Source organism: Penicillium diatomitis, assembly GCF_028827545.1.
Source record: "Penicillium diatomitis strain IBT 30728 chromosome Unknown utg000008l_segment0_segment0, whole genome shotgun sequence".
Classification (NCBI taxonomy): Eukaryota; Fungi; Ascomycota; class Eurotiomycetes; order Eurotiales; family Aspergillaceae; genus Penicillium; species Penicillium diatomitis.
Window position 1 is genome coordinate 1 of NW_026623180.1, and position 128,311 is coordinate 128,311.

Sequence of the window (128,311 nt, forward strand, 5' to 3'; positions counted from 1 at the left end):
GAACCATACTGGGACCCCCGCATGTTTGTCAATCTTGATACCCGATGACGCATGCGTCGTATGGCTCTTGCATGGCTAACTATCATCTCAAGAGTGTCCACGAAAACCGAATCTACAGTGTCAACATTCACTGCGGCCCAGACTACCCCGACAACCCTCCCACTATACAATTCGTTTCCCGCGTCAATATTCCCTGCGTTGATCAGCAATCAGGAAAGGTGAAAGCCCATGACCGTGAGCCTTGTTAGGTCACCGTACTTACACTGCCATAGGTGGATCCAACTAAACTCCCATGTCTTGCCCAATGGAAGCGAAACTACAACATGGAAACAGTATTGATCGAGCTGCGGAGGTAAGTGTGCAGGAATACGTTATTGCGGCCTGAGACCGTGTTGCTGAACCTCTTTCCAGGTACATGGCTCTTCCCCAGCACAAGAAACTTCCTCAGCCCCCGGAGGGCTCGACTTTCTGAGCGAACCCATTGCACTTCTCTCAATATACAAGGCTGTGAGAGGTCTCTCGTGACGTTGAGTCTCTGAAGGTGTCTTCTACAGTTCACTTCTTCATTCATATTCATGACTTGTCATTCGAAGCGTTTACAGTCAATGCATGGCAGCATGGCGTAGTTTCTCATTCTCGAATCGACTTCCCAACTGTAGCTGTTACTGAAATCGCCGAGTAAATGTTTTCTTAGAGATCGTGACCAGCGCGTTCGGTCATGTGGAACATTCAAGTTCGAGTCATTTCCGCATCCAGGCGAATTACATCCATCAAGAGTGCCTTTGTAGACTTCACAAGGGATTTACCGTACGACTACACATATCGAGACCAGATGTATCAAATGAAGATCTCTAATCCAACGCGAGCTTCATTGTTCATAGGTTCAAAAAATTGACATCGTCTTCTCGGGTCTGATAAAGTTAGAAGACAAAGAAGAGCCCAGGCAACGGTCACGTGAGTCTCCCTCGGCATTGCGCTCTCAATGCCTTCTTCATGTTCTTAATATCGTTCAGGGATGCATAAAGTCCTCGTACCAAATCACTCTGGGGTCCATCGATTTGCTTGTACGAATTGCCCCTCGTCTCAACTTAGGGCTTGCGCTAATTTCTGCGGAATCGTCAGGTCTGGCACTTTATCGGGCCCTTCTCCGACAATGCTCCCCGTCGAGCAGCGTTCCAGCTGCGTTACAACAGAGTGAGGGCAAGACACTTCTCAGACAACGGTTTCGGAAATACAAGAAGCTACAAAGCCCATCACAGATCGCAAATGCTTTAAAGGCAGGCTATGAGGTGGGTCCAATCCATATATAGTGGCACGACCTTGGTTCCATGATGCTGATTCAACGCCCTCTCTCCAGGCGCTAGATTTACTCGACCGCGCGCGCAAGGGAGGTCAACATGAGGCTGAGAAATTCAACTCAATCGTCGCCCGGGCGAAGATGTTGAAGGAGCAACAGGCCGCCTATCAAAGAGAAATCAGGGAGCTGCACCCCTCGGACCCAGTGTCGCCGAAGCAAATACGAAAGGAGGCAACCCGGCGATTTGAGGAAGCGACGTCGCGCAAGCACCCGGATAGCCCGGGAATACTTGAACGACCACGCCCCACGGTCAGCGGACAAAGAAGAATACCGGTCCTCGTCAATGCCCGTGGAGTTCCTTTCTTGCGCATTAAGAAGCCACAGCCCAAGAATCTCAGTGGCGTTATACGAAGCAAGCTAGAGAGGCGCTGGAATCGCATCGTGACCCGGGACAGGCTTGCTGTGGAACTCCTATTCGCGAAAGATGAGGATCAATGGGACAAGCTCACTGAAACAGCACAGCGACCAAGCTGGGCTGAGGGCGTCAAACGGGCTCTAGACGATGTCTACGAAAAGATCCGAAAATCAGACAAGCAGAATCGCGAGCTCTCGGAAAAGATGTGGAAGATTGTGCTCGAAGAGAGAGCTTTGGTCGGGAAAGAAAGCCCGGACTTGGATTGTCGTGATTGATCACTCGGTCTTAACATCGACTTTCCTCCAGGTCAAAGACAGGGAGGTCGGCGTCAACGTGATACGGCACTCTTCCAACTGCTTACCTTGGTGCCAAGCTAAGACTCGAAAATGTGATACCCACAATATGCTGATATCCAGTCGCAGCCAGTCGATTCTTCCAATTTCATTTTATCATCGCTGATGTGTTATTGTATCCATTGTATCAATAAGGTTGGCACATTTCATCTACAAAATAATCGTGCACGCGTAGGTTGAATCGATCGTAGGCAAGTAGGACGAGCGCTTCGCGGTAGCTCCAATGTCGCATCATGCAGCAACCTTGAGCTTCTCGATAGGGGGCATGTAATCCTCATCCTCGTCGTCAAAGTCTGCTTTTCCGGCAAGGCCTCGCTCCCACAGCTGCCGTCCAGTGAGTTTCTTCTCTTCCTTGGCAACCTTCTTTTTTTATCTTCCAGTTCTTTCTCCTCGCGCTGCCGTTGCTCTTCTTCCTCCTGTTCCTTCTTGAAGCCTGAGAGCCATTTTTGGAAAGTCTCCCGGTTCACTGGGGTACCTCTGAACTTCTTGTTCTCTTCCTCTTCTACCTTTTGAGCTGCCACGGCTTTCTCATCCTCAACAGCCTGGACCCGCTCAATCATTAACTGTTCTGCAGCTTCCTTCAAGGCGCTGACGAGGGCGAAGACCATTGCCATTCCCATATTCTCTTCAACCGCATTGTTGAGCGCAGTCGTCAAAACGTCTTCGTCTTCTGGGAGTTCGAGAAGCGGATGCTTCGGCGCATTCGGCACAGGTGTGATTTTGAGGTCTGGGGCGACATCTGGGTAGTCCTCAGGGTAGGAGACCTCCAAGAAGATCACCGGTTGGTCTTCTGCCCCCGGGCCATTCTCGGGTGGATCAAGCGTTATCGAGATCCTGTAGGAGGTTTCGGAAATATCTAGTAACGTATTCCACTGTCAACATAAAGCGCTCGCCGGGTCAATGAGAGATACGGTGATGAGCAGAGCATATGTACCTGTGATCTCATCGGGGAAAATCGAATCGAGGACTTCACGCTCCTCAGTTTGATCTTCGCGGCCCATCTTGTAGCTGATCCGCCCGCGGATTGGAGGGGTAATTGAATATGTTGTGGCCTGGGTCGTGGAGACGATGATTTAGATCAAAGGTATATTCAGGTTGATCAAAGAGCAGATTAGAGCCTTCACAAAGTCTGCGCTCAAGGGGTTATGGCCAAATGAGCTTCGTTCCTGCATAGAGCTCTGGGTCAGTCGCATTCGATGCGATGCGAAATGCTAATCTTTCGGTCCCGCATGCAAACCCGTCAAACAGCTCCAATCTTTAGGCCGAAGCTTTACTTTTTTTTGCCAGTCATTCAAGTTCGCAACACGACTTTCTGATTGAGTACTGCCTACAAAGCTTGTTTATTCAGTTTCTCGACTCATTGAAGCTCTGCCATGGGAAAGCCCAGACCGCAGAAGAAAAGGTCATCCAAGTCCCGCACAAAGCCCGTTCTCGGCCCTGGTGGCTCGGTTTCTAAACACAAAATGGCCGAAGATCCCTCCAAGCTCCTCGACCAGGCCACTATCCTCCTCCAGACTGGCCGAGCCGATGAGGCGCTATTGATCGCACAGCAGGCATTGACTCTAGGCGCCGAGAACCCGTCTGTTCGACTCCAAGCGATCAATCTTCTCGGCGAGATCAACGTTGAGTTGGGCGAAATCGAAACTGCTAGGGATTATTTCCTCAATGCTGTTGAGCTGGACCCCACCGGGTCAATACCAGAGTCTGATGGTGGTGGTGCCGAGAAGTTCATGTGGCTCGCTCAATTGAGCGAGCAGGGTGGAACGGACAGTGTTCAGTGGTTTGAAAAGGGTGTCTCGTCTCTCCGCCGCACCCTCGAGACTCTCGAGGGCAAGACGAGCCCGGAAGAGGTTTTGTTTGCTGAAGAGAAGAAAGCAAAGCTGTCTAATGCTCTCTGTGCGGTGGCAGAGATCTACATGACCGATCTTTCGTAAGTGCTGACCCCCAGTAACGCCAGGATGTGGCAGATATGTGCTAACCATGCGACCACAGATGGGAAGAAGACGCCGAAGCTCGGTGTGAAGCGCTCATTACAGAGGCGCTGACTGTGACACCCAACGCGCCTGAGGTTCTCCAGACGTTTGCTTCCATCCGGATATCTCAAACAAACATCGAGGAGGCCCAGGAAGCCCTCAAGAAGAGCATCAGCTTGTGGAAGGATTTGGCTCCCGAGGACCCAAAAGTACCCGACTTTGCAGTGCGCATTAGTCTCGCACGTCTTCTGATGGAGGTGACGTTGGAGTTCGAAGCTCTTGAAGTTCTTGAGCGTCTAATTCTCGAGGATGACCAAAGTGTGGAAGCCTGGTATCTGGGCGGTTGGTGTTTGTATCTCCTGGCCGAGAAACGACAAGCACCGAAAGACATTGTCGAAGACGAGGCTTCAGAATCACCACGACATGCATCTTTGATCGCGAGTCGAGAGTGGCTCAAGCAAAGTCTGAAGCTCTACGAAAAATTACAGTACGAGGACGAGCCGCTGCAGGCCCATGCTCTTGAGCTCATTCAAGGCATGACAGACGAGATTGGCGAGGACGACGAGAGTGAAGCCGAGATGGAGGGTGAAGGTGAGGATTGGGACGAGGAGATTGAGGCAGACTCCGATGATGACGAAGACCACGAAATGGCCGACTCGTAGTAGCAAACAAAATTCGATATGACCTTTATGCATGTACATCTTTTTTCTTTAACCCCGAGCCTCGTCTCAATTTCTGCCCTTTCTGTCTGTACCTTTCTTTGTTGATACCATCAAACGCGATCGCCTGTCCCAAGAAAAAAAAATCTTTTCCTAGACTTTCTTTGTTCCACCAACCAACTTTAACCGTCGACTTGCCACTACGACTGCCTCGGTCCCGGATTATCCTCCTCCGAGGAGTGCATACTCCGAGGTCTGATTCACGTTTTCATCACGCGAAATCATTGAGATCCAGCAAGGCCTCTCTTTAGAATGAATCTGGGATCGATATCGAGTGAGAAGATCCCGGCGAAGTCACGCGTGGTGGAAGTGGAGGCTGTGGAGGCCGTGAATGTCGTGGAGCAGGTCGAAGCGGATCCGGTCGCGTTGGAAGGCGTCTCCTCTGATATGGACGCGGACAGCGACGATTCTGAAGACTGGGAGGCGTTGTCTCAAGAAGGCGACACGATCCAGTTCCTCAGGGACGAGCAGCTTCGCGATGGCCTTGGTATGGAATCCTATGATCCTAATTGTGGCGTGAACCTGATATCCGTGTCTTCCCCGCGATCTTCATCTGACACCCAATCTGGCAGGCCAATCGCTGACATGATTGCACATGTGTAGTTCCCGGCGCTTGCACCCTTGAAGAGGCCGTCGCTTTCAGGCAACGTCTTCACAAAATCGGTAAAGCCGCTTTTGTGGAAGAGACTATTGTCCGTGGCACCGTCACGGCCAGAAAGCTATGCACCGCATTCAGGATCATGCCGCCTGTATTCCTCGAGGGCGCACCAGACGACTCCTACCATCCGCTGTTAGCAATCGCTTTGTCTCGCGAATTTGCTCGCCGTCCCAAGCTTCCTCAGTACAACACAATTGAGGATGCGCTGCGGCTATTGCAAAAGTCCAAGAATATCATCGTCCTGACGGGAGCAGGTGTAAGATCCCTTCCTCTCTGCCATACTTGCGTCCTCAACTAAATTGGATCTTTCCTGTTTGCTGCAGATTTCAACAAGTCTTGGTATTCCTGATTTTCGCTCTAAAGATACAGGTCTCTACTCAAAGTTGGAGCATCTGGGTTTGAGCGACCCCCAAGAGGTGTTTGACATCAATGTTTTCCAAGAGGATCCAAGCATTTTTTTCTCCATCGCCAAAGATATTCTTCCAACGGAGAAGAAATTCTCTCCCACTCATGCATTTATCAAGCTCCTGCAGGACAAAGGGAAGCTATTGACCAATTACACCCAAAATATTGACAACATTGAGGCCAATGCCGGGATCCTTCCTGAGAAGATGCTCCAGTGCCACGGGTCCTTTGCTACCGCTTCCTGCGTCAAGTGTGGCTTTAAGGTTCCTGGAGAAGCCATCTTCGATGACATTAGGGAGGGGAGAATTCCGCAATGCACCGCTTGCCGCGACACACTTGCTCAAGAAGCACTGAAGCCACAAGGATTGAAGAGGAAACGAAGCTCAACGGGAGATCACAAGGATCGGAAGGGACTTGAAGACAGTTCAGAGGAGGATGACTACGACATTCCTGAACCGGGAGTCATGAAGGTAAACGGTCCAACCTGTCGATCGCTTCTTTGTTCGCCCAGCACTAAACTTTCCCGCGATCCAGCCTGATATTACCTTCTTTGGTGAGGGTCTTCCCGACGAGTTTGGTCAGCGTTTGCTGCACCACGATTGTGATCTCGTCGATCTTGTCGTTGTTATCGGCACCTCCCTCAAGGTTGCTCCCGTCGCAGAGGTTCCAGGCATCCTGCCACGACATGTCCCACAAATCTACATCTCTCGCACTGTGAGTCAATCCCTTCTACCATTCTGGAAATGATTGGTTTCCCTAATGTCTGGCTAGCCCGTGTCACATACTCAGTTCGATATTGATCTTCTCGGTGACTGTGACGTGGTTGTTTCCGAGCTCTGTCGACGAGCTGGTTGGGATCTGCAGCACCATATGATACCCCCCGACGAGAAGGTAGAAATTACTCCTCTTGAGGATCACGAGTCACGACACGTCTTTAAGCTTGTTAGTGCATAGTCTTGGCGTTTATTTCTGGGATGTTCGACCTTGTTTTGTTTACGAAACTGGCGTCAATAGATGTTTTGATGTTCAATTTGGAGGGAACTGGTTGGCGGGAATGAGCACCTGTTGGTTTTACGAATGCTATGTCCAGGATTGTGTCGCTGGCACATCCGTCTGTTCAAGTCGATGCATGAAGGCATGTCTGATTCACCTTGTATGACTCGCTATGTCATGTAAGGCATGTAACGCAGCATCCTGCGCTACATCCTTTCAGTTCTCTAACAGCTAGTAAAGTGACTAGACTGGACTTCGTAGTCAAGTCTGACGTCGAAGAATCAGAAGGGCATGTATCGTCTAAAATCAAGGTACGTAGTCGCCCCGGTATCTCAATGCAACAAAACTACTATTTCTTCACGCAGTCATTTATGTCCGCCTCTTTAAAGGCAGAGGTAGAAGCCGAAATCAGACGTGTGTTTGTTGAGGAATCAGACACATCACCTGAATGAGCAGAGAAAACCACATTTAAACCAAGTCTGGATGACTTGCTATTATGTAGCGGGCTGGTGAGCTCACACTTGTACCTTGAAAGGCTTGGAAAGCGGTTGGGCGGATCGAACGCCTGGCGGGAACCTGCAAAACGCAGTAAAAAAAGGTGAGTAACTGATGGAAAGAAAAAATCACCCCGACAGAGCCTCGTCAATACTCAGTGGAAGATAGAGAGCCCCACGTTGACCCTCGCGATTACTCGAAAATCGCAAGGCTCACTCAAACTTATAAGCCCCGATTCCTTGCCGTGTGACACATATTTAGGGGCAGAAAACATTGCAGTTTGAAGAAAATTCTCCGCCCGCCACTCTCCGCCATGGAATACCTTGTGAGGCTGGCGCAATGCCATGAGACCTTTCGACAGCCCGAACTTGAAGCAGTGGCCACTTTACTGGGTATAGATTTGGAGATCATTGCCTATCATGAGTATGTAAGTAGACACTCCCAAGGCATGGATGGAAGCTCCTGAGATGCAGCGTGTGCTGTAGTCATCTCCGTTTCCTGAGGACTCTTATTCATGTCGGACGCTGCTCGCCTCGTTCCCATATCGCCTCAATACAAGCTCTCAATTGAGTGCTAGGCTGACAAAAATGTCTAGACACCCTTTTGTGTAGTAAGGCTGAAAGACGAAGCAGCAGCACGTGCGCTCGTGGCACGCTGTATCCTTGCCAAAGATGTTCTGGAGCTGTGGGGCCAAGGTCGGACATACGATGACTTGCATGCCGATGTTCAGCAGCGGTCACGGCATTTATGGGAGAAGTATCGCCAGGTCTCGTACGCATTGGCCGTTGATTGCTTCTCGGGCAAGCGAAGCACGGCCAAGAAGACTGAGATCTTCGAATCATTCGGCTACCTCGGTCTGGAAGGCACAGTGCGACTGAAGGGTCCAGACGAGCAGTTCCACGTCATTGAAGAGTATGTGACCGATGTTGAGCAGCATAGCATCGGCACTGAGCTCTCATCCGAGCCACGAATGATCTACTTTGGCCGGTGGCTTGCAAAGAGTCAGCGCGATGTGATTTTGACCCACACTTTGAAGAAACGCAAGTATATCAGCACTACCTCCATGGACGCAGAGCTGTCCTTGGTCACAGCCAACTTGGCTCTTGCGGCACCGGGGAAGATCTTCTTTGACCCATTCGTGGGCGCTGGGAGCTTTTTGGTCGCAGCGTCACACTTTGGTGCTTTGACCTTGGGGTCTGATATTGACCCTCGTGCATTTCGCGGAAAGGACCACGAGCGCAAAGATGGGATGGCGATGCTACAGAACTTCAAGCAGTATAATATCGTGAGCCAGTTCATCGACGCCTTTACGTCAGACATCACAAACACGCCCTGGAGAGATACCCAGTTGCTCGATGGAATCGTCTGCGATCCTCCATATGGTGTTCGTGAAGGTCTGCGGGTTTTGGGAACCCGTGATGGGAAGGTGATTGAGCCAGTGATCATTGACGGTGAGCTGAATTACTAGTACGTCTCATGTGATGTCACCGCTGCTTAGCGTTCCCAGTCACTAATTATCTTGTGCAGCCGAAAGGGTTACATTCCCCCAAAGAAACCGTATGGGTTTGAAGCATTGCAGAAAGATGTCCTCGAGTTCGCCGTCCGGAGGCTGGTCCCCAACGGACGCCTTGCCATGTGGATGCCTACAGCCAGTGATGAGTCGAAGAGTTTTCCCGTACCGATGCACCCGAAATTAGAGGTCATCAGTGTATGCGTGCAGCCATTCCACAATTGTGAGTCAATTCAGTCCAGAGGTGAAGTTTTACATGGCGCATGAGGCTCACGATTATTTGTAGGGTCTCGCCGTTTGATGACCTACCGCCGTCTACCAGAAGGAGAGGTGTCAGACACTACGCTCGGAAGAAATAAAACAGATGGAGAGGGAGTCTCTGCTGATGATCTTAACGCATTCAGAGTTAAGGTATGTCCACCGCACCATGACACGTGGTCACAGGAATGTATTAATGTCGTTCATCATAGTATAACAATCGAAGAGCCTTGGGAACTGACCAGCCGGAAACCAAATGAGTCAAGCTGAAGCTTGCGACATGCCAGTCCAAAATCGAAAGTGGATGGGACCCTGACACCGCAACATCAATGCTATGGGAAAGAATGAAGTCTTCATTCGTGACCTCAGCAAAGTATATCGCCCGATACATGTAGTCTAGAGCTGTGCTGAGGTCACAATTTCCCTTTCCCCGGCTTCTGGCTGAGGTCTATGCCCTCATCTCTTTTGATTCGCTCAACTTCAAGCTCCAGTTCAACTCTCATGGCTCGCGCCAACTCAGCACCCTCCTCGTCGTCAAGCTCATGTCGCTGGCCGCGCCCAAACATGGCAAAGCTTGGCTTGTGAGCGAAATCGGAGGGCCGAGGAATGATGTGGAAGTGCACATGTGGTACCTGCTGAGCCGCCCGCTCGCCTGGAAATCGCAGTCAGCACGACTTCAAATCAAGCCTCATAGTCCAGCAATTCTTGTTACGGGTCACAACACCAGGTGGCAAACCATGCCACTTCAATTAGACAACAGCCGCTCGACTTAATGCAATCCTTCTGAGAGAGATCAAATCGAATACAAGAGCCATGTCGTCGGTCTCATGGAAGCGCCTACCATTATTCTGTACCACATTCCAATGTCTATCGGGATCATCACCAAAGATAACCTTAGTCACGACGCGAGAAATAATAGGAAGCCATTTGCCCATCTAAGCGTACTTTAGCCGTATTTCACCGAGCCGTAGAGTCAAACAATGCCACTTTAACGACTCACCTCTTGGCCGGCCGCAACGCCCATATCTCCAAGTTTCTCATAGTGCTGCCTTGGCGCGACCAGAACATGACCGTTTGTCAAGGGCATGATATCCAGAAAAGCAAGTACATGATCGGTTGACAAAATCAAGTGTGCCGATCCCTGCACAGACGGATCGAACGGCTGCGAATGCGCATCACCTCCAAAGGCAGCTGGTGGACTGGCGGCCGCGATTTTGCAGAACGGACACGATGAGCATGAATCCGGAGAGGCCATATTTATATGTTGACAGATTGTTAGGTGCAGATCTCTTCCACGATTTGATTTGGCACGCCGCTCGGAACGACTCGGAACGGGGACTGATACTTTCAAACTACCAAAGGGATTTCAGCGGGTCACTCAGGAATCACCGAGTCTGTACTCGGGGTGTACTCTAATATATAGCCTAGCGGCAAAGGGATCCTCGGCGGGAGCAGAGTGCCCCGTGGGGTCTGCTTCGATGTTGGTGAGATTTAAATCCGCACATGGCTCCGTACCCGCAGTAACCACCAACGGGCGGTACAACTATAACCTCTGTGTGGTCATTAACTTAGCAGCCGGGCAGTAGGTAGCGGCACCTCGGCACCGCGGTCGAACAATGGAACAATAGCGAATATACACTCCGCCGACCAGTACACACGCACACATATACTTATGTCACTGAGAAAAAGCTCTATTGATGATGTAGATCTTCGACTTTGAATATTTTGAAGTCAGACAGTGCTTGTACTGTAGTACCACGAGGCGAGCTTATGCAGAGGCTGGTCCTATGATTTTGCCACGAGTGAATGAGCGTAGTTCCTTGGAACTGACCGAGTCTCAGCTGGCCAAAGGAGGGTTGGAGCATCTGCAGGCCCATCCACATCAACTTGAATCAGCTCATGTACGGCAATGCCAGTGCCTTCTTTTACAATGAAGCAAGATCATGACAAATAATATCACATAATGAATATTCAATCGGCGTTTTAGCCTCGAAAGTGGAAACGTCAGGGTGTACAGTGCAATACACTCCTCCAAACCACAGATGATGACAAAATTGAACAGAAGGATTGTATTTGAGTTCCACGAAGTACGCCAGACACTAAAGACTGAACGAGAGATTCTAACAAAGACTCGATACAATTGACCTGGCTTGAAAAGTCCTTCCCCATTCTGTCCGCTGCAAGGCTTCCAGTGAGTTGTGAGGGCACTCGTAGAAAGCAGTCACAATCGTTTTGCGAGGCCATGGATCGAGAGAACTAGAAATCGTTGCGCTCGGTCAAAAACGCCAGAGACGGAAGAAAAGAGATAACAAGGGGCGAGGACCGCAAGAAAAAAAAAGGGAAGGGGGGAAGGGGGTACGTCAAAGTGAAACCACAAGCACCGGTGTGCCCTCCGGTTGCGACATGGTCACGGAAATAATGAGAGCCCCAAAAGCTGTGAATAGAAGTTGACTACAGATCCGACGCCGGCCGCACGCACGCGAGGAAGGGTGGATAGTCAAAAGGTAGAAAATGGCGAGACAAGACACCCCGATGCAGACGAGACAGAAGGAGAGAAGAAGAACGATAACCAAGCGAGCCGAAGCCGAGACAATACCACATCGTTGAGCGCCAAACGCCAGCCATCACAAATAACAAATGCCGAAGCGCACAAATGAATCAAGTCATCGTTAACAATATGCAAAACGTAGTCGATACCAGCACAATGAAATGCCAAAATATGAAGGAATCAATAATTCCCCAGTCGCGTTGTCTCAAGGCCTCAGGATCGTCAAGAGGGACAACGACAGCGGCATAAAAGGGCTAGCATAACCGCATAAAGGGCATCACTACTGTTCGCCGTCCTTGATGAAAGTGTAGGGCTCCGAGTCGGAGCTATCAATGTACAGCTTGTGGTATTTCTTGGCCCACTGACGAGTGAGAATGGAAGCTAAGGAATGGTCAGTTGTGTTTCAGGGAAGGTCGAAGACATCTCAGTAGTCAGATCGCGTACCTTTCAAGAACTTCTTGCTGGCGTACTTCTTGAAGAAGGCTTCGTGGGACACAGGGCGATGGAGATAGTCGATCATTAGGCGGAAGACTGGATCAATCTCTTTCTCATCATAGCCGGCATAGTGGGCCAAGGTAGCATCCCAGGGACCACGCTCCAAAATCAAACGTGCAAGGTACATGGCTGCAGCCGCAATGTGGCTCTGAGGATAGCTCATGAAGCGATGATCAAGGAGACTAATCTCCATCAGGTACTTGCCTAGAGTACGAGTCTGAATGTCGTAGTTATCCGCCTTGGAGATGCGACGCAGGAAGTTCATGGGATTGGGGAAGCTCATGTTGTATTCGAGGGTAGCCAGAACGTGACGCTCGGCATCCAGAATCTCCTTGTCGGTGAAGGTTTCATCGGCAACATGGCTGAAGTTGGCAACATGGGGCGAGAGAACTTCCTCGTACTTGGAAGCGATGAACATAGCAGTGACACCTACCAACTGCAGGCGGTCCAGTGCCACTACCTCGACGGACAGGAAACGATCGATGATGTTGACCGCCAGGAACAAGGTTTCCGGCAGCAGGCGGAAGCGAGTGTGAACCTCAATCAGCCAGTCGACCAGGATACCACGCATCTTCCACTCCAAATCGGGCTGATGCTCGATGTACTGAGGATTCGGGAGAGTGGTCTGCTCGAGATCACGCAGGTAGTCGAAGATTTCCACAACGTACTCCGCGGCCATCAAGGGGTCGTCAAGGTCTTCGGTGTCGAGATCAACAACATCTTCACCGAGTCCGCCATCCTTCAGCACAGCCTTGACCTCCACCGCATCATCCTCCTTCAGCTCTGGCCCATCCTTCACAATGACCTTCTCCTCCTTCACGACCCCAATCTTCTTGCGGGGTTGTTCCTCGGCCTTGGTGTCGTCGACTTTAGGACGCTTGTTGGGGAGCTTCTGATTGGGTTCGCGGGGTTTCAAGGCAGTAGTAGTTCGAGAAGAATTGGCTCGGCTGGGCTTCTGAATGCCTCCAGGCTGAACGGTTGCCTTGGAAGTTAGACCCGCTTTGCTGGTGACGGCCTTCTTGGCGCCCTTAATTTCCGCTGCTTCAGCCTTATTGACGTTGCTGACATCTCCTAGAGCAGCGCGAGGACGCTGGGTACCACTGGTAGCTGTGGCCCGCTTAGTCTGAAGAGGCTTCTTGACCGCATCAGCAGCTCCCTCGGTGCTGAGTGCAGCCTTGGCCCGTGTCATACGCGTCACAGGCCCATTCTCATCGTTCTCGTTCATCACGCCGCGTGAGCGCAGGCTTCGGGCCTATGAGCTGATTAGTTTTTCGCGTTCCTGATGCTTTCGACGCGTCAAAGGTGGCGTGTTGATGTCGTCGATGGCTCAAGTGAATCAATTGAGTGTTTGCTGGTCAAGGGTGAGAACTGCTTACCACAACCATCCTGGTAACCTCGAAAGGGAAAGGAAGGAACTGTGGATGTTGTTTGTTGAAAAGAAAAGGGCGAGGTTGGCCTGGCAGGAGCTCGGCCTCAGGTTAGCATTCCGGTCGACATTACCATAGTGGGGAACTCAAATACCACAGCACCCAGACAGCGAAACACGTACCACGCGTGGAATCGTAATTACTCCGAGTGAACCAAGCCCTTGAGCAAGCAATCGATATTGCTCAGGCGTGTGGGAAAAGAACAAGTCGCGAGACAGTAGACATACGACGTGGACTGGATATCAGGAGGGCTTGCGCGAGAGTTTCTGTGGGAGGAAATTGAACGAAACGCGTAAGAAATGCTCAGGAAGTTGAATAATATTAGGGGCCCAGCTGAGAATTGACGTGGAAGCAAGAGGGCGACCTAGAAAAAGAGTCGGTGGGAAAAGTGAAAAGGTATCTTGAAATGGAATGACGACGTCGATGATGAGAGAGGAGGAAGAAGTCGGGAGGGAAGCGATGTTTGGCCCTATGGGCTAGCGTGGAAAACCGGTCAAACTTGGGCGACGCCCCACACAAAGAGTCGCGACGGGTCTCTCCAGCAATCTTCTTTACGTGATAACAAACAGAACGGACACCTTTGCAAGGTATCGAAAGGAGCGATCAAACAGAGGGAAAAAGTTTGGCGAGAGAAGCGACCCGACTAGATGAAGTCGAAGATGGAGTTCAAAGGGAGAGAAGGAAATTGGCGATCGAACAATGAAGGGGAGGGGTGGTTGGTAGGGGACGGTATTGAGTATTGAGATTGGTAGTGACGGTAACGGCCGATACACGAGCTTCAGGACGAAACGGGAAACGCGAGGCGGCGTCAACATGAGCGTTGCCCCGACAACAGAGACTATCACGTGATCTGAAGACACGCGGGACGGGTATCGTACAGTATGTAAGGATCGTGGGTCACAAACTCACAATTGAATACGATGTGGCGGACGTGCAGTGGCAGAAAAGTACCACCTGCGCCACATAAGCCCCATACTTGTGGCGCTGATGCCCATGGTCACATGATCTCGCACCTAGAACTTTTTGTCAACGACTACGACCTCCGTCCAGTCCGAGGCGCGAGGAGCTGACAGTGGTATTCCGGACACTGTCTCCGGCAATCGTTTGACGACTGGAAATTCGATCGCATTGCCGATCAGACAACTACCCTTCTAAGGTTCGCTGTGCATGCTCGACTTGTGCTACAGTGTTCAAATTCACCATGCTCCAACCCCGAATGGCCCTCCGGGGTATTCAGTTGCCATTCAGGTGTTTGCGTTCAATGCCGACTATCTCTACGCGTCCATTTGCATCAGTTGTGAATGAGGCTCAATTTTCAACTTCGGCTTCCGTCTCGACACCATCGTCCGACTTCAGCGCCTCGTTCGCTCCCCCCTACCCGTGATGATTCCGGAATCAAGCTTCGCACATACACCCCCCGTACTCCCGGTATCCGACACTTGCGCCGGCCAGTTAATGACCACCTCTGGAAAGGGCGTCCGATTCACCGTTTGACTTTTCCCAAACGTGGTCACGCCAAGGGTGGCCGTAACAACAGCGGCCGTGTCACAGTCCGCCATCATGGAGGTGGTCACAAGCGTCGGATACGGATGGTCGACTTTATGCGAGCCGACCCGGGTCCGCACCTTGTGGAGCGGATTGAGTATGACCCAGGTCGGACCGCACATATTGCCCTCCTGAGAAGCAAAGAGACCACCAAGCTCAGTTATATCCTCGCCGCCGACGGCATGCGAGCTGGCGACGTCGTGCAGAGCTACATGTCCGGTATCCCCGACGACTTGTGGCAGAGCATGGGCGGAACGGTTGATCCTGGTGTCCTAGCTGCGCGCACCGCATGGCGTGGAAACTGCCTGCCTCTTCACATGATCCCCGTGGGCACGTTCATCTTCAACGTTGGCCTCCGCCCTGGGAAGGGTGGCCAGCTGTGCCGAGGCGCCGGCACACATGCCACTGTAGTTGCCAAGGGAAGCGACTCCCGCCAACAGGACATCGAGTCTGAGCAGACCGAGGATGAAGGAAAGAAGCCATTTTCGTTGCAGGAAAAGCAAAAACAGGAGCGTCTGGCGCAACACATCACTGTTCGCTTATCAAGCGGCGAGATTCGACTGATTCACAAGGATTGCTGTGCCACTATCGGCGTTGCTAGCAATCCCAACTACCACTACACTCAATTGGGTAAGGCCGGTCGATCCCGCTGGCTGAACATTCGTCCCACCGTTCGTGGCCTCGCCATGAACGCTATGGACCACCCTCACGGTGGTGGTCGTGGCAAGTCCAAGGGTAACGTTGACCCGAAGAGTCCTTGGGGTATTCCGGTATGTTCATCCCAATGCACTTTTGGCATCCAACTTCGAATCGTGAATAAGACTAATTCGGTTTTTTTCTGTCATTATACAGACCAAGTCCGGCTACAAGACCCGGCCAAAGTGGAAGATTAACAAGGCCGTTGTGCACCCTAGACCTCGCAACCAAGGCAAGCGCCGCCGTGGTTACAATTAGACCGGTCTTATTGCGATCCTGAAAACAAAACTGAAGGACTGCTGCGATGCGTCACCTGCTATTACCCGTGTTCGACCCCGCTCGCGACAGCTGTACGATATTATTCCTTCCTCTACTACTTACTCCCACTTCCACCATGTATTCTTGACCTTGCAATGCGCCCTATGGCCCTATGGGAAAGCAATCTCCGGCTCCCCCTGTGTATCTAGTATCACTGAAATCTTGCGGGGAACATATTGTATATCATACGGCATAATGCCCGTCTTTCAATAAGAACGTCAACTCCTCGAATTCGATTCAATCTAGGCAAAGAAACGGAGCGTTGCGATCTTACACCATCTTGCCGTGAATTGGGCCACTTCGTTGTCTACCAGCATCAGCTACAAGACGGAAAGCGAGTTCTTGCGCCGGCAGGTCCAGCGATTCGCAAAAGTACGAATCCAAGGAGTCAGACACAACTCAGAGACCATTGAAAGTAAGTATGACCTGCAGTCGTACGAGTCTGGTCCTGCCAGCAAGTCCTTTCAGATTCTCGACTTTCACGTGGGGGATTGACCGCCAAGCCCTGGTAGGACTAGGCAATAGTTAGGCAATAAGGCATAGTAGGCAGCCTCGTGTGCGTAACCCCATCCACTTCCCAAGTTCCAACTGTCCAGTGTCCACTGCCCAGTGCCCAGTACATACCTACGCACTGCAGTAATTGGTGCATCGCCCCGACTTTGTTCCCTCTGTTCCCTGGACCGCATGCGCAGTCTGGCACAGAGGGCCTGTTGAGACGCCCTCGAGTAGAAAGCGGTCGATCCATTCAGAACAAAGACGTTTTGTGAGCTTACTATGACACATGAAACTTTGGCGGTCGAGACTTTGACAGGTCGTGGAATCACGACTCAACCGGCTGGTCCATGAGACGCTGTGCCCGTCATCCCGTCCTGGTCCATTTATCTTCACTAATCCCCACCCACCACAGACTATCAGTCTCCGATAACGAAGTCCACTTCTGCTGTGCGAATAGATCCGCCTGACGTTCTCGAATTTGACCTGCCGTTCCCTTGGCATCTTGCTGTTTCTTTGCAATAGTCCTCGCGCTATCAAGTCACGCCCTCGACTGACACCATACATATCGTCGGTCGGCAAATTGACTTCTCTTACTACTCCCCGCCAGCGTGGTAACTTGGCCTGCCATGGCCAATTTGCCGACCGCCGCGTTTGCGCCGGGCGCACAGGACTTCAACACTACCCCTGAAGCTTCTTTGCAAGACCACTCGAATGCCGATAATAGCCTTCTGACCGATGGCACTGGGGTTGGAGACAGCAACTATGTACCTCGCCCGAAGCGGATCGCCTGCGTTGTCTGTCGTCGAAGAAAGCTTCGATGTGATGGGAAACGGCCAAGCTGCGGGACATGTTCGCGACTTGGGCATGAATGCGCATATGACGAAGTGCGCAAGAAGAGCGGGCCAAAACGTGGATATGTGAAGCAACTAGAAGCCCGACTCGGTAAGACTGACCCGGCTTGCTTCGATTCGTTGGGCAACACGCCTCAGATGGCTTCTTCAGGTGCTGACCGTCGTCTTGCAAATAGCTCAAGTCGAAACGCTTCTGAAAGGCCAGGATGCAGAGCCAGCACCCCGACAGCCTTCACCTCAACCCCGTGAAACATCATTCGGCGCGCCAGTTAATGAAGAATCAATACTTGGATTGTCAGATGCTGCGGCCTTTGCGGCCGATCCTGCAATGCAAATTCCGCAACTGGCGTCTGGCTTTGGACCGTCTCAATCGACTCAGCACATGTTTCCAAGTGCGATGGATCCGCCCGCTCCATCATCCTGGGACTTACTCAGTCTGGGATTGGAGGAGCCTCTTCCTAGACAAGACGTGATAGACGAACTGTGAGTGGTTACCACGCATCACAGCAGGCCATTAGCTTACAAAGGTTGTGCTTCAGGGACAACATATTTTTCGACAAAATCTGGCACATAGCGCCGTTCATTCACAGGCCCAGATACTATGCGAGCCTCAATCTCGCTCCTCACATGCGCCCTCCAATCTGTCTGCGGTATATGATGTGGTGCCATGCGGCATCAGTCACCGATAAATACTTCAATCTGCATCATCATTTCTATCAACGCGCCCGTAAATACGCGGAGATGGACGAGATGAAAGGCTTTGGCGAGAATGTCATAAGCTTGGCACATTGTCAAATGTGGATTCTTGCAGGCTCATACGAGTTCCGAATGATCTATTTCCCCCGCGCATGGCTGAGTGTAGGCAAAGCAACGCGATTGGCACTCATGCTAGGCCTCAATCGCCTCGATGGTACCGGACTTGATGTGAAGCAGTCTATAATACCACCAAAGGACTGGACCGAGCGTGAGGAACGTCGCCGAACCTTCTGGATGGCTTTCTGTGTCGATCGATATTCTAGTGTTGGCACAGGATGGCCGATGGTCATCGATGAGGACGATGTAATTGATTTTCCTGCCATCTGTCATATCAGTACACTTTATAGCGCATGCTAACCTTGCCCAGATCATGACCAATTTGCCCTCCTCGGACGAGGCATTCATGAAAAGCCAGCCTCAAAACACCCATCGTCTCGATGACATTATAGTCGGCGACGGCGTGTCGACGATGGCGCCGTTCGCCTGTGTTTGTGTCCTGGCCAGCTTGATGGGGCGGAACCTTGTGCACATCCACCGAACACAACCACAAGACAATGATCATGACTTAAATGGCGAATTCTGGAAGCGGCATCGAAGCATTGACAATATACTCCTACACATCTCACTCTCGCTGCCAGAACACCTTCGAATTCCGAACGGCCTGGAAGACGTCAATGTCATCTTCAGCAACATGAGTATTCATACGTCTACCATTTGCCTTCATCAAGCTGCAATCTTCAAGGCCGAGAAGAACAAAATGGCCAACCAGATCATAACCGAAAGTAAACGCAGATGCCTCGTGGCAGCCAATCAGATATCAAGTATTATGAAGATGGTTTGCCATATGAATTTGGTTCTCGTGCGTCACTCCTGATAACTACTTGTGAAACACGTTGACTGACTCAAGAACAGTTGAATCCTTTTATGTCTTTTTCTTTGTATATCGCAGCGCGAGTATTTGTGCAATACTTGAAGTCACGGCCTGAAGATTCTGCAGTCTATTCCTCGCTGCAGTTTGTTGTCTCAGCGCTGAATGCGATGAAATCAAAAAATCCCCTCACGGAATCTTTCCTCGTGCAACTTGATGTTGACCTGGAAGGCACCGGAATTCGCGCTTTGGATTCTTTCAAGAATGGGTCTGGGCTCAGCCGAGTCGCGAAAGTCATGGTCAGTCCTCCCCTGGTTCTCTTCTGTGAATTTTTCGATGCGAGCATCTCCAGTCTATCCGCGACTTGAATAGGAGTCGATTCCTTGTACTTACCCCAATCACAGAACGCGTATTGCGCGGACGGCCAAGCTACTCCTGCGTATCCGGTCATGAATTCGCGAAGCCAGAGCGCCTACACTGTCTCCTCCGAGAATGGCTTGAAAACAACCACATCGACTTGTTCATACACGCCAGGACTGACTACCTCGCTACCTAGTAGACAGAGAGACACGACAAACGTCGCAGCTGAGAAAAGCTCACTTTGCAGCGACTCGCAGATGTTTTATCCCCGCCCTGGCCGAAGTCCGAATGGTCTTTCAGATGGATCAGGCCAAGGGACCCTGGACGGCGACATGGATTTCTCTCCAGACTTTGGTCACAGTGACCGAAATCCTCCATCCGATCATCCTACGCCTTCGACCCTGAATTCGTCGTCTAACACATCCTACGCTGTCACTGGAGCTGAAAACCCTTCGCCTGGCAAAAGACACGCGAGCACCTCGTCGCTGTACCAACCTCAACCTTCCGCCATAACGATGAACAAGCCAGAATCTGCTCAAATTTCTCCTATCACTGCAGACGGGACACAAGCAATTGATATGTCATCTCTTGCTGGACAAGCCTATACAGCCGGTCCCATCGACGCACTGGGAGCAGCGGGCCTCCCTGACATATATAACACAGCTAATCGATGGGACATCACCAACACTTGTCAAGGCATTAGCAATCTTGACTATGATGTCGTCAATTTGGACACTTTTGTCGACGCGGAATGGGCTCAAACAATGGTCGCACAGAATCTCAACGGTTGGGAGAACTGGCAACAGTCATAAGACCCGAAGGGACGACTGGCAGGTCTCCATCTGCTCAGGTTGGGCTCGACCAACGGGGACATTGCGAACAGAACAGATACAAGCTTTGCGTCTGCGAAGAGCGGATGCAAGAGAAAGTACACCGCGTGTTGAACGCCTAGAAAGTACCGGTCCATTTGTCCGATTTAAGCCAGGTCGCAGGCCAGACGTCCTTCATCAGCGCGACCCAAATCTCGAGCTCAAATTGACTCCTGGCCGGTTTTGGACGACAAGTCGCGGCGAGAAGTCCTCGTCAAGTTTGATGTTCTGCACTATTTGAACGACATCGAGCGAACCTCCCAAACCTCGCGAGTGGGCCAACCTGGAAGATCTGACACCCTTCCGCAACGACATTACGATAACGAAACACTTTTTCTATACGCCTCTCCTTTGGGGTTTGATATCCTTGGCAGTCAAGTGTGATACTGATGTCCATGTAATACTTATTTGTCCTCTTTGAGAGGGAGATCGTGAATTATCCGACTCGTGGCGCATTTACAATTTCACATTCCTCTCCGCGACTGCTTATGTTGTAAAAATATAAGGCTGATGTTTGTTCGCACAACGTCCTCCGTTGAAGCTCTCTGGTAACTAGTGATTCTGGAATCAGAAAGTAGTCTTTCGGTAAAGTGAATATGTTGATTCAACCACGTCCTTCGACTCTACAAGGCACCGCCACCGGCGCCAACAATTTTCAACCCTCCCGAACCACTTCCCGGTCCATCATGTGTTGTCGAGTAAGCCAGCCAGTATCTTGAAGGGTGCCATGCAACAGCAGGCACGCCCACATGTACACCGGCAGTGGGAATAGTGTAGATGCTCTCTCCGGTCTCGGCGTGGAAAATCTCGAGGCCGTTCCCACCACAGTATGGCTCATCGCACGCACCGCAGATAAAGCGGCCATCGAAACTCCAGCTCACGCCACGAATAGACCCGCCATTCTCGCTGGATAGTGTTCGACGACAGATCCAATCCGTCGTGTCCCAAAGCGAAATCAGAGCGTCGCTGCCACCTACTGCAAGGTAGCGGCCCGTCGGTGCGAGTGAGATGGCCATGCAGGCAGAGGTGTGCGCGTGGAGAGTGTGCAGAGTGTCAAAGGATGGGTAAGACATGATCTTGACGGTGCCCTCGCCCGTGGTCGCGAAGAGGTGAAGGTCAGGCGAGGATGGGGTTGCAACGTGGTTGGAGAAGGTGGTGGCGTTTGTTTGGATGGGCTGCGGATGGGGTGTGAGAGCTTGATATATGGAGGCGTTGGACTTTGAAGATCCGGTAGGAGCCATGCCATTGAAGGCACTGCTGTTTGACAAGACGGTAGGTGTGGAGGGTGACTGGACTGAGATGGGGATCAAAGTATCGTCCTATACAGATAGAACGATAACACGGGTCAGTGCTGTTGTTGGTATTGTAGCTTGAGGAGGAGCGAACCAATTCTTGTATTCACCTTTTTGCCAACGACCATCGTACTACCATCAGCAGACCAAGACATGGTAAAAGCCTCGCCGCCGACATCGAGTCGGCTCACGCACGTCTTTGATCGCACGTCCCAAAAGCGGACCGTTCCATCCGTTGAACAACTCGCAAGCTCTGCGTCGCGGACAGGATTGAACAACACTTTTTCGATCCCAGCTGTGTGCCCGCGAAGCTCCGTCGAGTACTTGATCGCCGGCCGCTCGGGGTTCCAGATACGTAACGTGCGATCGGCCGAGCCGGTCGCAATGAGTTGGCCCGTCGGATTCCAGGCTAGCGTTCGAATTCTACGGCGCGCAGAATGGTTAGCAAAGAACATGAGATTGTCTTCTGTTCCACTCACGTATGTGATCCTGGGCCCTTGGCAGCTGGGTCGTAGTAGCTTTGAGTCTTGACGCCTCCAAAGACGAGTGCGAAATGCTCTTTCGCGAGCAGGTCGCGGCGCGGCGCGGGCGCCATAATGGAATTCTCCTCAAACTTCCACCAGAGAAAATAAATTCTGAGCGTGCCGGTGTCCTCTTATCAACTTCACGCAGGCCAAGAAGAGTGAGACTGAAGGAATTGTAGCCTGCTGTGGACTAGAAGCTCATGACGGTCCAGCAACCTTGCATGCTTCATCCGAAGGCCAAGCCCACCCGCCGATGGTCCGATAGTGCATGATAGCTCTTTTCAGCCTGAGGCAGAAATTGAGCTTTACATCTGCATCTGCATCAATCTGCTGTTCAAAGCGATTGCAAAGGGAGCACTCATGTCGTAGTGTTAGGTAGTTGCAAATCTCTGGCAACGACGATACACATTTGGGTTTTCAATTTATTTACTCCCTGCGGCTGGGATTGAGGATGGTCGGGTTGCCCTCGTGTTCTGAAGTCGAAATTCTTCTGACGGCGTATGACTATATAGTCACATACTAGTTACTACTATGATACTAGTAGGTAACAAATATTTATGCCCCTGATTTGGGTTTACCTCAACGCGGACGGACGCATCGAGTGCTCAATTGATGGATTATCCTGTGGCCGGGCCGTGCATTAGTATCAGTTGTTTTCATCTGTTCTCATATACTCAGTCAAGTTCCGCCGATGAAATCTCACGAGGTGTTAGCAGGGTTTGGAGGGAGCTGAGTTCAATGCCAGGACTGTGCAGTAAGTTACTATAGTGTGGTTGGAATCAAGCGAATAGATAGACAGATGGATGCAATGTACGAAGTGATGAGCAGCCTTGGGGATCCTATTCGAGGTCAACCCTGGAAAAGACTTCTAAGTTCGGTCACCCACCTTTTAACTCCCCACTGCCAAGGCAAATCGAGACTTGAATGGGACTTGGACAAGACGAATCTTTGCCCTGCAGCCGAATCCGTTCTGATGCGGGTCCAACGAACTATGGATGTATTGATCTTTACCGAAGCTCAAGTTCCGAGTCGGGATTCGGAGAGTCAATCCATGTTGACTGAAGAGATGCGGTCTGGTCACTCCACTTGTCAATCAATGCAAATAGAGCCATATAAAGAGTCATCCACGCCCACAGAGAGACATTACGACTTCTCGTTCAAATCATCGCTCGGCTCACTGAGTCGTGGATGTGATCCATTCTGAGATCGCGGTATCTCCATCGATTCCTCTATCGATAAGCATTTGAGAGGATCAACTTTTTTTAATTTCTCCGCTCTATCGCGCTCCACACATGCCCTTGGCGAACCAGCTTAGTTTGTTTCTGCGTTGAGGTGTCTCTGTGCTCTTCCTCGGTCGTTCTCCAGCCACTACTTGATCGTATGTGTATTTTCTCGAAGAACTGAAGGCGACAATGTTTGATTTCAGCGATGACGCGTCGCGTCGTGAGAAATGCTACACCACTATCGCTCAGTTACCTCGGGTTATCGATTCAAATCAAATACCTCGAAAGAAGGCTCCCTTCTCTACGATCATGAATCATCCCTTTGTACACACGGTAAATGAACTCTCATCCGTCCTCTCAACTACAAATGGGATACGGGCTAATCCAATTCAATAGGTTGAAGTCATTCTGGAAGACGAGGTGTACGCGGAGGTTCAGACGTCATTGGATGAAATCAATAAGCCACGATCTGCTCGCGTCTTCATGTCTCCATCAGAACTCCTGGAGCATGACTTCTTCAATACGTACATCAAGAGGGGTAAGATGCTCCGCCTCGTCGTCGTTCAGGGAAAGTGCTAACCAGGGTCCACAGGTAACGTGATGATGATCTCAGAAGGCCGAGCAGGGTCAGACACCATGTTCACGCTCAATGATGGTGAATATTTCCCAATAATGCCATCGTACACACCATCCAGGGAATTATATTGACGCGATTATCTCACAGGCATCCTCAGGATTGAACTTGGCAAGGAAGTGTATGAGCGCACAGGCTTGACCGGAAAACCTATCCGAAGCGGTGGAAGGAAGCATGCCAAAGATAGATTTTGTATGAGCAACACTTTGAGAAGCTACTATGCCTATCTGGGTACTGATTCGGACAATATTCACAGTGGTTGAGTTGAATTTGCGACTGCCGTCTATGTTGCACGGCAAGAAGGGCTTTGACAGAATTGTTTGGGCTTTTCAGAATGTGCTGAACAGACCCATGGCGTGGCTCTTCTGTGACCTGGTCAGCCTTTCTGTGGATCAAGGTCAGTTTTGAGTCATCGCTCTACGAAGAACATAAGAAACGGCAGGAGCGATGGCTGATGATGTTCTAGAATCTCCCACTCCGATTGAAAATCAAAGCCCGCAATGGATTGACTCCGGGCCTAAAAAGACGAATCTGAGCCGAGTGTCGATGCCCCCCCTTCAAGGGCTTGTATCATCTCATATGTCCGAGGACGATATGCAGCAGAAATGCGGTGCCTTCTCTGAATGGATTGCGTTGGTGCAATTGAAGTCATCTCGCATTTTGGCCGACGATGAGGTTGACCCATATCTGAGCCGCTATGAGGTTCAGGTTCCAGGGGACGAGGTCTGCAGGACCGTCAACCTGGTTAGCCTAAAATGGCAAGGAATTATCTCATCGAAGTGGATTCTGGATCTATATGCATGGCTACTGTGAGTTGTCATGACGATATTTCCTAATTGGGAAAGAGACAGGAGGCTAACAAAAGCTTCAAGCAGCAATGGCCGCAAATCCTCCCATGGTTCCCGTCTCAGTCCGTCGTCATCATTCAGCTGGTTCGCACTTTCTGCCCTGACGCTGCGAACACAAGCTGTAGACGGAAGGGACGGTTTCACCATTGTCACGGCGCCGTCAATTGCTTCGCAAGCACCATCTCATGGAAATCTAAGCCTTTCAATGTCTGGAGATGAGGAGACATCGCTTCGCGATGCCCCGAGATCCAGTTCGGTGACCTGGGAGTATGTCGGTGCTACTACTATCAGATAAACATAATGAGAAAGGCAAGAAGTGCCTGAACCCAGCCGTGGCTTTTCGACATTTACTAAATCACTATGCCCAATCAATCACCACGCACGTCACCCCAAGTTCCTTCCCTAGCCTGCATATTCTCAACCATGGAATCCCTGAATTGCTCAGATGCCTGCAGAACTTCAACCATGGTATCTCGATATCGTTCTTTCCATTCTGATATCTCAATCAGATTTTTCCATCACTTGAAGATGAAAATATGATATCGTTCTTTCCATTTTGATATCAATTACGCATATTCTTTCATAGCAATGACATCTACACTGGCTTCACCACAGGGCATAAAAACCCTGTGCTTTCGCCCTCTCCATCTTGATCCTTTCCACCTCACTGTCGCCTCACCGTCTCCTCACTGTCTGCTCACTCTATACATCAGCAGATCTCAGCTTTCATCACTTCTTGGCCTAACTTCTTTCCTCACTTCTCGCTCTGCGTCAGCTTCAAGCTCTCGCTGCTGCGCTTCAGGCCCTGCCTGATCTCCATCCTCACCCCCGTCTCTTGTGGCCCGCCGAGCTAAGCTCGTGGTCATGTCTTCTTCTTCTTTCTCGTCCAGCCGGACTGGCCAGCCCGAATTTGAGGACCAAGAGTCCCGGGCTCTTTACGAGGCTTTCAAAGCCTTTGATTGGGAGAGTCTTGAACGTGATAGACGTCAAGACCAGGAGTACCGTGCCGTCCTGGAAACCTTCACCACTATTGAGTGGGAAGGTTCAAGCTCCAACGACGCAGAAGCGTCTCTCCCCTCGCCAGAGACATCATCAGTCTCTGAGACCGTCAACTCGTCTGGCGCAGTCGACAATCAGGCCGTGCCAGCCACGCAAATTTCAAGTCCGCAGCCTGCGGCATCCCACCCTGAGCCCCTGCCAGCTCTAAAGGCAACTGTCAAACGCAGTCGTGTCCAAAAGACTGCCTCAAAGACTCCTTGCCGGGTGAAAGTCCCGGTTACCAGCAATTTCACCTGGGATCAGACGTATCTCACGGTGCCAAAGGGGTTTGTGGTCAACCCCAACAATCATGGCCGCTGGAAAATTGACGGATACGGCAAAAAAACGTATCTAAACGGCCCTAAAGACAACAAAAAACGGGCTCGAAGGCCACGGCCTCAGCTGCCTGGCTGTCACGTCTTCTCTGCTTGTCCTCCTTCGTTCTCCTCTTCCTCCTCCTTCTCCTCCTCCTCCTTCTTATTTTCCGCCTCTTCTTCTCTTCCGGCATCTCGTTCTCCTTCTCGTCCTTCTGTTGTCCCTTCTTCTGTGTCTTTGTCTACTTCTCCTGTTCCTTCTCCGGTCCCGTCTCCGGTTCCTTCTGTTACTCCCGCTGTCTCTGCTGCTGTTCCCGTTGTTGTTCCTACTGCTGCTCCCGATGTTCCTTCTATCACTGTTTCTTGTACTACCCCTGTTCTTTCTCCTGCTGCTCCTGTCATCCGTAACGTGATGACTCCAGCTCCCTCGTCTTTTGTTCGTCTCCTTACTCCACCCATCACTCCTCCGAGTGATTCTCTTGCTTCGTTTTCCGATTCTTCGTCGGCTTCTTCTTCCGGGCTCACTTCCCTTTCTCACTCTTATGCTCCTTCCTATACTCCGTCCAACGATCCTTCTTATCCTCCTTATTATACTCCTTCTTGTGCTCCTCCTTATAGTCCTTCTTGTGCTCCTTCTTATGCTCCTTCTTATGCTCCTTCTTATGCTCCTCCTTATGCCCCTTCTTATGCCTCTTCTTATGCACCTTCCTATGCTCCTTCTTATGCTCCTTCCTATGCTCCTTCTTATGCTCCTTCCTATGCTCCTTCTAATCCTCTCTTCTATCCATCTTCATGTTCTCCTTCCTATTCCCTTTCTAATCCTCCGACCTGTGGTCCTTCATATCCTCCTTCTTACCCTCCGTGTTGTCCTACGTGTCTCCAACCTCTTCCTGCCCTTGCCCCTTTTGACCCTCTATACCAGGACGATCGTTCCTGGCTTCCTCACACCCCTCCTCACTGACTGTTTTGCGTCCTTTCTATCACCTTGTGTTCTGCTGTCTGTGTTCGGCCTCTGTCACATTTGCTTCAGCGTATCGTTTGGTTCAACTTTGCATCCCATATGGTGTTATCATTAGCGCGCTTGCATTCATATTTTGCCGCGTCGGTTTTCATCGCCGCCAGTTGGCCCTTCGACTTTGCAACAAGAACTGCACACTACTCTTACTTTAGTAACAATGGATCATCACCCATCATTTTATTGCTCTGACCGGAAGCATGATTTGTAAGGCTCAGCAATTATGTCGCTGCAATACACGATTCGAGCTTTGACTGTTATTCAAGCTAGATGAGCCCAGAAAGCGCAAGATGAATTGAGACATCATCGAACTTTCTAATGGTTCCACTGGACATGTGAAGCTCAACAACTTGGATAAATAGCAGCCATCTTGTCAAAGCCGTCCCTTCCTACCTACCTCTTTGAAAGGCACAGAACGTTGATTGAGAAGTGGCTGGTGCGAGTCGCAAATACTTCAGTCTTCAATGATCGTTCTGATCCATCTGGATCGAAAAACCATCAATCCTCACAGCGTTGCAAAGCACGGTCATAATGTCGCACTGAATCAAATTTCAACAAAAGCATGGACATGGTATTTACAGAAAGTTGCTCAGTAAAAGAAGCTCATCTTCAACAGTTTTTGCCAATCAGGCATCGCGAAATTTACCCAGCAATGTCATTTACGATGTCTTGGAGGATGGGTCTGTTTCCCACCACAGAGGTACCGTTGAACAGTTTCGCGCCTCGCTTTGCAGGTTGTTTTAGGCTGCGGGATCTTGACGGGCTGAGGACATCCCGCATCTCGGGTTTCTTTTTCACGGACGAGCCTGGGCCTTTCTTAGACGAGGTTGGGCTTCTCGTCGCCCTGGGAGAAGCAAAAGACATTTGCGTAGAGTCGAATGCAGGAGTGGAGAAAGTGTGACTTTCCACTGCGCTGAAGGGAAGATCATAGATCCAGCCCTCACCTTCTACCAGCTTGACGTACTTGCCAAGAAGTTCGTTGCCGTCGCGCAGAGTCGATTTGCTACCCAGTACAAGCAACTTGGTCCGGGCACGGGTAAATGCAACGTTGACTCGCCTCCAGTCGCGTAGAAGTTCTCCAACGTGGTTTTCGCTATTGCTGCGCACGCAGCTGAGAATGATGACTTCCTTATCGCGTCCTTGAAACTTGTCGGTTGTATGCATCTCAAGTTCTGGCGCATAGCGACGAAGGCTTTGGCGTAAGAGAGAAAGTTGACTCCGATAGAAAGTGATGACACCAATGTCTCTGGCTGAGATGCCGCAAGCAATGAGAGCCTCAACGAGCTGTGTGCACAACACGGCTTCAACATGGTTCACAACCCGTTGTCCTTGAGCTGTCTCGAGACTTGCTGCTCCCAGGGTATCAGTATTCACAAGGAGGGTTTTCGCGGAGGGCGCAAGCAAGTCATTGAGCCAGCAGCGCCCATGTCCTTTTCCGAGACAAATCTCCCGTTTTGCTTGAGTAGGCACGAGGTTATCAGTGTGAAATTGTGCCAACGCATGAATGTTCGGAATCTCCAACGATCGACCTGCGACCTCCGCAGTTCCGCATTTCAATCTTCCTGAATAGATCAGGACATTTGAAAGCAGCATGATATCTTCACACATGCGGTATTGATGCTCCAGGTTGACAACGGAATCAGGCTGTGCGTCTGAGAGTAATTTGAATAGGCTGACATCTAGGCCTCCTTCCTGAGCAGCCTTGTTCTGCACCAACGGCGGGAGTTGGTAATGATCACCCACAAGAATGAAGGTCCTTGCCATGCGAATGGGTCCCAGACAAACCGGGAGCGTAATTTGCGAAGCCTCATCAACTATACAGTAATCAAATATACGTTGATTGAAAATGTTGTGGTTGACTCCGAGGCATGTTGTCGCCACGACCGGAGGGTTCTCGTACGAGTGCTTGAGTTCCTCAACTGTCTTCTTCGGTATCGCGGCCATGTCGGCAAATTCTTGGACTTCAGGATGAATCTTCGTGGCTGCACCTATGCGAAGAATGGGTATGTTGTCGTCACGGATTTTGAGCAAAATATTGTCCACAGCCGTATGCGTATAGGATGTCAGAAGAACACTTTTCCCTTGCGCAACAAGTGTTCGAATAATATGTGCAATGGTTGTGGTCTTGCCGGTGCCTGGCATGCCGAGGACGAGTGCGTAATCTTTTGCCCTCATCACCTTTTCAATGGCTTGTTCTTGGTCGACATTGAGACTTGCCGAATCTGGAATGTTGTATGATGGTGAAGCCGATTGGAAGATAGGCGGCTGACCTGCAATTATGAGCCTTCTCAGGTGCCTGGACTGATAGAGATCTTTATCCATCATGCAAATGAGGTTGTTTCGAACGATAGCCATGCCGTTGCTAAATTCATCCTTATCAATGCGGTAAGTCATCTGCTCTTCTGGATTGGCGAGCTCCGAGAGCTCATCTTTCCCAACTTCCATAATTCCCCTGAAGGACTGATTAGAAATTGGATCGAAGCCAACAGTCTTTGCCCTGGCATCGTGCAGCCTACGATCAACAGCAACAGTAATATGAGAATTGTGCACATGAGTGAGGTACCCGTTCGCGAGCGCAAAATGGCCCTTTTCATCAGAGACAACGATTGGGTCGCCGACTGCTATCTGTGACTCCGAAAATGAAAAGCTAGGCGACGTGCTTCGTTTGCGAAAGGTGTACCGAAAACGATTGATTCGACTTCCATTCTGATCCTCAAAAACCGTGCGAGAATCAAGGACAACGTCTCCGAAGCAGCGGCCTAATGACTCACGTTCATCACTCAACAATGTCCAGAGTTCTCTTTTGAACTTGATCAGATTGCTTTCCTCCCTAGTCAAAAGATCGTCCCACTTGCGGAAGAAGTCACGATCACCTTCGTTCAGGTGTCGCGTGAAGGCTTCGAAATCGTCACCCAGTGCACTTGAGTCACCATTGCCGTCTTCTGCAAGTTTGTGGTAAATCAAGCATGGTGTTTTAGCGTAGCATTTGTTGCACATCTGTGCCTTTTTCAGCATGGGGGGAAGTTGCATCCTTTCACGGACATAACCTGCTAGGCGGTTGCGCACTTGAACCATTTGAACAAGCTCATGTCGAATGCCCCGAATACTAAATGTCTTTGAGAGTTCAAGATAGTAAAGCAGGCCAAAGGTCACGTCGACATCTATTTACTTTAAGTCAGATCCGCGATGATTACGATGGATAATAATTACGTACCATAACGATCAGACAGCAACAAGGTATAGAGGGCAGTCTGTGCCCTGTGTGCCTGGTTCGTGTCTCGCTTTCCTGTTTTCAATTCGAGTGGCACAACAAGAGTCTTTGTTGTGTCATTTTCAACACATGCGACTTGCACTGTTGCATCAATGTTGCCCTTGAGTCCATACATTGGCGACCAAACATGCTCTTCAACCTCAAGGAGTTTGTTAATACTAAGGTTGAGCTTGGCGCCGTTTCGATCTTCGACCAAGGAGTTGGCCTACTGAACTGTTAGATATGATACTTTGACGTGTCAATGAATAAGCATGTCATACCTTGGGACTAGTTTGCAAGAAGACGTCTGCCCACCCCTGAATCTGAGGTAACTTGCTCATAACTTCGTCAATGGCATCAGACATTCGCATGTTTGTTGTGTAAACTTCTTCGATATGGTTTTCGAGTACTTTTTCAACCAGCAATCTCATGGAATCAGAGTCCCACTGATTTGCCATGAGCGCTGCTTGGAACACCTCATGGAGTATAATTCCCAATGCCTGTGGGCGTTCAATCTGGCCGATGACTTTCACTCGATCTTGAAGGACCGCACGTCGTTGACAGTCCACAGAATCCGCAACAACAGTAGCTGAGATCAAGTGGTCGGGGTGAAGAATGATCATGTTGTGTGAGTTGTCAATCACGCACTGACCGAGTGCGTTAAAATCCCCAACTAGATGAACAAATGAATCTTTGACGCAGGGTGTATCGAACCATGACTCGCGCAAGACGATGACCTTACGAGCATCTGTTCTCTCATCCTTGACAGATAATACCTGCGAACTACTTAGCAATGTCCCCATGTCCAACATCTCATGGCCTTGTCATACCTGTTCAGGTTGTGTACGTCCCTTCGAATTGACGTACGAACCTTGTGCAGTATCCACGACCTGGTATCGCTTGATGGCTTCTCGAGACTTGATGTTCTATCATTTCCATTGTCTTAGCATATACCTGTGGAGGCAGAAATTCACTAAGAATGACATACATTATGAGTTGAACCATTACCACTTGCCCCCATGGTTTGCTCAATTGCGTCAAGATCAAAGTCATCATCGAATTCGTCATCAGAACTAGACTGTGCCGCTTGGCCCAGGACATGCAACCCTTCCACTGGGGGTTGGCTGTCATGGTTCAAAGAAGTTGGCTCGACTTGTCGTATTGATTGAATCCCGGTAGTAACATGAGTGTTTGGTGCCTTGACCGGTTCCATTTCACAGTCCACCAGCGCATCTTTTAGCTGGTCATCAAAGATCCCAAAGTCATCATCACCGAACTCATCATCAAAATTATCAGAGTCGTCACGTCCATTTTCGTTAGTCGTAAAATGTGTCTGAGATGTTAGTCTCAGCTGCGTCAAGGCTGCATCTCCAGGATCACCGAAGGCAGAGGTTCCTGCTGTTTGTTTCGTGCCAGAGAATGAGCCAAAGGACGTGGATTCCCTTTCTTGACGGGATGTATCAACGAATGGATCTGCGGCATTTTCGGCGAGGTTCAAAAAGTCTTCATCTAGATCGTCACCACCAAACTCAGAGTCCGAGTCTTGGAGTCCTTGACAACCGAGAGCCGTAGCGTGCTCAGCAAGCTCGAGGATATGAGCGTCATTGATGGATTTAGCACCCTCGGTACCTTGCCGGTCCAAGATTGGAGACGATGAGCGACACCTTTGCGCATCCATGCGCTGCCTTAAGGGAGAGGAATTCGGTGGGCCCATTTCAGATTGCGATGGCGGGTGAAGGCTCTTCTCAATTCTGTCGAGGAGGAAGTTGATTCGCGACGATTTGCCCTTGCCCGAGTCTAGGACGTTGCTTCTAGTGCGGGAGAAAATGCTTCGCCCAGAGTCGAGATCCTGACGATTGACCTTTCTGCGCTTCGTGCGAGATGATGGCCATTCGGCAACACAGCTGACGGATCGCCTGAGAACAGATGAATCACGGCTGGTTCTGCCTGAGATTGGGGTTTGCGGTGATGATGAGAGGAGGTTCGCAAGTCGAGGTGCAGGAAGATCCTCGGTGCCTTCGACCATGTTCTTATCCACATAATTGTTCCAAAGTTCAGCGGCAAGGTCATGCTGGGGTGTCTTAAGAAGAGCCTGTATTGACTGAAGGCCCAGCGGCTCCTTGTGTGGCTTCTTCGAGTTCTCTCGACTTGGGGATCCCACTGGCGACGAGCCATGACGACGTTTTCTCCGACGAAGTGCCGGTGTCTGCGACGATACATCTGGATTTGAACTAGCTGGGACATGTTGCCAAATGACGTGATCCACCGGGGTCACATCGGAGGCCTGCGCGGATTCGAACGCATCCTCGGCATTGCTGATCAAGTCCTCCAAAGGTATGCGATTGCCTGGCGTTCGAGGGCAGTCCTTGAAGAGCCTGGGCTCCTCGGTCAAACATGGTTGTTCAAGCAGAGGCATGGCAGGGGGCAATACATCATGCGCTTCTTCTTTGCTTGCTTGCGCTTGTACAACCACTCCATTGAGCCATGAGCGTTGGTTTTCCTTGTCGTTGTGCCCGTTACCTGTCCTATCTTTGGGTATTGCGATTTCCGGCGTTGTTGTTTCATCGTTGTACCGAAACGCGTTCAGTTTTGTGCGTGATTTAGAGGATATTGGCCACGGCTTGTTATTTGTAGTCGCCATAGTGCTCAATTGAGTAATTGCCGAAGAGGAGTGGAAGTATCAGATTGAACGAACGCGCATCATCGACTGTCGGCAAACAATGTCAGTACGCAGCCGAAGTTACGGGCTGGAGGATGTAAGCTCACAATATACCGGCAGGATAGTGTTATGTACTCGGGCTACTCGACATGAGGTCCCCGTCATTTTCATGGAGTGGAGTATTCAAGGAGATAAATAAGGCAAGATACGATAAGAACGCGTCGCGCGTTGATTGCTGTTGCCTTATCGGGAAGGCGCTCACTGTACACCTGGAAAATCTGGCATGAAAAGGCGGCCAGTCCAAATTTGCCCAAAACAGATTAGCGTAATGACTGGACAGCTCTCCATCGTCCTTTTGCGGCTTCAGCATCGAATCGTCGTATAACCCCTCTTGTCGAGACTCACCGACAATCGCGAATTGACCAAAGTTGTCGCCCTCACAAACTTCCAGTGGCCGCAAACTTTAGCGTCCCATCCTCCATCTATCCCCACCGATCTTTTTACGGCCGCATTCGCCCTCACTTTGCAATATGGTTGCCAGGCCAGTGTCGCACCTCCTTCGTTCGCGATGCCTGCTGCGCAAGCCCCAGAACACCCAGGCTTTCTCGACCCGAAGCAGTCTTCGTGCTGCTGATCATGGTGATCACTACGATCCGCCCACTGGCTGGCTGTTTGGCGTGAAGCCCGGCCAGAAGTACGAGAAGGAAGGTTGGGAGGGGATTTGGTACTACGGATTCATTGGCAGTCTGGTGGCCGCTGGCGTTGCATATGTGTTCAAGCCTGACACCTCGTGAGTTTTCCGCCGCCTTTCAGGTCCTTGTTTGCTTCTGGGGGTCAATTTCGTCGCAAAATGGCCTATGCCAAATCGTTGAAGAGAGGGTTCCATCAAATGAATGAACCCATTGCTGACTTCATTGTTAGCATACAAACCTGGGCTCTCGAGGAAGCTCGCCGACGACTTGAGGCTGAAGGCATCCTGGAGGATTCTGAGAAGACCCAGAAATAGAGGCAACGCATTCAGCGCCTTTCTGTACGTTGTACATAGAGAGATCGGAAAAGGTTCATTTCGATTGGCGCCTGTATCACCTGCGATGGCAGACATGATGTTCCGATCCTTTGGTTAGATGGGGTTTTTCCATTCCGTTTTCCTCCAATTTTCTTTTCAATTTTCTTCTTACCCGAGTTTTTGTACTACTTATCAATGTTTCGCCTGGATCGATTCCCGTCGTTTTGACACAAATCAATCACTTCGAGTTGAGCAAACGTGTTATTGGCTTCATTCCGTAGGTCTGAACAAAGGTGAGACCAGAAGCGTGATCGGGGACTTTCGCCAATCAATACTATCACCACTCGGGCAGACACCCTCCTCGGCGCACCCCTTTCTGGGCGGTCTTGAGGCTCTGTTCAAATCTCCGGGTAGACGTCGGTCCTCCTCAGCAGGGGCATTTCCTTCCGGATCTTGGAGACAAGATCCAAATCAATATCAGCCGTCAGAAGCTGAGGTTCTGCGTACTCGTCACCCAATTCGCCCACAATCTCGCCCCAGGGGTTGATGACCATTGAATGACCATAGCTGCGCCTCTTTTCATTATGCGGGCCACCCTGTGCAGCTGCCACCACATAAGACTGAGTTTCGATGGCTCTCGCTCTCAGTAGAGACTCCCAGTGGGCTTTCCCGGTGGGAACAGTGAACGCAGAAGGATAGGTAATTACTTCGGTGTCCTGACGACGCAATGCCAGGCCTATTTCTGGGAAACGCAACTGCAGGTTTATGAGATGAAGATCAGAGTTGCGAACTTGCAATTCTGAAGCACGAGAACTCAGAGATTCCATCCTTGACACAGGGGGGACGAGTCACCTACGTCAAAACATATGGCAAGACCGACACGTCCGACTGGCGTCTCAAAGGGAGGGACAATCTTCTGCCCGGGCTCGACATTCCTGGTTTGGGGAGGTGAGATCCAGGTTTGGCAGGGTTTGAACATGTTGATGACTTACTTGCTTTCCTTGAGGATGGGGCCATCTTTGATGTCAACGTCAAAGAGATGTATTTTTTGATAACTCTGAGTGATACGGCCTTCATCGTCGATCCAAAGCAATGAATTTTTGAGCCTGCGGTCAGAGGCCACTTCGTGAACGCCGACATTGATGTGTAGGCCCTTGTCCTTTGCATCATCCATCAGTGCGGACAGAAAGTGGGAGCAGTATGAGGACTGAGCGAGCGCCAAAGACTCTTCTGCTGATGTCGCAATGTAATCTGAAGCCTCGGGCAAAAAGAGGACCTGTTAAAAGATTAGGTAGGGTCTTTGACTTTAAATCGGTCACTAGGCTAATAGAACGCGGTATACCTTCGCACCTGCGTGAGCCGCCTGTCGCACCAGTGTCTGGCACTGGATGAGATTAGACTTGATGCATGCTGTCGCACATATCTGACCAACGGCCTGCTCGTCCTGTCAGTTGATCGAAACATCGAGTAGCATCCTACTAATAGACAGTTAACCACTCACCGCGAGCACCATCTTGTCTGAGACTGCTACAGTTTAGAAACGACGCTGAAGACTTCGGATTGAAATATGAGGTGAAACGAGAGATTGCGATAACTTCAATTCTTCACTTAACCCCCCGATGTGATGGTCAGAGATAGTTGTGGCGGTATTCCAAAAGATGACTGCCTCTGCTTTGGCTCGTGATGAGTCTGCCCTCCGACGGCCACTCCACATGGCGTACCTGCATCGGTCCAGCTACATGTTGTTGCTCCTGTAACAGGTGCTACACCAAGAGATGAAGGATCCAATTTTTCAGTCCTTCACTTTTAGTGGAAACTACATTTAGCCGTACTCAATACTGCCTTACACCTCGCTACACTATGTTAAGCTTCTCCCGGTGGGCAAAAGGGCTTTTGTCTATGATAAGACAAACTTCGTCATTCGCACTGGTTGATGAGGTACATCGCCGGGCCGACGGTCATGAAACGGGCTTCCATCCGCGCGCACATCAGCGGCAATTGATCGTGCTGACTCAGCTATCGCGATAAGGTCTAAACGTGACGATAATCAGATCCGCCCGCAAAGATCGATTCCTTGTCGAGAATCACGCTTCATAGTCTTCAACTTACAGGTGACGATCGCTACCGCCATTCGGCAAAGAAACTCTCATCACAATGAAGAGCCTGAGGAGAGATGTCTCCTCCAATCCACAAGCCGCCAATGTCGCCAGCAAAGTTTTCGTGCGATCAACTAAAAGCGGCAAAGTTCAGAAGATCGTTCGAGAGCTCTATTTGAGACAGGATATTCCTTGCTCGTCAAAGTTATGCTCGTCCTGTCCTTCGGTCGCCCCAGCCGATGCCAATGGAAACAGTCAGACTTTCCCTCCAGAATCTGTGCCCGTTGTATATGCTAATTCAGATCAGTTGCTCCGTTCGTCCTGTCTGATCGGCCTGCCGGCACCAAAGCCTTTCCCCGCGGTCATTATCTCGTCCCCGATACGAATGCGCTTTTGAATGGAATGGACCTGTTCGAACACACTGGCGCCTTCTACGATGTCATAATCCTCCAAACGGTCCTTGAAGAGCTCCGAAATCAGTCACTACCTCTTTATAATCGCCTCTTGTCGCTAATCAAGACAGACGAGAAGCGATTCTACCTCTTCTTCAACGAATTCCGCCTCGAGACTCATATCAGACGAGGTCCTGAAGAATCCATCAACGACAGAAACGATCGCGCCGTACGTAAAGTCGCAAGCTGGTACGAGGAACATCTTCGCCTTTCGACCAAAAGGGGCAAGAAAGAAAGCTCACTGCCGGCGATTGTTGTCATTACCGACGACAAAGGCAACCTCAGGAAAGCAAAAGAAGAAAACGTGACAGCGCTCTCTCTTTCGGACTATGTCGCTGGGCTCGAAAATTCCGAGAAGCTGCTGGACATGATCAGCGAAGCGCGAGAGGCTCGGGACACCAAGGGCTCTGCTCGCGGGGAATTATTCTACCCGGAATATTACTCCATGTCTAGGTTGATGACCGGGCTTAGAGCCGGGACGTTGCATCAAGGAGTTTTCAATGTGTCCCCATACAACTATCTCGAGGGATCCATCAAGGTTCCTGCGTTTGACAAGCCTCTTTTGATTTTGGGTCGCGATAACAGCAATCGTGCCATTGCTGGCGACGTGGTTGTCATTGAGTTGTTACCCAAGGATCAATGGAAGTCTCCATCCACCAAAATTGTCGACGAGGAAGCCGTGACGAAGAACGACAACCCAGATACAGATGAAATAGAAGCTGTTGTGACGGACAGGGAGCGCAAGGCTCTGCAGGAGGAGGCGAAACAGGCCCACGGAAAGAACTCAGAGGGCAAGCCGCAGCCGACCGCCAAAGTAGTTGGTATCATCAAGCGCAACTGGCGCCAGTATGTTGGACATGTTGACTCGAACTCAACAGCCTCGCACTCTGGCAGGAGACAGCAAACAGTCTTTGTCCTTCCTATGGAAAAGAGAGTTCCGAAGATCAGAGTGCGCACGAGACAGGCCAGCGATCTGATCGGTCAGCGCATTCTTGTCACCATTGACTCCTGGGACCGCGATTCTCGGTACCCCACTGGTCACTACATCCGTTCGCTAGGTGAGCTGGAGACCAAGGGCGCAGAGACTGAGGCTCTCCTGTTGGAGTATGACGTCCAGTACAAGCCTTTCCCTAAATCTGTCTTGGACTGCTTGCCTGCCGAGGGGCACGACTGGAAGGTACCCGTCTCCAAAGATGATAAGGGCTGGAATGGTCGACGTGATTTGCGTGATCTTCTCATCTGCAGTATTGATCCTCCCGGTTGTCAAGATATTGACGATGCGCTGCACGCGCGTGCCCTTCCTAACGGCAACTTTGAGGTCGGCGTTCACATTGCCGACGTATCCCACTTTGTGAAACCCAACAACCCCATGGATCTTGAGGCCAGCGTTCGTGGCTCTACTGTGTATCTGGTTGATAAGCGCATTGACATGCTTCCACATCTTCTTGGCACAGATCTGTGCTCATTGAAGCCATACGTGGAGCGATATGCTTTTTCAGTCATTTGGGAAGTGACACCAAATGCCGAGATTGTATCTTCCACCTTCACCAAGTCGGTGATTCGCTCGCGTGAAGCATTTAGTTATGAGCAGGCTCAGCTGCGTATTGACGACCCGTCGCAAAAGGATGAGCTGACGGAGAGCATGCGCCATCTTTTGCGTTTTTCGAAGATTTTGCGACAGAAGCGATACGATGCCGGCGCTTTGAACTTGGCCTCACCCGAGGTTCGAATTGAGACTGGCGACGAAGCGGGCGATCCTCTCACCGATGTCAAGACCAAAGCCATGTTGGAAACCAACAGCCTGGTCGAAGAATTCATGCTTCTCGCAAACATCACGGTAGCCACGAAAATTTACGAGTCATTCTCTCAGACAGCTCTCCTGCGTCGTCACGCGACTCCGCCTCCCCAGAACTTTGAAGATCTGATTCACCAGCTATCAAAGAAGCGGGGCATGGAACTCGATGTCTCCAGCTCTGGTGCACTGGCCAGTTCGCTTGATCGCTGTGTGGACCCAGAGAACCCATTCTTCAACACCCTTGTCCGTATTTTGGCCACTCGTTGCATGACGTCCGCCGAATACTTCTGTGCGGGCGCGCATGCCGAGTCTGAATTCCGTCACTACGGTCTTGCATCTCCAATTTACACCCACTTCACCTCCCCGATTCGTCGATATGCCGATCTTATAGTCCATCGACAGCTGGCCTCCGCCATTGGATACGAGGGCGAGGATGGTGCGGCCGTCAATGAAGGTGTCAGCACCCGCGGCAAGCTCGAGGATATCTGCCGCAACATCAACTATCGTCACCGCAACGCCCAGTTTGCTGGCCGCGCCAGTATCGAATACTATGTTGGCCAGGCACTCAAGGCTCGTGGCGAGAAGTTGGCTGCAGGTGGTACCGATACGGGCATCGACGAGGAGGGCTACGTGATGCGTGTGTTTGAGAACGGTGCAGTGGTCTTCGTTCCTCGATTTGGCATCGAAGGTGTGGTCCGCCTCGAGGACTTTGTGTTGCCCGGTGAGTCGGGCGCATTTGCAGTTGCCGAGCGAAGGGAGCTGGCCATTCACCGCACGACGGACTTTGACAGCGAGGAATACACGCTTCGTGTGTCTGAGAAGACCCATTCTGAGAAGGAAAGGAGTGTACAGGTGGAGCTTTTCCAGAAGGTCAAGGTCAATGTTAGTTCGGTCAAGGAAGTGGGTCGTGGTGCTGGCAAGCGCCGGGTCCGCGTCTTGATTACCGGGTCATGAGGTCCCGTCTTTTGCATGATCAAATACAGAAAATGTAGCTCTAGATAAAATCATGGTTGTTTTTAATGAGACCAATTCCCAATTGGAGAAAGGAGGATTTGAATTGACATTTGGAATTGACATTTTGCATTGATTCTTGTTGAAACGCCGTGTAAGCTTGGACATGCGGTCGATGGAGAACTCGCGTCGTGTACATACTCATACGCGTTTCAACGCGATCATTCTTTGCATGAGCTTTGCAGGCGCCCAGTTCTGCTTCGACATGGTATCCTCTGAGCCGGTCGTAGAGGCAATTGCAGACCGGTCCTCTTTCTCCGCGCTTGTATCGGTTGGACCTACCAACACAAGAGGCACTCGGTTCAGAGATTCTTGTCGATTTTGCTCCTGCCTTTGAGCGCACTCTAGCTCGCCGACTTTCCATCCACGGACGAGCCACAGACAAATAGCCGCGCCAATATACATGAACCCGGTAAAGATCTGAACGCGCAGATACGAGACTCCGCCTCCCCTTTGGCTGGTCCGAAGCTCCAGCGCAATCGCTTCAGAGACGGTACACGGGGCGACCAGCATCAACCAAGTGATGCTCAGACCGGAGGGAAGGTCCTTGAGACCGATGATCTCGGCCAAGACCGGCGACACCGTGGCCCAGTATGTGCCTGCCACGGTCCCTACCAGCACGGCGAAGAAGCAGACCACGCCCATGCTGTCTGCAAAGACCCAGATGACCAGACAAAACAGGCCGCAGACAAAAGTCAGGATGGTGGCGATGTTGATTCGACCCAGACGATCGCTGAATATCCCGACGACGGGACGTCCCAGCCCCTGGCCTAGATTGAGGACAGCAGACACGATACTTCCCTGATATGAAGAAAGTCCGACGGAGAGGGCGAAATTGGCTACACTGAACAGGAGGGCGACATAGCCCAACATGCTGAAGACACCCCAGGCAAGAAAGAGGACAAATTCCGGCCGTCGCAGCAGCGGCATGTGAAACGCTACTAACCGACTTCCAATCAATTTGTTTCGATCTCGAAGCAAATTCCCGCACACGAGATTGACCACGCAGGAAATAATCCCTAAAATGCGAAAGGCCCAGCTCAACCCCAATCGAGGGATGATGGCTCCGACGGCCAGCGAATACATCAAGCCACCGAATCCCGACCCGGCGGCGGTGATGCTCATGGCGAAGCTACGCCGCTTCAGAAACCACTGCGGCGTGATTCCCACGCTGCCGACGAAGAGGAAGCCCATGCCCCAGCCGAAACAGACGCCTTGGCTGAGAAAGATGTGCCACTTTTGCGTCGCAAAGGAAGAGCCGATGAGCGAGAGGGTTTCGAAAAAGATCCCGAGGTTAATGACGAGGCGAGTGCCAAATGTCTGGATGAGATATGTGGCGAGCGGAGCGACGAGCAGGGCACACGAGATACTTAGACCCCCGGTGAACGCGTATGAGAGAGCCGATGTATTCGGAAAGACATTGTGTGAGAGGTAATGACTGAGAAAGACGCCATAGCTCTGAAAAGGTGGGAAGGCATGTCAGCCGCTGCTGTCACTTGGAACATCGCCTTCCATGTTCCCGCTGCAGGTCGATGATCTGCCAGACCGGGTAATGCCCTAACTTACACTGTTGATTCCCCAGGTGTGCGCGTTGATCCAAAAGACGCACGCAACACAGACCCAACCGTATCCTCCGTCGGGTGGGACATCGAGCTGCGGCTTCTCTTCTGGCTCTTTCTGAGGCTGTACTGGTGACTGAACCTTTCTCTCCGACCTGACGTCTGTGATGGAATCTCGGTTCTTGGATTCGACCAGCTCGGCAGGTATATTGTCGGCCATGTCTTGGGTGACGAGAATTCGCCCCGGACTCGCTGTGGGAGACTATGGACGTCGACGACGCATGTGTCAATGGTGAGGTCGCAAGAATCAGAATCTCATGCAACCGCGACCACAGTATCGCAGCATCACAGAAGGAAGATTTTACAACGGTCCGAACGGAAGAATCGTGAACCGCAAGCAGAGGAAAGGGGAAACTCATAATGAGAAATCCAGTTGAGCTTCGTAATCATTTGGAGGCTAGCTCCCCTCGAACAGGACCAGTCTTCCAGTTCCAATCCCACTGTTTCCCCCCGTCGGACTTGGTGCCGATCTCCACTTGAATCATGGGGGTTTACCGGCTGTCACGACTCACGACTCACCACCACCCGAGGTTGGGTTGCCATTAGCGGCCAAGCTTGGAACGTGGAGGCGGAAGCACGGACGGATGACTTGGCAATTGTGAGGCTCACATGAAGCCTGTTCCATCGGGGTCCATTCCACGGTGCTAGTCGCATTGGCCCGAGATGACCGCTGTGAACCCCAGGTCCTATTCAGAGTGTCTCGCTCGGCAGTTGGAGTCCCCCACCCACAATATTGCGGTCGCTCTTAACTCTGTCGCGGTCCGTCAAGTCATTCCGTGGAGTCGTGGACGGTTTTCGAACGGGGCTTCTCCAATTCTGAACTTTGGGGGCCGTTTGGAGTCGGATGTGGAGGCAATCCGGCATTCTCCACGCTTTGTGGGGAAGTCGCAGGAGAATATGGACTGCTCCATCACAGCGATTCGATCCGACTTGGGGTGATTAAGGTTCTGGCCGGTGATATAAACGTTGGACAAATATAAAGATAGAGGAGTCATCATCTTGAAACGTTGATGCTGTCACACCAGTTTCTTACCCGCGAGGATATAGAATAGAGATACTAGAGAAGTAGGACGAAATTCATCATGCTGTCGGGTAACACAAAGCTTATCCGTAGTCCGTAGACACGAGACAGATGCAATGGGGGCACCGGCTGTGACTTTTTCAATATGAACGATGATCTGTAGCTCTGCGCTCCACTCGATGAGCCGGACGGTCAGTATCAATCTTGAAAAAACATTAGTATGCACGGAAAAGACCTCGGGCTCGTCGAGTCACAGTTTACCTATTAATAGGACTGAGGATATGTCATCCATAACCGAGAGCGGCTCAGCTCGTTCTTTTAAGGACCTACTGGGTTCAGTGGGTAGCATGTGCAAGTCAAGAATAGATTCAGATAGCCCTACCTAGGTAGTACCAGGGCTACTACCAAGTACCTACAGCAAATCAGATCGCGGACCAACCTTGTCTACAGACATAGTATTCTGAGCTGAGATGTCATCAGCTCGGAACCGGCCCAGCTGGATGATCAAACAGCAAGTTCTTCATTCCGTGATGGTCGCAAAATAACCCTTGCTTGATCCAGTTCAACCCCGTGGGACTAGGCTGTCTGAGTCAATTAGCCACCGCGATCTCTCGGACATACCTAGATGAACGTCTTTCTTGGCTTCACCCTGATGCAAAACAACATTGATCAATGGAATTCTCTAGTCAATTTTGTGCCAGGACTTGATATCACTGCTCCCCTGATGCGATTTCCTATTGTCTCGACTTACAAGAGCTCAAGTCCACCACTACACTTCCAAAAGAGGCCGGCATCCCTTCAAGATAGACTGCACAATGCACACAACTGGTGATCTAACTTGTCCATCTCAGTTGAACTGTCTGTTCTTGAAGAGTCGACACCTTGGAAAGCCACTTAATACACTATCCCTCCTTAGAATGTTGTACATAGATACTAGAAAATTCTATGTCCCGAACCAAAATCATGCAAATTGCATTATCGAATGCATAGGCTGACAAATCTCAAACTGTCATTGAGAAAGAGAGTGGTCTTGAGAAAATTGATGGTACATATCCTCCAACTCAATTGGAAGTACACAACAGTCACAGACAAACTGGATGTATACTACCTTTTGAGCGTACACGTTCAGGCAAGATATGGAGAAGAGTGCACACTGTTGGAGCATCAGTTCTCTCTGCCAAGGCTCCCAAAACTCAGTACTGCGGAACATTTTTGGTGTTTTGATCGAAAGGGGAAGAGCTCAGGAATTGTATCTTCAAGATCAATCACAACTTTGACGCAGGTCATTACTGAATCTAAAAAAAGGTCAAGGATCACGGTCGATACATGGTCGTTATATCAAGCAAGAAGCTTCTAATATCTAGCATTGTGTAATATTCATCTCGGACATGGCATCAAGCGTAACATGGCAACGCCATGATCATTCCAGCCAAGAAATCTTAGACCAGGCAGGTCCGATAGTTCAAATGACCTGCGAGGTATCTGGAACTTTTGGTTCTTCTCGAAGTATCATCGAGCACGGAGAGACCAGATTTCAATGATCGGGGACAAGAAATGAGAATATTGGCAGGCTCGCTTTTGGACACTTGTGTCGATCCAGCAGAGCTCCAGTGCTGTGAAGCGTCCCGGTACCACTATCGAAGCCCTGTACCTGCTCCGGTCTGCAGGAGCGAGTTGTGAGAAGTCAGAGTCAGGGGCTACGAAGGTCTTTGGCTTCCGTGGTGCCGTCATAGTGGTGTGAAAAGTGCGTGGTCGGGCAATGTCGATGCCAGCTCACATTTGGGCCGCGGCTGATGGTGAATCTGGGGTTTATCATCACGTGGTGATACCGTAAATCCCGAGCTGGTACTACTACTACTGTCCGAAATGGGAAAGTATGATAGAAGGCGTTGCCCGGGGCTTGTTTGTTTTGGGCTCCGCAGCTGTCGTGGGCAGATCAGGGTCATAGCTCCACCTTGGCTGTAATCCTGGACGTGAAGACTACACCTTATCAGGTAGCTCAAGCCTCCTCCTTGAGCCTCATCCCACCTCATTATCAGGCAATCTTCAGCCATCACCGCCCCTCCATTCTGCATTGTGCGCAGCCGGGTTCTTCACCACACCGGCTGAACAGCCAACAGACCGATCGATCATCATGCACCAACCCACTAAACCCATCGGCCAGCGCAAGGTCTCGCCGCCGAGACCGAGCTATATGAATAGCGACCAGATGGGTAAGCTTTCCTTCAAGCGCCCCTTTTGGTCAATCCAATTCGAATATCACCAGTCGCCGGGGGCGGATTTGTCAATAACGGCATGTTCCAGTCTCCAGACAGCTTGCAGCTAACCGGGTGTGCACTCTCTTCAGCAAGTTACCTGAAAGACCTCCGAACCAACCGTCCAGCCCGGCCAACTGGCTCGCGACCGTATCCGGGTAAACAAGTGGCATCGTCGACCAACACCGAGGCGGATCTGCCTCCCCGTGCCTCCTCCGCGTTTTCCATGTATCCGACCTCGGACAGCCCTCCCAAGGAAAAACCTCGCAGCGGCAGTGCCATGTCTCATCGTCGTACACATTCCAACGCTGCTGACGCCGGCCCCACAGGTCGACCACTCGTACAAGAACCTCGATCAGTGTCGGTGCGAAGGACTGCGTTCCCTTCTCAAGTCTTCTCGCGCCCGGTGCCTGCATCGCCCAGTCCATCATTTGGTTCTTATCGGGAAAATAAGCAGCGACATCAAGAGAAAGAGGAGGCACAAAAGCTGCGAGATGCATTACAAGAGCTCGACTTGGAAGACGACATTCGACTACATCAGGCAGCTCAGGATGAGGCAACGGAATTGGTATGGATGCATCAACACCCTGGTGTGGAATTCAAAAATCCATATGCTCCGTATCGCAATCCAGACGTTACAGACAATGACCAATCCGGAAGAGAGATGATGCCGCGACCTTTGTCATTGAAGCATCGCGATTCCGTTACCTCGAGTACGTCCTCAACTAGTCCACCGAGCGTGCCCTCTAGTCCCGAATTTACGAGACGCAAATCGGCCTCGTCGGGAAGACGGCGCTCGTCGCTCGCAGGCATGGTGAAGAAGAATCTGAGAGTCAACTTCGCTCTGCCCGAAGAGAAAGAAGAACAAGAACAACAACCAGAAGGGGATAAGCGGCAAGAGAGAGAAGAGGCTCCTGCGCTCAAGCCTCGATCAGTGAGTGGTGACTCGTCCAAGGGTGTCTTTCGAAATCCTGAAGATCACATCTATGAAGAGCCGCCGCAAGCTACTGAGACGAAGCCTGATCTTTCCAAGTCGGATTCGTCTGCTCTGCGAAGCAAATCACGAAGTGCCCTGCCGCGTTTCGGTAAGCCACTTCCTTGGTTGCAGAACCGTGGCGCCAATGGTGCGGTGCGCGACAAAATTTCCAAATTCGATATCCACAAGAATTCACCAACTCAATCACACAATCCATCCTACACCCACAACAACTCGTCGCCTTCACCGCCACGAAGGAATGACGTGGAGGTTCCAATGAAAGACGGTAAAGAGATTCGTAGCGATGAGATACGCGCTGCGACGAGCAAGAAGCTCAAAGATCGAAGTCAAAAATTGCCCATGCCCTCCGCGGTCAGTGACCGTGTTGGTCGACCTATTGTGAGCTTCGATCCGAAGTGGCGGCCGGGCGACCAGCCACGACCCCATTCAACTTCCGCACCTGTTGTCCCTCCTGTGCCTAGTATCAAAATAGCCCCTAGTATCGAGATCTCGGAGGCAGAGACATCACCTTCGATCCCGGTCATCAATGTCCCTGATGTCAAAGAGCCAACGATCTCAGAGATGCCCCAGCCCGTCCGCCAGCCAACCTCGACGGTACAAGCCAAGCGCGCGGCTTTTGAAAAGAGTCAGGACCATCAGCAGCCGGCAAAACGGCCGACAGCAGCGATGAACAGTCGCGCATACACGCCATATTCTCGATCAGGCATCCCAACCGCACGCTGCGAGGCGTGCTCGCTTCCGATTTCGGGCAAAATTGTCACAGCGGGAGGATCGCGCTTCCACCCGGAGTGCTTCACTTGTCATCATTGTCAAACGGGTCTTGAATGCGTGGCTTTCTATGAGGAGCCCGAAGCTTCTCGGAATGAACGACTAGCTAATGCTTCGGATGATGAATCGCGCGTGCCCCGATTCTACTGCCATTTGGATTTCCATGAATTTTTCAGTCCCCGCTGTAAGAGCTGCAAGACTCCGATTGAGGGCGAGGTTGTAGTCGCATGCGGCGCAGAATGGCATGTTGGCCACTTCTTCTGCGCAGAGTGCGGTGATGTAAGTCCCCTGGAGCACGACGATTCTGGTATACTCCAGTACAACTTGTCAGGCAGTATATACTAACTACCATCTCTCTCCATAGCCCTTCAGTTCAACGACACCCTTTGTGGAAAAGGACGGGTTTGCATGGTGTCTACGATGCCATGGTCGTCGAACCGCACCTCGATGCTTAGGTTGCAAACAGCATGTCCTCGATGACCTCGTCATCTCCGCCATCGGTGGACAATGGCACGAGCAGTGCTTTGTCTGCCACGAGTGTGGTGATGGATTTGGACCCGAGGGCCGCTTCTTCGTCCGTGAAGGCGAGCCCAAAAGAACCGCCAAGGGTCGTATCATCGGCGGGCCCGTTCAATTAGCTGTTTGTGAACGATGTGAGGGTATTCGCCTGCGGGCACCTGGAATGTGCTGAACCGAAATACCTTGTCTTCTTTTTTTTTTTTTTTGGTCTACGTGATTTTGACGATGGTACGGATTGACGATCTGCATGATGTGCTTGTTGATTTGAGTGTCGAGCGTCTTGATTATTCCTTTTCATCCATTACCAATTCTTTTCTTTCCCTTTTCAACTTGTATCTTTCCGCCCTTCCTTTTCGGGTTTTACTTTGTTTACCTTGAGCCTTGGAAGCGATTTCTTTCCTTCCTGTTGCGTATATTCTTTGGGTCAGCTCTAGCCAGCGATCATGCTTCGTTGCAGGTGCATGTCTACGAACACGAGAAATGATATCCAAGAACTGCATGCATGATCAAATCATCTTTTTCAGGTGCTCGATATTTCGAGGCCCCGAATCCTAGTAACTAACACCCGTACGCCGTTCGAAATCTGAGTCTTCTTGTCCGACCTCGGAGGCAGAAGCGGAAGCCGACTCAATACATGAAATGTCATGTAGACTAGTGCTCTCCTCTCATTGCGCAGGCCACTCAGGGTCTGGCTTGCGCCGGAAGACGGCCACATACTTGTGGCCATTATTTCGAGTGACCTTCTTGGACTCTTCCGTCTCAAACTTCATCACGCGAACACAGGGATCTGCCTCCAACTCCTCGTCCGAGACGAGTTCCCAGAGGTCTCGAATACCACCTGTGCGCTGGGGCGTCGTCTCTCCTTCCTCCGTCTCATATTTGAAGTGCTTCAGAACCCAGTGATGATATTCCTCCACGTCGGTAATAGTGTACAGTAAACCACCGGGCTTGAGAACATACGCATACTCTGCGTTTAACGACTCGGAGATGATCCGCGCCTTGTGCTTGCGCGCCTTGAAGTGCGGATCGGGGAAACACACGAAGATTTTGGAGAGTTGGTGGTGGGCGAAGAAATTGGGGAGGAATTTCATGGTGTTGGCGCGAATGCCGGTGATATTCTCGTAGTTGCCGGGGACAATGGTAGTCGTGCTGCCGACCTCGTCGTCTTCAACAGCGGGAGCTGCGGGAGTCTCGGAGGGAGTTTCGGATCCTTCATTTGCGGCAGCGATTCGCTTTAGATTTTGTTGTTGGAGACGGAGAGCGGTGATGCGACTGCGGACATAGTCTAGGACTGATATGCGGATCTCCATGCCTGGGACGTAGGGGCACAAACAATAAGTCTTCGATTGCAAGTCGGAAAGACCGTAACCAAACAAATCAGCCGCGCGAGGCCCACACGACAGTTAACATACCGACAATGAGGGTTTCCGGCAAGATGGGTGCTAGTCCAACGAGCAATCCCCCAAACCCGCATCCAATGTCTACCACCTCCACATCCTTGAGTAATTGCCTGGTACCGCCGAGATTGACCTTGGATGGATCAGGATTGACGAATGCCGGGTAATGAGACGCCCAGTCCATATGCGCCGGGCTAATTGGACTGTGAGATTCGAAGACAAGGTCAGTGATGACGTTCCCATGAAAGCCTGGAGCCGTAATGAGCAGCCAGTTGCCCGATCAATGGTTGGCGCAATCCATAGCTCAGTCCTTTTCAGGCAGATGAACTTCCGAGGAGCACATACTAATCGAGCTTATGATCGGAGAATGGGTTGGCGTGTGCGCGCTGCCGGAAGTATCGCTTCTGCGGCATCTTCACACTGGCGACATCAGTCTCGCCGCGTTCAGTCTGTTCCTGGATCTTGCGACGATATTCTTCGCGCTGCTGACGCTTGCGCGCCACTTGAGCCGCCATTTTTGGAGAACCCAGCAGCGTAGTCTGGTGCCGATTGAGTCGAAGCTACAGGTTGCAAGCGCGGAGGTCGCGAGAGTGTTGGAGGAAGAGGAATTATTTGCGCGGGCCACTCTCGCTCCAGCCCACTTTTGCCCCCACTCCGATCCGCGTGAGCTGCTGCTGCTCTTCTAATCTTATCAGCGACTCGGGGGTTGCTCGAAGCTCGGGCTCTTCTCCGTCCCGTCGTCCAACCTTCTTCACACGTGGGAAATTGCAGGTTTCTTCTCTTCATTTCTGGAGTTTTTGCTACGTATATATCACCTCCCTACAGCTTCTTGAAATTTCCCAGCCAAAGGCAGCATTTCGCCATGAGTGCTTCTACTGCAGCTACAGCTGCACCTGCGTCCTCGACGTCCTTTGTCTTCCCATCGACATACAACTTCCCTGCGTTCTTCACTCCGCAACCGAACAGTACCACTCGGCAGTCACAGCTTCGAAAATGGTCGTCGCTCATCCAGTCATGGTGTCGGCATCATCGCATTTACCGTCTCTCTATAATAGAGGCCATTGACTCTCCTCTTTTCCACAACGCCACCTTACGCAAGCGACTGGACCTTGCCGAGGCTCGTACGATTGTAGACTGGATGGCCAAGAAAGAGGAAGAGGGCGGTGGTGGACAGCGCGCTGAATGGATTGAAGGTCCCTCGGCGAATTCAGGCGCAAAGTCCAAAAACCTCGCTTGGATCTGGTGGAGAAGGCCCGATGAATGGGCGGACGTGCTCGTGGACTGGATAGATGCAACGGGGCAGCGTGGCGTGGTGTTGACGGTGTTCGAGCTGGTGCAGGGAGAAGCCACAGTCTCTCAAGGTAGGTGCTCCGTGTTGAGATTCGATTATGTGTTCACGCAGATTTGTCAGGCTAACTCGCGCGGTCTAGAATTCCATGGCATGGACCACGATGTGATGATGAAGGCGTTGAACGTCCTCGTCAAGCGAGGCAAAGCGTCCGTCTTTGGCAACGAAGGCGAGGAGGGTGTCAAAATCTTCTAAAAAGCAAAAGCAAAAGTGAAGGGAATCCCACGCGTGCGGTACATGCTCCCTGTGTGGTATTTCATGGCTATTCGTGATAAAAAGCAACCGCTCAATGTTCGTCTATACAATGTTGCAGCGATGTGATAGGTGGCTCGAGGTAGTACTTCTGGAATGTCCAAGATCCCCCTCGGGGTCTACAAGTGGCTCTCGAGGCAGAACGCTCAATTCGGCGGAACCGAAAGAGCATCAAGCAGAGATTTAATCCTCTGTCGCTTCAATTAACGACTCGTTCAACTCATACTCATCCGCCGCGCGGAGTTTCTGCGACATGGCCATGTCAAGAAGCCAATCCACACGGACGATGCGAGGACTTCGCTTGATGTCTCCGGCGAGCTGTCGGAACCGAGGCCACAGCCGAGCATGTTTTTGTTCTGGTCCACTTAAAAGATAGACTTCACTGCGGCCTGGTTCGTCACTCTGCATTTCCTCATCTTCGTCGTCGCTCTCCTCGCGCCGCGAATTGTGAGACAATGCGAGGCGGCCACGGAACAGCAAGCACTCTCCGCCATTGGCTTCCACAATTGATTTGAAAGCTTCAAATCCTCCTCGAATATCTTCAATACAAAACACGCGCAGCCCTCGCAAAAGCTTGTTCTGGTTATTCTTGGCATTTTGAAGCGCGGACGCAAGAGAGATGTGATACTTGGACTCCGCGGCCTTGTCCACAAGCGGAAAATCTTTGGGTTCAAGCAACTCATTTTGCTTGAGACACTCGTCAACAAAATCGGTGTGCATGATCACGGGTGCATAAGCCAGCGCATTCACGAATTTTGCCGTACGCAGAATCGTCGGCGCCGCCAAATGAGTGCATCGGCGGGCATCCTGTACCACCATGATTCCAAGCTCTCGTAAGTGGCGCTAGCAGCTAAAAGTCAGCCATTCCGTTCAATCTCAATCAACATCACATGGCCTGGTGACGAACCTTGTCTGCATCTTCTTTTCTTTCATTGCCCTTGCCAACCCATTTTTGATAGCCAGTAATCAATAGGTGCATAGAAATTGGTGGCCGCGATTTCTTCTGCCGCTTCGTGTCCGTGGCCTGTTCACCGTCGCAGCTCTCTTCTTGCGGCTCAATGGATCGGCGTTTCTTTGGATTCACAGCAACCCGATCCTCATCAGACTTTCGCCGCCCTCCGTAGATCACACCACCAACTCTCTTCGTCTCCTTCTCGTACAGAGCAATGTCTGGCGCAATTTCGTGGAGTCGAGCCGCTGCTGCCTCTTTCGACTTTCGGCTATTAGTAGACGAAGGTGTCTCATTCTCCTTGTCCTCAGGCACGAGTCGTGACCGTGCGGGCGTCTGAATTTGCTTGGTCTCGCTTGTTCGACGACTACGCTTGGCTTTGACTTGTGGAGTGCCGTGACTCGTTTCGGCCATTGTGCCACTTTCCTCGCGCGGTTTCTCTTCAGGTTGATCCATGGATTTCTTGTTCTGGCCACGACTGGAAGCGCCACGTTGGGCAATCTGACGTTCTTGCACAGCTTCGGCAGGGAAGAAATGCTGCTCGAGGACATCACGATCAAGCATTTTCTGGCCAGCAACATCGCCAAGATTCGTGCGCAGTGGAAAATGGCTATAGCGTGGATTGGATACTGGCTGCAGCTTCCACGCGGCGTAGCTATCTTCGAGCCAAAGATGATTCACCACCTGCAGGCCCCATTCTCGAGCGGCACTGCATTTCTCGCTATTGCCGTGGGCAGTGATCAAATGAGTGTTTTCCTGCTTCAAAGTTTTTGTGCATTCGGCGCCAGCAGCTGCAATCAGATTCTCAAGGTAAATCCTGGCTTCTCCGACATAATTGGACAGACTGATTTTCAGCCCCTCGAATCCCGGAATGGGAATCCGCGATATGGGATAATGAAGCAAACGACTCAAGGGACGGGTATAAGTATTGAAAGTCATCAGGTGGTATAACCATGCAAGATTGCCCACCGTCTTGTCTAGCCGAGATGCCGTCCTGTAGACAACGCCTTCGCGGAATCGACAAATCAACCAGTCTGCATCTTCAACATTCGAGGTCACGGTAGCACCTCCGTGCTTCAGTACCGCCTCGATCGATTCCAGCATATGTGATCCGATGGCCAGGTCCGAAGAAAGCATGATTGATTTGCCCGAGAAAACGCTGGTCTTGTCGCCAGTCACTCTAGATGGCGTGGGCATTGTCGATGGCTCGGGAGTAGAGGCGCCGGCGAGGCCTTTATTTTCATGGGACCGAACGGGGACATCGAATCCCGCTCGCATAATTTCGGGATCTGGCAGCGTGTATGGTCGCTCGTCAATTCGTTGACCGAGTTTGAGACAATCATCGAACCTGAAAATCTATGTCAATCCATTGAGAACCTCTTGAAGAGTAGTCAGCGCAAAGGGCTTCCTTACCAGTGCGGAAGGACAATTTTCACGCGCAGTTTTTTAGTCAACACCAACCGCGCCTTATCCGAGTCGGTCGTCAAGTCCACCAAATGCGTGACCATTCCCGTCATTCGAGGGCTATAAAGCCCGCCTTTCGCAACCACTCCGCCGACGATCGCGTCCTTATCGCCCTCTGGGATGTCGCCGCAGGTCACCACCACATCGCTGAGGAACAAACGCGGGTCCGGGCTATGCTGACGGGGATTTGCGACTTTTAGTTTCGCTAGTGAGGTGTGAATCCAGGAAGGTTTGACCACGGGGATCAATGTCTTGCGGGCCAGATCATAAGTATGAAAGTGGGTGTTGCTCGCGATGATATGAGTGCACTCTATCGTATCCTCCTTTTCGGGGCTCGACTGGTGTATTGAGGGTTCTCCGCCATATTCTTCAATCAATGCTGCCAGCTATGTTGACATGGTGAGCTTTGATCGTAGACATCTCAGAAATAGAGAATGCCTGCATGCTCTCTTTATCGGCGCGAGACTTACCTGCTCTGCTGTTTCCAAAGGGAGATCATTAGAACAGACAATACAGATACGACATTGATCAAAAAGCTTCAGGTCTTCTTCGGCCATAGTGTCGGTGTTGATTGATCTTCCTGGCATCGCAAACACAAAGATGGCGAAGTCGAAGCAGACGCGCCGCGCGCGTCAAGGCCGACGCCGAGTCACGTGGGGACACGCGGGGCGAGGTCTTTATGGCTGCGTTCGTTGGAGATTCTGTAGGCGGCGGGCGGCGTAAATGGGAGTACCTCGAAACCTTCTGCAGACAGAACAAAGAGGATCAAATTCTGCCTTCTTGCAAAAACGCTGTCTTTGGATGAAAACGATTAGACGCTGACCATCCTTCCGAATGGGAGACCGTGGCCTCGAGAGTATGAGACTTTGACAAAGTGATTGTGATTTTGCTCCCGTCCTGATTGTAGCTGACACGGAGTCTTTCATCCATCAAAGAAGAGACCCAGGAAGCTTTGATTATTGAGTCTAATTTATGAGTCACCAAGAAGCATATCCCCAATGAACTCAAGGCTGAGATACTCAAAGCCAGAGATAGTGTTGGCTCAAAGCGTTCATACACAATGCGAATTTTGTATCAGATGTCTTGAAGTACTGGAGAGGTAGTAACTTAAGTATCGAAGGGCTGTCCCAAGTCCACGGAAGGATAAGTACAGGCAAGCTTGTCCACAGCTCATCCTGTCGTGTCAAATTTTTGTTACCGTTCATTCTCGCATCCTCGCGCACCTTACCCTATTTTTACCTTAAACATTCGTCAATCCAGGTGATCCGCCCTCAGCTGGGCTACCGAGGAACGCGTGCTCGCCTGTATAACCCTATCTCGGATCAACAATGAGCTCCTGCCATTACTCTCACGAAGGTGTTGACCCTCTCGACAAGCTACCCTATCCAGAAATCAGTCACTGTAATCATGCTCCCATAAGGGCACCCTCTCTCCTCCCGATGAGTGCTGAGCAATTTCACATCATACGCGCTGACTTTGTTCTGAAACTCAAGCAGTGGCGTCGTGGCGAGACTGATCTAACGCCAGCTCATATGGCTGAGATCCTAGACTGCATGGTAGACGACCTCGATCATTTTCAGACCGCTATGACCAGTGAGACTGCAATTTGCTTCCCATCCAAGTGCGACTTGATCAAGCTTGAAATGCTCCGATTGATCGAGCAGCTGAAGCTGATCACAACAATCAACCTTGAAATTGGGGAGACTATGTCCTATATCGGTGCCGCGATTGGCCGTATAACACTTGAAGGTAAATCTTGTGTTGATGACATCGAGGACCTTGAAGCTGCGAGAGCGACAGTTGAATTTCATCACATCCATAAGCTACACGTCTGGGATATGCCCGAACTCGGTTTTACCGATGAGGCCGAGCAGCTTCGGGTCAGGCTTTGGACGGTCTATACGAATGTTAACTTTTCCAGGGGAGGATGTGGTTGTTTTCAGTGTCGTACGGCTTGGATTGGAGGACGGTAGAGTTACTTGTATCTTCGCCCGGTGCATGCGTACATGAATACAGGATTGGAGCTTTTTTGAGTCGTCTCTCCTGTAGGATTCCCTCTAAAATGCGTATACTTAAAGATCTCTGCAGACTTTTTTCTACTGTGTTGCGCCATCGAACTCTGTTACACATTCTCTGAGATGCCATTTTGGTTACTGGATTGACTACCATATTTTGAAATATTTCCGTTAGTCTGCAGATTGAAACTTTTTATGTCTATTTCAGCAGTATGTAGTTGTGCTTTAAATGAGCACATCTACGGTCACGGGGTGGTTCCTCAAATTCGGCAGTTGAGAGAGCTGAATGCCCGCGCGATGGGGCGCAAACTCCAAACGGGCCTCGGCTCGAGCGCAACCGGCCTTTGGCAAACAGTTGGTTTAATTACCCCAGACATTTCCCAGCGGGACCGCGCTGTCTAGTGTCTACCCTTATCCTCCCCGCAGAAGTCACGATATCGTAGAAATTTCTCAAGGGCATCGAGTCCATCGATTGAAAGCCCTGCGATCTTTAAAATGTCCTCGTCGCCGTTTCGAATTGTCGAGCACAGAGTGCCGTGCCAGCATATCCGCGAATACCCCGGCGCAACGGCCAACGAGCAGGAGGAGCCCCTGCACTTGGCTGTGAAACAATACATTCCGATCGATAATCCCAACCCGCAGCCTGGAGATGTAACTATCCTGGGCGCTCATGCCAATGGTTTCCCAAAGGTGTGTTGCATTCCGTGGAGAACCCCAGCTATACATGGCCGAAAGCGCTGGGCATGCAAGTACGAAGCTCAATGCGCTCGGTCGAGAGTATCTACAGGGTGGAGAGAGAGCTGCCTGCCCAAGAGCAATGGCAATGCCGGACGGGAGCTAATCCATGACTATAGGAGCTATATGAGCCCTTGTGGGAGGAGATTCATGCTCGATCCGAGGCCAGCGGGTTGCGCATTCGCAGTATCTGGATGGCCGATGTCGCCCATCAGGGCGAGAGCGGCGTCATCAACGAGGATTCACTGGGCAATGACCGTAGGCGAGCCAACTGCCAGCCATGCCCTATGCCAGTTACATGAACTGACGATTCTCCACAGCTAGCTGGTTTGATCATCCCCGAGACTTTTTACACCTGATCAACGTAAAGCGTGCGGAAATGCCCCGGCCTATTGTTGGTATAGGCCACAGCATGGGTGGAGCGCACCTGTAGGTCCATTGAATGATCTACGACCTTTCAGCGTATGAGAACGGTTTTCCTCGTGCTAATATAGGCGACAACAGCGCACAACTCTCCCTCATGCACCCCCGTCTTTTGCATACTTTGGTCCTCCTGGACCCCGTCATTCAGAGACAGACTACCCAGCTAGACGCCGAGGGCATGGCGGAGCAAGTCCGCCGGATAGCGAAAACAACCCAGCTCTCCACCTACCGGCGCGACATGTGGCCTTCTCGAAAAGCCGCCGCCGAAGGATTCAAGCGCAGTCCTTTCTATCAAGCGTGGGATCCTCGCGTGCTGGACCGCTGGATCAAATATGGTCTCCGCGATCTTCCAACAGCCGTCCACCCACTTGACCCCAACGCAGTCGTCGACAAGCAAAACCCCCCCGTCACACTACGAACCACCCTCCACCAAGAAGTCTTCACCTTCTCACGGCCCAATTACGCCAACCGCCCTGGCAGCGGTAAGCCCGTCAACCGTGTTACGCATCCTGATCTTGATGCCGAGCATCCCGACACATATCCATTCTATCGGCCCGAACCGGCCCGCATTTTCTCCCAGCTGCCATATCTGCGTCCAAGCGTGCTTTACATCTTTGGCGGCAAGTCAGACATGTGTCATCCGGAGATGATGGCGGATAAGCTCGCCAACACGGGCACGGCAATCGGGGGTAGCGGTGGTGTGGCCAAGGGCCGTGTGCGGGACGTCCTTCTCGAAGACTACGGCCATCTGCTTGCTCAGGAGGCCGTCAATGAATGCGCCGAGGCAGCCGTTTCCTGGCTGACTCCGGAGCTGCGACGGTGGCGTGATGAGGAGGAAAGCTTCCGCTCGGTGTGGAGTCGAAAATCCAAGGTCGAGAAATTGACGGTCGATAAGCAGTGGTACGAGCACGTGCCTGCTCCGGCTCGTCGTCCCAACAATGGAGAAAAGAAGAGTGGTGAATCTAAGCTATGATGGACGGATTATCTCTATGACACCTTCGCGACACGTGTCTAGAAGTATATAGAAAGAGGCTGAACCATAATTGAACTCTTTGGCCGTAAGTCTTCGCGGTGACACCTTTGATGAGATAGATTGGCAGCGAGAAGAGGGTCAAGTGAACCATTCTTCCTCTCGTTGAAGCTTGTTTGATGTAGTCTGAGCTATGATCTATAGACAGCGGTGCTCATGAGAATCACATGAGAAGTAACAGAGGAAGTAATCATGGCCACTGACACCCAATGACAGATCACCGGCCTCGCGAATTTATCTCTTAAAGCTCGTGATATAGTGGAACAGTAATGGTATCAACGCTCGATATAAACGATTGCGGGGAGCTCTTCTTTCCACCGTCAAGCGGTAGCATCGGGCAGTGCGTGCAGGCAAGAGTACTGTCAAACGCGACATTACAAGATCAAGTTGACTTCTTCGCGCGAGAGACTCCATTCTCAGAGAGGGGATTTGTTCGAATGATTTCCGGAATATGCCAAAAGTGTGCCCATCGCAAGTGGAAGTCATCCTGTCGCCCATTGAGACAGTGTCGCAGCCAAATCCCCCAGGTGATGTACAAATATGCGCCAATCCCAGTCATGATATGCCTGCATCATTCAAACCACACATTAGTCTTTTTTCATGACTCTTCTCGAATGGTATCAGAAGCCATAGCCCACAACTTACCACCACCCATGGCCTTCCAAGAAGACGCCCCACGGTAATCCCACGGTCCGGCGCCACGAGCGAATTCGCGAGCAGTATTGATTGTCGAGAAACCAGATGAAGAAGCCTCCCAGAAACATAGACAATCCGTACACAACCATAAACCACATAGTCTTGAGCGTCTTCAGATCCCGCTCATTCTCAAACCGCTGGCGTTCCTTGGTCGGCACCGGGAGACCCTTCTTCTCACGTTCAAGACGATCCTCTTCGCGGGAGTGGCGCCATTTCGGACGCAGTGTGGTCTCCATCGTATGCATGCTGCGGAAGACAACGACCGTGGTCAACAACGCATAAGCATTCTGGTGGAAGACTGGGTCTTGAAGATAGTGGTAGTAAAGCGTGATGAAGACTGCTAGACTGGTGAGGAACACGGCTAAAACGATCCGAAAGCCTACTGAGCGCGTATACGAGAAGGACGCATAAGCCATCAAGCAGGTCGTATAGATCATGGAGAGCTCATCAACCAATTGCATTGGGTCTGCAAGTATAAGAGAATGTGATTAGCCCACTTCGCGAATGGCCCAAGGTCGGTTGGTATAGTTCCCTAGAGGAGATGACTTACAGGTCAGGGTGGAGTGAAACAGGAAACTGCCCGTGCCGACTACTAGGTAGCCTAGAAAAGCAACCAGGAAGATCTGGTCATGTCCATTTCGACGACAGCTCTGGATGCCTCTCACTCCGAGCCACATGAACAAAAGGTTTGTCAAGGCATTGACAATCTCTGCGGAGTATATTGTGACATAGTAATCCTATATCCGACAAGAGCATTAGCGACCTTCGCAGCGAATGGCTCAGAGACCGTGAATTATGGCATTGCGCCCGGGGGGGATTATGCCAGATCAACAGGCGCAACAGGCATCTTCAGTGTCTCGTGTAGTGACGTACCTCCTCACACCAGTTCAATGTCGAGGTGACGGGGCTCCAGTATCCATCCGTCTCAGGCGGATAGGGTATATTGGGCAGAGACCACCGCATTGCAAAATGGTCGGAGAGAGGCGATGCAAAGTAACAGAAAGTGAAGTGAATCAGAAAAGAAAGATTGTTAGCGACCGCAGCAACTCTTTCCCCGTCCTCATGATGCTTGACCCCAGGGCACACTGCGGAAGGATCCCGCTGATTGGCCACCCACTGGCTCCGCGAGTTGCCGGCCGGTTGCGGCTGTTTTTGGCCGCATTTGAGGATGAAACAAACGAAACAATTAAACAAGCAACAAAAATGGCTTCTTAGCTAATTACAAGCTGACGAAAGTGGTGATCCTCAATTCATGTCATTTTGACTACCAGATCAGCTTGACACAATCGCCTTTCCAGAGCCCTGGTCATCGCTATCTCTCTTTTGCGTATAATGAATGACGACTGCCTCAGTGCCTACAGATAAACGGGCAAGTGGGGGCTTTTGTATCGTTATCGATAGTCTCGAGGGCTCGATAAGCCCGATAAGCCCGATAAGGCTGGCCAGATCCGCGACCGAGGCCGACGCTCTGATTCTCGCGCTCAGATCTTTGATGACTTCACCGACTTGACCGACTCTGAGTGCGAATCACACCCTTTTCGTCACGTCTACTACAGTCACCACATTCATTAACACAGACATTGCGATTAAAAACCTCAACCATCTCTGAGCGACTCTTCTCTCCCCACAATTCATTCCCGCCATGGGTTTTTAGCCAGATCAAAGCTCAGTTCCAGTTTTGACCGTTCCCGCATATGCGTGTCAGGTCTCAGAGAACTCGGTCAACATAGTTTAAGGTTCCACGCCGCGCTAGATTCAGTTACAATCGTGCTGAGCCTCGCCCTACTGATCTCGAACCTTTGAATAATCGGTACTCGCGTCTTTTTTCCGTATCGACTCACCAAGGTTGGCTCGATTGAGCGGGCGAGCAAGCGATGAAAGCCATGCCAGACAAGAGCGTCTATGCGCCGGCGAACGAGAAGAAGAGCAATGCGACATCTACCTGTACGTCACCCTTTGGCGAAGTTGTTCCATTGTATTGACCTCCACTCTACAAGAATACAAAGGTCTATCGAACAAGGCTAACAATCTCTCTCTGCTGCCTGCAAACAGCATCCAAAACAGGCTTCCACTTCGCAGCCGGACTGTGCTCAGGCCTAACCTCCTCAATCCTCCTCCAGCCCGCCGACCTCCTCAAGACTCGAGTCCAGCAAGCCGGCAAAGCCAATGCTCTTCTCCCCACACTGAAGGCGATCCTCTCCTCTCAAAATCCCATTCGCGGCCTATGGCGCGGAACATTACCCTCGGCCCTTCGCACAGGCTTCGGTTCCGCCTTATATTTCACAAGCCTAAACGCCCTGCGACAGACCATCGCACAGGCCAATGCTCCCCTCGTCCTCAACAACTCCGTTTCCGCAGCTGTGAATTCCTCCTCCGCGCTACCAAAGCTCTCCAATACCGCCAACTTGGCTACAGGCGCAGTCGCCCGTGTCGCGGCAGGCTTCGTGATGATGCCCGTAACCGTGCTGAAAGTGCGATACGAGTCAGACTTCTACGCCTACCGCAGTCTCTGGAGCGCCGGTCGCGATATCGTTCGCACCGAAGGTCTCCGAGGACTCTTCGCGGGCTTCGGCGCCACGGCTGCCCGAGACGCTCCATACGCGGGCCTGTACGTCCTCCTCTACGAGCAATTGAAGCGTCGTCTCGCACACATGATGACGACTGACGCGACGCACTCCTCGGACGGAAAACCCCGGTCAAATGCGTCCCTGTCATCGTCCTCCATCAATTTCGTCTCCGGAGCGGCGGCAGCCGGTCTGGCCACCGCTATCACCAATCCCTTTGACGCGGTGAAAACTCGCCTGCAACTCATGCCCGCCAAGTATGGGAACATGGTCCGTGCGGTGCGCTTGATGGTCCGAGAGGACGGAATGCGCAGCCTGCTGGGAGGTCTGGGGCTACGCATGGGTCGGAAGGCGTTGAGTTCTGCGCTGGCCTGGACCGTGTATGAGGAGTTGATTCTTCGAGCCGAAAAGAGGTGGGCGGCTAAACATGAGATGGGTCTGTGAATGAGGGCGTGTGGGACCTTGAAGGACGGGGCTAGGTTCGTTCTGGCCGAGAAAGTTCTCTTGGGGCAGAGAAGAAAAAGAAATCTGCCCTCGTCAACGAACGTTTTGTATTATTAACTATGATCGTCTCCTCATTATAAATGCGGGTCTATCGTCTATCCTGCAGCTGTGACGTGCACTCGACATTGACACACTTGCACAGGGGCACGAGAGGTGCATCGCATCTCCCACGTCCCACTTTTCCAGAAGCAGGTACAATGCACTCTTGAACTCTCCGCATATGATCAACATACTTTCTGCGTAGGAGGTACCCTGAAGATACGTGCCTACCGATACTCTAAAACAAACAGGCTTTTACTTGAGACAGGTCAAATACCCTGCTTTCTTATTCTTGCTACCTACACTCTTTACCTACACCCCTTCAAAATCTCATTTCTGAATCACCGTGCCAGAAAGAAATTTCATTGCGCCAAGATATCCGAACAGACATGATAAGAGTTGCTCAAAATACTAAAAGACAACATGAAGGGCGTAGACATGAAAGTTTGCAAGATATCATCCATATGAAACAGAGAAAATGACAGAGAAAAGAAAAAGATCATCAGTTCGTGCCTCGTGACCGGGCCATTCTCAGAGTAACGTCCTGTCCTCTACCAGGATCGGACCTCGTCCCAGGTGAACTATGTCGAAAACCCCGACGGCATGACCAGGACCAGGTGCTTTAGATCCTTGGCGTGACATTGTCTCGATTCATGAGAGTGTGCCATCATATAACTAGACGAAGGCCAACTTGTCGAGATATTGACCCGGCCTGTGTAGTGGAAGGTTCCGTGCAATGATTTCATCAAGGATGACTTATTAAGCAAAGATGCGAAGTCGACGGCTGGGGCTCTTCTTTCGCACCAGATACATTCTGTCCTTGTTGCGGTCGTTGATCTTCAGCTCGGTTGTCGAGCTGGAGGTCTGCGCAACTAGCTTGCCCTCACGGAGGCGGCGGGTGTGAGCGAAGAGCTCTTCCTGGAAGTCTTCGGTGATCCAGCGCTTGATGATAATGTAATTGCTGTCGCGCTGGAGAATGGGAAAGGTTGTAACGTTAGCAAGAGTGTGTTGCGAGATTACCGAGAGCAATCCTTCCAAAGAGGGGGTAAACACTCACCTCATCCCAGTCCCAGGGCAAGTTGTAAGCAAGAAGAGTCTCGGGCATGAGATGCCTGCGGTGGACCTAGATTGACGAGTCAGCAAAGTCGGCATTGGTGATCTGATAGACTGATTTCCATCTCTTACCTTGATCCAGGTCGTCTTTTCTTCAACAATGTCCTCCTTCAATTCGATTTCTTTGTGCTCTTTCTTCTTCGGCTCCTTCTCCTTTTCTTTCTTGGCTTTCTCTTTCTTCTTGAGGATCTCATCGATTTCTTCCTCGGTGTAACCGAACTCGAGCCGGAGACGTTCACGGAATTCCCGGTCCTTCTTCAGTGCTTCCTCGCGCTCTCTCTGCGCAATACGCGCCTGCTCCATTTTCCACTCTTCCACAGCGGCGGCCTTCATTGCGGCCTCCTTCTTCCTTTTCTCCTCCTCGGCAACTGCCTTACGACGTTCCTCTTCGAGGAACTCCTGTCGTAGTCTCTCCCGCTCCTCTTCCTCCTCCTTTGCCTTGGCCGCTTTGCGACGTTCCTCTTCGAGGAACTCCCTTCGCAGCCTGTCGCGCTCTTCCTCTTCTTCCTTTTGCCGGACAATCTCCCTGAGTTTCTCCTCGTGGATCTTTTGTTTGAGCTCTTCACGGTCGGCGGCTTCCTTTTCCGCCTGTTCGAGTCTCCTGAGGCGCCAAACCTTTTGGTCGGCCTCTTCACGCTCCTGTTCTTCGAGTTTCCTCAGGCGCCATTCTTTCTCCGCATTACGGCGCTCTTCCTCGGCGCGGTTCTTGCGTTCGAATCGTTCCAGTCGGCGCATGCGGTCGCTGATCTCATCTTCGTACCACTCTTCCTCCTCGCGCAACAGGCGTGACTCTCGTGGATCGCGCGGCTCGGCCCGCTCGCGATGTCGTTCCAGCTCACGTTCCAACCGCTCGATCTCCTGCTGCTGCTTCCAGATTTCCAGATCCTGTCGCATATCGCTTCGCTCCAGAAGCTTCTGGTTCAGTAGAAGCTCCGGGTCACGGCTGCGGTCGCGCTCCCGCTCCCGTTCCCGCTCCACGACATGCACCTGCTGCACCTGCTTCGGGGAGGGATCGCGGGAGACGGCCGGAGCAGCCCGGCGACCGCGCCGCGGCGACACCACTTCCTCGTCCCAGTCGGGGTCGTAGACTTTTTGCTGGACTCGGCGTGGTTTGTTGCTGGCGCTGGTATCGGCACGCTGGGCCTGCTCATTGAAGATCATGACGGCAGGCGGAGCGGGGGGAGCGGGGGGAGCGGGGGGATCACTGCGCTCGCGGTGCCGCCGAGCACCCGTGGAATGCGAGCGGTGGATGCGGGTGGTTTGCTGCACGGGGACCATGAGCGTTTCGCGGTACTCTGGACGAGGATGGCGTGAGACGGATCGCCGGCGAACATGGGTGCGCCCGCCACCTCCTCCTCCTCTGCTGTAGCCTGTGCCCGCATGGATGGAAATGTCCGTCTCTGAGAAATCCGACTCGTCGGAGTCAAAGTAGATCTCCTGAGGCATGGTGGGAGAGCCCTGTAGGTGTTGAAGCCGGGGGGGGGGGGGGGGGGGGGTTGACGCTTGATGAGGGGCTCTGAGTTGTGTGGTCGGCGAAACTCGACGATATTGTCTAGCTGGAATACAATACAACTTCTCGCACAGTCGTCGGATTTCACCAGATAGGATATATACTAGGTGATTTCAACACAGGGTCGAGGGAGCCTGTATTTCGTTGGGTGGAAAGGCAACAAGCGAGTCCCGAATCAGATGACGCGGGAGGATTATCCTGGAGGAATGCGGGGTGGAGGGACGAGAAGGAGAAGGAAAAGAAGAAGAAGATAAAGAAGAAGAGCAAGAGGAGAAGGAAAGCAGTGAAGGAGAAAAGGTCCGAAGAAAAGCCAAGACAAGACCTTCTAGGACTAGGTATTATTGGCTCACTACTTGGTCTTCCAGCATATAGTAGTCGATCTGTCAGCCTCTTCGAATCCGAGCCGGAGAGATGGTCGAAAAGAGGAAGTGGAAGATCCGACGAAGACCACCGAGTCACACATCGAGGGGCGGGGGTGGGGGGGGGGAGAAGGCACAGAAGACGAAACGGTTCAACCGGGGGCGATCGCGCAGCTGAGAAGAGAAGACGGGGACAGGAAGAGGAAGAGGAAGAGGAGGCTGGACACCTCGTGAAAGGATGACCTCAACGGTCAGGTACCAAGACCAAGTGGGAAGGTATACTACCGTGCCTACTACCTGACCTTGGTTGGGGCTGGGAGTAGTAGTACTGCTCAGTGCTATGCACACCTACACGTCTCTCCGGCTTGATGTGTGTACTTGAAGCAGGAGTCCATCGTCACTGACACGGTCGTCCGAGAAGTCTGTCCTCGCATAGATCGACTCACTGAGGACGATTTCATGTCGCCAGTGGCCTTGCCGCCCGGCAGGACGGTGCGCACGGCACAGTTGCATACTCACTGCATATCAGCCTCAAGTGACCTTCAACGAGTTGATTGATTAGGTACGTCTGTATACTACAGTGCGTCGTACATTACATGGATAGCCGATCGAGGGATGCAGTAGATTGCCACCACACATGCCTCATCGTGCATGTTCCTTGAGGTAACTTAGGTAGTAATTATGTACCCCTACTGTACTTTGTTCTGTACGGTAATGCATGCCATTCCACAGTTTGGGCAGAGTCGCGACCAACCTAGTCCTACTGAGTACTGACTACCTCAGTTCACTATCTCGGTAATGTGGATTTGATGCCCGACGACGTCCTTCGGACCTTCATTGACCTTAATAAGTCTGACGACGATTGATTGTGATCCATGGCTGGCCCCTTCCAGGTTCCACAGTTTACCTTCGACCGTTCTCCCAAAAGAAGGCTTCTTCAGCAAGTCCACCAAGGAGGTACAAAGCGGTACTTGGTCCCCATCTATCCTAAGCCCTACTCACGGGAGTATCGGGGTCGTACCGCCCACTGCCAGACTGCCAGACTGCCAGACGGAACAAGGGCAAGAGGTACACCCGTGACCGTTCCCGTGCCCCTCTTCTTCCAAGAAACCCAAGAAAGTCGGCGCGGGATAGCATCATCGCCTCCACTCTGCCCCCGTTTCGAACTCAGCTGGCACCGCTTCAGAGGTTGGGTTGGGTCCTTTTCTCCTCGCCCGGGACCGACTCCACTTGAGGCGCACTTTGGGCATCGGTCTGCGGTCTGGCCCTTGACTCTCTCAGGGTTGGGATGAGGATGAGGATGTTCTGGAATGGGGCAGAGCGCCATTGAAAGAGGGGTCTCTAGTACACATCGTATGTAGGTGACATTCAAGCAAGTCCAAGCATGTACTGTACCTTTTGCAACTGGGGATGGAGGGCCATCCGATAGGGAGGTGGAAACGCCCAAGGCGGCTCATTGCTCTTGAGCGGCTTTTCGTGGCTGAGACACCACATGGAAGGCAGTTTCTGCGTTGACGAGGTGTAGGTAATAGGTATATACCTAGCTAGGTAGACTTGTGGTGAATGTAATTGTAGAGTATGTACATTCAATATGTGTAGTACTGCTCCGTACATGGGTTATTTATAGTTCCCCACAGGTTAAACTGCCCGTGTTGACAGGAAGGTAGGCGTCCTCCCAACTTTGACAGATAGATAAGTTGTAACTAGTCTCATCTGTACTTCCCAGATTATGAAAGTTGATGGCTTGTAAATGAGCAATAACAAAACACCTTTTCAGCGTGACCACTCAGATACTGTTTGAAACAGCTACTTGACAAGTTACACAGTTCAAAGGTCTCTGACAAATACGAGCCCCCCCCTGTGAACTCTTAGTCTCAAGTAATCCTGTTCGAAAGATACGTAGCCTGTCCCATTTTCAAATGGTGACATGGGGAATTGCTCAGTGCCCTCTACACGTAATGTGATTTAAATACTGTAGTAGAATGGTACCCAACTACCAGTACTACTAGTAAGCATTCCGCGGAGATAAAAATGTTATAGGCATCACAATAGAAATCTTGGCTGTCGGGTGACTCAACAGGAGCAAGGATGAAACATGATCGACGATTGGGCAGATATTGTACTCAATAGAGTCAATACTGTATGCGGATTGCCGACCTGAGATCGAGTGGTTCCCGTCCGCAGGTGACCCCATTGTCCAGTGTCCACGTGTGACTTGACGTCGAATCGAGTCTACTACTACTTGAATACTGAGTACTGAGTGCTTCCTTCTTCTCGAGGTCGTCATGTGAGTCGACTGTCTGCAAAGTACTGTCCCTTTGGTATGGGACATGGGACAGTGGAACTAGGATGTGTGCTCGGTGACTACAAAGTACGTAGATGCGGTCACTACCATGTACATAGTAGATCTGAGGCTCAATCGGCACCAATCCACTATCACTCATGGAATATTCTCGACAGGCGGGACAGATGATGTCTTGCGAATGGAAAGCCTGTATGTAGGTGCTGTCAAAGCTTGTGATCTACTCTCACGCCCAGCTCACAATTCCATTCGACCCTCGGCAATCACGGTATGATTCAACCCATTGCTCTCATCACGTTTCATCCATTTCTTGGATCCATACTTCCCACTGCCGCAGATATAGTAACGGAATCAATGGGTTCGTGGATTCGCTTCCAAGCTCATCCGACTAAGCAAGATGTTACCATCCATTGACTATTCGAGGGATGACGTGTGTCCCATGGAAAGACCAACGACTGGCGAAGATCTAGGCAGTAGGTAGGTAGTGGTCATAGGAGACAGCAACCTCTTCTACTGTATACTTACATGGATATCTCACCTGCAATACCCTCCAGGCCCGTGGCCTCGACTCATTCCTATCATTACATGTACAGAAATGACGCGGGCACTCTATTCTCAGTTGCATGTGACTTGTTTTTATATACCCTCTTTATATACGTTGCCGGTGCATCGTATGATAAATCACTTGACTTGTTCGTTGTCATTGGAGAGTGCTGTTGGCTAGGTATTTCGTGCAAGAGTCCCCCTCGTGTGAGCTTCCGCGGTCCCTTGTGCAGTCTGCAACTCTTGCGCTCTTGCCCTCGTCGTAGCACCGATCGGAGTCATTTTACCCGTCTCTGATCACGGGACAGAATTTTGCAGGGCTGGATTGCCCATTCTGTCACGCACCCAGAAGGTCTCGGTCTCGTCCATCTGGGAAGTGGCGGGCTGGGTTTACTTTTTCATGGAGCGAGTCTCGTAAGTAGGATTGCCTTTCGTGTCCGTGCTCAAATCATCCTCGAGAATCTGCAGACAAAATCGATTTCATCCAGATTGTACTGCTCATGCACGCCCGCCCGACTTCAAAATCTGCTCCAAGTTCTCGCGGCTATTCTTATGCGTGGTCTCGTGGTAGTGCAGCTTCTTCTCCAGGTTCGTGATATCCAAGGCGGCCTCGGCACTCTCGCGGGTGAGTCGCTTGTTCACCGTGTCCATGGGGACATTGACGAACCTATTCATTGGCAGGTGATTAGCTCCGACGCGCTGGGTAATACCATTGAGACGATTCTGCGCCGGACTGGGGAAAGACGAAAAAAAAAAGGTTAAAAGAATGGGGAGGGGGGCCTTACATTTTTCCAACACCCTCGTACACTGGGGTTTCTGAGGGAAGACCAGCCAGCTCTTTGGATGTCAGCTGCAACATGCGGATGTCTCGCTGCTTCGTTGTGATCTGGGCCTTGGTCACTCCAATCTGTTGCTGGGAGGCGATTGCCCGAGCTTCAATTTCTTGCAGGATCTGAGAGAATGATGAGGATGAGCATCAATGCTGAGCGAGTATTTGTTCGAGCTTCATGAATTTCTGGCGAGTGAACGGGCCTACCTTCTGCAGTGCCTCGTTGGGGATGGACATTTTGAGAAAATAATAGGAGAGGTTGAAAGGACGCAAGTGGTTTGCTGGTTATTTCTCGTTGAGGTCCGGGCAGTGCACAGTTTTCAGGTTGAACCTCCGATTCTCTCTTAGGAGCAAGGGAATAATATTCTTTCGTCGCCGAATCCTGGACGTCGCGCAATCAACTGTTGCAGCTCGTGACGGTGAAAATGGCGGGGAACTGCTCCGCGGGCGGTGAGATCGGGCGGCGTCTGTGTTGTCCACAGTCCGCGCACGCACGATTGAAGTGGAGGCGCTTCACTTGACATGCAGCGCCGAGGGTATCTCATTGGTACCGATCGCATCGCTTTAACCGTACCTTAATCCTTTTCCAGGTCCCGCTGTTAAGGTTGTCAACTGATTTTTGACTCATCCTCAATGACTCGGGAAGGTCACCCTCTCGCAGATGGACGGCATATGAAGGTCGATCTCTTGATGTTTTTTACGAGGTTGATGCTGTCTATTGTGGTGAGGTATGTCTGGCACCTCATACTGTGGTGCCCGAGCATTTTCGATATCAGCTCACGGGCTGAAAAATCAAGAAAGTATCAAGGTACACTAAGCTCCCGTTTGCTTTACCCGACCGAGCGACGACATGCCCAGGGATGCAGTCGCTAATATGCATGTTCCCTTTATTGTAGACTGCGGGATTCAACCCGCATGTGACGAAAAGACAAACCCGGCTTGTTCTCAGGCTCATGACAGTACAACCTTGTTTGGAATCGATCGCAGATCGGTGCAGATATTGCTGATATAAGCCGCACGGCTGGATCAAAACGAAGTCCCAGCGAAGTCAAGGGGAACCCGTGAATCGCCGTGCTTCATTCAGCGATTCCTGTTTTTTCAAGATGCCAAATATATCGCCACTTTCCATACAACTGGGCTTGTGGTTTAGTGGTATAATACTCCCTTAGCATGGGAGTGGTCCGGGGTTCGATTCCCCGCGAGTCCATTGCTTTTTTGCGCGTGCCAAGATCTTCGAGGTGGGGATATGTTCTTTTTTTCTTTGGAAGTGTAAATAAATGGATTGTCGGCCGTGCCGACGGCCGCTGGGCTGTCGCACATGTGGGCTGAAGTGAAGTGGGGTGGCAGACGTTCTCCCGGTCCATCATTGTATGAGTATAGTCACTATAGTGGTAATAACTACGGGGTGGAAAAGAGAGGTGGATAAGGTTAGAGTTGAGAGTAAGCAATGACGAGACCAGATCCATGAGAGGTGGGAAGTTGATTTTCGAATGAAAAACGACCAAGATTGAAAATCAGAAAGGGTGCTTGTCATGGAAAGTCAGAAAATCGAGCAATGGAAGGGCAATGGATGACAGCAGTCCAAGCACCACAACAATTAACTTGAGAAGGCTGTCGAGGATCCGTCTTCACCCGCAATGGCCATATCAAGCTGGCATTATGGATGATGATATCGAAGGGAATTCATTTGTCTCTATAAAAGCCCAAGGGCCTCGAAACTAGTCCAGGTCAATATTTGGTTGTTGGATCAACATTCAAGATAGATCGCGCTGACCATGTGGATCACATGAATAGACGAATGGTCAGCTTGGCTACGATGCATGGAATACGGCATTGGAATCACAGAAGCCGAGGCTTACTCGTTAATTGTACTTGCATTGATAAAATCCAGAAAGCCACCCACCATTCTTTGACAAGCGATGCGTCTATAGTTAATTCACAAACAGTTCCCAAGCCCCAGATCAGACTGATAAGTAACGCCAAGTAAAGCCCTCAGCCCAAACAGATTTTCAACGAGAACATGGTAAAGATGAAGAAAGACAAAAGGAAATACATGGCCGTAAAACAGAATCACCTCAACAAAAGAAAAGAAAGCGAAAAAACCCACCGCGAAATCATTCAATAGCCGTTTTGCTCAGTCATGAGTCATATAAAGGAAAATCCCTCTGCTTCGGTGGTGAAGGTCAAAGAAGGACACTGATCCATGAGTAAGACCAGATGCAGTATCTTGCATCTGTGGATCGTTGAACTACCCTCCGTCAGGAAGTGGGATTTCAATATTCTGAATTCGAGTTGTTGATCCAAGAGTCCATTCCGTCATGGTCTTGGTACTTCACGTCCCAGGACGGCTCACGCTGCATTGGAGCAGAAGTAGGCAATGACTTCGAAAGGGGAACAGGGCTGGGAGCTGCAGAGTATGTAGCTGGTAAGAAACAACCTTCTTCAGCAAACACACGGTAAGGGTTGGCAGGTGGCGTAGGAGGGCTGTATACGAAGGGAAGCCCGCTTCCCTCCCCTGGACAGCTCAGTAGCTGGGGATCCAGATGACCGTTGACGATGTGACTGGGCACTACATGAGTGGGCTGAGGCTGAAGAAGCTCGTGCGTGGCCCCTGGGAGTCCCGTCAACCCGTTGTTGCTGAATGAGGTGTCCTCGGTGGCCTGGCTAGCCTGCGGGAAATACACATCCTCCACGTGTGTCTCTGCCATGGGTAAGCCGTTGCATGGATAGCTAGTGTTGCTCCACGGATGGCTCATATATCCAAGGTATGTGGTCGTAAGCATTGAATCGGGTGTTCCGAAGGGTGTCGTTTCTCGGCTACTGGGAATGGGGCCAAAATCGTAACCCTCCGTTCGACTGTGCATGAGACCGGGCGTGCTCTCGCGCTTATACTTCTCGTCCCAGTCCACCGAGACGGCCCGAATCGAAGCTGCAGGCGTGTTCGACAATTGGGGGGGACTTAACCCATCGGGCCTCCTCGGAGGTGTCACTGCGGCTTTGTTCGGCTTGAACTTGTATCCGGGGTGGGAAATGGCATGGTTCTGGCGCTCAATGATGGCCAACTTCTCAAAATGGGCCCGGACTTCTTTACTTTCCGCCTTCCAGCTGAGCCCGGCGACGCGTGAAACGTTCTGGTTGCAGTTCCTGCCGAGCATAGACTTGATCCGAGCAATGTACGCTGATCGGTACAGCATGAAGGAATTCATTGGGCGAGGAATCTCCCCATTCTTGGCGTTCACCTCTAGCTTGCGCTCGTCTTGAGACCGGTTCACCCAGGCTTCCATATCCCGTATAGGAGGCTCCACCATGTCCCGTGTGACGACACTCAGCGGACCTGGTAGATGAAGGCCACTCAGCGTTGCCGTGGTGTCTTTCTTGCCTTTCGGCTTCGCAGCGCGCGCTTTGATGACTTTCGACTTGGATGCTGGGTTTTGGTTACGACTGCCTGGAGACCATGATGGTGACGATGAAGACAATCTATCGACTGGCGGGGTGCTCAAGGGAATCTATTCGAAAGATGGCATTTCTCAGCTCCAAGTCTGACGGTCAATTCCTTGAGAAGCGCAAAGTGTTGAGCTTACCGTGTAAGAAGGTCTGAGATCAGCCGGATTGCCATAGAAAGGTGTGGTGGAGGAGGAGTGCATCTGCCCGGGTTGAAAGTCAGCAGATGCCGAGTATGTGTCAAGATCGAGATTCATTATTCCAGAGGAAACTTACAAAAGGGTGTGGATGAGGGTGCGGTTGAAAGGAAGGGTAAAGCTCGTTGTGATACAGAGGCTGATTCAAGCCGCTGGGTCCTAGGCTGTACGTGGGTACAGGAGGGTATGAGTTCAGGGGAGCATCTGGATAGGGATCTTGTGCCTTCTCCTCTTCCGATGTGTGTGGTGGTGTTGGTGGGAAGCCACCTGCCGGGAAAGATGATTCCATCTTCACAAGTGTAGAGGACGGGTCGAGTGGTCCTCGAATGGAGCTTTCTTTCTCGCCTGGATTGGAAAAGCAACTGGAATCCCTGAAGGGCAGGCCAGATTGTAAGAAGCTTTTCTGCAATTATGAGAATGAGAGTTGACCAGCCTGAGGTCAAGATTATAATATTGAAGGAATTGCCCAGAAGAAGAACTCTTCTAGAAAGAGCAGAAAGAATCAGAGGAGAATATGAGGGAGAAAAGTCACGAGGAAGGCTGGCGTCACGGCTCTCCAGCGCTGTGAAAGGTACCCTCTTTCAATTGATGAGGTTCTCTGGCCACACGCGATATTCTCAGACACTCCTTCACCGTTCCGATGGAAGAGCAGTAAGACACTCAGAGACAGGCAGCGGAGTGGACGACCAGCCGACACGAGCAAGTACAGATCCAGGCTGCAGGGCAGATTCCCGGAGAGGAAGATGAGGTGGGTTTGACTCTTCCGTTTAGTCCAGTGGAGATGCAGTTGATTGTCGCCAGAACAAACGACAAGGCCGAGCATGTGTATATATCTGGATTGTCGATGGAGGTGACAGAAGATGAAGGTCCACCGGTAGTTCCACTTGGCGGGGACTTTGAATAAATAGAGGATTGAATCGATCCAGCGTCAAAACTCTGTACTATATAGTATAGCTTTGCGGCGACCACCTCATCACTCCAGGAGTGGATCCTGGGGAGAGAGATTGACAGTCCGTGTGAGAAAATAGGTTGTTGAGTGGATAGAGGGCAAAAAGAATAGTGAAGAGATTTTATCTAATTTCTGGGGGGGGTTTTTTTGGACTTCGAAAATACATGGAAAAATACCGGTAGGTATAGCTTCATAGTCTAATCCACAATCAGTAAAGGGTACTCTCTGTTCTTCATTTTTCTGGAGCGATGAATTTATCAGATTTTCTTTTTTATGTGCACGAGATCGCTATGTCTGGGAACAGCACGCCAAGCCAAGCGGAAGATCGCGTCTGCCGAGGTGCAAATACCCGTCATGAACCAGAGTCAAACCCACCGAACCAGAGGCTGAACCCTGACTCAGAGAAAAGAAAAATAGGGAAAACCCAAAAGAGGGACAACGAATCCACATGTGTCTCTATCCTTACGACAAGAAGCGCACGGGGTCCAGCAAGCGCAGATGGTGTGGGTCTAACTGTTGACCTACTCCCTAATTGCCCGTATGAGTAGTGCCACTGTTTTCTCTTCCTGGCGTATATCTAGTTTTTTTAGGGTAACTGGACTTGAGCTCCCCGATTACAATATTGTTTCTGGTCTTCTATACAAGGGAAGAGCTAGTCTGTATTAGGTCCAGCCATGTTCCTCGTCTTCAGGATTCTGTCTTCACACCCAGGTACCTGCAAATAGACTGATCCCCTGGCTCTCTATTATTCCAAGCTAGGGTTCGTCGCGGGGCAAACCTTTGTTGCAGATTGCTAGTCTTTGTAGGATACTTGATTCATGCCTCTCTCAACTGACAGCTGCATGGTATGGTTTCTCTCTTTTCCCAGATTGATCTCTTGATCTCCTGTACCACCTGGTGTGTGTTTCAGGTCTAGATGCCGTTTCAGGTCCTACCTTTTTTTAAAACTGAGCCACAGTGTGGTCTTGAGCACCCATTGTCCGGTCAATGAACCCAGTAGATTCCCTAGGATTCTGCGACACCTTTGTGCCAAATTTGGGTACAATGAGAGAGATAGAAAGGTAGGGAGAGAGAGAGATTGAGGATCGAGAGCGAACAAGAGAGAAAGAAGAGTGGGAGACTACTCTTAGAACAACCGGATCCACTGATTCAGAGTGGATGGAGGATTTTCAGTATCAACCGGGACCTGATCGGAAAGCCTTGAATGGGGTCTACATATCATCAGAGACAATCAGATCTCTAATGGACATCTCCACCACGACAGCCTAAGTTCTATGTGATGAGCTCCGAACTTGAGGATTGAGGAGGGAAGCATAGGTCTCTCCCTCTATCTCTCTCTTTCTCTCGCTCGCTCTCATACAAAAACCCTGAGAGACCCCCGCCTTGTCATTATCAGAATGCACGTTGCAAATCACCCGGGGATGGTGTAGGACCGATGCCAATCCCAGGAAGCAATAGGTTTAGTTGAGAAGCCACGAATTCAATTGTTCGGGGAGACCAGGGCCTCTCAATCACTGACCTATCGAGTGTCGAGCAGGGGCAGAGATGCTGAGAGGGGGAGGCCCAACGATAGATTTTTCTCTGGAACCCGGGGTAAACTAAGCAGCCATGACTGTGAGGTTGGTCCATTTGGAATGCAAGTTTCCCAATGCAGTAGTGACGCTGCAGATTGGCATGTTGACCTCTCTTTCTTTTCTTTTCTTTTTCTTTTTTTGCATTTCTTCCTTCCTAGATTTCAGAAGTCTTTTTGGACCCACGCACGGGAGTCCCAGTGTAAATGCCTTCATAATACCAGGCGGGTAGGATAGGCTCTCGACCGTAGAGCCTACACGGGTGTCGATGTGGGGCGAGCTCAAGTCAGAGTACACATTGGAGCAATTTCGATAGTGCCGACCTGGCCCGGGCTCAGTCTGCATGGCATTGCAAGGGCTGTCACGCTTAGACGAACCAAGCTACGGTAGATTGGTCTAAAGCGGTGTCCGGTCCTGTTCTCACAGAACAGGCATGCTACTCTCAAGAAGAGATGCTCTTGCTGTGGATTTCACCAGCGTGTTGGTCCGCGTCCCGGGTCGAGGAAGCATGAGATTCTTGGCCACAGGCCGTTGGTCAGACCGAGCAGCATTATCATCATTCATTACTGAATCCACGGGGTCTCTGATCTCTGAGAGACAGTCCCATCTAGGAAAGTCATGACTGCACCGTCATGAGAGGACCACGGTTGGTATGGTCGTCGAGGCAGTCTCGAATCTCTTGATAGCCCCAATTGGGCGGCAATTATGCTGGACAAGGTATCGAGATAGTCTATCGTGGTCGTGATTGGATGGGATTGCCTCGAATACCTCCATAACCCAAAGACTTGGTTCATTAATAGTTCGCGTGGTTGGATGGAAATGGAAAGATCAGTCTCCAATGTGACAGGGGAAGGCTTGTGTAGTGTGTAATTACTAGTCAGAGTGTACTGGCAGAAGTAAACAGTATCGGGGAGGGCGGCATGGGTCTCCCCTGGGGCGTGCACATCCCGAGGACAATCATGGAGGGGCGAGACCGCGGGTATTTCGAAGATATTCTGACAGCAGCGGCACGTACTGGCAGTGGAGAAGGATTCTCCTGATCGACACGGGTCAAGCAAGTGGGTCGCAGAGGTCGAGAGAGAGAGACCTGATTTCCTGGAGCGCTTCTGGGCACATTTGAAGCAGGTCGAGCAGCCGACGGTGGAGTATCCGGTCGGTGCGCATGGAAGATCGTTCCAACGGTATCTCCGCTCAGCCGCCACCAGAGAAGAGCTTCTGGCGGGGGAGTGGCGCCACGGAGACGATGATTGGCTGGCGGAAGCCAGGATGCTGTTTCCGGCCAGGCTGGACTGGCCGAATGACTCGTTCTCTTGCCGGAAAGGGATTAGTCTACCTGAAGTGCCGGCTGCCTCAGCGTCGTGAATCAGGACTAGTGGGCATGTCATGCTAGACCTGGTCATCGCGAGAGAGTACACTGTACCGGACAATCACTCACCAGCAGGTCCCGGCGTGGGTGATTCTCGTGCACCGTGCAATGGTGGAGCACAGCTTCGGTCAATCTCGGGAATAGACTTTCTAACTTCGAAGGTCATTGCGAAGTGGGTCCACTTTTGGTCGCGGCTGCTGGATAGTACTGGTTGTGATCTAATCTCTACGACGGAGGGAAGTATACTGGAGTACAATGTACACTTACTTCTTCAGATCAGACTTTCGGCGTTGTTTCATCATCGCCGGTCATGAGAGATGAATCCCATAATTGTATGGCTCTCCAGCAGGCACATCATGTTAGATTCCATCCCAGAGAGACTGGGACGATTGATCGATCTGAGGACTCGACAATATTAAACGAAGAGCCAGAGGACGAATTCCATGCTGTTTTGTATGCGCGAACAACAAGCAGACTTGGATGACACACGGCCACGGGTACGGGCTATCCATACATGTTGAGCGACTTCTCGTATCATCCACTAACCCATACACACCGAGAGAACCTGGAGTCGTATTCAGTTCGGGAGCTAAATTAGGCCGACAGCAACAATCGGTCATCAAGGGAAGCAGTCGCCTGCTCGGCTCAACCTGTTCGTCGGACGTGTCATGATACCTATGTAAGTCGGCCAGTAGGTAAAGCCTTGTATCCAAGGCCTTCATCACCGTCTGATTTCCTTTTTTGGGCAGCGTGTACGAGCCATTCAGGATACCGGATACCGGAGTTGCTGGGCCTAGTCCTAATCCCGAATGAGCTAGGTATTGAACCTACAAAAATTAGGCCTCACGTCTCAGACTCCTACAGAGTGCAACGATCACTTGCAAGGGCATGGGCCCGTGCCGTCATGGGCAGTCTCCATCCTTCTCCCCGACAATCGATGCAGGAACGCCCTGCCACGTTTTTGCCATGGCTTGAAGTCTTGCTCACAAGCCTTGGTTCTCATTTGCAGATCTCCATGGGTATGATTCCAAATAGTTATTCCCATACAGAGGGGCTCAGAGCCTCCTATAGGTTCCAGAGATTTTTCAACCTTCGTGGCTTGTATTCAGACAAACGCGCAGAGATGGGGTGACATGGGTCAATTGCCATGTGGTAGTCAGAATTGGACAAATCCGGAAAGGCTGCACGCCAAGGGCCAAGTCGTGCATGAACCTCGTGGATTTTCAGTCATGACCAGGCCGAAAAGGGTTCGAGCATTGCCCGATTTCGTGTCCTACTCAGTGTCTGATAGGATGACGTCCATGCTGGAACTGTAACCCCCAGACAATCAACAAAGATCTCGTTTTTAGACATGACAAATCTTGTGAAGCCGAGTATCTCGACAGGTCTCTTCGTGAAAGAAGTTCGGAGACTTGCGAGGGCCCTTGGGCTCCACTCTTTAAGCTCAAGCCTAAATTGAGGTCCAGTTACGTTGCGTCGGGGAGATCTCCGGAGAAGGTTCAGACTTTAGACCCCACAGTTCCTGCTGCGCATCAGTCGAGTGCCTCCCAACACCATCCTACAACTCTCGACCGGATACGGAAGAGTATGCCTCTCCACGACTCGCACCTGCAGGAACTCTGTAGCGGGGATCGAGGCTTCCCTTGTCTTCTAGAAAAAACCCCACCACCTCGTGGTAATGAGCGCCAGATATTGGTATCCTTGCTGACAGCTGAGAGCCCTGATGGTGGCGCGTCTTGGGTCTTTGACACCGCCCTTCTAGGGTGTCACTGGTCTGTTGACCCCAATCTGGGTTATTTTTAGGCTTCAGTGATGTTTCGCATGCTCAGTGAGTTCTGGTCCTGTCAATAGTGCTCCTTTACCTCTTCCTTATCCGGGAACATTTTCTAAAGATATCGGCAGTCAACCTTGCGTGGACGTTGTATCATCGGCTCTTGCTACAGGAGTTTGGGCTTTGCAAGGGGTCGACCACGAATACGAACCCCAGATGAGGCTGAGTCCTGGAAGTGAAGGACAAAGGGTAGAGCATGAACCACTTTCGTCCAGAACGACACTTCCCGTCTGCCACGTGCGTATCAAAGTTGACCCAAAAACGAGTCTTCCTGAGCTGACTGAAGATCAACGCCACGTGAGAGTTGGTGAATTGTTGGGAGTAGCAGGAGCTTATCTTGATGTGAAATGACTCGTGTACGGAGAGCCATGAAGCGAGTTTGGGTCGGTCGTCTCCCTGAGCAGGGGCACCGAGGAAGTCGGTGAAGATCTCTCGGTCGACTCAGTGGGTCTCTGTGCTTGGGAGTCTAGTACTCCGCGAGAGTTCGCCGGATAAGCTCTCATGGTGGAGAAAATTTGCTGAAAGATCCATCGAACGGGGCAACCATCAATGGCTCAAGAAAGCCCGGGAGAAATATGTGCCGTCTCTTGCCAGACACCCAAGCACCCCCAGTCATAGCAATGCTCTTCCAAACCGGACATAACGCATACCGGCCAACGAGGAGGCCTGGTGTTTAGAAATGCCATGTCGTGAAATAGAATTTTTGCTCAATATTCCTTGTTTTTCTCTGCCAACCTGATTGACCGAAATGATATCAAGTCGGGCACCTCGTCGAAGCGCCACCGTGAGCACAGGCTCTGCGACGTCCGCTTCTCTGACCGCTTGTGTGTGCTCATCGTCAGAAAGCCATGAGCCGTGAACACGGCCTGGCAGATACGACTGCGTCTCGGATCATTCAAGCTTGAGTAGAGAGAGACACACTGACCTGTACCAAATCATGCCTTTCCGGGCACATGACTCGAGGCTGACGGAGCACAGTCAAAAATGTGGACAGCCAGCATCAGCTTCACGAAGGCAACTGACTCCACAAACGGTCTTCAAGGATCTACATGGACTGCCACGCGATTTTCCTTCTGTGGCATCCAACAAAACCTCATCCAACAGCAGCTGCCGTTTTCCATTGGCCTCATTGAGTAGCCAATCAGCCACATCGCTTGTCCCATCTGCACCATCTTCGAAGAGGAAATGGCTCAAGCCTCCCACCCGTATCTGGATCAATGACCGGGGGGAGAGCTTGAATCACCCCCTGTCACCGTTTGACCTTTTGCTCATCCTGGCAAGGTACCACTATTCGCGGTGTGGTTACCGGGCCAATTCCACGGGAACAAGAGGTGCCATCTTGCTCCGCGGTGGCCAATGGAAAAACAACTTGACACGCATAAAATCAAGCCTTCAACGCTCAGCAAATGAGATGGCTGTGCTTCGTGCCGATCTTACACTCGGGCAGATCATGGACATGGACCGAGAGGAACTATAGTTGGATCCCAGCATCGGCTTTGCCCAGGGCCTTCTTCATTCATATCTCTCCCCGACCCTCCACGAGCTCACAGATTGACTTTGGTCCCCGAGTCCCCGACACAATTGCTCCTGGAATTGTTCTTGTCTGGGGGTCTTTTTCCCACGCGGCCATCCACGTGGTGACTGCTTGGCCGAGTGTATGCTATCGCATTGCTCAAGAGGACATTGAGTCGTGTGCTGCTTGATGTCTACCGTGGTTTCACCGCGTGTTGAGTATTACGAATGTCATGCAGAGAGGCACGAACGAGGTCCTAGATAGTAGTGGTGCCCAGTCTGGAGTACAAGAGTCACGCCTCTGTGTAAGTCGCACTACTGTAGGGAGTGTACACTGTACACTAGGCAGGCCAGGCGCCTCATCCCCCAGTCCTCATCCCGTCCTGCCCCTTTCTCTTCGATCAAACTCCTGGGAACATAAGCAACTTTCCTCGAAGAGTCAAGCCCCCGCCTTGCAACCCAGACCCGACCATGGCATCAGCCAGCATTGTGACTGCCAACTGGATTAATTTCTGTCCACGATGGGACAACCTGTGGACCTTTGGTAGTGCTCATGGGAAAGTGTTCGGCCTGCGCTTTCGTCATGATGAGCAATCATCCATTTTGATTAATTGGGTCAATCGTCAGACCTGTTGTATAGAACGTCGAAACCCTATCTCTCTCCCTCCCTCCCTCCCTCTCTCTCTCTCTTTCCCTCCTCTTGCCAAGCCGCTCATGAACCCCCTGTCTTGGTCTGAATTACTATTCAAGGATATCACTGGCGGAGATGTCACTCTCCACACGGTCTGATATGTGAAGTTGCCACCTCCTATCGGTGCCCTGGAAGTGGACCCCCACCCCCAGTCTCGATGAGCCGGGGCGCATCGCCGTGCGGTCATGTGCTTGGTGATCCGAACTGACAATGTCCATGACAGTTCCTGGCTCCACGATGAAGACAAAACGCCATGGCTGTTACTCATACTTTGCGCTTCTGCGTGTGACTGATCCCCGTTCCCGTTCAGTTTCGGGGGCAGCAACTGCTTGCTCCGCTGTTGAGCGAAGTGAATCCATTTTTGTACTGGCCACAACGAAGGCCGAAGGCTTCTCCTTCGAGCCTATTGTGATCAAGTCTCCCCGACAGCCTTCGTGACCGATGAACACCAGATTGACTGACCGTGGTCTGTGGTCGATCAGTAAGATCCATCTCTCTCCAGAACTCCAATACTACTCTTCTTAAGTCTATTGACGTGCTGTACACTCAATAGTATGCTTGCGCATCTGGCATCTTCGTTGTGGAGAAGATGAATTTGCTGAGCACTAATGTTTGGCTCTGCAGTGGAAATGCCGTGATTGATTTGGCGATGTGACCCACGATGGGACTCGCGCCAGTTTGATCTAAATTGCCCCAGTGTACCACAGCGTGGGGAAAACACTGCTGGATCAACCTGGGATGTCCTGAGCGAAACCGGATTTCGTCGAAACTCGAAAGATCGTCTACCCTTTGGCGGGACTTACCTCGAGATAGCACACCGGTGTGGCATGCTTGCGAATGAGAGTCATTGACTGCAATCTCGACCTAGACAATCAAACTACAGACGGGCGGGGTTTCAGGGCCCAGAATCATCTGGTGCTCGCTATCCAACCGTTGATTTCAACTACGACTTAGCCTTGAATGTGATTGTCCTCGACGAAATTACTTGCTCCACTCATTGCTGCTTTTGTAAAGCGCCTGGCCTCGGGCCATCGGTTAGGAATACCGAGCGGAGAGGGTGAAGGCGAGAAATGGGCAAGGGAAGGCCTCTAGTCAGTGACAGCCATCGAGGACGAGAGCTTTTGCAAATCCCGTCTTGTTCGTCGACAAACAACTGCTGCCGTCCCGACCTTGTGGGAACTTGTCCAGTCTTGACCCGCCAGGAGTCGTGAGAATCGAGGGCCAGGTCTCGAACACCACCGACAATCGGCCGTAGTTTAGGATATCAAGACATTCAACAAACCCAAACAGCCAGAGAGGCCGTCATCTGCCATGGATTTTTGCGCTGAGCAACACCGTATCACAGGAATGTTGAGTCGTCGAGACTGCACTGGGACTGTGACGAAGCTTTTACACGCTTGTCAGAAGCCGGTGGTAGGCGCTAAGAGCCTTGAACTCTTTTCACATCAGAATCATTGGACAAGAAGCCTGCAAATGTCTAGGTGACCAGTGCAAAGGCTGGGTCTGCGCGAATCAGCACAATCCAGCCGCAAGCTCCCATGGGAGCGGCGTGACGCAAAACACCAGTTCTCGAAACTTAGTCTGGCACGGCACAGGCCGTAGCCGAACTACTGAGAGTTGCGCGGCTTGCGCCGATGGTCTGTGGAGCGCGGGAGATGAAAATCGATCCCAAGTGGAGATGATCAATCAATAGTCAGTTGTGACTTTATTGCAATGACTTCACGACCTTTTCACCTGGAAAGACCTCCTGGGACAACTCTTCTTGGACGAGAGATTTTGATCGATTCTTCGTTTCTGCAACCAGTCGAGTACGTTGGTTCATCGGACTCCGAGCACGTTCGAGATAGCTGTGCTGGTCGTCCAACACACCCAGCCGTACCAGATTTGATTAATTGATGCGGAGACGCCGACGGGACAGAGGGTTAGAGTTTGGTCGCAAACTCTAACAGTACGTCAGTCTGGGGTTTCATGAGTTCTGATGGCATAGTCAACCTCGAGACGCAGGCGCTTGCAAAGCCCGTCGTCGTGAGCAGACTGAGCATCGTCTCCTTGGGACTTGGACACTGCCGGAGGGGATCGAGAGTCAGCGGGAGAGGCAGCCAAGGAAAGGAAAAAGACTGATGACCCCATTTGGATTTGTCTGTCTCATTCCGTTCATCGTCTTCTGATCTCGGAGATTCGGAGAGTCGGAGATTCGGAGATTGTGAGATTGTTGCTTTCCTGCACTAGGACTCCTGATTTGTTCCCTTTCCTCCCAAACCCGACCGAAGTGCTCATACCGAACTATAGGGGATCCACAGGATCTTCGATGCTTTTTCATTTCTCCCCGGGCCTTTTGCCTCGCGAGGCAACAACACGCATATGATCAGGTTGTAACTGTCCGTGGTACAATACTACCTTGCGTGTGAGACGCACTCTACAGTCTACTGCATTCTATGCTGAACTCGAGCGTTCCTCGGCTCTGGAACCAATGTATGTACCGCCAGGGACGGCACTACCTTGATACCTTCTACCATACTACCACTAGGCTTCCACTGTAGTCTGCACGCTTGTTCTTGCAGTGGCCCGCTTGTTTTTCCCGCGAATCACGCTTGCGGCCCGCACGTTGAGCCGCGGCTTGCCTTTTTCGCAGTGAGTCCGTCATGCGTTGAACTTGACACCCTTTCGTCCTCATACAAGTGGTGACGGATATGAGGTTCTGGAGCTATTCGCCCCGTCTCTATCCGGACCATATTTCTTATAGAGTTCTTACCAAGAGGCAGATGTAGGCATGGAGACCCAGCGTCCTGGACCTCCCCCTCCTCAAAAAGAAGAGTGAATAGGCTCCGCGTCAAGGTCCAGAACATCCAGCCAGCGGAGGGACTGGATGACCGAACAAGAACCACTTGGCCGATTAAGTGTTCTTCTGATTCGTTGAATTTAGCCGATCTGCGTGGTTCATCTCCCGACCTACAAGCACCCTCACAGCACGGTTTAACGCAGGAGCAAGAAAAGAAAAATGGTCCCCAAGTACTATGAGTATGAACAGGATGCACCTCAGTTTATTTGGGGCTCTCCATTTCTACTCTCAAACGAGCCGTGACTTTGACTGATTCAAGCAGAATTCATCCGGTCTGGCGCTCCCGACTCTAGCCCTGTTCTCAGGTCCTACGAACCAGGGGGACGCTAATCGTCGTCTAAAGTCCAAAAGTACAGGATTGCCTACGGTACCCGGGAAGCACAGCCGATGTGCGTGAGGCCAAGCCCGTTCATTGGTTTGAAATGAAGCAAACCTGCTTGCTGTACGGACTTTTTGGGCCGGGGGAGGGAGTCATTTTAATTAAAGTTGTGCCCAACGCCAGCTGGTGCACTAGTTTAGTAGGTCCAACTTCCAAGTGCTACTAACTAGTAGTTGTTAGGTAGTGGTGTGTCAACGGGCGGCACAACTGCTCGAGAGGGTCCAAGTCGGATTTATTGCATTGGCCTTCGGATATAAGGGCATACCTCTTGTGCTGTCAGTGGATGGGATATCTCTTGTCAGGCCTCAATACACCTTCCACCTAATCGAGTCCGGGCCGGGAAGTACAACTACAGTGTAATGTACTGAACATAGCCTTCGCATCAGTAGGACCATGATGAGTATCTCAGTGAAACGGCAGATCGGGGGCTAGGCGAAGACGAAAGTTATGGAGCCAACTGGATATGGATGACCACCACGTAAAAATTCATACTTGCTCCATAATGGAAGACGTGGAAGTGACTGTCGTGATACGAGAATACACATCAATTGAACGCTGATCTCGACAACATGTTTCCACGTAGGCCATGTCTAGGAATGGTAGGTGTCAAGCCTGGGCCAAGCTCGGCGATCAGCACAACAATTTTATGCACATGACCGAGGGCGTCTAGTTCTACTACTGGGCGCAAAATCATCTCGACATGATTGATCAAGGTTACGCGATACCTACATAAGAGAGTCACGAGTAGTTGAGTCTGAAGTACGCAATAGATGTTACCTCCATTCTTCGCTATGGAATAGAATCTCTCGTATGACTCGAGTACGGGAGAAGCTCACGCTCCAGGTTCTACTCTCTCCATCAAGAAGAGACTACTAAACTACTGTAATAAATAGACTCCTACCACTGCCCGCTTAGCGCACAACGTGATGAGTTATGAAAGTGACATTACCCATGGAACATCGGAAAAGCCTAACCTTCCAATACAACGTGCTCAGACCTCAGACTGCACTCGTCATCCCGGCACCGCGTCTGTTCAATGTTGGTTCAACATCATTGGCCACGGTTAGATATTTTTTTTTTTTTCTATATTGTTTGTTTCCCCTTGCTCGTCCAGTGACTGGAGTAGACGGGACGAACAAGATAGGGGGGTATCCTTGCCGCATCGGGGTAAACACTCTCGGGCCCAAAGATACGATTGCGACTAGCTGGAGGTAGCCTTATGCCAAGGCGTACAAGTCGCAGGTGCCAGGTAGGACAGTAGGTAGACACACCAGGGCGACCAAGTGCATGACTGATAGAAAAGACACACAGCGCTTCACTTTGGTTTTTCTGCGAGCAGGAGGAATGAGGTCGGGAGCTTGAGGGTGCGCCATCACGTCAACATGGCGAAGATGGCAGGCGCCCCTTTCATGAAGAGCTAGCCGTTAATCGAACACTGGCCAAACCCAGTAAGTATACATGCCCAGGCCTGATTGAGGGTGGTGCATACGGAAGATCAATATACGGAGGTGGGAATTAATTTATGCAGGCGACAGGTAAAACTCGGGCTTGCTGAGCTATAGTCCAGTGGATTAAGATTATCTTCTGACCGTCTACTGCAGGATGGAGTTGGACAATTCTTCTTTTTTTTCCCCCACCCCCCTTTTTACTTGGCACTTATCATGCAAAATTGCAAATTAAGGACTGACAGGGTTTGATTCTTGATAATGCGCTTCCGGCGATTGAGGTGGTTGCTGACATGCTTAACCTCAAATAAGTGATCAGGCGTCACCTGACAATGGGTGGTGCAATGCTATTGCATCATTGTGAGATCTGTGTGGGTGGACTACTTTGAATTAAACACAATGCCACTTCACGAAGGGTCAATGTTTGAAAGGGAAAGCATTCCTGGCTATTTGGATGGACTGGAGAGAGCCCGAGGAACCCAACAGGCGTCTAGAAAAGTACAAAGCTTCGACACCTTATAGACTTGCATCACAGGTGAACAAGGAAGCAAAAACATTTACAGTCTAGGGACTGAGACCAGAAAAGAGCATTCTTCAAAGCCAGTATCAATCATCAAAGACCTAGGGGGCCATTACTCCTTTCCATCAGACAATGCAGACATAACAGTCACCGCAGACCGTTCCCTTCTAAAACGCCCTTCACTCATGCCCAAACCACCCCAATGCAATCCCAGTCAGTGATGAAAATGTCAAATGAAACATGAGCAAAATCATTGAAATCAGCAATGATCATCCTTTCCGTAGAGTGAGGATAATCGGTCTTGTCACAAACGCGGGTTTTACCACTTCTTGTCTCCTTTCCCTCACGAGGTTGTGATGTACAGCCACGGCGACAAATGCGATCGGATGATCAAAGGTTGATATGTCTACTTGCAGCTGGCCTAATATCGACCGCCCTTCAGTTTCAGTCCTTTATGATGCAAGTCATCCCTCATGGTCATCCTAGGCTCGATCTGGACTGAATCGACCGCAGCCAAGGCGCGAGGGGGATAACAACTCCGGGACCATACGAGTCGTGTATGATTCATGTCGACCGGCGATTGTCTTAAAGCCAAATTCGACGTCAATCGACAGGAGAGTCTTCACTGATCCCACAGATATTGAGGAACTTCTGGTGGAACAACCTGCAAATACTGGGGAAAGGCCTCTTCGAGGTCGTTGTTCGAAATTAGTTACCCCCGCTGTGATCACCATCTCCCGATGGCGACATTGCCTCCGGATGATGCTGTGTATGGCCAACAGGGCCCAGAGGCGGGACTCGACTCAACGATGGAGACGACATGGGGTGGGCCTGGCCGCTGGCCGGAAATGCCTGCCCATTGTTGATTAGAGACGCATTCTCTCGCTGACGACGCTCCTCTTGCTCTGGCGTCATGCATTTCATGGGAGCTGGAATCGGTGCATCCGGAGAGCTGCGGCCCATCAATTTTGGACTAGGCTCCAATCTGCGGATTGGAGGTAAAACTGGCGCTCCAGCCATCCCGCCTGCGGTGATGGGCCGAGGAGATTGCTTTGTTGGGCTGATCCCAGACATGCCCATTCCATGCGAAGTGCGTGGAGGAGAGGAGTTGTTCCCATTCGGAGTAGCGGCGGATGAAAAGGAAGGGTAATGGCTGGCCATGGCGTGGTTCCCACCACCGTAGCCAGATTGTGGTCGCGGCGTAGCGTGACTATCGAACGACGACCACTGTGTAGGTCCAGTCGCCGAAGCACCCGACGGAACGCCGGCGAGACGCCCCACGTCGTGGTTCCCTTGTGAGGGCGACATCGCTGGATGATTTGACGCTGGACCATACCCAGACTGAGAGGATGAGGGTCGACCAGAATGGAAAGACCCCAGGGAAGGTAGACGAGGTCCTGGCTGCATGGGAGGCAAGGCATGCAGGCCAGATCCCGACTCGAACAGGGAAGGCTTCCTTGGTGAAGAGTGAGCTGCACCATTTGAACCCCTCGAAGGTGAGAAAGGTGGCCGAGGAGGGCTGGATGAAGGCAAATGAGAATCTGCTCTAGGCTGTGGGAGACGCTGAGGCGAGGAAGGAAGGTGAGCTTCTTGGTGTCTGTGAGTGGAGGATAGATTCTGAGCAGCAAGTGAGGGCAGTCCGGGTTGGAAATCAGGGGCTCCAAATGACCCATGTTGATTTCTCGGCGAAACATGGTAGCTTTGTTTCGTGGGAGAAGACATAATTTGCCGTTCGTCCTCAAGCCGAGGTTCCTTCACTGTCCCCGAAGGCGACGGGGTCGTGCTGACACGGAACTTCAAGGGCGGGAGTTTGGGACGATTGGCTTCCTCCTCCTTCTGCTTGCAGTCGGCGCAGACAAAATGGAAGTCCTCCTTTTCGGCATCGTCTTTTTTAATACCGAGACACTTGCTGTGTTGCCAGACGTTGCACTTCTCACATGCGACGCTGTGGCTTCCGTCATCCTAGGTCATAGAATTAGAGCCGTGTAAAGATCGCATCTCTCGAGCATGAAATGACCTACCAGATTCTCGCCATGAATGCCACAACCTGAGCAGTCGAAGATCCACTGATCTTCCTCCGTTAAGTCTTCCAAATTCCGTTGTGACCGCTCCATTTCAGCCTTAAGGTGCCGAGCAGAGACCCGACCCTCGCCACGTTCCAGCTTCTCCTGTTCGCTTGCCAGACGCTCAAGCTCGGCTTCATGTAGAACTCGCTTGTGCTCACGATCCTTGATGCGTTGTTCTCTGGTCATCATCCTGGACTTGCGCTCTTCCTCCATCTGCTTCTGCCGGGCCTGCTCCTTTCGAGCCTCGGCCAAGTCGGCTTCCTTCTTGCGAGCCGCCTCCGCGGCCTCGCGATCGGCACGTTCCCTTTCTTCCTTGGCAGCAAGCCGGCTTGATCGCTTTGCCCCAGCAAGCAGCTGCATTTGTTGGAGCTCCTTCTCCCGCTTGATCCGCTTTCTTTGTTGAGCCTCCTCTGCCTTTTCCAGCAAGGGCAGAATGTGTTCTTCGATCTGACTGCGCAGGTACTTGTCATCCGCATCTTTGCTCTTGCGAATTGTATCCAGGAAGGAATTGTATTCCGAAAGAGTCACGGCGACACACTCCCATTTGAAGTTGGGGAAAACGTCTGCTTCTTTCCCATCAGGTTGCTCTTCGTCAGATGCGTCCTCCGCGGCCGCGGCGGAGAAACGCTTCGAAGCGCGGGATCCCCGTGAGGTTCTGGCTTTAGCCTTTTTCTTTGGTCGCTGGTGCGCAGGAATGGGAGGATCCGTTCGACGGTACAGGCGATTGTCGTCGAGCACGTAATAGGATCGGCCATCTTGATCATATCCGAATTCTTCGATGCGCTGGTCCCTGTCAGCAACCACAGCTAAATAAATGAGCTGATCCGGTTTCTCACGACTGACGTACCCATTCCAATTGCTCCAAGTCTTTCTTCTCCGGCATTTTTTCCCGGATACGATCTGGATTCCAAAATGTCCAGACGGACAACTGCTGCAACACGCTGAGCTTTGTGAATACATCAAAGTCGAGGAATCGAAGCGGCGTCTCATCGTAGCCGAAGGGATTGGGCAAATGGGGAGCTTTCGCGTTATATTGGCGTCTTGTGTATTCGTCAAAATTTTCGGCACTATGGCAGTTTATTAGATCCTGCATTGGTCTGTTCGCGAGACAACATTGCAACCGTTCTCACTCACGTTAGACCGCGGTGTGACGACACCCATTTTAGCAAGCACAGTCCAATCTCGAGTAGCTTGTAGGAGGGTTCGGGCTTAAGACATTCATCTTCGAGATCCTGAAATAGACAGTTCAAGTCAGAGTCAAGCGCCACTAAAGTGCGACAGAAATCAAGTAAGACCGCAGCAACAAGAGACAAGCGACGCGCATTTTGCGCCTCCAAATACTACTGCGAGCAAGGCGAGCCTCCACGTACCTCAATCCCAAAGTCTTCATCTATTTTCATGAGCTTTCCAAAAATATGGATGTATTGCATCACATTGGCAAATTGCCAACTACTCCGAAGTTGCTGGAGCAGGCCCGGTGCTTCGTTGTTCTGCGCCTCGGAAGCATCGATCGCCTCCGAACGGCTGCGCTTTCGCGGTGCCATCGCGGCGGGACAAGGCCGTCAGAGCCGAATGTTTCGCAAAGAAGATACGACAGAGAAATGGATAGACTGTGCGCAAAGGGCTTGAATGTAGTTTGTGTAATCGGAGCAATCTTGGACCTGAAAAGCAATAAATGGGAACAAGAACAGTGAAGTAAGGCGACACTTTCTTTTTTTTTCCCGTCATCTGCGTCGAGAGTCGATGAGGAAAGGTAATGCGGGAGGCGCGTCAAGATGGTTACGTCACGTGACACGTGACAATCGCGTTTGCGCTGGTCAAGTGAGCGCTAACTCAATAGTGCCCGATCGTACTAGTGGTGCATGTTGCCGGGCTCTTACCACATATCGAAGGCCACGATGGGTGTCCACGCTTGATTCCCAAGGAAAACAAACGTGCTTCTTGCACAAAACAGCTGATGTTTGCAGAAGATCCAAACATGGCCCACTTTGAGGCCTCATTTCGAAGTATGGTCAATTTCAGTAAAGTCAACATACATTTGCGCATCGATATACAAGAGAAAAAAGCGAGATGAAACCAATCAGGGGTGGACAGAGAGGTAAACGACAACACAGAAATGAACTGATTCATGGTATCTCGGGCTCAAATGTCTATCTCATGGAGCAATAGTTTGCAGGGCCGTCAGGAAACAAGAGTAATGCAACGACAGCGCCAATATGAATCTCCCACGCCGCCCGACTGTTAGCGCCACGATGAGTAAAGAGAATAGAAAAGCAGACGCAAAGATTATGAATCGCAGAAGGTGAGGGGTAAGATGCCCAAAAAAAAAAGAACAGAGGCATGAAGGACGTACGACTACATGAAGGCCCTCGTACCAAATCAAAATCAACCAAAGCCAGAGGAAATCCCAGGAGAAGGCAACGCACAGTAAATCATAAAAAGCAAAAGGAAGAAAGAAGTTGATATCAATCAATCTGAATCGATCACCGGCAACAATCTGGCTTTGTCGATGGGATGCAGATTGATGGGAACTTTTGCGCCTGTGTATGTGTGACCGATGCTCGCCTGAAACCCTTTCCCATGCATATCGTGACGTGTGAATAAGGAAGATAGTTCGCGTAGAAACAGAAAGCAATTTTCATGTTTTACATAGCTGCCGAGGCTCCATCGGAAGAGTTGTCGGACAGGTTGATCAGGAGCTGGGCAAGACAGCGCTTGGTGGCTGCATCGTCACGAAGGACGGAGGAGAAGGTGGAGTCTCGGAGGGGCTCAGGCAGACATTGCCTTAGGGCCTCGCGAGCTCGACTGTTATCACTGAGACTATTACTGGTTGTCAGCAGGCGAATGACATATAGATTGGACAAGTGAATCAGACTTACCGGAGGAAGCAGCGAACGACATGCTTGAGAAGCCGAACTGTCTGCTGCTCGACCAATTGAGTGACCATGTTGCTGAGAACAGTTCCCACGGCATAGAATCGCTCATAGGTGGCACAAATGTAGGCCAGACCAATATCATCTAGAAGAATTTTCTGCACAATAAAGATAGCAACCGTCTTGCTCAGCTCAGAGCCAGTCTCCATAATTCGAAGACACAGTGGGATTATCTCAGTGGTGAGGAGGAAGTTGATCACGTCTGATGAATCATTCTTCACCAGCGCACCAATCACGCCTAAGGACGTGAGGCGGAGGTATTCAAATGGCCGCGATTTCGAAGTGGTGTTCAAGAAAGGATAGAGGAAAAGAGGGATATGCGCTGTGCGAATGAAAATGAGAAGTGGCATTAGCGAGGCTGGTCCGGGCTGGCAATGTGAAAAGTTCTGGCTTACCATTCAGAAAAAGAGTTCTGGTCTCGTTATGGGATGCGACACATTGCAAAAGCGCAAGCGCATTGCAAACTCGATTCGAAGCCGCCGCTGTCAATTGTGATGGGTTCAAAAGAGGGTAAACAGAGATGATCTCCTGGAGAAGAGCAGTCATAACGCCTGCGAAAATGGCGTTGGTTGGTTAGTCCCGGTCGGAAAGAAAGCCCACTCCGTGTCACAGGCAGGATCATACCAAAAGAGTGCCAAATGACAAGGGCCAATTCAGGCACTTGCTCTCGCTTCTTACTGAGCTCCATCAAAGCAGACTCGCGACGAGCAGGGTCCAGCAGCTCTGCGACCCAAATGAAAACTTTTCGATTCTCCTCGCTGACACCGCCATCCATGACCGAGACCGCATTTGCAAGACCTTCACCGCCTATATTGCCAACAGCGCCGGCGCTTTGCACAGAGTTCGAGGCGCCGTTGCCATTCATTGCAAGACGGCCATAGTGTTGCTGTTGTTGCGCGGCGGCGGCAGCGGCTTGGACCTGGGCGTGCTGTTGGGCGACCAGCGAGGCGTGCTGCTGCTGGTGCTGATGTTGAGGATGTTGCTGTGCCTGGTGATGCTGCTGTTGCTGCTGTTGCTGTTGCTGCTGCTGGTGCTGCAGCCACGTAGGATCAGCCTGAGGATACTGGTGCTGGTGGGAGAAGACGTGCTGGCTCTGCGCTTGTAGCATGGCGAGCGGCGATGACTCGGAGGTCAGGTTTCGTAATAACTCCGAAAGGGTCAGGATCGGCGGATGAATCACAACGCTGAGGACAACTTTCGCACGAATTTATTGAGACAGAGGCAGTGTCGAAGGCGTTGCCTCTGGACAAGGTTCATTGATCGGTTGTTGTGGTGAGATACGGTACTGGTAATAGGGCGTGGACGGTTGAAGAGGGAGGGAGATGAAGAGGGAGAGGAGTTCGGGTCGGAAAGGCGGGGAGAAATGGCCGGGCCAGTGAGATCCACTCAGCGTTTGTGTGTGTGTTAGAGAGAGAGGCGGCGGCGTATCGTAGATCGTTGCTCTTCTCCAATTTTGCAGAAAACACTACCCTCCGAAGGTGTCAGTAGGCCAGACGACCAGTTTGGACTTACACGATCCTTGCTAGGGAACCAATGAAGCCACCTGTCACCATAACAGATGGAAATTCTAGAATTGGGCGCTCTGAGTGTCCAACTCACCCACCATGCGGGTTGGCCGAGCCTCTCAAGCAATGGGCAATTACATACAAAATAGGGAATTTATCTGTTCTTTGTAGTTTGAGGTTTCATGCTGGACCTCTCGTATTTCTTGCCCCTTCTGATTCACAATTTTCTTCAAGCCAGCTCGTCTGTCCAGAGGACAACGCCAATAAACTGTACCACTACCCACTGTGCCCAGTGTATGGGTGCTCTTGGTTCGTACCTACATTAATGTTGATATTGGTCTTGCTGACAGTAATACCTGGACTGTCCCCAGTCATCAGGTCTAGGAAATCGATTCAAATTATGGGCTCATCCCATTCGTATGTAAAGAAACAAGTTAAAGGTCCAATATCCAATATTCAAACAAAAGGCATATTCTCGTCAAAAGTCAATAAGTCATAATGGTACATCAGTCATCATGATATGGTGAAATCATCTCAACATCGCCAGCCTGCGCCATTCCCATGCATATATGGCGTGAGTTCAACGTTTTCAAAAATAAAATCAGACAATCTTCAAAGGCCCAAGCTGCAGCCATGACCTTGAAATGCACATCGCCTCATTGCCTGTGTGCCCCTCAGCGCCTTGAGCTTCTCCGGGATTGGCGAGATCGCCGTGTGTCTCTTGTGCGTCCACCAGAGCTTTGACTGCCTATTAAGATTATTAGTTATGGAATTGCGGCGCGAGCGGAAAAGGTCAATGGGGGCAGATGACTCACTCTGTGTGTAATCCGAATAATAGTAATAGGAGCTTGGGTAGGTGTAGTCCGTCTTGGCATCATCGTCGTCTTGGTCCTTGCGTCGCTTCAATCCGAGGCATAGGGCTAGCGCTCCAAGAATAATAGCGATCTTGGCCCAGCTGAACTTGGACTTTTTCTCGCCCACCTCGCTTTCAGTACCTTCAACTGCAGGCTTCGCTCCGAACCATGTGCGTTTGGCGGGCGGAGGTCGGCTGCCATGGGAGTGGTGGGAGTATCGCTCCTCGACAACTGAAGTCTCACGTCTGCGACGCTTGCGAAGTCCCAATGCCGCAAGGAGACCTTCCAGGACCCCGCGGAAACATAGACAGCCGCACAGTAGGAGGAGAAGTATGACACCGACAATTGAACCGATCACAATACCGGCGATCGCACCGCCGCTCAACCCACTGCTGCCGGCGGCCTTGACCCCGATCAGATCTGCACCGTCAGTACCGACGGGGGCGATGAATCCTTGTGTAGTAGTGGGGGCAACGGTCTGAGTAACGGTGCTCTCCCCGCTGCTGGTTGCTCGAACACCGGGAGTGGCCTCAGCTCCAGTCACCGCGACTGACGAGCTGGCGGTGACACACTCACCATCCACACATTCCTGTGCGGCGTCACAACAAATGGACCCGCATGTTGACTCGCCGAGGCCGAGCCTACAAGTGCCTGTGGAGGTCGCAGTAGGTGCCGGTGCCTGCACCCAGCTGCTGTAAATAGTGGTGATGGTTGACTGGTCAACTTCGGTTGTCGTAAAGTATTGCCATGATCCGCCGCCGGAACCAGCGCCATCCACACACACTGCTTGGTTGGCAGCGTTGGTAGAGCAAGCTTGACTAGCACTGCAGCAAAGCTGTCGATTCCATCCACAAGGATTCGCACATGATCTCTCGAAAACATTCTCCACGAAAGCGAACGGTCCCGCGTTTGCAATGGCGGCAAGATGGAGGAGGCCGACGAGCGTTGCCGGGGCTGAGGCCTTCGATAAGAGTTGCATAGCTTAAGCTTGATTCCGCGTCAGGCAGAATGTAGATTTTGTTCGAGGAATGTTCTCGGTGTTATCAAGGCGAGTCAAGTTAATCGCCTTTGTCGGGAATGCGAGTTACCTCGATACTTGCTGGTCGAAGTGGGGTGCTGTGCCGGGTGTATACTGTATACACTTATGGAACTACCAGGTTCACCCCAGTAATTCACCACAGTCGCAAAGCACGAAGAATGTGTCTAGCAGCGTGGTCAAGATAGTAAATGGTCCAATGGTACAGAAAGGGGAATGTGAGAGAAAGAGAGGGTTCTGTCGACAGAGGAACGAAGACGAGGGGAAATCAAGCACTGCAGCAGACGGGAACGCGTTGCTGGGCAGGTCGAGTCTATTCCCAGCCTCCTCGTTGTACACACCAGTCGTCAACCCAACCACCCGAATTTACACGACCAATGATCTTTCCCACCTACGTCTGATTTTTGTCTTACGATCCAATCTTGAAATGGCTTGGAATTCTCGTCTCTTGATTTCGACTAGCGTCTGATGCCTGACCGCCAGCAGGACCTTGATTCCCGTGCTGTAGCACTAGTGTGACTCGACTACAGTACTTTGTCGATCTTTGGGCTGGTCAAAAGCGATCTGGGCAGCGGCCAGCTGCCCCGCCTCGTGGCCGCGATCAACATGCGGATGCGATCGGATATTTTCTCAGCCAGTCACTATGAATACCTTGATGGATTGAGTTATGAAAATCCTTGACTCTCCTCATGAAGGCCGAATACCAGGTGAGACAGTTCTGCAATCTGCTACTCTCGTTGAGCGTAATTGGTGTCTATGTCTGTTCCATGTCAAACTGGTTCCTGTCCTGAATCCGGGTCATGCTGTTGCAGCCCGATGATGTAGGTACGGTAGATTACACCTGATTCGCAAGTCTAAAAACTAGAAACATACAAGCGTGTGGATGAAATGGGTGGACCCCAACAGTGTACTTTGCATTCAGTTTCTGCTTGCTGCATGAGTGCGGGTCTTTGGTCAAGGGTTAAGGGTTCCGAAAATACGGTGTGATATAATGAGTCATTCTGTGCTCGAGACTCTCATTCACTTTGAAGGCAGGGCAACAATGGCGTGAAACATAAACATGAAGATGGTCAAGAGGGGTGGACAAATATACAGCGGCCACAAAACGACGGAAAAGCAAAGAGGATTTAGCAAGAATGATCGTCCACATCAAGTCATAAACAACATCAATCAGATAAAGACAGCGGCGATGCCAACCATCACGCCCGCCATCAAGTCGTACAAACTCGTAGATTGCGCCAATAGCGCACCATTCCCATTGGGCTCCGAAGTGGCACCGGTCGCCACACTGGCGCAGTAGTTTAATTGAAGGCCATGGCAGGCTTGTTGGCTGAGACTCGAGCAGATGGAAGTCGCCTGGGAGGTCGCAGTCACGGCCTCCACCGTCACACCAGCTCCGCCCACTCCGCCGACCGTCACTCCGTAGCGGCCCATGAGGTTCGCGGTGCATTGGGTATATTCGGACTGACAGAGCGAGTAGTACGAAGAGCAGACTGCGGAGTTGGGGAAGGTGGTCGGTACGTAGACAAAGGGATATGCCCCAGCAACAATAGATCCGGTGACGGCGGCGCCATGCGGGGCGGTCGTGCTGGATGTCGTCGTCGCGGTCGCGCCATGTGGGAACATGAAGCTGCTACCAGTCTGGGTGGCAGTCGAGGCGCCGGTCAAGGTTCCTGTGCAAACGGCGCCCGTGGGGCAGCAGGCTATGTTGTTGGCGGCATCGACCGAGCAGTTGGTGTCTGGTCTGCAACAAGCATTGGAATTCCCCTCACTAGTGCAAGGCGTATATCCCCACGGACAGTTGTTGCCTGCTCGCTTGAGTAGTTGAAGCACTTCAAAGGCACGCCGATTCGATTCGACCGTGTATGGTTCTGAGAATGCTGCTGTCTCGGTTGAGGTGACCGATGGGGCGAACAGAGCGCAGATTCCAATCCACCACGAGGCCCGCATTCTTGTCGACGCGGGAGGGAGAGAACGTATACAAGTCGGAGGTGGGAAGCCGGTGACTTGAGGATGCAAGGCAATATCCGAAGTTGGTTCGTCTTCAACTTTTCATGACCGAGCACTGTGAAAGTCCGATTCGAGAGCTGGACCGGTTGTCAACAGACTACTGAAAGCAGTTAGAATGCCGTCGGCGATGGTGCGTTGCAATAAGGCAGACATTGAGGAGAGGACGAAAAGAGGAGTAGGAGAGGAGCAAAGGCAGAACATACTCAGCAGAGAGGGAAAGATGCGGGGAGACAGAAACGAAGTGCTTGTCACTCTGAAAAAATGACGTTCGTGGGAAGGAGCGAAATCTTCTAGAAAGGCTGGACAAAGTAGCGTTGCTTGACGAGAGGCGTATCTCTGTCCTCACACTATGTCTCCTCCTTTGGGGGCTAGAGCCCACCTCCACCGGGAATCCCTGCCACGGCAACCGGTTCCACGATGCCCAACCTGCTAATCCCCCGCCACCTCAGCAGCCACGCTAAAGATTCGGGCAGAGCAGGACACAAAGTGATGAAGATAGGTGGATGGAACTGGATCATATCTTATTGGGACTTGATGAGGTACCAATACCTTCAACTTTCACCAAGACTGCCAGTACTTGCATATTGACGAGGTGTATCCGCCGACGCCTCCAATGAATCACGCCCGGCTCCATGTATTAGAATCGATAAAGGCGTGCGGGATCGCCAATCCAGTCAGCGGGTAGTCGGGTACTGAGTTGAAGCGTCCCGAGGGCTCTACTGTCTAGTTTATACGAGCAGATGAGTGATACACATATTTAAACAGTCTGGAGAAGAATATATACAACCTTGCTTTATTTCATGACATCATTGTACTGGAATGTTGAATGTACAACTGTACACTCTATAATTATATACACGCTACTAGGTATCTGGTACAGCCTGTGTCGAATCTGAGTGCTTAATCGTGCATATGGACATGGATGGAATTTTCTACCGTACCTACTTCGATATATTCCTAGGGAGTATGGAGTTGCTATTCTCTCGTAGTGTAGCAAAGATCTTCAGACACTAGTTCTTGTGTGATCGAAGTTACCTTATACCGTATACTTGACTGCAGGTGGAAACCGATAATATGTATGACATTCCATGTGGATTGCATGGATATATCAATACCTACGTGCCTCGTGTAGTCTCACTAAGTGTCAGATTACATGGTAGTCCTCCACGGAGATCGTCACCTAATGCCCACTGCCACCGGGATGCCATCAAAGACAATCGATGCCGCGGGCTGTACAGTGTACAATGTACAATGAAATGGTAAGTAACCCCCATCCATCCATCTCTGAGTAAACATCCGAAAAAGATCTGCAGGAACAAGACGTACCGTCCTTTAATGGGTTGTTCTTGGTAGACAGCACAGATGGGTTCTGTTTAGTTGAAGAACAGGTCAGCCCCATTAGATCATCCAAAGAGTAGGCACTATTGTAGGAAGCATCTATGGAGCCATCATGGATGGACCAGCTCGCACTTTGAGGTAGACAGATACAAGCCTTTCTAATTGTGGCTCTTACTGCGTGCATTGAACTGCCATTGCTAAGATATTGCCCAAACGTCCAATATTCTGGATGATCTCGCACACTCCCATTTTCAACTTTTTTCCACCATCCCCAGGTTCATCTACTTTATCCAGTCGCCCATAGCTTGATATTTGCACTTGATGCTTTATCGCAGACCAACTCAATCAGTGACTTATCCCGTCGATCCCGCCGACTGGAAGCCCGTGACGTACCCACCTGACTAAGGCGAATTGCTTGGCACGCGATGGACTATCCGCGGAGTCGCGTCCCTCGCTGGACCATCGACGACCCTGATCGTGTGGTGACTATGTACGGCGAGCTTGGCAATAAATTGGTATGTTTGCAGCGGGGTACAAATATGCGGCCTTGATAAATATCTATGGTCTTTCTCCCAAGTGATTAGCTTCAAACATCGATACCAATCAAGCTAATTTTTTTCGCAAAAGGTTCAACATGCGAAACGCACCCAAGCGCTCGCCCAGTTACCACCATATCAGACAGAGATTGTCCGCGCTGTGACCCGAGAAGTTCGAGATCTCGACCGCGATGTCGCTCGACTTCTAGACCCCTTTGAGGGCTCCTTCAATCCCTCGGCCGACCCTGCCACTGCCTGTTCACTCTTAGTCGATCATCTCTGCATGCGACGGAACAAGCGCTGCCTGATGGCGTACCACCGTGTACGCACAGAGAAGCTGGAAGAGCTTTGCTGGACGGGGGTGGATGTGTTGGAGCAGCAACAACCCAGCGATGGAAGCGAAGATCGGGGCGTGTCGCAGTCCGCGGGCGGACATAGCTCGCTTAGTCCCGAAGAAGAGGAGTACTTTCGACTATACAGTGATATGCTGGCTGCATACAAGGGCCAATGGACCGATGTGGATTTGACGGGGACATTGGAGCCACCAAAAGATCTGTTTATTGACGTCCGTGTTTTGAAGGATGCTGGGGAGATTCAGACGGAATATGGGTATGTCCTGTTGTCTTGTTTTCAAAAATCACTGTCAATCTCGGGTGTCTCTTTGTGGCTGCTAACGGTACGGTTGATGGACAGTGTAATCAATTTGACGAAAAACAGCCAGCTCTATGTCCGACAAGGCGATGTTGAGCGACTGATCGCACAGGGCTTCCTGGAGAGACTCAGTTAACAGGAGTGAATCCGCGGTTGATCACTTCTGTTTGAGGGGTCCTACCATCTCAGCCCCCGCCATGTCCGCTATGAAAGTCGATATGGTTGACACTGCCTTCATGTTCACTCTCTTCCTTTCTTCATGCCTACTACTGTTTTACTCTTTGATACCCAGCCATGGACCCGATGGCACAAAATGAAGGGCGATGTTTTTTTTGGTTCTTTTTTTTCTTCCCATTGTAGATCGATCTTTCACCATTGGGGTCCCCGAACTCGGCCAAGTTGACATGTCAAGGAAATTGGCGATTCATGGCTATATGAAGATTTGGTTTGGTACCTGACTCGGCCGAGCCAAAATTTCGTTGCTTTGCCTTCGCTTGAGTGATTCAATCAAATCAACGTTTGCCTGTATCGATGATCCTATCGGCCATCACCTCTGGGGATTTCGGACCGAACCAGTTGCTCTCAGGTGCGATCCACTTGCCGAGAGTCGGGCAGTTGCACTGTTTGTTCACTCGGTGGGACTCGACTCAATAATTGTTTGCAGCACTGCAGGTTTGTTTGCAGCACTGCAGGTTCGTATCACATAGAGTGTTCATGATCATGAACCGCTGATTCTCGTTGAGGAAATTCCTGACCATGCTTGTGTTCTGTCAAAAGTGTTGTGTAACAAGAACGCGTAGAACTAAGAAAAACCCTCAGCGCCCCTATCTGTGGCCAATTAGCCACTCAATGGACAGGCGAGAGCTCGGCCCAGAGCCGAGACGTGGCCAGCTGTGGCACCGGAGCAAGACGTGCATCGGCCAAGTGGAGATGATATGCAGCTCGTCCAGGGCCCAGAGCGCCGGTGCTGACAAGGAGCAGCGAGCTTGCAACCACCTGCATTATTCATGCTGCTTACAGGCTAGACCATGATGTTGGCCCTTCTTTAACGCCCTTCGCTTCACCCAAAGCCGACTAGCAGTATGTCCATCTGCTCGGCCAGACGATGGCACGCTCGAAGCGAAGCCGAGAGGCTGTGACGCTAGTCATCATGTCACCATCTTTCTTGCCACCTTGGTAGCAGACACACTCATTCTGCGTATGAGAGAATTACTGTCAGTGTCTGCTCTTCATCGGTAATGCAAAGTGCCCTTCGCACTGACTGCTCGGTTATTTTTGCAGTTGGAGTCTCCTCTTTTAACTGCGGGAGATAAGGTTCCGGGCGGAACAAGCAGAATTGACTCAATGCACAGTAAATAAATACAGTGTGAGGACCAGAAAGTCAAAGTAGTAGCTTAGTGGTAGGATGGAATCAATCACGCCATTAAGAAAATTGCGGATCGGGCACATCTCGTCAGCCGTGGTTAAAGATCCTTTCTGGTGTAGTGTCATAATGACCACAATTGCATTGTCCTAAAATATTCCTCGTTTGGAAACTAGCCAACTCTCGCTTCTGAATAGATCATTCACTGAACCCTCACTCAGAAGACCAGCACGAACCGCCGAGTTCTTAAAGTTCAGGACCCGGCCAGCCCGGTGGAGGCGATATCCGGCTATCGGTTCCTTCTCGAATCCTCATCATTTGGAGAGTGATACCAGATGCTGATCTTGACCGTTGTCACCAACCCGATTCTCATTCAGAACTTCTGCTCTCTCGACCCGTTCAAAGCTTGATCATATCATGGTCGCCCACTCTGCATGGATCTGAGTCTGTCTGTCGACTAAACCAGCGCCAACTGCACGACAAGTCCCGGTATTGTCGCTGGAACCCGAACCCACTCGGTGCCCACTTGGCGATAAGAGCCCCTCTCCCGGCCCTGATCCCCAGGCAAACCAGGTCCCCGTAGAGTTTCTGAACCGGATCATACTTATTCTTCCTCTTCCTGCTGCCTTGTCTGCACCATCTCTCCCCGCCTTCATCCGCGCGATTCATCTGGCACACGATTCCTCGTCCTCTTCCTTGCGGTCGTCGCTCCCGCCCTTCCCGTCTTCCGCACCCTCACCCGATGCATCAATCGACTCCTTGCGTCATCCGCCGTTTTGTCCAACGTCGCTGCATGCGCTAGTGGGCCGGAACCTTTCCGACCTTTTGCTGCCCGCTCGTCCACTCGTCCTCTCGAGTCCATTGCGCGATCGGTCGCGCAAATTTCCTCATGGGTGTGCTACAACCGCGAGGACGCCGCGACTCGCGCGCCTCAGCCCTTTCGCGCAGCTTGGGCTGGGATCGTGATCACGATCCCGATGCGTCGTCGATCGCGCCAGAAACTCTTGTAGAACGTGCCCATGCCAACTTGGGCAGTTCCACGGGAGCCGGCACGGAGGCTGGCAGCTATGGTGCCTCCAGTATGCGGACTCCCAGTCGCTCATTCTACCACCGCTCGTTCAACACCCCGACCGGTAAGTGTATATGCTCGCAAGAAAGCTCGGCCATGTCCAGGGTGTAGGAGATAGCGGAGTCGCACAAATTCGTGTCAGCGGTCCTGAGGATGAGCAACGAGCAAGATAGACCTCGGACAGCTGCGTCGGCTTAGGATTCGGATCAACTGACTGACCATTCCATTTTTCTATCCTCACAGACACAGCACACTATGCATCAAGCGGGCTGCGCGAAAAAACAGCCGAACTAGCGACGTACGGTTTGTCTCTCAATCGGAGGCAATCTCGGGGGAGAGCTAGCTTAGCACCCAGCTTGGATATCTTTCGCGGCCAACTCCAGCAATCGCCCTCAGCGTCCCGTGATGGTGTAGGAAGTTCTCTTTTGCCTGAGGAGGATGCAGATCTGGATTCACAGGCTGTGCTCCTGGACCCCTCCAGTGCCTCTGCATCATCCGCCTTGACACAAATGATTCAGCAGCCGGATAACGGCATGATGGATCACGCCGCACAACCGACAGAAGAAGCTCCCTTCTCACACTTGTCGACCATTGATGACGAGTCCGAGACCAGGGATACAGAGACAACTTCCTTGCTGTCAAAGGTTCGATCCAAGTCGCTGCATCAATATGGTACAACGGAGGATGTTGAGAGCCAAGAGCTACCAGTCCTACAGACACCCAACCCTCTACGCAAGGGAATCACATCCGTCAAAGAATGGTCAGTCACAATATCGAACCCTAAAGCATGGGATCGCCACGCGATCTGGAGGAACGGGGTCGTTCAGCCTGCCAGTCTGCTTCCCGCCGTGGTTCTCGGACTTCTTCTCAACATTCTCGATGCTCTCTCCTACGGAATGATTCTGTTTCCGCTCGGAGAACCACTTTTTGCACACCTAGGCGCAGACGGTATCTCAATGTTCTACGTGAGCACGATTATCTCCCAAGTAGTCTTCTCCAGTGGAGGCTCGATTTTCAAGGGAGGGATCGGCAGTGAAATGATTGAAGTTGTCCCGTTCTTTCACCAGATGGCCTTCACTATCATGGAACGGATCGGTAAGGACAACCCGCAGTCAGTCATTGCGACCACTATCCTTGCCTTCTCAATCAGCTCCGTGCTCACGGGTCTGGTCTTCTTTCTGATGGGTGCCTGCGGACTCGGATCGCTCATCGGATTCTTCCCCCGACACATCTTGATCGGCTGTATCGGTGGAGTTGGCTACTTTCTCCTGCAGACGGGCATGGAAGTCTCTGCACGGCTTCCGGGCTCTCTTGAATATAATTTCGGCACGCTACAGAAGCTCTTCCAGCTCGACACTTTCCCTCTTTGGATGATACCCCTTGTCCTTGCCATTGCACTCCTTGTTTTAAAGCGTTTCGTTCGATCTAATTTCCTTGTCGGGGCCTACTTTATTGGCGTGGCCGTAATTTTCTATATCGTGATTCTCAGCGCGCGGATCTCCATGGCGACTTTGCATCACAAAGGATGGGTGTTTGACGCGCCCTCCTCCAATCACCCGTGGTATCACTTTTATACCCTTTATGGTGAGTTCTTCTCCAGATCAGACCAACTCTCTTGGCTCGAGACGCTGACGATGGTGTCCAGACTTCTCTGCAGTGGATTGGGTGGCTCTCGCAGACACAATTCCGGCCATGTTTGCACTGACCTTCTTCGGAGTCCTACACGTGCCCATCAATGTCCCTGCACTCGGAATCTCAACCGGGGAGGATAATCTCAATGTGAATCGAGAGCTGATGGCGCACGGTGTCACCAATGCTCTGTCCGGTTTCGCAGGTAGCATACAGAACTACCTGGTGTACACAAATAGCCTATTGTTCATTGCCAGCGGTGGGGACTCGCGCCTGGCAGGTCTGATGTTGGCTGCTGCCACTGCTGGAATCATGTTTATTGGCCCGGTCATCATTGGGTACATTCCAGTGATGGTTGTTGGGGCTTTGATCTTCCTACTCGGCATTGAACTCTTGCAAGAAGCCCTTATTGACACTTGGGGCAAACTCACGAAATTGGAGTACCTGACGGTATGTGCATACTAATCAATGCTTTGGAGAAGTTCTCGCATATGTGGTGCAGAGAGGCTGACTATAAGAAGGTTGTAATCATCGTCGTCACCATGGGTGCAGTGGACTTTGTGATGGGTATCCTTGTTGGTATAATCCTGGCTTGCGTGAACTTTGTTGTACAGACATCTCGCAAGTCAGCCATTCGCGCGACCTTCTCTGGGGAGATTGCCGGATCTACGGTCCGTCGCCCACCCATTCAGCAGCAGTTCCTTCGCGAAGCTGGGCGGCAAACTTTGATCTTGAAGCTAGGAGGCTACCTCTTCTTTGGCACCATTGTGAACGTTGAGAACACGATGCGCGGGCTGATTGAAGAAGAGGCCTTCTCGCAGCAGCCGATCCGCTTCGTGATTCTGGATTTCTCACGTGTCTACGGTCTCGATTTCTCGGCGGCCGAGGCGTTTACCCGAATAAATCGGGTGCTTTTGAAACGGAATGTTCAAACCACCATCTCCGGTCTGAACGTTGAAGGCGAGGTCGGCAAGTCTCTCCAGAATGTCGGTCTTTTTGAGCCTGGGTGCGGCGTACCGATCTTTGAAGACCTCAACTCGGCTCTTGAGTTCTGCGAGAATGAGTATTTGAAGATCTTCTACGATCACCAAGAGGCGTTTGCTCGCACTCCCTTAGGCACAGCGACCCCAGACACTGTCATCGAATACGAACCTCAAGCACCACTTCCTGTGCCCCAGATTGCGAATGCAAGCCTCGCAGACGGGGTAGTAAGTTCGCCGCGTGGTCAATATCTTCAGCGTGTGGCGACTAGCACGCTCCGTGACCACGAGCATCAAACTGCCTTGATGGCTGCACCTGTCTGGTCGTCAATGCGCCAGCCCCTACCACTTCTCCTTCAAACCTTCCAGGGTCTCTCAACTCAAAATGAAGACTTCTGGTTCCCTGCTTGCGCATACTTTATTCGCCAGTCCTACCCCGCAGAAGCAGTCTTGTACCACGAAGGCGACGTCCCCCGCGCCTTCTATCTCCTTGAATCGGGCATGCTCCGTGCCGAGTATAATTTGCCGCAGGGTCGGTACTTTGAGCTCATCGTCGCTGGTCGACCATGTGGTGAACTGCCTTTCTTCAGCAATACGCGACGTACCGCCACTGTCAAGGCTGAGCACGATTGCGTGGCATGGTGTCTGAGTGACGAGCGATGGAAGGCACTGCAGGACGAAGAGCCGCGGATCGCGAGAGAATTGCTCACTGTGAGCTTGAAATTGACCACGGAGAGGATGGACAGTATTACTTCGTGAGTATTCCTCCATTGTCCACCATTCACTGCTCCCAATCGAACACAAAACCTGAATGCATGCTAACGCTCCCCGCACAGATATGTATTGACGATGGCGGCTTGATTGTGGTCTTGGATTTTTGTTGCCTACCGTGGAGGAGAGCGATGGTTTGAGTGAATGATCTTTGGTTTCTTACTTCCGTACTTCTTGTGCATCACTTGATTCGTCCTCAAAACTAGTGGAGTGGGAAAAAAAAGTCAGGCTAGTCTACCATGTATCTAGGAAAAGTTGACAAAATGCCGTTGAAAAGTCTACTTTTTGCTCTGAACGGGTGCTGATTAGTCCGGACCTACGGGTAGACCCACCCGTTTTACCACCTCAATTTTGGAATTCCTCTCATAACTTTCTTGACCGCTTACGGCTATTCTGCCATTTCACCCTATCAATTCGCTTTCCTCTCATCCTTCCCTCAATATATATTTCTAATATACGGCTAGCCTCTATTTTTCCTCGTAACTAACCTTTCGCTAATCTTCTTCTAAGTAATAGTTCTCGATCGCCTAATACGGTTTCTCTCGGGGATCTTACGGTTATTTATCTACCTTAAGGCCTTCTATATAGGCCGCGCTTTTATTATAATATCTTCGAGTTTTTAGATATATTTTAATTATAGTTTACGTTTATCTTTATACTTCTACTATCTTCTATAGTATAATTAGTATTAACTTTCGTTAATATATTAATAGGTCTATTAATACTTACTATATACTTCCGTAAATTAAGGCTAGACGTCGAAATCCCTCTTCGTTAGATTATAACTAAGCGATATTACTTCGTCTTCGAGTCTCCCGAGATCCTCTGCTAATTCCTAAATATAGTCCTTAATATCCTTAATATCTCGGTAGGTATCGCGGGATATATATATTCGTTCGCTATATCCCTTTAGATATATCCTAGTATATATAGTTTTCGTTTTGACCTTCTCGAGTAGTAAAGATATATACTATAACGTCTCGAAGGTATCTTTAAGGCCGACCTTTACTTACTCGGAGTCGTAATCTTACTCGGGGTCGTAGTCTATAGTTATAGTAAAGTAGTTAAGCTATATACGATCGGAATATAAAGTAGTTAAGCTATATACGATTAGAATATATAGAATATAGTTTAAAGAGAATAGACGATATCCTAGGGGATAGTAAAGAAGTAGGTTATAACCGTCCCTTCTATAGGGAATTACTCCCTCTTATACTATCTTCTCTCTCTAATACTAAACTACTCTTAGTTAACGTATATAATATTTACTATATAGCTCTTTCTTATAAATATTATATAGTTATATATATTAATCTCTATTTATTATCTCTATATTTCTTAATAGTATTCTCTATATCTTTCCCTTTCTCTTTCGCGCGCCTCTTTCTTTACGTAAGTTTCTTTTTATTATTAGGCTCGATTCGGTATTATATAATTTAAATCGATATCTTCTAGTATATCTCTTAGAACCTTTACTATATACTAGTATAGTCGCTATCGCCTTCCTTTCTACTCCGTAGTTCTTTCTACTACTAGAGTAGTATCGTAGTTAGATTACTTAGTATCTATCCTACTATTACTATTATTCCTATAAGGAATACTAGCTTAACTATATACTTACCGTCTTATATATACTACGCCTTTAGGAGTAGTACTCGTATTTTTTCCGACGCCCTCCTATCGTAAAGGTATATAGAGGTATTTCTATATTACCTATTTCGATATAGCTCTTCTATCGTATAAAGTATTAGATATAAATTTATATAGTTATATCGGTATCCTCTATAGATAGCGTTCGCTATATTTATATCGATAACTAGCCTAATAGCGTAGGCGATAGTAATAGCCGTAAGGAGTATACGCTAAATATTAGGCTCTCCGTTTAAGGAAGCGATAGATTCTCCCCTTAGATAATTATATTTAGAAGCTCCTCTGTTATTAATATCTGATTTCGGGTAAGCTTAATATAATTCTATATAAGTCGGACTACTCTTTCGTAGGACGTCTTAGCTTAATAATCTATCGTCGTTAGTAACTCGGTAGTAGTATATTATAGAGAAGTTCCGACTATATTAATTCCTATAGATTACTCTACTTTATTTCTCCGTTTCCGTCTAGCAGAACCTTTTCTCCGATTTCTGCTATATCGGTTCTTCTACCGGTCCTTCTTCCTATTCTATCTTAGCCTATTCGTCTATAACTATAGTCTATAGGCCGCTATAGTTCTATACCCGTAGCCTATATCTCGACTTTTTATTAGTTATTATAATTATTAAAATACGGTATTATATATTCTTTTTTAATAAGTATACTTAATAAGTCTTTTATTATATTATATATTAATACCTTCTTTATATCTCTCTATATTATCTATATTTTTTATTATATAGTCTTCTACTACCTAATATACCTTAATTATTATACTATATCCGTTATAGGACCTTAGTTCCTCTATCGAAAACTATACTAAAGTATCCTCTATATAGACTTACTATTTCTTGAGGTAAGCCTAAGTTTTTAGGTTTATACCGGTTTTACTAGTAATATATAAAGTCTTTACTAGTAAGTAAGAGAGTAGTAAAGTATCTAGGTACTATTTATATACCTAATAAAATATCCTTACTTTTACCTACTCCTCCGGCTACTTAGGTCTCTAAGGCCGCTATTAGTCCTCTATAGGGCCGATCCCCTTCTTATTCTTTCTACTATCGTTATAATAGTACTATTCTATTAGTATACTTACGCCCTTCTATACCTATCCGTTATACTTTATATATAGTAGCCGTTAATTCTGGTACTTTAATATTTATTAGTATAAGTACCCTACTATTTTATAATAATATCAGATTAATTAATTCCTCTCCTTCTAGATAGCTTTCGCTTCTATTAGTCCTATAATTACTACTTTACGGTATCTACTTATATTATCCGTTACGTTTCGTATATTCAGTCTACTACTCCTACTATATCTCGTACTAATATTATACCTATTCCTTTAATTAAAGATACTATCCTATTATCTAATATAGCCTCTCTATCCCTTAATCCCTATCCTATTACGAGTTTACTTATATAGATATCTACTATTTCGCTAGAGCCCTCGCTAACTCCTCCCCCTATACTTAATCTTCTATAATCCCCTATTATAGCTACTATTACTTAGCTAGCGACGAAGGTATACTTAGCCTATAGTAAGCGTAGGAGGTCGTCGGCGTTAGGTAACTTTTATCGTCTATACCGCGAAGTATAACGCTAGACTAGCCCTTCCTATCTACTAGTTCCGCTAGTATCGAGATCTTTAACCGTACGTCTTAAACCCCTTAATCTTAGCTATATAGATAAGTCGTGTTCCTACTATAGTACTCTATTCTAGGAGGCTAAGTTAATATAGGTAAGTAATCGCTAACCTACCTAGTAGAAATATTATAAGAAGGGCGATATTCTATCTTATCCGATTTATAAACCTCCGACCTTACTAGCCTATTAGCTTAGCTCTAATATAGACTAGGTAAAGCTCTTCTGTAAATAGATTTATATATTAAATAGTACTCTCGCCTATACCTCTATTAGAGATTAGCCGGATCCGCGCTTATACTCCTACGAGTATCTCTATATCTTCTAGTTACTCGGAAGTATCTACTATATAATTAGTCCTATAGATAGCTCGGCTTCTTCCTATATCTAGTTATACTTCCTTAACGCTATTACTATAAACGCCCTTCGATTAGAGAGCTAGCCTTTACTAAAGGCCTATCTAAATATTCTTATAAGGCTAGATACCCTTTTACGCGATATTAATCTATACTATATATAGTTCGTGTAGACCTAGGAGATTCTTAACTCCTAGGACGCCTCTACGCTATTAAGTAAACTCCGTCTAATCCCTTAGGTAAGTTAATTTCTCTACTATATTAGATATTTATTAATATATTATAGTTATCTTTAGTAGAGAATTATCCTACTAGGAAGATCTACTCTTTACCTATACCGGATAAGTAGGTTACTACGTTTATTCTATATAAGTATAAGAAGACTAGATATCGAGATATTTAGATCTATCTTCGCTATATACTAATATATATCTTAGCTTATACCTAGATACTAAATAAGCTAAACCTATACTTAGCGTCTATAGATAATTCCCTTCCTTCTAAGGTTAATTATAGGCTATCTATAGATAACCGTTCTCTTCTTAATACGCCGGATAATACTAATAGATCTAATCCTTACGCTAAAGAGTATTCTACTATTCGCGATAACCACCCTCGCTATCTATTATATATCTATCTAGAGTATATCCTATACCTTCCTCTAGCTTACCCTCTATTCTATCCTACTAGTAGGGAGGGTTATTATCGGAATATAAAGCTTAGAGGTACTATACTTAGCGGTACTCTGCGTCGGCGCGATAATATTACGCCTTTAATATACTATCGATAGCTACTCTATACTCGCCCTTCGGATATAGACTTTAATACCCTCTATCGAGGCGGCCTACTATTCTAATAGTAGGTTATCGATATATAGCTAACTAACGAGTCCTATAAAATAGAATACTATCGCTTTAACTAGAAGAAGATCTGTACTAATCTCTACTCTAACCTTCTTTAGACTATAGCTAAAGGTATAAGCCCGGATTAAATAGGCCGAAGATTTATCCTACCTACTAATATTAAGAGAAGCCCTCGGTATATATAATAACGTTACCTTAACTCTATAGCGATTATAAGGGTACTAGGTAATCTAGACCTTTTTCCTACTTTTACCTATAATCCTTACTAGAAAGAGATTACTAACAAACTTCTACGAGATTGCTATAGTATACTAATCTAGTCCTAGAAGGATAGACCTAACCTTATTACGCGTATTTTCCGTATAAAGCTTAAGGCTTTTATAGATAAAATTACCGGTCTTAATAGTATACTAGGCCCTACTATCGTATTTATATATATTATTGAGTACTAAAAGTATAGTATACTATATATATATATCTTAATCTAGCTAAAGAAGGAGTATAGGCTCGATATACCTAGTCGTATTAATAATCTTATATCTATAGAATTACCTAATCTATTACTTCTAGGTACTAATACAGAGGATAACCGTAAGCTACTAGATATTATAAAGACTAACCTTATATATAAACCGTGCGGCGAGTTTAATCTAAATACTCTATATATAGTACAGAAGGATCTTCGAAAGGTCTACTCGCGTGATTTCCCTAAGAAGTTCTCTGACGATATAATTATTACTAATAGTTATCCTCTTTACCGCTATCGTAATATTATTCGCTTTAATATCCCCTATCCTTCCCGTAAGAGTAAGCTTTTATCTATCGGGAATAAGTAGATTATACCTTATAACCTATACCTTATATTAAAGTACGAAGTATATATTAATATTAAGATTACTATAATCCTAGGCTCTATAAAGTACCTCTATAAGTATCTCTAGAAGGATTCGGATTATACAACTACCGAATTTAAGGCCGATAAGATTAAGTAATATCTTAACGGGCGCTATATTAGTTCCGCGGAGGCCTATTAGCGACTATTCGAATTTCTAACTAGTAATTAGGCTCTATATATTACTATATTAGTTATATATCTTCTAAATAAGGTATATTTAATCGTTTCTATGATTTTTTTTTCTCTTAACTAATACTCGATATATAGTAAAATATCCTTTACGATCTCTCCCTTATGACTACTTAACTAGAGGAATCTCTGCGAACTTCTTATTCTTTAATACTTACCTAGTTCTTTATCTACTATAAGAGCTATAATATATATCCTAATTTAATATACTAAGATACTCTACGAAAGTTAGTTTAGGCCTATAGGAAGTAGTAAGAACGAAAAACTACTATAGACCGAATTAGTCGTCTTTACTTAATTAGTCCTTTATAGGGCGAGATCTTCTATCTTTATATCCTACTTATAATCATAAAGGGTCTAACTTTATATAATAATATTTACTCTATACCTTTACTTTAAGGCGATATCCTCCCGCTAGAGTCTTAATACGACTATCTTATTACCCGGTTAGAAGATACCCCTAATAGGCCTCTCGAAGTCCGGTATATTATCTATAAGATATTTCGAGAGGCCTATTACGCGCGTTATCTATTCCGTAATCGTAAGAGTAAATAGTAGCTCTGTTTCTAGGAGACTATTATCTTATAGGTAGGCTATTATCTACGTAAGATATTCGTGGCCCTATTACTTATAGGAGAACTTAGTAACGGTAGAGCTCTATAGACTAAGTTCGGTAATAAAATTTATAATAATCTCCCTAACTATATTCGCTCTCTCTAGCTTAAATATCCTATCGATTTATAAGTACTATATCTCGACTATAATCTATAGTTAATTAATAAGGACTTAGTTACTTTAGATAAGTCTCTTACTAATTATAAGCTTCCTCTATTTAAATATTAATAGGCGTCTTCTAAAAATAATCCTCTGCTTACTTCTAAGCGATATAATAAAGACTCCTAGCTTACTCTTACTAATAGGCTTAGCGCCTTCCTAAATAATAACTAGCGATCCTTCTATAATCTTTTCTTTACTCGCCTCGAAAGCTATCCGTATAATTACTACTTCTTCCTTAACGGTACTAGCGGTATAGGTAAGACCTTCCTATATTATACTATTATAGTAAGACTTCGAAGTTAGGATAAGATTATAATATATATAGCCTTAACTAGGATCGCTATATTATTACTTCTAGGTAGCCGGACTACTTATAAGCGCTTCTATCTTCCTCTAAGCCTACTTAAGGATAATTAGGGCTTTATAAAGCTAAACTTATAAGCTACTACTCTTTTTAATTAGGCCGCGCTAATTATCTAGGATAAAATAATAATAACGAATCGGATACTATTTAATATTATTAATCGGAACCTATAATTCCTACGAGAAGGGAAGCCTAGCGGGAATTAGTCCTTTAGGGGGATTCCTACTATCCTTAGTAGCGATTTTTAATAGTATCTTCCTATTATACTATATAGTAGTCGGGCGGATATTATCTCTACGAGTCTATAGTATTCAGAGGTATAGCCTATATTAGAGACGTTTATCCTATATCGGAATATATATCTAGATATAGCGACTAGGTCCGGGAAGGAGCTTATATCTTAGCTATATATTATATCTTACTACGAGGAGTATTTTAGTTCTATTCCCTTACTACGGTATATATAGCGATCCTCTAGTCTATCCTACTTTCTCGAGCGTATTTATCTAATATCGGGACTTCTAGCCTCGATCTCTAATCTAACCTTCTTCTCTAGCCGTATAATCCTCTCTCCGCGAAATAAGTAGGTTTATAAATTAAATAATATCTTACTCGATTAATTCCCGGGATAGGCCTCGACTCTTTTTATATATAATACTATATTACCTATAGATAGCGATATTATCGCCTAAACTACTAAGCTTACACCCGAGTTTCTTAACTCGATTAATACTAGTAGTCTACCTCTTATATATCTATATATTAAGGTTAGTACTCTAATAATAATTCTTCGTAATATCTATCTTACGGAAGACCTCTATAACGGTACTTATAGTACTATTATAGCTTTTAATAAGAGCTATATTAAGGTTCGTCTTACGGATAAGAAATAGGCTAATAATCCTATTCGCCTTATTTTCTCCTACTCGCTTACCTCTAAGATAGACTTATCCTTTGAGTTATATCGCTACTAGTTTCCTATCCGCCTTATCTTCGCTATAACTATTAATAAGTCCTAGGGTTAGTCTCTGGATTATATTAGTATTAATTTATAGGGCTAGGTCTTCTTATATAGATAGTTATATATAGCTTTTTCCCGTACGATAAATACTAATAATATATATATCCTACTATCCGATAATAATATCGACTCTAAAGTTAATAATATTATCTATCTAGAGGTTCTATAAGCCTTTCCTTTACCGGTTACTCCTCTATACCTACTAATCTCGGATAGCTAAAGCTCCGAATTAGACTCTGGCTCCGATTCGGAGGATAAAATTTACTTTACTTAGCCTACTATATCCGATACTCCTCTAGTTAGTATATCTATATTTTAGTCTACCTTAGCTATATCCTACTACTAAGATTACCTATACTTTCCGCTCCTTCTCTACGTCGTTCTAGATTCCGCCTATAACCCGCTAATAATAGTTATTACTTACTCCTCTCCTTCGGCCGTAGCCTATATACTAATAATTACTTACTAGTCCCGTTAAATTACGGCCTACTACGTAAATTACTACTAACTTAGGAGTCTCGGCCGCGGCCTATATACTAATAATTACTTACTAGTCCTATTAAATTATAGCCTACTACGTAAATTACTACTAACTTAGGAGTCTCGGCCGCGGCCTATATACTAATAATTACTTACTAGTCCTATTAAATTACGGCCTACTACGCGAATTACTACTAACTTAGGGGTCTCGGCCGCGGCCTATATACTAATAATTACTTACTAGTCCTATTAAATTACGGTCTACTACGCGAATTACTACTAACTTAGGGGTCTTAGCCGCGGCCTATATACTAATAATTACTTACTAGTCCTATTAAATTACGGTCTACTACGCGAATTACTACTAACTTAGGGGTCTCGGCTATAGCCTATATACCGTCTGCTATATATATATTTATATCTACTCCGGATAAGTAGCTTCGTACCTAAGTCTAGCTCTATTCTAGCGAAAATACTTCCTAATTCTTACTAGGTTCGGCCCCTATTCGATATTTACTATAAATCTCTTCTACTTCTTCGGAAATATTATATACTAAGGATATTAAACTATCTTACTATTCTATACTTTGTCTAATTCCTTAAATACTTACTATCTATCTTATATTATACTCGGACTTTACAGAACCTCTTCCTACTTTCTGTTTCTCTACTTTTATCTCCTCTTAATATATCTTTAACTCTAGATAACGCTTTATACTATAACTTTACTACTATTATCTAGCTTAAGCTAGTAACTTAGATAGAGAATATATAGTCGAAGAAGTATATTACTTTTACTACCTTTATAGACGCTAAAACTATTACCTAATAATATCTTTAGGGCTTAGCTATCCCGGATAAGAATATTATTATAATTAATTATTATAATTATTATAATATTATATTTAATAGCGGCTAGGCTATTATTATCCTAGGTAATTTAGTTCCCTTTAATATAAATATTTCTAATAAAGTTCTCCCCCGTCTTTAGATTAAGGCCTACTAGATTAGCCTAATTCTAGGCGATCCTACTACTAATTCCTACCTCGATAACGTTCCTATTACCTAGGTACCCTAGCTCTCTATTATCGGTACTATAGTATCTAATTTTAAAGATCTTTCGGGCGTTCGTCTTTATATTATCCGCTATTCTACGTATTAGACCGCTCTCCGTGATTAGGGTAAGACTACCTATACGAGTATTTACTATATATACGAGTTATTCGGCTTACGGTAGGACCGTTTTCTAGACCCTATCGTCGGACGTCTAATAATAGTTACTAGCTAGATATAGGGGTTCTACCTTTACGATAGTAAGCTTCGAGTTTATCTATCGGTTAAGGATAACGAGTTCCTTAATTAACCCTCCGCGGTTACTACCTAAGATAGTACTACTACTCCTAAGACTATCTGTCCCCGAAAGCGCCTTTATATACTAGGTACTATTCTACCGTCTTCTCCCTCTATTAGTTATATTATCCGTATAGATACCGCTACTATCTCTTCTACGCTAAAGCTCTCTAAGGATACGCCCTCGAAGGATACGCCCTCGAAGGGTACTAATATTACTCTAAAGACTACTCCTACTAAGATTATTAGTATATATAGTTTATCTACTCGGGATTTTTACTTTTTATATATACTAATTTTATATAGTCTAGCTAATATCGCGTCTGATCCGGTTCCCTCTATAGAAGATATAGATATCGGTAAGTAGATACTATCTCCTTTACTAAAGTCTTCGCGAAGTTATAAGAATTATAATAAATATAACGCCTATAATAAGAGGAAGAAGGCAAGAAAGCCTAAGAATATTTCTACTACTAGTATTCGCTAGAGTTCGCCGGATTAGCCTTAGGATCTAGCTAATACGGATACCGCTTTAGATAAGTAATTATTAATTCTTACCTTTTTAAGGCCCGAGTACAGATAGTATCTAGCTCCGTCGTAGTCGCTCGGCTCGGTCTTAGTAGAGTGTATTTCCCTTTTTTTTTTAATATACCCCTCTGATAACTAGATAGTAATATCATCTAGCTTTCTGTTATGGTCTAAAGAATGTGTATTAAACAATCCCAGTCCTTTTTTCTTCTTATCATTGACATTAGCTTCAGGATAACCGTGAGGTTATCTGGCACTGGCAAGGAGTGTACACCGTCGCGCGGAGCGCGACGCTAGACTACTTGTATATATGTATACTCGAAACATGTCGCATTTGCAACCAAGCAATTATCTGTCTCCCCTACCATACGAAAGTTTACGTATTCTCTTTCTCTACACTTGTTGTGGATTTGCAGAAATTGGTAAACTTGTCCAGTATGTAAGAAGCCATGTAAATCATTTCAAAAGAGAAAAAAGAGGTCATTCATCATCTTGATCGCCACAAGGAACGGCAAGAAATCACACGCCAAAACATCAAGAAAGTGCTTGCATAGGCAAAATTCGTCACTCGTCAAGACCACACAAGCAAGCCTGCGGCCATGCGGCATGAGTCTCCGATTAATATATCTATCGGAGAAAGCAAGTCAAAGACGAGCCTTCACAGAAGCGCCAACATCCGAATCGTTCGACAACCCATCGGCCATCATCCGCTCATTATCAGGATCATATAACGGATCGGCGGCTACGGTTGCCCGGGTGCGTTTTCCGAAGTACTCGATCTCGACCTTGGTCCCTTCGCCCAAAGCACCGGGGAGCCAAGCATAGGCCACAGGTTTACCAACAGTGAACCCAAACGCCGCACTTGTCACGTACCCGACGGCCTTGTTCTTGTGGAAGACGGGCTCTTTGCCGAGAATCATGGATCGGCCATCGTCCACGGTCAGACAGCGCAGACGTCGGGTTGGCATTCGCTTGGAGGAGGGCGAGAGACGGTCGAGTGATGCTTTGCCCACGTAGTCTTCCCATTTGCTTGCGCGGATGGCGCCTGCAATACCTGCTTCGAAGGGAGTGTGTTCGGTGGTCATGTCGGTGCCGTAGGTGCGGTAGCCTTTCTCCAGACGGAGGGCGTTGAATGCGGCTCGGCCGGCGGGGACGAGGCCGTGGATCTTGCCCGCTTGGAAGATGATGTCCCATAGTCGTTGGCCGTACTCGGCGCTTGTTTGAAGTTCCCAGCCTAATTCACCGACGTAGGATTTGCGGAAAGCGGTGACCGGGATGCCGCTGATGATGCAGCGTTTCACGCCAAAGTATGGGAGGGCCTTGTTGGAGAAGTCCTCCGTCGTGGTTTCGGAGATGACGTCCCGTGCGCGAGGCCCCCAGAGTCCAATGCAGCATGTGCTTCCTGTGATTTCTCGGACTTGGACATACTTCCCCGGTGAACGTGCACTTTGGTGGCGAGCCTCACGAGAGAGGTAGGCCAAGTCTGTGGCTGAATTGGCGCCAATCTGGAAGAGACTGTCTTCGAGTCGGGAGACAAAGAAGTCGCCACGGACTCCGCCGTGGTCGTTCAGAAAGAGAGCGTAGGTGATAGTTCCCGGTTTGGTATTGATATCGGCCGTGCTGAGGCGCTGTAGAAGATCCAGGGCTCCCGGTCCTGATATTTCGAATCGATGGAAGGAGGTCATGTCGAACATGGCCACGGCATTGCGCGTTTTCCATGCCTCGACCGCCGCGATCGGAGAGTAGAACTTGTTTGACCAGGGATCTCTCTCTACTGGTTTCCATTGGGGAGGAAGATATTTCAACAGGTCTCGGTTCGATTCGTACCAGAATGGGCGCTCCCATCCTCCTAGTTCGAGGAAGTAGGCGCCTAGCTCTTCCTCCCGCGCATAGAAAGGGCTGGTGCGCAGCTGGCGTGGAGAAAGTCTGGGTTGAGAGGGATGCAGGATATCGTAAATTTCGACGAAATTTTGAGAGGAGGTCTCCTCAATGTACTCTTGACTCAACTGCACTTCTTCAAATCGGGACAATTCACATTCAGACATGTCGATCTGCGAGCGACCCGTCGTAAGAGTCTCGGCAACAGCGCGAGCAACACCCGCAGAATGTGTCACCCAAACCGCCTCAGCGACCCAGAAGCCGTCCAAATTGGGAGCTTGCCCAAAGATGGGTCCTCCATCCGGGGTGAATGAGAAGACGCCATTGAACCCGTCCGCAATCTGAGTTTCTCGTAGCATGGGCAACAGTCGCTGTGTTTCTTTCCACGCAGGCGCGAAGTCCTCCTCTGTAAATTCGAGACGAGATGGCATATTCTTCTCATCAACTTCCTTTGAAGTAAGACCGAGAGACGACGCCTTCACGGGCATGGGCCGATGGCCATAGTATCCAATCCCATACTGGTCGCCATGCTCACGGTAATACAAGTCTTGGTCTTGGTGTCGTAGAATGGGCAGCTCGGCATTCTTTCCGTTAATTTGCTTGTTGAGCTCCCTGCCGACCAGCCCCGGCACCGCCGTAGTTTTTGCATACTGATGGGCAAGCGGCAGGAGAGGAATCGACAAGCCAACCATAGCACCGAGTTCTACGCCCCAGAAGCCCGCGCAGGAGACAACAATATCCGCAGCGACAACCCCGTTTGGGACATTCACTCCGGTCACTCGCCCGTTGCTTCTCTCGATTCCCGTCACTGGGGTCATTTCAAGATATTTGACTCCCGCCGCGCGCGTTCGCTCGATGAGGAGCTGTGTCGCCCGGGCAGCAAGTGCTAAGCCGTCGCTGGGGATGTGGAAACCTCCCAGCACGACATCTCTGTTGAGATGCGGGTATAATTCGAGACATCTCTCTGCACTCACGAGATAGGCCTCAATCCCCCAAGAGGAGGCATAGCCATGTTTGCGCTTCAGATCCTGTAGTCGCTCCGGCGTTGTTGCAACTTCGAGTCCACCTGTTTGATTGAAGCAATTCTGCCCGTCCTTCTCAAGTGATTGGAGCTTTTCGACTGTGTATCGGGCCAGACTTGTCATGGTTTTGGAAGGGGTGGTCTGGAACACGAGACCCGGGGCATGAGATGTTGACCCCCCGGGCATGTATAGTGGGCCTTGTTCGACAACAGTGATATCCGACCAGCCTCGCGAGACCAACTCATCTGCGAGGTTGGTGCCCACGATGCCGGCCCCGATGATGACGACGCGTTGTGTGTTTGACATTGCGAGAGAAGAGCTGAGTACAGATCGTTCCGACCTTGTATGTTGAGATCCGGACGTCTTTCTTTTATAATTATAATCGCAGTAGTCCTCGTCGAAGAGAATGACACCAATCTCCCCGCAAGAGGCCGCAAGAGGGGAAAATATCGCCCCCGCAGATTGCATATCGATTACACGTTTTATAGCATGCTCAGCGTTGCTCCCGTCTGGTGTGCCCATGAAGCCTATCAATGCCCCGCATCGGCTCGGACGGTGCTCGGGAGAGAGTCTACCGGCAATGCATCCAGAACCTCATTGACCGGGGCGTTCAAGAGTCGGTTTGTGTGTCTGGATTTCAACCGGAGGAGAGTACATTGTGCACTCGCCCGCCGCTGTGGAACGTGGCATTTGTTTTGCAGTCCGTAATAATCGACGAGGTCGATGTTCAGAGCGTCTGGATGTCGTCCTCAGTCCTCGGCATTGGAAGAGTCAACTAGTACATCGACCGTGTGCCCTTAGACGGGTGGCCACACGAAGCTCGGACCTCGATGAACACTTCCATAGTTCCCGAGCTTGGATCAACGTCCAGATCTAGCCAGCATCACAATGCGATGTGTATCGTAGCCCCAGTGTCATTGGGCTGAATGTGCATCACCCGTGGGTCTTGATCAGTTCATGATTGTCCCGAGGAACGGCGGCCCGGATGGAAGCCGCTCACGTGCCCGGATGAGCTTATTTGGCTCGTGCTGGACAGTCGACGTGGTTCAAATGATCTAATTATTGTTACTTTCACATTGCCTCGTATACAATCATCACAATTCATGAGAATATTCGTAACCCCCCCCCCCCCCCCCCCCCCCCCAGAAATGATTGCGTATATTATTTTATATTTTGTTGAATAAAATTGAACGATGTGATGAAGAGGATCCGGATTCGACGCAAAGATACATCATCAGATGCAAGAATAACACACCATCAGTCAACCTCTGCTCGCCATGTACAAGACAGTACGCAATGTATGAGGCAAATAAGTCATTTCATTGATTATTGTAATGGAACAAAAGCATAGATATGTCCACAACACCGTGCAAATGCCCACCACCCTTTCAAGTAACTACAATGTGAGCTGGAAAGCAAAACAGCAGGGAAGGGATTCGGTACGAATCAAGAAATATAAAGAACATATGAAAGTGTGGCCAGAAGTGGCACTGAAGAATGGTAGAAGGTTGTGGCCGCAGAAGGTGTCCTAAGGAACAAACGTCACACAACGTGAAAATAAACGTGATAGGAACTCAATAAGTCTCCCTCATTACTGCGAGTTCTGGACCAGAAGCTCAGCTCCTTCCGGCCAGCCGGAAGACTCGGCCATTTCAAGAACAGTCTGGCCCGTTTCGTCTCTCTGAGTGAAATCGACAGGACCGCCACGATTGATCAGGATGCGAAGGAGTGGAAGATCACGGTTCTCGATGGCCTGCATGATGGCATTCCACTCTCGATAGCACTTGTTGGGGTCAGCTCCCTTGTCGATGAGCAACTCGATCATGGAGAAATCATCGCCCTTGCGACGTCGAATGGCCTTGACAAGGGGCAGATGTTCGCCTGGGGCATTGGGATCAGCACCTGCTTCGTTGAGAAGAAATCGGACAATTTCAAAGTGATGCTCTCTCAGCGCAGTCGTCAAGGGAGAGAAAACGCCGCCGTTCTTCCACTCGACATTTGCCCCGGCCGCCAGTAGAAATTTGACGCTCTCGAGGGATCCGGCTTGGACTGCTTTCTCCATGACGCCCTTGTGGGCAGACAGGTTGGTAATGGCAGGTAGGATCATTCGTAGCACATCTGATGACTGGGTCGCCATGTATATGGGCCAATCCTCGCCGCGGATATTGGGATCGGCGCCATGCGCTAGTAACCAGTCAATCATCTCCATACGACTGTCTCGAATTGCTGTCGTTAGAGCTGTGAAGCCCTCTGCATTGCGATCATTGGGGTTTGCGCCGTGCTCGATCACCCACTGCAAGGCCTTCATGTGATTAAAGTGTACAGCGCTTTCTGCAATTCCCGGCGGCTTGCGGAGATCAGCACCAGCAGCCAGCAAATCTGGGAAGTATTGAAGGCGGTCGTGACTGATACACTTCCATGCGGGGTATTCAGAGGCCATCACATTAGGGTCTGCTCCGTGGCTCAGTAGTAATGTCACAATATCAGAGCGGTCATCACGGATGGCTGAGCAAAGAGGGGTGTAAACACCGTCCTTCTTTAGATTAGGATCGACACCAGCTTGAAGGAGAACGCGCACCGCATTGATGTTGTTCACGCTCGTCGCCTGCTCCATCAATCCGGGCGCCTTCTTAATATCCGCACCTCGCGCGAGCAAGATTCTCAAACAGTCTGGGCGATGCACGGCGGACCACAAAGCATGCTCAGGACCTGGCAGATTCGGATTGGCGTGATGGTCCAGTAGGGACGTGATCAAGGCCGGCTGGTCCTTCAGGACTGCCTCACACAAGGCTGTTCTACCATGCTTATCCTTGAGGTCTGGGTGGCAGCCGGCGTCCAGCAGGATGGTGATGATTTGCTGCGAGGCACCATTTCGAATGGCATCAATCAACAAAGTTGTGTCGTTTCGGGTCTCCTCATTGGGTTTGCCACCATAGGCAAGGAGAGACTGCACCAAGCTCGGGTTGTTTCTGAAGATAGAGCTGGTCAGCGGAGAATCGAGCTCTGCCTGGGCCCGGTAGTTCACATCGGCGCCATGTTGAAGCAGTAACGCGGCGCCTTCGACGAAGGACTGCTCAACGGCCAGATATAGAGGCGTATTGCCGTGCAAATCCGGCACATTAGGATTCGCCTTGTATTGCAAGAGCATTTGCGTGCTTTCGAGATCACGGTGAAGGATGGCCTCGTTCAGAGGGTGAATGTTCTCGTGCTTGTCAGGTGACATTCCGTTGGTCAGGAGTCGCTCAAGCAGAATGTAATTGCGTTCTTGGATGGCGAAGGTAAGACTGTTTCGTGGATTCGGTGTGCCGCTTGGAAGTGTCGGGTGGGGAAACTGATGCGGCATGGTATATCCGTTCAAAGTCGACATGCTAGGCTTCTCCCGCGGCCGCAAGCCTGTATCGGGCTCGCTTGCTCCCCGCAAGCTGATGTTCGCCGTAGACCCAGCTGAGCTCCTCTGGCTCGGATGCATTGGCAAGGTGCGGTATTCAACGGCGGATGGGATTTTGACATCGCGCGCGGGCTGAGAGACCAAAAATTCATTCAAGGACAGGACGGATGACATGTCGTCGACCATGCTCTCCGGGCCTTGCAACACGAAGCTTGGCTCATGTTCTTCCGGTACGCTGGGAGATGAACCACGAGGATATCTCGGCTCCTTTGGCGGCACTAAAGGGCTGGACAGGGCTGAGCCAGTCGATAGCTTGGAGGCGGAGTCGTCACTTTTGACCGACTTGGTCTTGTCGATACCCATGACCGATCGGCCTTTGGAGATACGATCCAGTGCCGCTGCCAGGCTGGCGTAGCCGATCCCCACGGCCTCTTCGGGATGCGCTTCTTTCAGAGACCAGTGGAAAGCCATGCCGCTGATTTGCAAAGTCTCATTGTTCTTCTTGAGAGACTCGTGGATTCGATTGAGTTCGTGTCCCGGACGACTCCATCCACGCTGGAGCTTACCCAATGTCCCACGGTGTTCCCAATGTACCAATTTCAAGATGACCTTGTCCAACTGTTGGAAGTCGCGGTAGGCGGCCACGAACTTCTTCTCGATCTCATCGACGACGATTTCCGGGAGGGAACGATTGGCAGCGGTCAATTCCGTGATGCCAGCCTCGATGGCCCAGAGAGTGCGACAGGTGTCGAGGAAGGTATGAGACAGTTCACGAAAGCCATCGGGCAGATCCTGCGTCGTGCTGAGGTAGTTGAGCATGTGGACCGAGATTTTATTGCCTAGGGTGGTAGCCATGGCCGCCACCGCGCGAATGGCGTCTTCGGTCGCAGGAGGCATGATTGCAGTCAAGAGACTCAAGACCAGCGGTGCCTCTACCCGTTTGTCAAACGCCTTGGAAGATGGGTTTGAAGTAGGGAGAGTTACGGCACCAGATGAGTTTGAAAGAGGGTTGAGGAAATCGGACTCTCGAAAAGGACCATGTGCGCTTTCGCATGCCAGCTATGCGAACAGAATCCTTTTCCATCTCCTTCAGACCGGGGGACCCATCACGACCCAGCGGACCTCGGAGGCCAAGTTATCAGCCGATGGGTGGCTACTGGCTGCTAGTCGCTCGTCCATCGTAAAGAACGTGCGAGATTAGTCTTGCTCACAGCTCGGTGGGGCCTCGATCTGGTGAGATGGTGGCGGGCTCCGTTCATTTGCCCTGGGACATGGATTGACTGGGTCGCAAGTTGGTCAACGCATCTTGGGGCTTACTCTCGGTGTATCTGAGCTCGATCGAGGATCTCAGAAAGGTGCATATTGGAGCCGATGGAGACGGGGAATACCGCTGCTTTGGGTCTAGTCGAGGTCCGCTCATCTTTCTTCGAGAGGAACATAACGCGCGCTCCAATCAGACATGGCAGGCTCAGATTAGAGTGGAGTCCATGCTGGATCCAGATCAGCCGGGCGGGGCACGTGTGTGTCGGCGAACTGGACGCCATGTGCTCGAAGTTTATTTGTTTCCCTCCCTCTCTTTCTCTCTTTCTCTTTTTTTTTCCGGTCAAAAGGGCCGAAAAGCCTCGACGCTGAAATTTGCGTCTTTGTTCAATGAAAAAAAAAAATGCCCCAGAACGTGTGGATGTACCATCGCTACTGAGGAGATGCCCAAGCCCCATGGAACCTTACTCCCGGGGTTTGTGTCCGTTCGAGAAATGCCGACTCGTTTCAGGCCAAGTCTCTGTATACCAAGGATTCGAATCTGGTTGGCACGGTCGGGAGAGGCTCGGAGGATACATGATGAGTTTGACTTTTTTTTCTCCTTTCCCCTAGTAACTGAACCATTGTTGGTTGGGCTCGACCAAAGTCAAAAACGTTTCCTTTTGCTCCGGTTTGGAAGCATGGAGAACTGGAGAGCCCCTGTGATGACGGTCCCGCTAACCGCGTGGAACGTCTCAGGGCACGAACAACAACCCCAGTTCTCAACGGACGGATTGGAGATTGGCCTGAAACCTTCCACGTGAGAGCACAACATTGACATGCGGTTCACACGGAGTTAACAGGACCACCCTTTCCAGCAATCAGATCCCGGCGTGTCTGAAATGTCTTCGAGTGCAGTGTACTTTATGGTTGAAGGGTTTCGCGCTCTCAGTTGGGTAGATGGTGTCGACCGTGAAGAATTCCATTTCCCTCTCAGCGCAGCTTTGCAGCCCACGGTCCTTGGTCCAGCTTCGCGAGTACGGCCATGCGAGGCGCTCACACTGGATGACAACCTTACACGTGCAATCTGACGATGGAAGTCTGTAGCTTACCCCAATCGATTCGGAGAAATCAACCCCAAGCGACCCAACAGTACACTTACTACAGTATGATATATACACTTTCTAAACTCAAAGACATACCTTATATTTCAGTCTCACATCGGGATTGATAGTCCCTCGACAAAACATCTCGCTATGACTATGTCTGAACTTTAATCGCCACCGTGTTGACTCGCAAAGAAAGATCGACATTCAATTTGTTCTCAATTGATAAGCGAGCGAGCTCTTCTTGGCAGGGTACCTCACGCTGAACCATTCGGCGGAGGATTAGATCAACGCAGTCCGATACGATCAATTGAATTGTACGCAGTCTCGACAATTCGGTTGCCCGCCGGAGCCCTAACATCCCTGCAACATTGATCAACCTTGCCATTCTCTCCACCTTCAGTCCAGAACCATCGATTTCTCTGGGTCACGTTTATCAGCCCGGTTTAGGTTCGTGCCTGATACAAGACCTCATCCTGCGCTATCCATTTCTTTTTTCCAACACACTTGCAGTTCCTCTGCACTCCCGTAGTAACTCAGTAACTAACTTCTAATAATGGGGGTGTGTTTAGACTGTCCACCTCGCTAGGATCGAAAAAGTAAGGTCAATTTTTGGATTTATTACGTTCATCGTTTTGAAAGTGTTTAGCCTTTGTAGAAAAATACGGGTCTGCCTTTGCTTTCCGTCAACACTTCAAATTCTCGAAGTTCGCGATCTAGCATCTACCCGTTCTCTATAGATAAATCACCGACCCTATGAGAATCTAAGACTTTACCTTCTTTTAATCCTTTAAAGTATTCAAAAAGTATATAGTATTATGATACAGATAAGAGTATGTGTTGTGGTAAAGAGAACTTCTGAGTTTTTGGTGTTCACGGTCAGGAAATCGGTGGGCGGTAAGAGATAGCAAAAAAGGATCCAGTCTCTTGATTAATACAACATCAAAACAAAATAACAGAACAATCACGTGAATACTGGAGTTCGACCTTCCCGTTCTGGTCCTAGCGAGGTGGACAGTCTAAGGCGTCAAGGACACTCCAATAATGGCCCCGATGAGATTTGCTCGGGTGGGGGGGGGGCGCAAAGAGGTGTAGGTACCTGTGGCGCTCCGCTGGGTCAAGACTCTTTTTGCAGCCAAATCAGAGGTCTGTGCGGGAATGCGGATCGATAAGTAATGGCGATTGCTGACTCAGATGGGACCTGAGGTTGTGCCCGGGGAGGATGTGAAAAAGTCTAATGTATTATTGTCTCAGGAGCAGAAGGTTTGGGGTCATCGAGGCCACTACTGAGTCTACTGACCAGTGACTACGGTCCTGACATGGAAACATGAGTATTCATTTACAGTCGCAAGATGAGCCCTCTCAACTCCGAGCAGGTCATTGACGGTGGCTAGCGACAAGGCTGGGTCCGGTGTCCGTAGTTCCGTCCCACGTAGCCTGGAGGCTTCGATGATTGTGTAAGAGAGTAGTTGTGTACAAGTTCCAGGGCTGAAGTATAGACATTCGACAAATGTGTGCCTGAAGTGGACCAGATCTCGATACTGACCGTGGCTGGCTGCGTGAATTTTCCCCCGCCGCCCCCCTTGATCACCAAAGGTATATGAATTTTAGATTGCAAAATTCACACTTGCCAGGATTCGGTCGGTTTATATCAGGTAACCGACCCAATACTTCCTCACAACGGGACACCAGATCCCACCAAAGACCCACCCCAAAAATTATTGAACACACCCGCGTGACTTGTGGTTCGGCGCGAGAACCTGTTTCTCGACTGAATCACTTCCCGTGTCTGTCATGGTCTGAGAGTGTTAATGGTGCGACTCTACTACACCGTGTCAGGCATCAATTCTCCGGTTCACTGGGACGATGTCTAGGTGTTTTGCTGGTGGTGAAACAGATCATCTACGGGTGTTCCCAGGGAGGGAGACTCGACACTGGGGGCAAATGACGTGAGACAGCAACGTGTGGAATGGATGGGTTGAATCACCGTTCAGGTCCTTGATTCACACTCATCAAGCACACGGGGGCAGGGTGATATGGTTAATAGAGCGAGCGGGACAATCAGGGGACGCGTCATGAGGGTGGCGCGGCTTGACGTGGGTTGATGGAGTAAGGACCTGCAGAGCTCAAGGCGTGGGTGGATTGTCAGACTACTAATGCAAAATCTCTTCTCCAAGCTCGTGTCCATGACACAAGATTGATGAAAAGAAGATCCAAGAGATGGATGGTGCCAAAGAATACGCCTGTCAGTGACCCGAAAGCCGCTGAACAGACTGTTCCGCCGCGCTGTGCAATGCAGGGACCAATCTGTGGTGAGTCACCTTCATGATCGTGATCACCCAAACAAGGTAAGTATGAAGAAGAAAAGAAAAAGAGGAGGAAAGGTGGCGAGCACCTGGCGGTATTTATAGGCGTGGTAGGGTGCGCTAACGCTAAGCGAGAAATGATGCATCACGTGAACCCCTTGCTTGGCCCCTTCCATCGGGCAGGCAAGCTGGGGGGGGATGAACAAGCTCATGCCTTGGTAGATTACAGGCATTGGTGTCTTAAACGCCAAAGCTTTTTGGATGATTATCTCGCCCTCACGTCAATATCAGATCAATAAGGCTTGATTTCACCCCTTTGAACGTTCCGGAGGGGGATACCTAGTCTGGGTTTAGAAAGATGTTCACTGGAGTCATCCGCTCACGAGGTAGATTCTATGCAACCTGGAAGGACATCAACCCTTGAATTTTCTTTTATTCACTGTGAGTGCTTGTCATGTCATACAAATGCTTCTGTGTCTAGTCAACACAGACGGGGTTGTTGATTGTTCGAGGCATATCCCGTCGGAATGGACGCGCTTGAAATCTGCTGTCAATGTAGACCTGCCTGCCCGGCATTTCGCACAGACGCCACGCTTTCTTCTTGATTCTGTCATGTATGTACGTCTCGCTCGGTATATCCGAATGCGGCAAATTTGCTAGAGGAATGATGAACTACATAGTAAGCAGTAAGGTTAGTGCTCGTGTTTGACTCAACAGCTCGAGTATCCTTCGACCCGCCGAATCCCCATCACCACGTATATGGATCCATACCATCATGATCACAACGTCTTAATTGGCACTGTGTACATAGATCGATAGGATCGACGGTATGTCAGCAACACATTTGCTTGCTTGGCCCCCGGTTTAATAGTCACTGAGGACCATAGATGACGACCCATGAAGATCGAGGCCTTTTCCAACCGCTGGACTGGCTGTAGCAGGACCGGTATGTTGATGAAGTTGCAGGCCCCCCTTGACACCTGGTCCCTGGTGTGGTGATATTTCACATGGAGATGTTTGGTCTATTGGTGTACATCATGACTTTGGGTAAGAAAGATGGTTCCTTGATTGTCCTCGTAGATCAAGGCAGGCAGGTCTAGAAGTGATTCAAATCAAGTTCACATATGAAGAGTCGAAGCCATGCACCTTCCTGCACAGCCAGAGAGGCCGAGATCTACTCACTTGCCGTGGAGCAACATGCAACGCAGTTCCGTTTCTTGGAAAGCCCATGTGATAGGGCTGTTTTCAAGCTTAAATGGGAATTCAGACGTAGACATACATGAGTCTGCAGGGTTTCGAGCCCAGACTGCGTCAACGAAGCCGAGGGGACTATTCGGCAAGTAGGGATAGACGATGCATTCATTGACAGACCCCTTAAGGTAACGAATGATGCGCTTGGATGCAGTCATGTTCACGGTTGAATGATGAATTTTGCGCATATCTGGCAAGCTTGATAACAGGGAATGCTATCCTTGGCCAGCCGCGGGCCTGTTGTACCCAAGTTGTCGTCCAGGGCAGAGCTCTTTCAAGACATGTCTCAGATATTTTCCATCAAAGGTGTACTTATCCCACTTGTATCGTAGCTCACGCCAATGCCATATGGATTTCTGTACAACCCCTGGTTAACCGGATAGGCCGCTGATCCCGACTTGGTCTTTGGGAGCAGTGGCCCCGAATGTTAGCGGGCCTTGAAGATGTCCAACAGGGAGTTGAGCCATGGAGGGAGTAACTTTCGGTGAAGGGTCGGACATTTCCTAGGTACCGAGCAGCTTCTGGACTTAAAAAGAGTGTAAAGAAGGTGGTGCGGAAGCTTGCAAAACTTTCGGTAAGGATGAGAGCTCAGTACGGCACGAGAGGTGGTGCAATTTGAGAAGGTGATATGATGGAATCTGACGCGAGGTGGGGGTGTGTTCTTATGGCATACGATACTGCTTCCATTCCTCCTATCTTTGCGCTAAGTATACTGCAGGATATACAGGAAAGGTGTTTTAATTCGGTTACTCTGCAAGTTGCCGAATAGGTAGCGAGGAAGTGATAATTCCCCTACTTTTTTTTTTCGCACATACAGGGCCTGAGGGCTCATAACCTGATAAGATACAGCTACAGTAGGCGCAGCTACACGATGTGTGAGAGGGATGAGCTGGAAGGTGAGATTGACTAGCGAGGGGACATTCTATTTAGGCTTTGGACTGCAGCCCAGTGAGACGGCAGTAACTATCACATGCCATACGAACAACAGGCGTGGTGTTGGTTTACTAAAACGTCTGAATTGAGGCGAATGGCATCAACGTGGAATCACCGGTCCCGGAAGGAAGTAACGCTTGAATGATGCTGGTACCTATGCAGCGTGCTCGACAGGAGAAGACCGAAATGTTGTAGTCGATCCACCTATCACTTCAAATGTGTTCCAAGACTGGGTAGTTGCGTCTATCTCGATGTCACGTTGAAGAGTGGGATCCATGGGACAGTAATAGATCCTCATTGTCTGTTCAGCCGAGTCACAATGGAATGCACCGGAGTGTGCATGTCACAACCATACTTTGATGTGATGTACTGTGAAGCATGATCGTCATCAACTTGAATGCCATAGGTCAGCCCCATAGCGGTTTCAAACACAAGAATGATATCATAGTTGCTTTCGGTTTCCTTCCTTCGAGTATCGAACTCACTGCTTCGCCGTTTCACTTACGCGAGCACTGTGCAAGTGTGCATCCATGTTCGCTGGGGCTCACTTTCAGAATCTAAGGTACTGTACCTCACCGGCTGACCGTGTCTCATCCGTTGTGACATCTTCCAATGCTAATGGCCTGGGCTGATTGTGACCCACTCACACACTATCTGATGTGACTGACTTTGGACGTCCAAAGGCTGTTAGACATCGTTGGCCAGAGATGATACGAGACCGGTATATACTCGTCACATCGGGCTTCAATGAACAACGGTCCGACTCCGCAGACACTTAGAACCTGTTATCGCCCAGTAGAGTCGCATTGTTGAACAGGTAGGTCTTGCGCGTCGATGACAGTATCTCTCATGCCATTCCGCAACAGGTACACCCGGGCAGATCTTGTTTGAGCCGAGATCTAGAACAAAGGTCTTCTGGCTTCCGAGGACGGAATTGTTGGTGCCACGGGGATCCAAGCTCTCGTTGAACCTGACCAGTGTCTCTACCGAAAAGCATTGACCAGGAATTCCAGCGCCAAGGTAGAGCGGGTGAGAATCAAAGTCTGTCGGGCGGTGAATTCATCAATCTGTCTCAGAGCAGGGCTGATGTATAGCGGCCCGCCAGACATATCTCGAAGGAGTACAATGCTGCCGGAGGCATCCCGCATCTGACTGGAATAACTGGACGGCTTGAAGTGCATTTCATTACAGACACCAAGCACGGTCGACAATTTCCTCTTGACGACTTGGGGTGTCTCGATGCGCAAGCCGTTCAACTCACAGACATCGAATAGACCGGGCGCATAATCTTCGTGAGTTAGAACTTGGGCAGCACTCAGTGTCGGAGAGCGAAAAGGGTGGTGAGCATCAAGTGTCGGACTCGGGGCTCCAAAGAGAGACTCAGGAGAGGGCTCTCTCCTTGCGAAGGCCAACAAGGACAAAGGAAGCTCGGGCGAGGAGGATTGACCGCCGATCCAATTTTGGTGATTGGTTTGATTGCCTTGATTGATGGATCGGCAATGCCGATGATCATTTCACTGTAGGAGCTGGACTGCTACAATAATACGACTATTGAGTATTGAGTAGTAAGATTACCTTACTCCTGGAAGCCTGGAGGAGTTGAGTAGATCAAGCATCATCGGATGGATGTCCATTGGTCCTGTGAAGACTCAAGGGCGTAGATGCAGCCCCGTTGATGGGTGCAGAGTGTAGACTGGAGCCTTCTACTAGTAGGACCTCTGGCCTCTTGTCTGTCGTGGGCGATAACCGGACATGTGATCCTCGCCGATCGCTCCAAAAGCTGTTAACCCGACGAGGCCTCTGGGCGTTGGAGCGTGGATCGTGGACGGCACTGGAGGCAGTTTGGAGAATGGGTGGGTCATCCAGATGGCTCGTAAAAGAGTCGGCGGAAGGCTTGGCAAGGCATCCATCTCTTGGATAACGAGACTAGGCCGTCCATGATTCCATGGTAGCAGATGCTTCAAAGACGGCAGACGGGCAGAGGGCCCCAAGTTTAGACTCCAAGCCTGAGGCCCATAGACAGTAAGTTACTGGGTAGTGAGTACATGACTACAGGTAGTGACGCAGGGGCGCAGAGGCGCAGAGCAGTCTTTGCACCTGATAACATGACGGAGGGCGCGATCAAAAGATAGGGGGTGGAGGGCTGGCAAAGTGGCCAGCCACTCTCCATCGCAAGATCTTTGAAAGGAACACTGCTAACCCAGACACTGACAGTGAGTAATTATGCAACAAAGCATATACTACTCAGTGCACACTCTATGAGTCTACCTTGGTATTCCACAGTCACACCTTTGTACATTTAACATGATGTAGTTGGAGACTCGAGAGAGTTTCGGAATCCAGAGTCTAGACAGACACTGCCCGACACGGGATCATCAGGTGGGGCTGATTGAGACGGCTCGGACCCAGTCGATGCTGTCTTAGTGCAGGCATCCAAGGGGGGGGACAGGTTCGGACTGGAATCGGTTCCTGTGTAGCATCATAGCATGAAGGAAATTTTTTCACAGGCCAGCTCGCCTGGATTGTGCAAGCCTACAAAAGGTCGAATCTCGAGAGGGATGTGGGAGGGTGGAGTCCAGCCGGTCGCTTGGGAAGTGTCTTGCAGGGCAGTGGGCACTATTTTTACTATTATGGATTCATGCACTCGGAGAGTTGCTATACTCTTATGTTGACTGGTAGATTACCTAGCCAAAAAAAAAAAAATCCAAAAAATCAGCGCCCCTGTGCTGCTGGAGAGTAGTATGGATCAAGAACGATGGGATCTATCGTGGTTATAGCCTAAGTACTCCGTAGAGTGAAGAGTCAGTACTCAGTACTCAGTACTCACTACTCACTACTCTCGTCACTTACTCAGTACTGTTCATGTCCAGCGGTCAA

General features: G+C 49.9%; 38 protein-coding genes across 38 annotated transcripts; 18 read left to right on the forward strand and 20 right to left on the reverse strand.

The window, feature by feature from the left end:
• Positions 1-92: 92 nt before the first annotated feature.
• Positions 93-472, forward strand: N7539_006093 (E2 ubiquitin-conjugating protein MMS2; the record flags this gene model as incomplete). The annotated part of the gene is made up of 3 exons (XM_056935695.1): positions 93-234; positions 334-352; positions 412-472. Coding segments are annotated over 3 exons (222 nt in total), but the record flags the coding sequence as incomplete, so codon positions are not given.
• Positions 473-1,015: 543 nt separating this feature from the next.
• On the forward strand, positions 1,016-1,987 carry N7539_006094 (LYR motif-containing protein; the record flags this gene model as incomplete). Its single annotated transcript, XM_056935696.1, has 3 exons — positions 1,016-1,064; positions 1,123-1,289; positions 1,358-1,987. 3 exons carry the CDS (start codon positions 1,016-1,018, stop codon positions 1,985-1,987), a joined length of 846 nt encoding a protein of 281 aa, XP_056788620.1.
• A 309-nt stretch (positions 1,988-2,296) lies between these two features.
• N7539_006095 (RWD domain-containing protein) lies at positions 2,297-3,066 on the reverse strand (the record flags this gene model as incomplete). The annotated part of the gene is made up of 3 exons (XM_056935697.1): positions 2,297-2,428; positions 2,533-2,921; positions 3,000-3,066. The coding sequence occupies 3 exons, from the start codon at positions 3,064-3,066 to the stop codon at positions 2,297-2,299; spliced, it is 588 nt and encodes a 195-aa protein (XP_056788621.1).
• A 372-nt stretch (positions 3,067-3,438) lies between these two features.
• On the forward strand, positions 3,439-4,700 carry N7539_006096 (ACL4 family protein; the record flags this gene model as incomplete). The annotated part of the gene is made up of 2 exons (XM_056935698.1): positions 3,439-3,995; positions 4,058-4,700. 2 exons carry the CDS (start codon positions 3,439-3,441, stop codon positions 4,698-4,700), a joined length of 1,200 nt encoding a protein of 399 aa, XP_056788622.1.
• A 309-nt stretch (positions 4,701-5,009) lies between these two features.
• N7539_006097 (putative histone deacetylase SIR2) lies at positions 5,010-6,774 on the forward strand (the record flags this gene model as incomplete). The annotated part of the gene is made up of 5 exons (XM_056935699.1): positions 5,010-5,244; positions 5,361-5,671; positions 5,739-6,290; positions 6,355-6,534; positions 6,592-6,774. The coding sequence occupies 5 exons, from the start codon at positions 5,010-5,012 to the stop codon at positions 6,772-6,774; spliced, it is 1,461 nt and encodes a 486-aa protein (XP_056788623.1).
• An 847-nt stretch (positions 6,775-7,621) lies between these two features.
• N7539_006098 (tRNA (guanine-N2-)-methyltransferase) lies at positions 7,622-9,336 on the forward strand (the record flags this gene model as incomplete). Its single annotated transcript, XM_056935700.1, has 5 exons — positions 7,622-7,735; positions 7,904-8,775; positions 8,836-9,041; positions 9,105-9,229; positions 9,289-9,336. 5 exons carry the CDS (start codon positions 7,622-7,624, stop codon positions 9,334-9,336), a joined length of 1,365 nt encoding a protein of 454 aa, XP_056788624.1.
• A 153-nt stretch (positions 9,337-9,489) lies between these two features.
• On the reverse strand, positions 9,490-10,331 carry N7539_006099 (HIT family protein; the record flags this gene model as incomplete). Its single annotated transcript, XM_056935701.1, has 3 exons — positions 9,490-9,728; positions 9,918-10,011; positions 10,077-10,331. 3 exons carry the CDS (start codon positions 10,329-10,331, stop codon positions 9,490-9,492), a joined length of 588 nt encoding a protein of 195 aa, XP_056788625.1.
• A 1,573-nt stretch (positions 10,332-11,904) lies between these two features.
• Positions 11,905-13,504, reverse strand: N7539_006100 (B-type cyclin nimE; the record flags this gene model as incomplete). The annotated part of the gene is made up of 3 exons (XM_056935702.1): positions 11,905-12,005; positions 12,069-13,371; positions 13,496-13,504. 3 exons carry the CDS (start codon positions 13,502-13,504, stop codon positions 11,905-11,907), a joined length of 1,413 nt encoding a protein of 470 aa, XP_056788626.1.
• Positions 13,505-14,847: 1,343 nt separating this feature from the next.
• N7539_006101 (mitochondrial 54S ribosomal protein uL2m) lies at positions 14,848-16,045 on the forward strand (the record flags this gene model as incomplete). The annotated part of the gene is made up of 2 exons (XM_056935703.1): positions 14,848-15,861; positions 15,944-16,045. The coding sequence occupies 2 exons, from the start codon at positions 14,848-14,850 to the stop codon at positions 16,043-16,045; spliced, it is 1,116 nt and encodes a 371-aa protein (XP_056788627.1).
• Positions 16,046-17,226: 1,181 nt separating this feature from the next.
• On the forward strand, positions 17,227-20,247 carry N7539_006102 (putative C6 transcription factor Prf; the record flags this gene model as incomplete). The annotated part of the gene is made up of 6 exons (XM_056935704.1): positions 17,227-17,542; positions 17,628-17,934; positions 17,991-18,510; positions 18,575-19,066; positions 19,120-19,374; positions 19,480-20,247. The coding sequence occupies 6 exons, from the start codon at positions 17,227-17,229 to the stop codon at positions 20,245-20,247; spliced, it is 2,658 nt and encodes an 885-aa protein (XP_056788628.1).
• A 680-nt stretch (positions 20,248-20,927) lies between these two features.
• N7539_006103 (uncharacterized protein) lies at positions 20,928-22,191 on the reverse strand (the record flags this gene model as incomplete). The annotated part of the gene is made up of 3 exons (XM_056935705.1): positions 20,928-21,623; positions 21,707-22,019; positions 22,076-22,191. 3 exons carry the CDS (start codon positions 22,189-22,191, stop codon positions 20,928-20,930), a joined length of 1,125 nt encoding a protein of 374 aa, XP_056788629.1.
• A 1,341-nt stretch (positions 22,192-23,532) lies between these two features.
• Positions 23,533-27,253, forward strand: N7539_006104 (ribonuclease P protein subunit p40; the record flags this gene model as incomplete). Its single annotated transcript, XM_056935706.1, has 9 exons — positions 23,533-23,676; positions 23,740-23,881; positions 23,936-23,998; positions 24,068-24,169; positions 24,234-24,374; positions 24,444-24,786; positions 24,850-25,092; positions 25,716-26,647; positions 26,796-27,253. 9 exons carry the CDS (start codon positions 23,533-23,535, stop codon positions 27,251-27,253), a joined length of 2,568 nt encoding a protein of 855 aa, XP_056788630.1.
• Positions 27,254-27,834: 581 nt separating this feature from the next.
• Positions 27,835-33,083, reverse strand: N7539_006105 (bifunctional ATP-dependent DNA helicase/ssDNA endodeoxyribonuclease DNA2; the record flags this gene model as incomplete). The annotated part of the gene is made up of 5 exons (XM_056935707.1): positions 27,835-30,353; positions 30,407-30,668; positions 30,724-31,218; positions 31,273-31,368; positions 31,431-33,083. The coding sequence occupies 5 exons, from the start codon at positions 33,081-33,083 to the stop codon at positions 27,835-27,837; spliced, it is 5,025 nt and encodes a 1,674-aa protein (XP_056788631.1).
• Positions 33,084-33,631: 548 nt separating this feature from the next.
• On the forward strand, positions 33,632-34,107 carry N7539_006106 (uncharacterized protein; the record flags this gene model as incomplete). The annotated part of the gene is made up of 2 exons (XM_056935708.1): positions 33,632-33,891; positions 34,023-34,107. 2 exons carry the CDS (start codon positions 33,632-33,634, stop codon positions 34,105-34,107), a joined length of 345 nt encoding a protein of 114 aa, XP_056788632.1.
• Positions 34,108-34,505: 398 nt separating this feature from the next.
• Positions 34,506-35,620, reverse strand: N7539_006107 (carbon-nitrogen hydrolase family protein; the record flags this gene model as incomplete). The annotated part of the gene is made up of 5 exons (XM_056935709.1): positions 34,506-34,862; positions 34,964-35,042; positions 35,100-35,383; positions 35,450-35,551; positions 35,609-35,620. 5 exons carry the CDS (start codon positions 35,618-35,620, stop codon positions 34,506-34,508), a joined length of 834 nt encoding a protein of 277 aa, XP_056788633.1.
• Positions 35,621-36,261: 641 nt separating this feature from the next.
• Positions 36,262-39,404, forward strand: N7539_006108 (exosome catalytic subunit DIS3; the record flags this gene model as incomplete). The annotated part of the gene is made up of 2 exons (XM_056935710.1): positions 36,262-36,457; positions 36,511-39,404. 2 exons carry the CDS (start codon positions 36,262-36,264, stop codon positions 39,402-39,404), a joined length of 3,090 nt encoding a protein of 1,029 aa, XP_056788634.1.
• Positions 39,405-39,602: 198 nt separating this feature from the next.
• Positions 39,603-41,240, reverse strand: N7539_006109 (MCT family MFS transporter; the record flags this gene model as incomplete). The annotated part of the gene is made up of 2 exons (XM_056935711.1): positions 39,603-40,919; positions 41,028-41,240. The coding sequence occupies 2 exons, from the start codon at positions 41,238-41,240 to the stop codon at positions 39,603-39,605; spliced, it is 1,530 nt and encodes a 509-aa protein (XP_056788635.1).
• A 2,995-nt stretch (positions 41,241-44,235) lies between these two features.
• N7539_006110 (LIM domain protein) lies at positions 44,236-46,812 on the forward strand (the record flags this gene model as incomplete). The annotated part of the gene is made up of 3 exons (XM_056935712.1): positions 44,236-44,314; positions 44,449-46,400; positions 46,486-46,812. The coding sequence occupies 3 exons, from the start codon at positions 44,236-44,238 to the stop codon at positions 46,810-46,812; spliced, it is 2,358 nt and encodes a 785-aa protein (XP_056788636.1).
• Positions 46,813-47,305: 493 nt separating this feature from the next.
• trm8 (tRNA (guanine46-N7)-methyltransferase) lies at positions 47,306-48,552 on the reverse strand (the record flags this gene model as incomplete). The annotated part of the gene is made up of 3 exons (XM_056935713.1): positions 47,306-47,952; positions 48,053-48,240; positions 48,383-48,552. 3 exons carry the CDS (start codon positions 48,550-48,552, stop codon positions 47,306-47,308), a joined length of 1,005 nt encoding a protein of 334 aa, XP_056788637.1.
• Positions 48,553-48,899: 347 nt separating this feature from the next.
• N7539_006112 (ESCRT-II subunit protein VPS25) lies at positions 48,900-49,580 on the forward strand (the record flags this gene model as incomplete). Its single annotated transcript, XM_056935714.1, has 1 exon — positions 48,900-49,580. The coding sequence occupies one exon, from the start codon at positions 48,900-48,902 to the stop codon at positions 49,578-49,580; it is 681 nt and encodes a 226-aa protein (XP_056788638.1).
• Positions 49,581-49,820: 240 nt separating this feature from the next.
• On the reverse strand, positions 49,821-52,607 carry N7539_006113 (BRCT domain-containing protein; the record flags this gene model as incomplete). Its single annotated transcript, XM_056935715.1, has 4 exons — positions 49,821-50,480; positions 50,545-51,934; positions 52,000-52,436; positions 52,521-52,607. The coding sequence occupies 4 exons, from the start codon at positions 52,605-52,607 to the stop codon at positions 49,821-49,823; spliced, it is 2,574 nt and encodes an 857-aa protein (XP_056788639.1).
• An 882-nt stretch (positions 52,608-53,489) lies between these two features.
• N7539_006114 (uncharacterized protein) lies at positions 53,490-54,023 on the forward strand (the record flags this gene model as incomplete). The annotated part of the gene is made up of 1 exon (XM_056935716.1): positions 53,490-54,023. One exon carries the CDS (start codon positions 53,490-53,492, stop codon positions 54,021-54,023), a length of 534 nt encoding a protein of 177 aa, XP_056788640.1.
• Positions 54,024-54,560: 537 nt separating this feature from the next.
• N7539_006115 (putative toxin biosynthesis protein) lies at positions 54,561-56,196 on the forward strand (the record flags this gene model as incomplete). The annotated part of the gene is made up of 4 exons (XM_056935717.1): positions 54,561-54,755; positions 54,920-55,058; positions 55,121-55,198; positions 55,262-56,196. The coding sequence occupies 4 exons, from the start codon at positions 54,561-54,563 to the stop codon at positions 56,194-56,196; spliced, it is 1,347 nt and encodes a 448-aa protein (XP_056788641.1).
• A 439-nt stretch (positions 56,197-56,635) lies between these two features.
• On the reverse strand, positions 56,636-57,912 carry N7539_006116 (ceramidase; the record flags this gene model as incomplete). Its single annotated transcript, XM_056935718.1, has 4 exons — positions 56,636-56,819; positions 56,899-57,415; positions 57,500-57,686; positions 57,823-57,912. The coding sequence occupies 4 exons, from the start codon at positions 57,910-57,912 to the stop codon at positions 56,636-56,638; spliced, it is 978 nt and encodes a 325-aa protein (XP_056788642.1).
• A 920-nt stretch (positions 57,913-58,832) lies between these two features.
• Positions 58,833-59,957, forward strand: N7539_006117 (putative mitochondrial carrier protein; the record flags this gene model as incomplete). The annotated part of the gene is made up of 2 exons (XM_056935719.1): positions 58,833-58,893; positions 59,002-59,957. 2 exons carry the CDS (start codon positions 58,833-58,835, stop codon positions 59,955-59,957), a joined length of 1,017 nt encoding a protein of 338 aa, XP_056788643.1.
• Positions 59,958-60,815: 858 nt separating this feature from the next.
• On the reverse strand, positions 60,816-62,615 carry N7539_006118 (uncharacterized protein; the record flags this gene model as incomplete). The annotated part of the gene is made up of 3 exons (XM_056935720.1): positions 60,816-61,025; positions 61,114-61,179; positions 61,242-62,615. The coding sequence occupies 3 exons, from the start codon at positions 62,613-62,615 to the stop codon at positions 60,816-60,818; spliced, it is 1,650 nt and encodes a 549-aa protein (XP_056788644.1).
• A 3,766-nt stretch (positions 62,616-66,381) lies between these two features.
• N7539_006119 (putative prefoldin subunit 1) lies at positions 66,382-66,949 on the reverse strand (the record flags this gene model as incomplete). The annotated part of the gene is made up of 3 exons (XM_056935721.1): positions 66,382-66,550; positions 66,669-66,835; positions 66,920-66,949. 3 exons carry the CDS (start codon positions 66,947-66,949, stop codon positions 66,382-66,384), a joined length of 366 nt encoding a protein of 121 aa, XP_056788645.1.
• A 2,036-nt stretch (positions 66,950-68,985) lies between these two features.
• N7539_006120 (HMG-box domain-containing protein) lies at positions 68,986-70,020 on the reverse strand (the record flags this gene model as incomplete). Its single annotated transcript, XM_056935722.1, has 1 exon — positions 68,986-70,020. One exon carries the CDS (start codon positions 70,018-70,020, stop codon positions 68,986-68,988), a length of 1,035 nt encoding a protein of 344 aa, XP_056788646.1.
• Positions 70,021-74,061: 4,041 nt separating this feature from the next.
• Positions 74,062-74,402, reverse strand: N7539_006121 (uncharacterized protein; the record flags this gene model as incomplete). Its single annotated transcript, XM_056935723.1, has 2 exons — positions 74,062-74,177; positions 74,306-74,402. The coding sequence occupies 2 exons, from the start codon at positions 74,400-74,402 to the stop codon at positions 74,062-74,064; spliced, it is 213 nt and encodes a 70-aa protein (XP_056788647.1).
• A 4,078-nt stretch (positions 74,403-78,480) lies between these two features.
• On the forward strand, positions 78,481-78,708 carry N7539_006122 (uncharacterized protein; the record flags this gene model as incomplete). Its single annotated transcript, XM_056935724.1, has 1 exon — positions 78,481-78,708. The coding sequence occupies one exon, from the start codon at positions 78,481-78,483 to the stop codon at positions 78,706-78,708; it is 228 nt and encodes a 75-aa protein (XP_056788648.1).
• Positions 78,709-84,161: 5,453 nt separating this feature from the next.
• On the reverse strand, positions 84,162-87,063 carry N7539_006123 (putative PHD finger domain protein; the record flags this gene model as incomplete). Its single annotated transcript, XM_056935725.1, has 5 exons — positions 84,162-85,415; positions 85,475-86,302; positions 86,367-86,586; positions 86,654-86,751; positions 86,890-87,063. 5 exons carry the CDS (start codon positions 87,061-87,063, stop codon positions 84,162-84,164), a joined length of 2,574 nt encoding a protein of 857 aa, XP_056788649.1.
• Positions 87,064-88,164: 1,101 nt separating this feature from the next.
• On the reverse strand, positions 88,165-89,560 carry N7539_006124 (Rcd1-like cell differentiation family protein; the record flags this gene model as incomplete). Its single annotated transcript, XM_056935726.1, has 4 exons — positions 88,165-88,339; positions 88,399-88,774; positions 88,848-89,003; positions 89,077-89,560. The coding sequence occupies 4 exons, from the start codon at positions 89,558-89,560 to the stop codon at positions 88,165-88,167; spliced, it is 1,191 nt and encodes a 396-aa protein (XP_056788650.1).
• Positions 89,561-90,558: 998 nt separating this feature from the next.
• N7539_006125 (uncharacterized protein) lies at positions 90,559-91,790 on the reverse strand (the record flags this gene model as incomplete). Its single annotated transcript, XM_056935727.1, has 2 exons — positions 90,559-90,701; positions 90,773-91,790. The coding sequence occupies 2 exons, from the start codon at positions 91,788-91,790 to the stop codon at positions 90,559-90,561; spliced, it is 1,161 nt and encodes a 386-aa protein (XP_056788651.1).
• A 1,227-nt stretch (positions 91,791-93,017) lies between these two features.
• Positions 93,018-93,797, reverse strand: N7539_006126 (uncharacterized protein; the record flags this gene model as incomplete). The annotated part of the gene is made up of 1 exon (XM_056935728.1): positions 93,018-93,797. The coding sequence occupies one exon, from the start codon at positions 93,795-93,797 to the stop codon at positions 93,018-93,020; it is 780 nt and encodes a 259-aa protein (XP_056788652.1).
• Positions 93,798-95,620: 1,823 nt separating this feature from the next.
• N7539_006127 (DNA replication protein PSF1) lies at positions 95,621-96,518 on the forward strand (the record flags this gene model as incomplete). Its single annotated transcript, XM_056935729.1, has 3 exons — positions 95,621-95,710; positions 95,823-96,340; positions 96,425-96,518. The coding sequence occupies 3 exons, from the start codon at positions 95,621-95,623 to the stop codon at positions 96,516-96,518; spliced, it is 702 nt and encodes a 233-aa protein (XP_056788653.1).
• A 2,116-nt stretch (positions 96,519-98,634) lies between these two features.
• On the forward strand, positions 98,635-102,284 carry N7539_006128 (sulfate transporter family protein; the record flags this gene model as incomplete). The annotated part of the gene is made up of 5 exons (XM_056935730.1): positions 98,635-98,878; positions 99,058-100,398; positions 100,460-100,893; positions 100,965-102,178; positions 102,260-102,284. 5 exons carry the CDS (start codon positions 98,635-98,637, stop codon positions 102,282-102,284), a joined length of 3,258 nt encoding a protein of 1,085 aa, XP_056788654.1.
• Positions 102,285-112,955: 10,671 nt separating this feature from the next.
• On the reverse strand, positions 112,956-115,517 carry N7539_006129 (GcvT family protein; the record flags this gene model as incomplete). Its single annotated transcript, XM_056935731.1, has 1 exon — positions 112,956-115,517. One exon carries the CDS (start codon positions 115,515-115,517, stop codon positions 112,956-112,958), a length of 2,562 nt encoding a protein of 853 aa, XP_056788655.1.
• Positions 115,518-116,802: 1,285 nt separating this feature from the next.
• On the reverse strand, positions 116,803-119,496 carry N7539_006130 (ankyrin repeat domain-containing protein; the record flags this gene model as incomplete). The annotated part of the gene is made up of 1 exon (XM_056935732.1): positions 116,803-119,496. One exon carries the CDS (start codon positions 119,494-119,496, stop codon positions 116,803-116,805), a length of 2,694 nt encoding a protein of 897 aa, XP_056788656.1.
• Between the last annotated feature and the right edge of the window lie 8,815 nt (positions 119,497-128,311).